Here is a 144,179-nt window from a genome sequence, read left to right on the forward strand (position 1 = left end):
CGCGTTGAGGAAGCTGTCTCAGCCCAGGCTGAAGGCTGATACAGACAGACACACACACAGTGAGATGACAGAGGGGGAGGGAGAGGGTGGGCAGGAGGGAGAGAGAGATGGAGAGGGAGGGCAGGAGGGAGAGCAGGAGGGAGAGAGATGTATGTAAATGCTGGGTCTGGTGGCTCAGTGGATGAAGGCATCTGCTGCAGGGACCTGTGTGCAACCTCATGGTCACAAGTTTTCGTTTTGCTTTAGCCCCGCCCCCTCTGACTCCGCCCCCACCAGTGCGGCCCTCGGCCACAAACTACACTGTAAATTTAGCCCCTGAGAGAAAGTTTGTGAGTACCCATGATCTAGAGAGAGTAGACGGTCAGTGGATGAACTAAGTGTAACTTTGAAGAGCATGTAACACAGCACCCGCACGTCCGTTCCAGTGTAGGAAAGGCAAGGAAAAAAAGTTGTAATTTTGTCCAAATACTACCATCAATAGTAGCAGTAGTTTGTATTGCAAGCACAGCATAGATCCGGTTATTACGGTGGCCACTCCCTACCTCTCTTAATAAGTTTAGTAGTACTCAGTCATTCATGTGTGGATGTATCACTGGTCACTCAATAAAAAGCAAAGCACCTAAAGTCATCCCATATGTAAGCAAAAACATCCCAAATGAAGTGATAGATAATCAGATTATTTATCTTCTTCATTTTTCCATTTCTAGTACTCATTTGCACTGTAGGGTGAAAGTTAAATTAATTAAGCAGTAGCCCTTGTAACAGAGTATTCTCAGTGCCACCCATAATAGAAAAGTAAGAGCTTCACCACCTGCATGTACTGGACCGGTACAGTAACGCAAGTCTAGGTCACTCATCATGGCGTGCGTCTCTTTTTCTCGGGTGCAAGTTCACTGCGCTGGCATTATGCCGGCTTGCAGAAGATAACGTACCAATTTTCCTAAACAAGAGACAAGAATAAGAATAAGACTGGTGTACTTTCATAGTCGACTCCAATGGAAGTCCATAGTGCTCGTAGAATTTGTTCCTTAAACTCCCACTAATGTTAGAGCAAGGATGAAGAAGTGGGAGGTTAGATAGATACTGGCCTCAATAGTTATGTAATGCTCTTGCAAGTTGCTAGTTGTACTGCAACACAAATTTCTGCTGAATGATTGAGTTAATCTTAAAGAGCATTGGTTACAGACTATGTCTTTCTTTCTTCATATAGATGCTCCTTCCAAACAAGCAAGGAGGAAGGAGCTGGCTAGAGCGGCCCGGCAACGGAGGATCGCTGCCACTGTTGCAGAATATCGGCGGCTGGTGGCCCTGGAGGACGACGAAAGTGTGCAGTCGACCACAACAACAACGTCGTCTGCATCGGCCTTCGCGCCCCCACGGGCTGCCACCCAGCAGAGTGCTCCAGCCAGACTGAGCCGGGCTGCCAAAGCCAAACGCCACCGCCGAGCAGCAAGGACAACAGCTCCCTCTCACAGCCATTGTAACTGCAAGGCACGCCTGCGCTGCAGTACCCTGAGGGTGTCCCGCCTTCAGCAGGAGCTCCACCACTTCACAAACATGTTGGAGGGGCTCCGCGTAGAGCATGCCTTGCTCCGCCAGGAGTATGATGCCCTGGCCCAAAAAGTAAACAGCATCCACCCATAGTGTCCCTTGCCCCTTTTTTAGAGACTTTTGGGGGGTGGGAATCGGGAGTTGGGTTTGGGACTTTTAAAGGACAACCGTTGGGGTTAGGGAGGGTCTTGCGGGAAATTATTTTGTTAGGGATATAAATATACTTTTTCAAACTTTATCTGAGCATACCTGTTTTTTACTGCTTGCCTGGTGGGTGGGGGTTTAACAGTAACTTTGTTTTCCTGAAAGTTTAGTTCCATTTTCTTCCTTTAAGTGTAAATGCCCAAATGTTTTCAACACTAAGTGCCTCTCACAGAGTAAGTGAAGTGAATTCAAGAGTCCTAGGATTTTAGTAGTACTACCGTCAATCTCTCGTCTCTCCTAATACTCCATTGTACTCCCTCCCACCAAACGCTTATCTTACCTGTAATTTGTGTTTTAAAGTAGGGCTAGACCCAGGGCTGGCTCCAGGGGAAACAGCGAATAAGGTTGGCGATCCTGGGCGGATAAAATTTCCTCATAGCGGTGGTACTAGTGGTGTGACACAGTGGCAGTTGCATGCCTATGAAAAAAAAGAAAATGAAATATGGTTTGTCCTCCTGAGCAATACAACGGTACAATAGAGAATATAGCAGGTGACAGTACACTAGAACAGTGCCACATTGTAGCCTAACAAATGGTAAAGTATAACTACTAATTCGGTTGAAGTTCTTTGACATTAGCCATGGGTCTTTGTCAAGCAGAGTAAGAATATATCCTCGGATTTCTTCACCAGCCTGTTGCTATCACCTTATCCTCCCCAGCAAGTGTGTGGATTTATTGCTCTAATTTAGTCACACATCAATCAAAACCACACAACCCGGGGGAAGAGGGTTAGGGTTTGAAAAATGGATGGGTACGGGGGTTTTTGTGAAAGGTTTTGGGAGACAAGAAAAAATAGCACAGCATGGACAAACAATTGTGAACATAAACAAATCTTTGGGTACAAACCTATCCATCAATCTTTGAAAGTGCATGCACTACTGCATGCATGTCAGTGAAAAGTAAGTAGTACTTTCGACAACTGTGGAAGAAAGAATGCGACAGTACAGGGCGTGTGAGGAAATATTGATAACTATATTCAACATAAGGTCTCTGTTGCCAGATACCTGAGAGCCTTGCTGGTCACTATAAATCCATTCACAGCACTCAATGGGGTTGGTCTGGAAGGTGTAGTAGATAGAAAAGGAGAAATTGCTCTTTTTCTAGGTGTCCCCTCACTCACCAGGGTTGCCCCTTGGTGACATGCTTCATCATTGGGGCCATCCCAGTCCTCTACGGGCTGGGGCGTGCTGCGACTTGCGAATTACGTAGGAGCACTTACAAATGACTATGTGTGGTGCAGATGTGATAGTGGAGTGGACTAAGTGATGTGTTAAAGGATCAATTTAGAAGCAGAGAGAGATCAAAGAAATGCAGTCACAGTCCTAGAAAAACACAATGGATACTGTATCTGTATGTTGTTGTAGTTGTCCTGTTGAATTTGGTAAGTAAGTTGCATGCAGAAAAAAAATCCTCTTATTAGCGGCACTCCTCCATTGCGGCTGACGCTTCGTCCATCGATGTTGGTCACCACCAGAAGACACCCTGTAAAAAAAGCACAGCATGGACAAACAATTGAACATAAACAAAGCTTTGGGTACAAACCTATCCATCAATCTTTGAAAGTGCATGCACTAGTGCATGCATGTCAGTGAAAAGTAAGTAGTACTTTCGACAACTGTGGGAGAAAGAATGCAACAGTACAGGGCGTGTGTGGAATTATTGATAACTATATTCAACATAAGGTCTCTGTTGCCAGATACCGGAGAGCCTTGCTGGTCACTATAAATCCATTCACAACACTCAATGGGGTTGGTCTGGAAGGTGTAGTAGATAGAAAAGGAGAAATTGCTCTTATTCTAGGTGTCCCCTCACTTACCAGGGTTGCCCCTTGGTGACATGCTTCATCATTGGGGCCATCCCAGTCCTCTACGGGCTGGGGCGTGCTGCGACTTGCGAATTACGTAGGAGCACTTACAAATGACTATGTGTGGTGCAGATGTGATAGTGGAGTGGACTAAGTGATGTGTTAAAGGATCAATTTAAAAGCAGAGAATGATCCAAGAAATGCAGTCACAGTCCTAGAAAAACACAATGGATACTGTATCTGTATGTTGTTGTAGTTGTCCTGTTGAATTTGGTAAGTAAGTTGCATGCAGAAAAAAAATCCTCTTATTAGCGGCACTCCTCCATTCCATCTGACGCTTCGTCCATCAATGTTGGTGACCAGAAGACACCCGGTCCACTCCCTGCCTGGCGGATGCTGAATTGCGGCTCGCTAATGTGAAGCCTGACTCCATCCTTTTTTCCCCATTGCACAGACTGAAACCCGGCCTGTAATTATTCAACGAAAAACAAGAAGTGATATAATATTACAACACCACTGATAAATAAATATAAGGTATGTAGGCTGTGGAGTGCAAAAACTCACACTTTGATTTTCCTAGTAGACAGTACAATATTTTTGACAGTGCGAACTCTGTCTGAATCACCTTTTGAAGGATAAATAAGTATGGGCAAATTAATGTAGCGGATCTTTCCCCTCAAGCTAGGTGTACTGTAAACTGTGTTTTAGAACAAGATTAGATCTTCCCAGCAGTTCTCCCACCCAGACCCTTACTAAAGCCAGTCGCAAAAATGTAGAAGACCCCCAATCAAATCGCAAAAAACGAGGCCTAGCAGAAAACTGGTGACAAAACGTACTTTGAAAGTAAAAGTAGGCCCAAATACCCCCTTACCCACCGTGGATTGCATTCAAACCACTTGCAAGCAGCCAAGCAAAAGTATCCATAGCCAGCATCGCTCCAAGACTCGAAACCCCCCCCACCCAAACACATGCAATCGAAATACTGCTAACCCTAACGAACCCTAAGTTAAGAATAGTGGCAAAGGCTTTCTTTAACTATGTCAAATCCCCCCTTTCCCACCATGGATTTTCTTCAAATGACTTGCAACCAAAATTACACATTCTCACGAGTGCTCTGAAACCCCAGAACTCAGTTGCAAAAATGTAGAACACCCCAAAACACATGCAATCCTGCTGCTAGGGCTAACCAACTCTAAGTTACAAAAAGTGCCAAAAGGCTTTTCGGCGTGGATTTTGTCTGAACCACTTCCACCCGGTATTAGCACTTCCCAGGAATGGCCCAAGACCCGCCAACCCACCCGCCAAAAAGCATAACACCCCCAAACAGGCCAAAAGCAACATCTCCTACTTACAATATTTCTCGGCCTTCGGTCCAAACGCGCTGCATAGCTAGGCCATAAGTCCGGTTTGCCACCACGGATTTCCTGAAAAGCAAATGCAATCAAGATTAAAGTGTCCCAGCAGTGCTCACGGACCCCGAAACTCACCCACAAACAGACGGAACCCCCCCTAAGAGCACCTCAAAGGCAAGCAAGTCATCAAAAACACCAAAAAATTTCCGCCTGGGATTTGGTCCAAACCACTTTTATCCGGTATTAGAGCTTCCCAGCAATGGCCCCAGAGCCGTCAACCCAGGAGAAAACGAGTAGAAGACCCCCAAACAGCCAAAGAGCAAAAGTACAAAAATGGGGTCTTAGTCGTTTTTTTCCAAATTTCCCAAATCACTCCGCGCGCGCTCTGCAGCTAGGCCCTAACTCCCCTCGGCCACCATGGATTTGCTTCAAACCTCTTGCAAAGTAAAGTATCCATAGCCAGCAGTGCTCCCAGACCCCGAAACCCACCCACAAACACCAGAAAGCCCCCCAAACTGGCCCCCGAAAATGCTACATTGAGCAAAATGTCAGAAATAGCAAAAAAAAAATCGGCGTGGGTTTTGTCCCAACCACTTCTACCCGGTGTTAGACCTTCCCAGGAATGGCCCAAGACCCGCCAACCCACCTGCCAAAAAGCATAACACCCCCAAACAGGCCAAAAGCAACATCTCCTACTTACAATATTTCTCGGCCTTCGGTCCAAACGCGCTGCGTAGCTAGGCCATAAGTCCGGTTTGCCACCACGGATTTCCTGAAAAGCAAATGCAATCAAGGTTAGAATGTCCCAGCAGTGCTCACGGACCCCGAAAATCACCCACAAACAGACGGAACCCCCCCTAAGAGCACCTCAAAGGCAAGCAAGTCATCAAAAACACCAAAAAATTTCCGCCTGGGATTTGGTCCAAACCACTTTTATCCGGTATTAGAGCTTCCCAGCAATGGCCCCAGAGCCGTCAACCCAGGAGAAAACGGGTAGAAGACCCCCAAACAGCCAAAGAGCAAAAGTACAAAAATGGGGACGTAGTCATTTTTTTCCAAATTTCCCAAATCACTCCGCGCGCGCTCTGCAGCTAGGCCCTAACTCCCCTCTGCCACCATGGATTTGCTTCAAACCTCTTGCAAAGTAAAGTATCCATAGCCAGCAGTGCTCCCAGACCCCGAAACCCACCCACAAACACCAGGAAGCCCCCCAAACCATCCCCCGAAAACGCTACATTGAGCAAAATGTCAGAAATAGCAACCAAAAAAATCGGCGTGGATTTTGTCCCAACCACTTCTACCCGGTATTAGACCTTCCCAGGAATGGCCCAAGACCCGCCAACCCACCCGCCAAAAAGCATAACACCCCCATACAGGCCAAAAGCAACATCTCCTACTTACAATATTTCTCGGCCTTCGGTCCAAACGCTCTGCGTAGCTAGACCATAAGTCCGGTTTGCCACCACGGATTTCCTGAAAAGCAAATGCAATCAAGATTAGAGTGTCCCAGCAGTGCTCACGGACCCCAAAACTCACCCACAAACAGCGGAACCCCCCCTAAGAGCACCTCAAAGGCAAGCAAGTCATCAAAAACACCAAAAAATTTCCGCCTGGGATTTGGTCCAAACCACTTTTATCCGGTATTAGAGCTTCCCAGCAATGGCCCCAGAGCCGTCAACCCAGGAGAAAACGAGTAGAAGACCCCCAAACAGCCAAAGAGCAAAAGTACAAAAATGGGGACTTAGTCATTTTTTTCCAAATTTCCCAAATCACTCCGCGCGGGCTCTGCAGCTAGGCCCTAACTCCCCTCTGCCACCATGGATTTGCTTCAAACCTCTTGCAAAGTAAAGTATCCATAGCCAGCAGTGCTCCCAGACCCCGAAACCCACCCACAAACACCAGGAAGCCCCCCAAACAGGCCCCTGAAAACGCTACATTGAGCAAAATGTCAGAAATAGCAACAAAAAAAATCGGCGTGCATTTTGTCCCAACCACTTCTACCCGGTATTAGACCTTCCCAGGAATGGCCCAAGACCCGCCAACCCACCCGCCAAAAAGAATAACACCCCCAAACAGGCCAAAAGCAACACCTCCTACTTACAATATTTCTAGGCCTTCGGTCCAAACGCGTTGCGTAGCTAGGCCATAAGTCCGGTTTGCCACCACGGATTTCCTGAAAAGCAAATGCACTCAAGATTAGAGTGTCCCAGCAGTGCTCACGGACCCCGAAACTCACCCACAAACAGACGGAACACCCCCTAAGAGCACCTCAAAGGCAAGCAAGTCATCAAAAACACCAAAAAATTTCCGCCTGGGATTTTGTCCAAACCACTTTTATCCGGTATTAGAGCTTCCCAGCAATGGCCCCAGAGCCGTCAACCCAGGAGAAAACGAGTAGAAGACCCCCAAACAGCCAAAGAGCAAAAGTACAAAAATGGGGACTTAGTCATTTTTTTCCAAATTTCCCAAATCACTCCGCGCGCGCTCTGCAGCTAGGCCCTAACTCCCCTCTGCCACCATGGATTTGCTTCAAACCTCTTGAAAAGTAAAGTGTCCATAGCCAGCAGTGCTCCCAGACCCCGAAACCCACCCACAAACACCAGGAAGCCCCCCACACAGGCCCCCGAAAACACTACATTGAGCAAAATGTCAGAAATAGCAAAAAAAAATCGGCGTGGATTTTGTCCCAACCACTTCTACCCGGTATTAGACCTTCCCAGGAATGGCCCAAGACCCGCCAACCCACCCGCCAAAAAGCATAACACCCCCAAACAGGCCAAAAGCAACATCTCCTACTTACAATATTTCTCGGCCTTCGGTCCAAACGCGCTGCGTAGCTAGGCCATAAGTCCGGTTTGCCACCACGGATTTCCTGAAAAGCAAATGCAATCAAGATTAGAGTGTCCCAGCAGTGCTCACGGACCCCAAAACTTACCCACAAACAGACGGAACCCCCCCTAAGAGCACCTCAAAGGCAAGCAAGTCATCAAAAACAAAAAAAAATTCCGCCTGGGATTTGGTCCAAACCGTTTTTATCCGGTATTAGAGCTTCCCAGCAATGGCCCCAGAGCCGTCAACTCACCTGCAAAGAGGTAGAACAACACCCCCACAAGTGCTGAGTCTTTCTTCATTGGGCATAAACCAGCCCTCTGCTTTGATGGAAATAGGAGTCTGGAGGAGGACAATAGAGGAGCATGTTCTTCTGAACTTGTGACCCTGAGGAATGCAGACTGCGGCACCTTCAAATCAATTAGCAAACAAGTGAAGACAGTTCTGCTGATGGGCTTGTTTTTGTGATTATCTGATTAAAGTTTGAATTATATTAACTGTGCACAACAAAGAAAGACAGACACACAGGAATAAAAGTGAATAAGGACGAAAAAGAAAGTTAGTGATTCGTTGTCTCATTTTCAGGCCTCGGTATCACGGTCCGTGAATAAGAATAAGGCTTCGTCATCATACTCTGCGAATTCAGGCAGGGTGAGGTCAGTGTCACCTGACAGAGTAGAAATTCCCTCATCTATGTTGCTGTCCACCTCGTCTTCATCCGGCGCGCTTTCTCGTACTCTGAAATCTGGTGGTATGAGGTGCTGTTTCATCTTGATCATTGTTAACCTCTCCACATTTTTGGGCGAGAGGCGGCTCCGTTTGGAAGTTACAATGCCACCAGCAGCACTGAAAACACGTTCAGAAGACACGCTTGCGAGTGGACAAGACAAGTAGTTTAAAGCCAGGTTGGTGAGCTGTGGCCACAATTCTTTTTTCCCATGCCAATACGCCAATGGGTCAGCATTAACATAGACCTCTGTTGAGTCATTCAGATAGTCCTTGACCATCGAATCAAGGTTCTCCTCCAAGGTTCCTCCTCTTTGCTTAGCTGTTGCTGTGACCTTTTGAGAACCAAACCCAAGCCGAGTTAGCCAATCCTCTTCAGCCTCCAATGTTACTGTTGTGTCTGGTGGTGCAGAAGATCCGGTTGCCGGTCTCTTTAACGGCTGAGAGGTCACTTGTGCCGCAGCCACAGGTGCAGAAGAGGATTGTTGTGACTGGGGATGGCCTGCTGATGCTGATGTCCTGCCTTCTCCTTTAATTTGCTGCCGTTCTCTTTCAAACCTCTTGGCTGAGGAGGCTATCCACTGTTTGTACTTTGTAACATCTTCATCAGCAAAAGGAAAGAATGCTTGGCCTGCCAGCGCCTTTTTGTAGCGTGGATCCAGAATAGTAGCACAAATGTAATGCTGGTTTGAGTGGATCATTTTAAGACGTTCATCACCTTGTAGGTGCACTAATAATTTCTCAGCCAGAACTAAAGAGTCTTGGTTTTTTTCATCTTTTTCAAACACAGAACACACCTCCTTCAGTTGGTGCTCCAGCATGTACAACAATGGGATAGCTTTTCCCAAATTACAGTCCTCCTTGCTGACTGCACGCGTGAAGAACTCAAAAGGACGAAGCATGCGTGTCAGGCTTTTAACTATGTTCCATTGCACCGCACCCATCCTCAGGTCCTCCTTCTGAGCTGCACCCTGTGTTAAGAATTAGTGATCGAGTACCGTATACTGCTCATACAGACACTCAAGCATGTAGAAGGTTGAGTTCTAACGTGTTACCACCTCCTGGATGAGTGCTTTCACTGGCATTTGACGTTAATATAGCAGGCTCCTCAGCTGCTTCCGGGCCTTAACAGAATGGCTGAAATGGTTGCACATTTTTCGGCAGGTGTCCACTACTCTGTACGCTGCACTGTCTTTATTACCCAAGAATTTTTGGACAACCAGTTTTATACAGTGCGCCAAACACGGCACTCTGAAATAGTCACCCAGCTTCATGGCCTTAACTATATTGGCGCCATTGTCCGTGGAAACATAACCAACCTGACGTTTTTTCTGGGGACAGCCAGTTAAGGACCTTTGTGTTAAAGACATCCAAAATGTTTTCTGCTGTGTGACGTTTCTCCAAACCAAACATGGCTAGTGTTGCATGTTTCCGAGCAGCTTTAAAAACAATGTCCGGGTCATCACCTGTGTTTAGCTTTGCTTTAGCCCCTGAAAAAGAGACCCAGTGGGCGCCACTGGTCCACATGTCTGTTGTCAGATGTATAATGTGAACAGCACTCTTCTGCAAGCTGCCCCAATCACCTTCAGAACATCTTCATGTAGTGCTGGAACCGCAACTCGGGCAAAATAGAACCGGCTAAGAACCTTCCATTTAGGGCAGAGCGCTGCCACTAATTCTAGAAAACCAACCCCTTCTACAAAAGAAAAAGGGAGAAGGTCCAGAGCTAGCATTTTAGCCAGCTTAGTGTTATACAGACGCGTCAGTGGGTGGTTGCGTTCATATTGCGCTTCTGTAAACAACATCTTTTTAATGTTGCCCTGGACCAAGGATTTACGGGATGATGATGATATCTTCGACCCAGTTACGCTCGCTGATGAACTTTTTCGCATTGATGTCTCACTCTCTCCCACACTCTTAGTGTGGCTCACATGGGGTGTGCTGCTGACAGGGGTACTGGGTGTAAGTGAAGTGTTTGAATCGTCTTCTTCCTCCTCGTCATCATCAGATGAAAAATCAACGTTTTCATTACGTGCAATTCGGGCTTCCTTGACCGCATCTAGGTGCGCAAGCCATTGGACAGCGTGCGTTCTCTTAAGATGACCTCTCTGGCCTCTGGTACCATAGTTGGTACCAAACTTACCATGACTAACTCGAAGCTTACAAATGCTACAAATGGCTACGTTTTCCTTTTTTGGGCAAACACTAAAGAAGTCCCAAACTGGAGACTTGAAATGTCTTTGGGGGCCGGAGGAGGCGGCGATACTGGTGGTGGTGGTCCTGCTGCTAATGACAGATGAAGTGGAGGATGTGGATTGCCGAACTTCAGTACGTTTTGCACTTTCACCACCACTAATTGAGGTCGAGGTGGATGGAGGTCCCTTCTTGCGAGGAAGAAATATGGAAGCGGTAGGTGTTGGTGTACTAGTTAACTCCAAATCCAATGATTGTTGTGTTTCCATTGCCTCCTCGTCGACATCATCATCACGCTCAGCAGCTTCTCGGGATAGGGTCAAAATGTCTCTTTGCTGCATGCCCGCTGGGGCTGCAGTGACCTTTATGATGACTGGCTTGTCGTCATCGTGAGAGGCTTCTTCAGCAGCAGTATCCCTCACTTCTTGTTGAGCCTCATCACACTCCATAGCTATGAGTTTTTCGACCACCTTCCTTTTACGCTTAGGTACCTTTGTCAGATCATGGTGTGCCTCACTCTCAGACGGCCGTGGTGGTTCCCAATTTTCATCCAGTTCATCAGAAGGAGGTGGGCTTGAAGAAGATGTAGACACCCCCCTTGATCTTTTCCTTGCTAGGGATGTGGAAGATAATGAATGATCATCAGGAGGAGTGGCTTCCAATGATACCTCGGCTTGATTGTCGATTTCCTGATGTGCCCCTACTTCGGGAGGAACAACTATTGTGGGCACTTGTGACCCTCCATGCACCTCTGCTTGCGCATCTCCTTGCGCTGCCTCTCCTTCCACATGTACTTGGGCTTGTACTTGCACATGGTGTTGTTGTTGCGGCTGTGGTTGTTCAACACTTGTCAGATGAGTTACAACAACCTGTGTTGATTCAGGGACATTGCTGCTACTTTCTTGCGATGAGCCAACATCACTGGTCGATGGTGATTGGAGAAGTACACTGACTGCCTCTGAAGCACTCAAGGGCTTTGACTTAAGTTGGCGTGGTGGTGGAGGCACTGAACCCAATGGAGCGGGGGTGCTGCTCCCAGCTTGGTCCCTAGCAGATCCTGCTGCTGCTGCAGGCGTACTTTTTTTTTGCTCCCAAAAAACGCGGCGGCCGGCACACAGCCTCCTTGGTAACTTGCTTCTTCTGCTCCTTACTAGCAACTTTCTTGCTAGAGGAGCTACGGAGACCTTTTTTTGGGGCCATCTTCTTCAGAGCAGGTCAGACAGCAGGCCGCAGTTGCACGAATTGTAGAGTTGTCTGAGGCCAGACGTGACGTCGCGTGACGTTATGCTGCACACACACACCGCTGCAGGACTTCTTCCTGGCACTGGTGGTTCTCTTGAGTCTTGTGCACCTAAAAACAATGGAAGACAGAGGAACATCAGTTCAGTTATACACCCCAAAAAAATCGAAAAAAAACTGAAAAATCAGCACAATCCCATGCCCTCCATGATGCTTAAATTCAAGACACCCCACAGAAAGACTAGGCACATGCAACACTCACTAGTCACTACCCCTGGTGAAAAGGCCACTACAACAGGCCAAAAAACTAAAATCACAGAAAAATCAGCACAATCCCATGCCATGATGTTTAAATTCAAGACAACCCACAGAAAGACTAGGCACATGCACCACTCACTACCCCTGGGCCCTGGGCATAATGGATGAAAGCTAGGCAAAATGGGTGCAGGCCTGAGAACACTCCCTGCATTCAAAATGGCCCCCTCTATCACAGCGCATGGCCAGGGCCTGTAGCAGCACTCAAAATGGCCCCCAACCACATGGCCTGTCCATCCACAACAGGCCCAAAAAACGAAAATCACAGAAAAATCAGCACAATCCCATGCCATGATGTTTAAATTCAAGGCAACCCACAGAAAGACTAGGCACATGCACCACCCACTACCCCTGGGCCCTGGGCATAATGGATGAAAGCTAGGCAAAATGGGTGCAGGCCTGAGAACACTCCCTGCATTCAAAATGGCCCCCTCCATCACAGCACATGGCCAGGGCCTGTAGCAGCACTCAAAATGGCCCCCAACCACATGGCCTGTCCATCCAAAACAGGCCCAAAAAACGAAAATCGCTGAAAAATCACCAGAATCCCATGCCATGATGTTTATATTCAAGACAACCCACAGAAAGACTAGGCACATGCACCACTCACTACCCCTGGGCCCTGGGCATAATGGATGAAAGCTAGGCAAAATGGGTACAGGCCTGAGAACACTCCCTGCATTCAAAATGGCCCCCTCCATCACAGCACATGGCCAGGGCCTGTAGCAGCACTCAAAATGGCCCCCAAAAACATGGCCTGTCCATCCACAACAGGCCCAAAAAATGAAAATCACAGAAAAATCAGCACAATCCCATGCCATGATGTTTAAATTCAAGACAACCCACAGAAAGACTAGGCACATGAACCACTCACTACCCCTGGGCCCTGGGCATATTGGATGAAAGCTAGGCAAAATGGGTGCAGGCCTGAGAACACTCCCTGCATTTAAAATGGCCCCCTCCATCACAGCACATGGCCAGGGCTTGTAGCACCACTCAAAATGGCCCCCAACCACATGGCCTGTCCATCCACAACAGGCCCAAAAAACGAAAATCACAGAAAAATCAGCACAATCCCATGCCATGATGTTTAAATTCAAGACAACCCACAGAAAGACTAGGCACATGCACCACTCACTACCCCTGGGCCCTGGGCATAATGGATGAAAGCTAGGCAAAATGGGTGCAGGCCTGAGAACACTCCCTGCATTCAAAATGGCCCCCTCTATCACAGCGCATGGCCAGGGCCTGTAGCAGCACTCAAAATGGCCCCCAACCACATGGCCTGTCCATCCACAACAGGCCCAAAAAACGAAAATCACAGAAAAATCAGCACAATCCCATGCCATGATGTTTAAATTCAAGGCAACCCACAGAAAGACTAGGCACATGCACCACTCACTACCCCTGGGCCCTGGGCATAATGGATGAAAGCTAGGCAAAATGGGTGCAGGCCTGAGAACACTCCCTGCATTCAAAATGGCCCCCTCCATCACAGCACATGGCCAGGGCCTGTAGCAGCACTCAAAATGGCCCCCAACCACATGGCCTGTCCATCCACAACAGGCCCAAAAACCGAAAATCACTGAAAAATCACCAGAATCCCATGCCATGATGTTTATATTCAAGACAACCCACAGAAAGACTAGGCACATGCACCACTCACTACCCCTGGGCCCTGGGCATAATGGATGAAAGCTAGGCAAAATGGGTGCAGGCCTGAGAACACTCCCTGCATTCAAAATGGCCCCCTCCATCACAGCACATGGCCAAGGCCTGTAGCAGCACTCAAAATGGCCCCCAACCACATGGCCTGTCCATCCACAACAGGCCCAAAAAATGAAAATCACAGAAAAATCAGCACAATCCCATGCCATGATGTTTAAATTCAAGACAACCCACAGAAAGACTAGGCACATGCACCACTCACTACCCCTGGGCCCTGGGCATATTGGATGAAAGCTAGGCAAAATGGGTGCAGGCCTGAGAACACTCCCTGCATTCAAAATGGCCCCCTCCATCACAGCACATGGCCAGGGCTTGTAGCACCACTCAAAATGGCCCCCAACCACATGGCCTGTCCATCCACAACAGGCCCAAAAAACGAAAATCACAGAAAAATCAGCACAATCCCATGCCATGATGTTTAAATTCAAGACAACCCACAGAAAGACTAGGCACATGCACCGCTCACTACCCCTGGGCCCTGGGCATAATGGATGAAAGCTAGGCAAAATGGCTGCAGGCCTGAGAACACTCCCTGCATTCAAAATGGCCCCCTCCATCCCAGCACATGGCCAGGGCCTGTAGCAGCACTCAAAATGGCCCCCAACCACATGGCCTGTCCATCCACAACAGGCCCAAAAAACGAAAATCACAGAAAAATCAGCACAATCCCATGCCATGATGTTTAAATTCAAGACAACCCACAGAAAGACTAGGCATATGCACCACTCACTACCCCTGGGCCCTGGGCATAATGGATGAAAGCTAGGCAAAATGGGTGCAGGCCTGAGAACACTCCCTGCATTCAAAATGGCCCCCTCCATCACAGCACATGGCCAGGGACTGTAGCAGCACTCAAAATGGCCCCCAACCACATGGCCTGTCCATCCACAACAGGCCCAAAAAACGAAAATCACAGAAAAATCAGCTCAATCCCATGCCATGATGTTTAAATTCAAGACAACCCACAGAAAGACTAGGCACATGCACCACTCACTACCCCTGGGCCCTGGGCATATTGGATGAAAGCTAGGCAAAATGGGTGCAGGCCTGAGAACACTCCCTGCATTCAAAATGGCCCCCTCCATCACAGCACATGGCCAGGGCCTGTAGCAGCACTCAAAATGGCCCCCAACCACATGGCCTGTCCATCCACAACAGGCCCAAAAAACGAAAATCACAGAAAAATCAGCACAATCCCATGCCATGATGTTTAAATTCAAGACAACCCACAGAAAGACTAGGCACATGCACCACTCACTACCCCTGGGCCCTGGGCATAATGGATGAGAGCTAGGCAAAATGGGTGCAGGCCTGAGAACACTCCCTGCATTCAAAATGGCCCCCTCCATCACAGCACATGGCCAGGGACTGTAGCAGCACTCAAAATGGCCCCCAACCACATGGCCTGTCCATCCACAACAGGCCCAAAAAACGAAAATCACAGAAAAATCAGCTCAATCCCATGCCATGATGTTTAAATTCAAGACAACCCACAGAAAGACTAGGCACATGCACCACTCACTACCCCTGGGCCCTGGGCATATTGGATGAAAGCTAGGCAAAATGGGTGCAGGCCTGAGAACACTCCCTGCATTCAAAATGGCCCCCTCCATCACAGCACATGGCCAGGGCCTGTAGCAGCACTCAAAATGGCCCCCAACCACATGGCCTGTCCATCCACAACAGGCCAAAAAAAACGAAAATCACTGAAAAATCACCAGAATCCCATGCCATGATGTTTATATTCAAGACAACCCACAGAAAGACTAGGTACATGCACCACTCACTACCCCTGGGCCCTGGGCATAATGGATGAAAGCTAGGCAAAATGGGTGCAGGCCTGAGAACACTCCCTGCATTTAAAATGGCCCCCTCCATCACAGCACATGGCCAGGGCCTGTAGCAGCACTCAAAATGGCCCCCAACCACATGGCCTCTCCATCCACAACAGGCCCAAAAAAAAGAAAATCACAGAAAAATCACCACAATCCCATGCCATGATGTTTAAATTCAAGAAAACCCACAGAAAGACTAGGCACATGCACCACTCACTACCCCTGGGCCCTGGGCATAATGGATGAAAGCTAGGCAAAATGGATGCAGGCCTCAGAACACTCCCTACATTCAAAATGGCCCCCTCCATCACAGCACATGGCCAGGGCCTGTAGCAGCACTCAAAATGGCCCCCAACCACATAGCCTGTCCATCCACAACAGGCCCAAAAAACGAAAATCACAGAAAAATCAGCACAATCCCATGCCATGATCCAGCCCCTCCATGATGTTTAAATTCAAGACAACCCACAGAAAGACTAGGCACATGCACCACTCACTACCCCGGGTGAAAAGGCCACAACAGGCCAAAAAAACGAAAATCACAGAAAATTCAGCACAATCCCAAACCACCCAGCCCCTCCATAATGTTTAAATTCAAAACACCCCACAGAAAGTCTCAGTGCACCCACCACTGAGTACCCCTGGGCAAAAGGCCCCAAAACAGCCCAAAAATCGAAAATTCCAAAATTGTACTTGCAGCAACTGTAATGCCCCAAACAAACTTACTTGTGAAATTTCTAATCCAAAAGTGATCCAAAGAAAGTCAAAAAGGCCTCAAATCCAAATATCCAGCAGCATCCACAAAAAGTAATCCTTCCAGCTCCAGATCCAAATGAAAAGTGACCAGGAGATGGACAAAGCACTGGGAGGAGCCTGCTGGACAGGAACAGGAAGTTGAAGACTGTGGGGCACTTCCTTCCTCCCACCCCCCCTCCCCAAAATGGACTCCTCGCAATAAAAGTGCAGGCAAATATCAACCTAAGGAGGTATTCAGATAAAAATCAGCATTTCAAGAAGGTTTATGCTGCTTGCTGGTGAATTTCTTGTGCAGAATTGCAAATTTTATATTTTCGCGTGTGCGAGATTGTTGCTGCTTGCCGCATCTCAAAGCTCGCAATTGCGAAGTACCGCGATACGTGATCACGGCGTACTCGCGTTGACAAACGCTCGCTGTAAAAGTTGGCAAGCCGCGATTACGTAATCGCGCTTGCCAAATTCCCGCGGGATCCCGCAGCAAGATCCAAAATGGCGCAGCACTCGCAAAATATCAAGAAAAGTAACTCGGCAAACGATGATAAACGCCGCGCGCCGCAAAATTGTATCACCAAGAAAAAAAAAATCCGCTGCGTGCGAATTTGCGGATTTTGCGGGAAATTCGCAAATCTCGCGGATTGCGAATTTACCGAAAATCCGCAAAATCCGCAAGCGTAACGGATTTTCCACCCATACTTAATCACAAGTATCCATACCCAGCAGTGCTCCCAGACCCCAAACCCCACCCACAAAAACCTGGAAGCCCCCGAAACAGCACCCCAAACACAGGCAAGTGAGCAAAAACGCCAAAAACATTTCACCATGGATTTGGTCCAAAACACTTGATTCCAATATTAGACCTTCCGAGCTATGCCCCCAGACCCCTGCAGCCACCCTCAAAAAAGCAGAACACCCCCAAACAGGCAAAAAGCAAAAATGGGCCTACTACCTTCAATTCAGTCCTAATACGCTGTGCAGCTAGGCCCTAACTTCCGTTTTCCACCATGGATTTCCTGAAAAACAAATGCAATCAACATTAGACTGTGCCAGCAGTGCTCCCAGACCCCAAAACCCACCCCAAACACCCGGAACCCTCACAAACAGCACCTCAAAGACAAGCAAGTCAGCAAAAACGCAAAAAAATGTTCACCTCCGATTTTGTCCAAACCACTTTTATCCGGTTTTAGACATTCCCAGCAATGGCCCCAGACCCGTCAACCCAGGCGGAAAAAAGTAGAAGACCCCCAAACAGCCAAAAAGCAAAACTACAAAAAATGGTGACAGAAATTTTCAGGCAAATTTCCAAAATCAATCCACGCGCGCTCTGCAGCTAGGCCCTAACTCCCCTTTGCCACCATGGATTTGCTTCAAACCTCTTGCAATCAAAAGTATCCATACCCAGCAGTGCTCCCAGACCCCAAAACCCACCCACAAAAACCTGGAAGCCCCCGAAACAGCACCCCAAACACTGGCAAGCGAGCATAAACGCCAAAAACATTTCACCATGGATTTAGTCCAAAACACTTGATTCCGATATTAGACCTTTCAAGCGATGCCCCCAGACCTCTGCAGCCACCCACAAAAAAGCAGAACACCCCCAAACAGGCAAAAAGCAAAAATGGGCCTACTACCTTCAATTCAGTCCAAATACGCTGTGCAGCTAGGCCCCAACTCCCCTTTTTCACCCTGGATTCCCTGAAAAACAAATGCAATCAATATTAGTCTGTGCCAGCAGTGCTCCCAAACCCCCCAACCCAGCACCGCAAATCTAGAACACCCCCAAAGAAACCCCCAAAAACCTGCAATACTGGTATATTCAAAACATGGCAAATTGCGCTGTTCACAAAAAACAAACAGCAATTGGTTTCAACAGAGACAGACAGCCATTGCTGTCCACTGCAACATGCCATCTTCTCATTATTCATTACCTGTTCTACTTTTTGTCCGCATCTTCTTCGGAAAGTGAGGGCCCACAGGACAGCTTCTCCTTTAAATTTCAGAAATAGGTCTGTCAACAATCAGCAAGCATGTAGTCAGTCAGTCATTTCAGTCCCACTTGAGGGGACTCGTCTACGAAGACAAAGTTTGTTTTTCTCCATAATCCATCCATCAGCCTTGAGGGAAATGGATAGGGGGAGTCTGGAGGAGGAGGATAGAGGAGCATGATTGAGTTGTGAACTTGTGAACATCTGAATGCAGACTGCTGCACCTTCAAATCAATAAGGAAAATAAGATGAAGACAGTGCTGATGATGGACTTACTGCGATTAGGTGATTAGAGTTTTGTTGTGGTAAAAGTAGCAAAACAAAGAAAGACACACAGGAATAAAAGTGAATAAGTACGGAAAAAAAGGAAGTAATATTCAGGCCTCGGTGTGAGGGAAGCAGAGCTCGTCCTCCAAGTTTACAAATTGAGACGGGAGTAGGTCTGGTGACCGAGAAGAACTTCCGTCGGCATCACCAAAGTCGGTGTCCTCTTCTTCCTGCGTGCATTCACGTATTTTGTAATCGGGTGGTATGAAGTGCTGATTCATTTTGATTATTGTTAACCTCTCCACATTTTTGGGCAAAAGGCGTGTCCTTTTTGAAGTAACAATGGCACCAGCAGCACTGAAAACACGTTCAGAAGACTCCCTTGCGAGTGGGCACGACAAATAATTTAGAGTCAGGTTGGTGATCAGTCGCCATACAGAGCTTTTCTTTTACCAATATCCCAATGGGTTCTCATTATGACAGACCTCTGTTTGGTCATCCAGATAGGCCTGCACCACAGACTCAAGGTTCTCCAGGGATGATCCACTTTGCGTACCATCTGCGACCTTTTCATCAGTGGATCGAGCTAACCCTAGCTGAGTTAGCCAATCCCCTTCCGACAATATTTGTTTGCGGCCTGGTGCAGGTGAGGATGATGATATGGTTGCTGGTGTCATTAATGGCTATGAGGGAAAGTGACTCCCTTCGGCCACGGATTGAGAAGTGGAACTTGATGCCGGATAGCCTGCTGATTCAGTTGTACTTGTTCTGCCTCCTTGAAGGTTCTGCCACTCTCTTTCGAACCGAGTGGCTGACACAGCTAGCCAATGTTTGTACTTTGAAACATCTGCTTCATCAAAAGGAATGAATGCTTTGCTAGCCACTGCCTTTTTGTGCCATGGATCAAGAATAGTGGCACAAATGTAATGTTGTTCTGTATGTATCTTTTTAAGCCTTTCATTGTCAAGTAGGCGCCTTAATAACTTCTCCGCCAAATCATATGCTTGTCGCTTTTCACCATCATCTCGGAACGTTGAACACACCTCCTTCAGTTGGTGCTCTAGCATGCGCAACAATGGGATAGCTTTGCTCAAAGAACAGTCCTCCCTGCTGACTTCACGCGTGAAGAGCTCAAAAGGACGAAGCATGTCTGTCAGGCTTGCAATTAGCTTCCATTCCTCCAACTCTAGCCTCATGTCTTTATGAGTAGAACCGAGTTTAAAGACAAACTCATGTATTACCTGCCACTGCTCAGACAGAGGCTCAAGCATGTAAAAGGTTGAGTTCCAACGTGTTGCCACCTCCTGGATTAGTCCTTTGACTGGCAGTTTACGTTCATATTGGAGGCTTCTCAGCTGCTTCCGGGCCTTAAAAGAATGGCTGAATTGTGTGCAGATTTTTTGGAAGATGGTAAGTAATTTGACGACTGGCGCTTCTGTTTTCAAGAAGGCTTGCACCACGATGTTAATACTGTGCGCCAAACACGGCACTCTGAAATAGCCGCCGTGCTCCATGGCCTTAACTATATTACTGCCATTATCCGTGGAAACATAACCAACTGTGCGATTCTTGGATGCAGCCATTCATTGACCTTCCTGTTAAACTCCTCCAAAAGGTTAAGTGCAGTGTGAGATTTCTCCATGCCAAACAAGCCTACTGTAGCATGTTTGCGAGTAGCTTGAAAAACTTCCTCCGTGTCAACATCTTTGTGTTTTAACTATTTTTCGACTCCTGCAAAAGAGACCCAATGTGCAGTGATGCACATGTAATCAAGGGCTTTGCAACTGATCCACATGTCTGTTGTCATGTGGATAGTGTGAACAGCACTCTTCAGAATAGCTGTTCCAATCACCTCCAGCACATCTTGATGTAGTGCTGGAACAGCAACCCTTGCAAAATAGGACCTGCTAGGAACCTTCCATTTAGGGCAGACTGTTGCCACCAATTCACGAAAACCCACCCATTCCACGAAAGAGAAAGGGAGAAGGTCCAGCGCTAGCATTTTAGCCAGCGTGGCGTTATACAGATGCACTGTTGGGTGGTTGCATTCAAATGGCGGTTCCGACCAAAACATGCTGGTAATGGTGGGCTGGATCATTTTACATGATGATGATGATGATGATGATGCAGACTTCAAACGAGTTAGGCTCGGGGATTTAGTTTTTTGCATTGGTGTCTGTCCCAGACTCTTAGTGGGCCTCATACATGTTGCAGGGGTAGAGGGTGTGGGCGCTACCACTGCAGTGCTGCTGCCAGGGGTACAGGGTGTACCAGAAAAAATGCCTGTCACTTCTTCACTTCCCCCTGCACGATCAGCCTCTCATCATCATCAGATGCAATATGAAGGGATACATTTGGATTTGTTTTGGCTTCCTCAATGTCACTTAGGTGCTTATACCACTGGATAGGGTGGTGTAGTTTGAGATGACCTCTCTGGCCTCCGGTACCATAGTTGGGACCAAGCTTACCCCGACTAACTAATACTTTACAAATTGAACAAACGACCATGTTTTCCGCCTTTTTGCTAACAGTAAAGAAGTCCCAAACTGGGGACTGGAGATGTCTGCTGGTGGTGAAGGAGCTACTTTGACTTTCAATGCCAGATGAAGTGGAGGATCGGCGTGGCTGAATTTTGTTTCTGTAGTTGACTTACAGCACCACTACTTGAGGTAATGGAGGTCGAGCTGGATGGAGGTCCATGCCGGCCCTTCTGACGAGAAAATATGGAAGCTGTAGGTCGTTTTGGTGTTGTAGTTAACTGCGTTGGTGGTAGTACCAGTGCCACCCCGCCCACATGATCATCCCGCTCAGCAGCCATTCGGAATAGGGTGAAAATGTCTGTCTGCTCCATGCCCGCTGGGGCTTCAGTGGCGTCTGTGATGACTGGGTCGTCATCAGACTGTTCATCAGCAGCACAAGACACCACTTCTTGTTCGTCGTCATCACCCATAAGTCGAAGCCTTGCGGGAACTTTCCTTTTAGGCTTAGCTACCTTTGTCGGCTCATGGCGTGCCTCACTCTCAGACTGCATTTGTGGGTTCCAATCAGGATCAAGGTCATCAGAATGAAGGGGGCTTGAAGAAGAACTTGTATTAGTAGTAGCCCTCCTTGACCTTTTTCTTGCTGGGGACCTGGTAGCCAATGGTGGATCATCATCAGGAGGAGTGCCTTCCTCTGATGATACCACTGAGTCAATATCAATTTCCTGATGTGCCCCTACTTCTGGAGGAATGCCCATGTACTTGCACCTCTCCTTGCTCATGTACTTGCGCCTCTCCTTGCCCATGTACTTGCGCCTCTCCTTGACCATGTACTTGCGCCTCTCCTTGCCCATGCACTTGCGCCTCTCCTTGCCCATGTACTTGCGCCTCTCCTTGCCCATGTACTTGCGCCTCTCCTTGCCCATGTAATTGCGCTTGTACTAGTTGCACTTGTGGTTGCGGCTGTGGTTGTTGAACACTTGCCAGCTGAATTACACCCGGCGTTGATTGGATGGTACTTTCTTGTGATGAGCCAAGATCACTGGTCGATGGTGATTCAACAACCAAAGTGGCTGCCGCAGCAGCACTCATGGTGGTCTTGTATCTAAGTTGGCGTGGTGGCACTGAGCCCAATGAAGTGGAGGTGCTGCTTCCAGCTTGGTCCCCGGCAGGCACCGCTGCTGCTGCAGGCTTAGATTTTTCCCTCAAAAAAGGTGTGGGTGGGCAGATCAGTCTCCTTGGTAGGTGGTGCCACTTACTTCTTCTGCTCCTTCTTACTGGCAGTGGCACTGGCAAGCTTTTTCGCTGAGGCGCTATGGCCAACTTTCTTTGGGGCCATCTTCTTGAGATGTCAGAACAGCAGGCCGCAGTTGCACGAGTTGCAGAGTCTGTGGCCTCACGTGATGTTGTGCTGCACACACCACTGCAGGACTTCTTCCTGGCACTGGTGGTTCTCTTGTGCACCTAAAAGCAATGGAAGCCAGAGGAACATCAGTTATACCCCCCAAAAAGTCAAAAAACACTAAACAATCACCACAATCCCATGCCATCCATGCCCTCAATGATGTTTAAGTTCAAGACACCCCACAGAAAGACTCGGCCCATGCACCACTGAGTACCCCTGGGCATACTGGTTGAAAGCAAGGAAAACTGGGTGCAGGCCTGAGCATACTGCCTGCCTTCAAAATGGCCCCTTGACCCCCAGCACATGGCTAGGCCCTGCCTGTACCAGCCCTCAAAATGGCCCCCACCCACATGGCCAGTCCCCAACAACAACCCAAAAAATAGAAAAACACCTAAAAATCACCACAATCCCATGCCATCCATGCCCTCAATGATGTTTAAATTCAAGACACCCCACAGAAAGACTAGGCCCATGCACCACTGAGTACCCCTGGGCATAATGGATGAAAGCTAGGCAAACTGGGTGCAGGCCTGAGCACACTGCCTGCCTTCAAAATGGCCCCTTGACCCCCAGCACATGGCCAGGCCCTGCCTGTACCAGCCCTCAAAATGGCCCCAACCCACATGGCCAGTCCCCAACAACACCCCAAAAAATCAAAAAACACATAAAAATTACCACAATCCCGTGCCATCCATGCGGTCAATGATGTTTAAATTCAAGACACCCCACAGAAAGACTAGGCCCATGTACCACTGAGTACCCCTGGGCATAATGGTTGAAAGAAAGGCAAACTGGGTGCAGGCCTGAGTATATTGCCTGCCTTCAAAATGGCCCCTTGACCCCCAGCACATGGCCAGGCCCTGCCTGTACCAGTCCTCAAAATGGCCCCCACCCACATGGCCAGTCCCCAACAACACCCCAAAAAATCGAAAAACACATACAAATCACCACAATCCCATGCCATCCATGCCCTCAATGATGTTTAAATTCAAGACACCCCACAGAAAGAGTAGGCCCATGCACCACTGAGTACCCCTGGGCATAATGGATGAAAGCTAGGCAAACTGGGTGCAGGCCTGAGCACACTGCCTGCCTTCAAAATGGGCCCTTGACCCCCAGCACATGGCCAGGCCCTGGCTGTACCAGCCCTCAAAATGGCCCCCACCCACATGGCCAGTCCCCGACAACACCCCAAAAAATCGAAAAACACATAAAAATCACCACAATCCCATGTCATCCATGCCCTCAATGATGTTTAAATTCAAGATACCCCACATAAAGACTAGGCCCATGCACCACTGAGTACCCCTGGGCATAATGGATGAAAGCTAGGCAAACTGGGTGCAGGCCTGAGCACACTGCCTGCCTTCTAAATGGCCCCTTGATCCCCAGCACATGGCCAGGCCCTGCCTATACCAGCCCTCAAAATGGCCCCCACCCACATGGCCAGTCCCAAACAACACCCCAAAAAATCGAAAAACACATAAAAATCACCACAATCCCAGGCCATCCATGCCCTCAATGATGTTTAAATTCAAGACACCCCACAGAAAGACTAGGGCCATGCACCACTGAGTACCCCTGGGCATAATGGTTGAAAGCAAGGCAAACTGGGTACAGGACTGAGCACACTGCCTGCCTTCAAAATGGCCCCTTAACCCCCAGCACATGGCCAGGCCCTGCCTGTACCAGCCCTCAAAATGGCCCCCACCCACATGGCCAGTCCCCAACAACACCCCAAAAAATCGAAAAACACATACAAATCACCACAATCCAATGCCATCCATGCCCTCAATGATGTTTAAATTCAGGACACCCCACAGAAAGACTAGGCCCATGCACCACTGAGTACCCCTGGGCATAATGGATGAAAGCTAGGCAAACTGGGTGCAGGCCTAAGCACACTGCCTGCCTTCAAAATGGCCCCTTGACCCCCAGCACATGGCCAGGCCCTGCCTATACCAGCCCTCAAAATGGCCCCCACCCACATGGCTAGTCCCCAACAACACCCCATACTTGCACCTTTCCATGCACCTCTACTTGCGCCTCTCCTTGCCCATGTACTTGCACCTCTCCTTGCTCATGTACTTGCGCCTCTCCTTGCCCATGTACTTGCGCCTCTCCTTGACCATGTACTTGCGCCTCTCCTTGCCCATGCACTTGCGCCTCTCCTTACCCATGTACTTGCGCCTCTCCTTGCCCATGTACTTGCGCCTCTCCTTTCCCATGTAATTGCGCTTGTACTAGTTGCACTTGTGGTTGTCGTTGCGGCTGTGGTTGTTGAACACTTGCCAGCTGAGTTACACCCGGCGTTGATTGGATGGTACTTTCTTGTGATGAGCCAAGATCACTGGTCGATGGTGATTCAACAACCAAAGTGGCTGCCGCAGCAGCACTCATGGTGGTCTTGTATCTAAGTTGGCGTGGTGGCACTGAGCCCAATGAAGCGGAGGTGCTGCTTCCAGCTTGGTCCCCGGCAGGCACCGCTGCTGCTGCAGGCTTAGATTTTTCCCTCAAAAAAGGTGTGGGTGGGCAGATCAGTCTCCTTGGTAGGTGGTGCCACTTACTTCTTCTGCTCCTTCTTACTGGCAGTGGCACTGGCAAGCTTTTTCGCTGAGGCGCTATGGCCAACTTTCTTTGGGGCCATCTTCTTGAGATGTCAGAACAGCAGGCCGCAGTTGCACGAGTTGCAGAGTCTGTGGCCTCACGTGACGTTGTGCTGCACACACCACTGCAGGACTTCTTCCTGGCACTGGTGGTTCTCTTGTGCACCTAAAAGCAATGGAAGCCAGAGGAACATCAGTTATACCCCCCAAAAAGTCAAAAAACACTAAACAATCACCACAATCCCATGCCATCCATGCCCTCAATGATGTTTAAGTTCAAGACACCCCACAGAAAGACTCGGCCCATGCACCACTGAGTACCCCTGGGCATACTGGTTGAAAGCAAGGAAAACTGGGTGCAGGCCTGAGCATACTGCCTGCCTTCAAAATGGCCCCTTGACCCCCAGCACATGGCTAGGCCCTGCCTGTACCAGCCCTCAAAATGGCCCCCACCCACATGGCCAGTCCCCAACAACAACCCAAAAAATAGAAAAACACCTAAAAATCACCACAATCCCATGCCATCCATGCCCTCAATGATGTTTAAATTCAAGACACCCCACAGAAAGACTAGGCCCATGCACCACTGAGTACCCCTGGGCATAATGGATGAAAGCTAGGCAAACTGGGTGCAGGCCTGAGCACACTGCCTGCCTTCAAAATGGCCCCTTGACCCCCAGCACATGGCCAGGCCCTGCCTGTACCAGCCCTCAAAATGGCCCCAACCCACATGGCCAGTCCCCAACAACACCCCAAAAAATAAAAAAACACATAAAAATTACCACAATCCCGTGCCATCCATGCGGTCAATGATGTTTAAATTCAAGACACCCCACAGAAAGACTAGGCCCATGTACCACTGAGTACCCCTGGGCATAATGGTTGAAAGAAAGGCAAACTGGGTGCAGGCCTGAGTATATTGCCTGCCTTCAAAATGGCCCCTTGACCCCCAGCACATGGCCAGGCCCTGCCTGTACCAGTCCTCAAAATGGCCCCCACCCACATGGCCAGTCCCCAACAACACCCCAAAAAATCGAAAAACACATACAAATCACCACAATCCCATGCCATCCATGCCCTCAATGATGTTTAAATTCAAGACACCCCACAGAAAGAGTAGGCCCATGCACCACTGAGTACCCCTGGGCATAATGGATGAAAGCTAGGCAAACTGGGTGAAGGCCTGAGCACACTGCCTGCCTTCAAAATGGGCCCTTGACCCCCAGCACATGGCCAGGCCCTGGCTGTACCAGCCCTCAAAATGGCCCCCACCCACATGGCCAGTCCCCGACAACACCCCAAAAAATCGAAAAACACATAAAAATCACCACAATCCCATGTCATCCATGCCCTCAATGATGTTTAAATTCAAGATACCCCACATAAAGACTAGGCCCATGCACCACTGAGTACCCCTGGGCATAATGGATGAAAGCTAGGCAAACTGGGTGCAGGCCTGAGCACACTGCCTGCCTTCAAAATGGCCCCTTGATCCCCAGCACATGGCCAGGCCCTGCCTATACCAGCCCTCAAAATGGCCCCCACCCACATGGCCAGTCCCAAACAACACCCCAAAAAATCGAAAAACACATAAAAATCACCACAATCCCAGGCCATCCATGCCCTCAATGATGTTTAAATTCAAGACACCCCACAGAAAGACTAGGGCCATGCACCACTGAGTACCCCTGGGCATAATGGTTGAAAGCAAGGCAAACTGGGTGCAGGACTGAGCACACTGCCTGCCTTCAAAATGGCCCCTTAACCCCCAGCACATGGCCAGGCCCTGCCTGTACCAGCCCTCAAAATGGCCCCCACGCACATGGCCAGTCCCCAACAACACCCCAAAAAATCGAAAAACACATACAAATCACCACAATCCAATGCCATCCATGCCCTCAATGATGTTTAAATTCAGGACACCCCACAGAAAGACTAGGCCCATGCACCACTGAGTACCCCTGGGCATAATGGATGAAAGCTAGGCAAACTGGGTGCAGGCCTAAGCACACTGCCTGCCTTCAAAATGGCCCCTTGACCCCCAGCACATGGCCAGGCCCTGCCTATACCAGCCCTCAAAATGGCCCCCACCCACATGGCTAGTCCCCAACAACACCCCATAAAATCGAAAAACACATAAAAATCACCACAATCCCATGCCATCCCTGCCCTCAATGATGTTTAAATTCAAGACACCCCACAGAAAGACTAGGCCCATGCACCACTCACTACACCTGGGCCTACTGGCTAGTGAGGCTTTACAGGCAACCCAATTAAAAAAAAAATCAACATATAACAGTGAGCTAAAATTCCATGACATAAATGAGAATTAAGTTAATAAAATATCACAGAAACAGTTGTATCATGCACCCATGATTAACCCTGGGCCTACTGGATGCTGTGGATACCCACCACAATATATATTTTGTTAAAGTTGTGAAAAAAGTTTTAGAACTGTAGTTGCCTCAACTGCAATGCTCCAAACAAACAACACCAACTTACTTGTAAAATCTCAAGTCCAAAAGTGATCCAAACTCCAAAGTCCAAAAAGTCCTCAAATACAAATCCAACAGCAGTCACAGAAAGTAATCCTTCCAGCTCACCAGCCAAATGAAAAGTGACCAGTACATGCACAAAGCACTGGGAGGAGCCTGCTGGACAGGAACAGGAAGTTGGAGACTCTGAGGCACTTCCTTCCTCCCACCCCACCCCAAAAAATGGACTCCTGCACCAAAAAGTGCAGTCAAATGTCAATCTGAGTAGTTATTCTGATAAAAATCAACATTTTAACAAGGTTTATGCTTCCTGCGGTGGATTTCTGGTGCAGAATTGCAATTTTTGCAATTTCGGGAACGCGAGCTGTTCGAACCTCCCGCCGGAAATCAGCTGTGCGCTGTCGCGAAAATTTATGACGTACTCGCGTTCGCCGTGCAAGATGGCAAGCCGCGATGACGTAATTGCGTTAGAAAAACTCTCGCGCGATCACGCAGCAAGATCGAAAATGGTGCAGCACACGCGAAACCGGGAGAAAAACAACTCGGCAGGCTCAGAGTCAACGCCGCACGCGCGATATTGTATTTTTCAAGTGCGACCAAGCAAAATAATTAGTAGCTTGCAAATTTGCGGATTATTGGGTAAATTCGCGAGATTCACGGATCGCGAAATCGTCAAAAATCTGCAAATTCGCCCGCGAAACAGATTTTACGCCCACGCTTAATTGAGCTTGGAATCCAATTCTAAAATGTACTGTGTTTCAAATCTCCTTAGGGTCTTTTCTCTATTCCCTCCTCCCTTATTCGGAGGCACGCTATCAATTAAATAAAAAATTCTTTAATTCTTTCGGGTCTGCATTGCGGACCTTATTGAAATGTCATGCCACAGGGTACGTTTGGTCCATGTTTTTGATTGGTTGTATGTGCAGTAGTATACTCTTGTGCCCCTGAAGAATGGTACTGCCTACATACTGTAGGCCACAGGGGCTCTCCAGCACATAAATCACAAATATTCAAAACTGGTGGGGCGCTCCGGTCCGCTCCTATCCTGAAAGTCAAGGCGGTGATTCGTGAAGCAAGGGCAGAGGAAAAAAAGGGGCCCAAAACGTGTTTTCCCCATTCAATTTTCCATAGGAACCGTTCATCGTGGCTACAACCCGAACGGAATTACACCAAATTTGGCAAAGAGTTATGTCCTTGGTTCAGACTCGTGCCTTTTGCTTAAATGGTGTAAATCCATTCAGTAGTTCCTGAGAAAATTACAATTAAAAGTACACATATATCTATGGCCTCAGTGGATCCGCGTATTCTGCGCGGATCCACCGAGGCCATAGAAGCGCACCGTCCTGATCACGCGCTGAATGCTAATTGGTTGTCAAGTGGTTGTCAACATTCGAAATGAGGAAGTGTTGGCAGACATTTTGTGCCTCGATAGAAGCAAGGATCTAGAAATTAGTGGAACAAGTGTTCAAAACATATAAAGGGGGCAGGTAAGAAGTATTTTGACCCGCTAGACCTGCTTATGGGGTCCCAAAAATTGCGCTGGGTGCATGGATCCCCGTAAAAAAAAAAAACGAATCGCGGGCTCCTGTGCTTGTTTATAAATTAGCTACCTGGGAGGGCAAAATTCTGGGGTCTAAAATATTACTTTTGATGGGGGTTCAGTGGGGCCCTGTAGCCCGGGGACTGACATTCCTCGGTGCTATAAAATAGATGGGTGAGGGAGCTCAAAGGTCCGTCTAAGCCCCGGGATTACCACCCTCCGGGTCTTTTTATATTTTGGGAGGGCGGCTGCGTGGTCTCCATTCCGGGGCACTCAAAAGCCTTGGGGAACACCACCCCCAGGAGCGGCTTCTGATGTGTCTTGGGGTGCTTACCCCCGGGACACTGCTGTTTGCTATGGCAGGGCGGAATTAGAGGTTCCCGCTCTGTCATAGCAAACTTGAGTACATATTATCAAGTGTCATTTCGCCATAATTTTTTTTTTAAAAAGCCATAAATGCAGGGAAAATATATTGCCCTATTTACTAGGCGACGCTAAGATGCATTAACAGATGTTAGCAGCCGGTTTGCTGCCCACTCCCCTTGTATCTCCAATGAGTTGCCATGTAGTCGTTCCCAGTGGCAAGGTAGGTGTTCCTATGACAATATAACATGGAAGAGGGAGGTATGACATCAGCGTTGTATTTACCAAGCAGCCCTGGATTGAGGACGCGCCAAAGGCAAGCCTGTCTGCGCTCATCCGCGCCAAGACGCTGCCAGGTGCCAGCCACTCTGTCCAAGTCACAAATGTCAGGTTAGTGTATGCACGTTCGGAGCTCCTTTCGCTTAACACGAATTGTTCCAGTTGTTCAAAGCATATTTGGTCTCCTTTGATCGACTCATTGTCCTGCGAACAATGTTCTTTCAACTATAAAACTGTTGGGAGAGGTATCCCCCTTTGGGCTCAACTATGCCAAGGTTCTTTAGTGTAAATTGACGATCTTTCACAAAACACCACATGAAAATATTTGATCTTCTCACAGACGAATCGCCAACTGGAATTTCTTTGACTGAGACCTGGCTAACACAGGACTCTGGTGCAGAACGCTGGTTGGCCCTTCCCCCAGACTACAGTATGTATCAACCTAATAGATCTATTAAGCATGGTGGAGGTATTGCGCTAATCGTTAAGGAGCCTTTTTCATGTAGTTTTAGGAAGGAGGATATTCCTGAATGTGAAAGTGCTTTTTTCAAAATCACCCTTAATCGTAATTTTATGGTTTTGCGGCTTTTCTATCACCCAGCGGGGCCATCCAATGTATTTAGGGAAGCCTTAGTGAATAAGCTTATCCTATTTGCTAGTAAAGCAGCAAACTTTACCATCCTGGGTGATTTAAATCTTCAACTGGAAGACAGCGGCAAATTGGATATTGCCTGCTTCCTAGCCAATCTAGAGGCTTGTCAACTAATACAACATGTGACTGTTTGTACACATGTGGCCGGCCACCTGCTGGACCCTATGGGGCATATTACCAACAACTAGCGATAATTATCGCTATGTTGGTTTAGCGGGGATATTTTTATCGCCAAGCTGCGGCGATTTTTATCGCTTAGGAATCTTGCTATTATCAAGGTTTATCTCCTAAGCGATAAAAATCGGCTGAAATGCATGAATATCGCTGAAAAGTCCGCGATACTCATGCATTACCAAGCTAATGCTCTTAGCCATGTTATCTACCTACCATTGGATAACATGGCTAAGAACTGCTCAGGGGCAGGTTTTAGCTTTTGGAGATATTCGCGCTTAGCGCAAATATCTCCAAAAGTTGGTAATAGGAGATAGCGATGTTAGCGACTGTTTCCAGTCGCTAACAACTTGGCACGCCCACATTGCATGTCATAAGTGATAAATATCACTGACATGCAAAGCGGGGCCCAAGATGGTCGCTATCTCCTACTAGCTGTCGCTAACTGGTGTTAGCGACAGCTAGGTAATAGGGAGATAATTTTATCTCTGATTTCTTGGCTTTTAAAGCCAAAAAAGCGGGATAAATCCCTTGATAATATGCCCCTATATTCTCTAATCTGGGCTCTATTACGGTGTCTTCTCCAGTTCCCTTCGTCTGGTCTGATCACTTTCTGGTCCCTTTCTCTTTTCAGCTGCCAGGGAAACCTGTTCCACATTGTCCCCGCCCTGTGATGAAACGTCCTTGGTATAAATTGGATGTTAGTCAATTGACGGACTCTCTGGCAAGTTAGAAAACACAGTTCCCTTCTAAAATAGAGTTAGCTGTCACTCTTTTCCAGGATTGGCTGACCCAAGCGTTGGATATCAGCATTCCTGCAAAACTCAGTTCAAAGAAGAAACAAGGGCCATCTAATCCTTGGATCAATGAAACCCTGGTGAAAGCTAAAAAAGTTTGTAAACAACTGGAGCCTTCATGGAGGCGTGCCTATGATCTGGAAGCAAAAAATAAATACTGCGATTCAATTAAGACTTATCATAGGCTGATCCGGAAAAGTAGAGCTGAATACATTGCTGCTCAAATTACAGAAAGTAAGAATCCTCCTAAAATGATCTTCTCCCTTCTCAGAAAAATGCAACATTCTAATGTGAATGTGGAACCCCCAGTCTCCTCCAAATCTCAGTGTTATAAACTTGCAGGCTTCTTTCTGCGTAAGGTGGAGATGATTTATATTAACTTTCCAACTACTTGCTCCCACTCAGCTAGGGTCAGCACTGATCGGATAGTTGGGACCGAGGACAGGTTGGTAACTCTTGAACTAACGCTGTGTTCCTTTCCTTTACTTTAACTTTCTGAGACGGAATCTCTTTGTTTTAAAATTAAATCTGGTTCCCCTGCTGATCCTTTGAGACCTGACCAACTCTGTCTTATTTCCATCTCAATTTTACCAGCGGTTAGGGAATTGATTAATCTGTCACTGACCTCTGCATTGTAGCTGACAACATGGAAACACGCAAAAGTTGTTAATCTGTTAAAAAAAACGTCCTTGCAACCGTCCGAACCGGGCAACTTCCGCCCAATTTCTGAATTGTATGTAAATACAGTTTTGGCTGAATTTGTTAAGCAGAACAACATTCTCGATCCCTCACAAAATGGTTACCGCACCCGCCACAGCACTGAGTCGGCACTGCTGGCCATGACCAAGGATATCGGGGCAACCTAGATGTCGGGGACTCTGCGACCTTGATTCTGTTGGATTTCAGTGCCGCCTTCGACAATGTTTCCCATGACATCCTGTTATGTAGGCTGCAGGATATTGGGGTCAGGGGGCTGGCCCTGGCCTGGTTTCGCTCTTTTTGGAAGGCATAACCTTTCAGGTTGCAGTACGACCGCACCACTCGCAGGTGTACGCCAGTGAGCATGCGGTTCCACAGGGCTCAATATTGAGCCCTGCGCTGTTTAACATCTATGTTTAACCCCTAGCTATGGTAGAAAGAAGTAGAGGGATGTCATTGGTTTCTTATGCCGCTGACACCCAGCTAGTTATTGCCTTTTCAAAAAAGTGCAAAAATAATCTCCTTAAATTTAAGGAGAACCTGTCAGCAATTGCAGACTGGATGACAGCCAACTGATTGCAGCTTAATGCTGCCAAATCTGAAATTCTTGTGTTAGGGAGAGACAGTGCGCTGTGATCGGAACAGTGGTGGCCAGACAAACTTAAACCAGCGCCACTGCCCAAAGAGGCAGTTAAGAATCTTGGTTTTTGGACAGATAGGGATCTTTCTTTCGACACCCAATCTAAAGTTCTCGCTGGGGTCTGTTTTGGTCTCTTGAGGGGGTTAAAACTCCTACTAGGACATTTTGAACCAAAAATCCGCCAAACTATCCTACAGGCTACAATTTTAGCCAGATTGGTTTATGACAACTCCCTTTATTTAGGTGCTATAAAATCTTGTATTTTGCGCCTCCAAAGAATTCAGAATGCCGCGGCCCGTGCTTTGCTAGCACTGCTCAAGTTTTGTATCTGAATCTTTACCTAAAATTCATTGGTTACCAATAGCCAAAAGAATTTAATTCAAGTCCTTGTGTGTAGCGCATACAATTCTGTCACAACAAGGCCTCCAATCTTAGCGGACCTCTTGGTTCAGTACTTTTCAAAGCGCCCCCATCGCTCCGCCAACTTGGGATTGGTGTGCTCCCCCCATTGTCAAAGAGCCAGGGCTGGCGGACAATATTTTAAGGTCCAGGCGGCCCTTCTTTGGAACTCCCTCCCGCTGTCTATCAGAGGACTTCAGAATCATCTGACCTTTCGTAAAGCTTTAAAACCTGGCTCTTCATGGTTTAACTGTTTGGGTTTGTTAGAGTGGCATTTGGCATTTGTCTCTTAGGTAGCGCTGGGACGCCCAGTTGCTGGGGCATCTATGCGCTGTATAAATCTATAAATATTAATAATAATAATAATAATAATAATAATAATAATAATAGCAAAACTCTTGGTAATTGAGGTTTATGTTGGATCCTAACATCTGTTCTGAAGTAGACTTAAGCATGATTAATATGCGAGGTGGATTGATATGTTAAGTCCACAGCCTTATATTAACAAGCTTTTCACTTGTGAACATGAATTCTAAATTCCCAGTCAGTACCTATGCAGTGTAGGAATCCTCCTGTCTGTCCCATGCTTTTCTCCAATCACCCACCCAGCACTATCTACTTATCCTATCACTCCACCAATACCTAAACACATATAAATTCACTATACACTCTGTTTGTTATACTGTAATTATTCCAGTTACTAGTCATGAATTTATGGAATGGCCTACCTACTAACATAAGTACAGCTATAATATTTTGTGCTCTATCCAAGCAGACCTCTAACTACATACATACTGGTGATACACTCTTCTAAATACCCAGTTAGTACTCATGCAGTGTAGGAATCGTCCAGTCTGTCCCATGCACTTTTTTAATTACTTATCTATCGCTATCTACTTATCCTATAACACCACCAATATGTAAGCACTTATAAACTAAGTATTCACTTTGTTTGCAGCACTGTCATCATCATTCCACCTACTAGTGGTATTCTTATAAAATGCCCTAGGCACCAACACAAGTACACATACAATATTCTGTGCATAATCCCTATAAATCTCTAAGCAGATACATACTATTGGTCTACTCCATTAAATATTGAAGTAGTACCCATGCAGCGTAGGATACCCTCTGTCAGTCTCATGCAATTCTTCAATCACCCGTCCAGCACTATGTTCTTATTGTATCAGTCTGCCAATACCTAAGCACTTATGGGGCAGATTTACAAGCACCCTCTGCCACCAGTACGTCACTTTTTGTAACATAGTGATGGCGCCAGTCACTCCTTCATATTTACAAGGAGAGGATAAGCCACCCTGCATGGTTTTTCCTCTCCTTGTAAATACGATCCCTTCATACACAGAACTTTGCGTTGAAGGGGCGTTCCATAGGTGTTGCTGTGGGTGTTCCCATGCAACACCCATAGATCAAGACACATCTCCAGATTCATGGGAAATCGTAAATCTGGAGATGTGTGTGAATGCTGAGCCATCCTAGAGTTGGTGTAGCAAGCCGCAACGAGGAGAATTGTTTTCATTTCTCCTAATTTTTTCCTCTTTCAATGCATGCTGCTTTCCACAGCATACATTACTGCACAAAAATAATCTCCGCACAACACAGACATCCTTGCACCATGGTGCAATGGTGGCTGTGTCACTGCATGGCTGCAGTTTGTGCGGCATTGCAGAGGGAAGCACAGAGTTGCAACATATTCCTGTATATATGAGATATCCCTGTGCTTCGGAAGTGCCACAGTGCAGTGCAGCTAAAGAGCTTGCAGTGTCACGCTGCAGTATGTCCTTATAAATCTTCACCTATAAACTCACCATACACTACTAATGCATTCTTTCAGTCAGTCATGCTGTATAAATATATTTAACCAAACATTTACACAATACCTTGCAATTATAGTTCTTTCTTTAACCAGATAAGGTAGTTCTGAAAGAAACTTTTTGTTTCTTTTTTCTATTGTATTTTTTTTGTATTTTTTTAACAAGTTTGTATTTTTTGGGTGTTTTTTCAAAAAGTGAACAATAAAAATAACGAATAAAACAGGAAACTTTTGGAATCACTTATCATTCAAAAAATAAAAAAATTAAAATTAACAACCATGGTTGCGTTGTGCAGCACAAACTACATCCACCAACTGCTCACCGAAGCATATAAGTTTCTTACACTTCACGCAATGTTGCTTGAGAAAGGCAAATCCTGGCCTCATGTCCATTGCAGGTGTTCCTGAGGATGCTCCAGACATACTTGCCACAGCAGGTGAGGGGTTCAAAGCAGCTTGCCTCATTTCCTCCCGAACAAGATTGAGAGGATGTGTGGTACGGAGATGCTTGTACATAGAAGCAGTGCCACAAGAGCATTTTTTTTCACTGCCTCTTGACAGGACTCGGTTACAGATTTTGCACGTCACCTTTCTCACATTTACTTTCTTCTCTCCTGGTGGAAAAGTGAAAAATTTCCACAGGACAGATTCCGGCCTATGTGGACGTGGTGCCTCCTGCAAGAATTATTCTTCAGAAGATACTTCCTACTGCTGCTGCTGCAGTCCAGATGCCATTTTGTTTGATATTTTTTGAAAACACTAAAAAAAACAAGCAAAAGGGGTTCTTGTAGGAAAAGAGATGTCTCCCTAAAGATACTACAACAAGAATGATTAAAATGGGTGGGATCCTTCGATAGTTTCAGTGGGAAATGTTATGAACCAATGAAATCTTTTTTTTGAGGTCACATGGGATCCGTGCACTATGCGCTCACGAAGCACGCACCCGACGCAACTTCGCAAAAATATATTTAAAAATAATATAAGTTTACTATAAGCACAAATATATTATTTTTAGGAATATCTTAGATAATCTCTTACCCTAATATGTATATTAAAGACACATACATATAATTTTAGAACATACATTTTCTTTGCGGGAGTCGCGCACCCAGCACGCCCCAGCACGTACATGATGTGGTGCCACCGCGCAAGCGTTGCGTACTGTAATGCACATGTGTCGCAAATGCGCGGGGGCAGGAGTCACGGACTGGTCGCATACCAATCGTGCACATCACGTAATATTAAATGTATATGATGTAACTGAAAAACGCTCAGCCGTCGCACACCGTATGCGGATCCTTCATGACTTTTTTAAAATGGCAGCTAGAATCCCCGCACCCACCATTATGTGTACGCTTTGGGTGTGCGACTCCGAAAAAAATTGAAAAATAATATAAATATATAAAAATATAAAATAAAACAAAAAAATTCAGCATTATTTTTGTTCAAATTTTTTTAAAAACATTGTTTTTGCAATTTCCAGAAAAATATATAATGTTATTTAATGAATAATATAGTTAGAAATTAGCATTTAAAAAACCTTAGAAATTCACAGAAGAAAACATAGGGTTCAGGAGTGTTATAGTTAGCTGGAAATTTCACTCGTACAAAACCATAGAAATTCCTCCATTATAGGTAGTTCTGCTAACTATAACTCACGCACCCGCAATGCACTGCTGATGATGTCACATATTCCATCCTTCATGACATGGTCAGTGACATCACTGATGACATCACTGATGACATCTCAAATGACATCACTGATGACACCACTGATGCCATCATCCAGTGAATGTGGTTTAGTTTGATATTTAAATATGTGTTATATATATATATATATATTATATATATATATATATATACCAATCTGTATTGAAGATTCAGTGGATATATAACTGTCTGGATGGAGGAGTTAGTAGCTGTCTGACTGTCTGTTTAAATGAGTAATTAAAGTGTCTCGCTTACTACATAGATTAGTAACTAAACTATGTGAATGTGTGCATCACTGTCTGTGTTGTATAACATGCTGCATCAGTTGGTCACTAACTACATGATTGTGTATATTAGTTATTGATTAGTTGGGTGAGTATTTGTATGGGACACTGAGTTTGTGTGTGGTTCGATGGGGTGTGTGTAACTCTATGCATAGATGTGTGAATGGTTGATTGACTAGGTGGATAGGTTTAAGAATGCATGTGGAAACAGTTGTTTGGGTGACTGAGTATATTTATTTGTGTGTTGGTGAGCGAATATATGTTTTAGTTGTACATCTTCAACAAGGTAAAAAAATAATAGGCATTGTATGTGAGTGTAGGTGTATATAAATAAGTATATGTAAGAGTCAGTGATTGTGAGAGTAACTGTATGAATGCGTATATAATTGTTATGGTGATTTTTTATATTAAATATGAGTTACTATGTGTTTGAATAAATGACGTGTGTGTAAGTGAGTAAATGTAAGTGTGAATATTTTTAAAATGTACTGTTTCCACTCCAGTCAGTGCAACTGTAGTAAAACTGCTACATTACACAGGGGTAACATTTACCATTCCCACTCCATTCAGTGTAACAGTAGGGTAAATCTCAAACTGCGGACGGTTACATTTTGCTTTTTCCACTAGCGTCAGTGGAACAGTAGGGAAAGTGTTAGATTGCGGAGGGGTAAAATGTGCTATTCCCGCTCCAGTCAATGCAACATTAGAAACAAACAAATTGACTTAGATGTACTAAAATATTTTCAAAATCATAATTAGCAATAAAAGAAATATGTTAAAAAAAGAAATATAATTATATATTAATTATCAATAAATATTTATTATTAATTAAAAATGAATTAATAACTATTTATAATTTAATGATTTCCCACCCTGTACCCCATAAACTCACAAACCGCACCTACAGTTAACCTTTACAACATGAATTACACAATTAACATAATTAATTAACAAATAAATAATTCATATTAATTAAGAACTAACTATTAATTACTTATAAATAAATTACTTCCCACCCTGTACCCCTATAAACCCACAACCGGCAACAATATTATAAATATTAAAAATGCATTACATTTAAATTAATAACTACTAAAAATGTAACAACTATAATAAAAATATAAACAATAATTATACAAAATATGTACAACATTTGCATTTAAATTATATACTAAAATGCATAACAATAATTCAAAAAACGATATTATTTACAGCTTTAAATGACATTAATGAGTTAGATATTTTCTAAATTAATATTACTTACCTCAAATCGATATTCTTGACAACGATTTTCTTGCAGGCGGTATTTCCAAATCCCAACATCTTGGACATGATATTTTGCTAACACAACATTTTTGTTTTGATATTTTGTCTGAATACCTAAAGGTCGAACTTTTCCAATACAGCACGCTAAACAGCTTTCTTAGAACTCATGAAAGTTCGACAAAGCCATTGGCCTGTGGGCAGAGAGGTGTGCTCTTCTGATGCTTCACTTTAAGATGACTGAAAAAGTCTCTGAATTCTTCACTTTTGAGAGGTGGCCAGCTGTCAGATTTTCAGATTGCCGGAACACCCCATGTCGCGATGATCCTGTCTAATCTCTCAATGACTTTTACTTGAGTGATAGATGAGAGATTTTCTATCAAAGGAAAATGGGAGTACTTATCAACAAGCACCATCAGGTGATGACAATTGTCAAGAGGACTGACAAATTCAACAGTAATTCTTTCACAAACATGCTATGGCAACTCTGGCCTTTATATGGTGTGCTGAGTAAATTTCTATGACAGGCAGTTGCAAAAATGACAGGCACTCAATTCTGCTTCAACTCTCTCGTCGAGATGTGGAAACCAGACTCAATTTTGGGGAACTTATTTTGTGGCACCAATTCCATGATGTCCTTTATGGACCACTTTCATTTTCTGTTGTTGCAGACTCTCTGAAATGACAATGTTCGAATCTCTTAGAAGAATGCCCTCCTGAGTAATGGGCAGTTCATCTTCGACATTTCAAACTTCTGGTATTCACTGTCACTGATTAGAGGTTGAGGGATACCAAGACTGGCGTGTAATGACTTTCAGTTTCAGTTTCAACATACAACTATCTTGACTCATGGCAATGACAATTTGTTCCAATAAAAGGGCAGCTGGTGTACTAGATTGCACACTGCAATTTATTGATGCTTCTGCCATCTAGGAAGGGGTGCCAGGGAACTGAAGAGGCACTTGTGAGAAGTAGTCTGCATGATTTTGATGTTTCCCTGAACGATCCACAATGGATGATACTGTGGTTGTACTCTTGCAATCACAGACCCAAATGTTCAATGCGAGGAGGCATTGCTGTATTTTGCCTTTATATTGAAAAGACTGTCAACAAATCTTGAAGATCTGTCACAAGCGCGAAAGGCTTCACATATAAGTCAAAATGTTCACAAGTCTATACACTTCTAAGCTTTCTTTCGCATGTTGTGAATAAGTATGTTCAGTTTGGGACAAACGTCTGCTTGCATATGCCAAAACACGTCTTTGAGCATTTGGGTGTCAGCTGTGCTGTGTAAGCATGGCGCCTAACCTAGCAGGGATAGCTTCAACAACTTCAACTTTTAGTAGCATTCTCAATGGCATGTTTGATTTTGTAGAAGATTTGCTCACAATCATGTCACTAATGAAAAGAAATATTATTTTTTGTCAAGTCTCTTAATAGTGCACTGACAGTGGCAAAGTGTTGTATATATCTTGAACAGAAACTGGCGATGCCAAGGAACGGACATAACATGGAAACATATTGTGGGGGACTGGCAGTTAAAAGCACTTGCACCTTTGCTGGATCACGTGTCATCCTCCCATCAGAAAGGATATGGCCAAAGAATTTTATTTTTGTCTTAAAGAATTCCTGTTTATCAGCATTCAAAGTTAAACCTGCATCAGCAAGCAAACAAAACCATTGCGTGAGAGATTTATCATGCTCCTTCTTGTAGCTCCAAAAACCAATATGTCATCACTATAATTGAAAGCATTCATGATATGCTGTATGCTATGTCAAATGACATCTTTAAACAGCTCTGCATCCGATGACACACCAAACCTTATGGGCATATTCACAACAAACTGGCAGAGCACAGTGTTACGCCACAATTGGTAACACCACACTTGAACGCAGACCTGTGCCATATTTACAATAATTCGATGCACCCCTGGTTTCTCCAGCACTGGTGCTAAATTTTTCTGATTACCGCCAAAGCAGGCACATTTGTACTATAATGGAAGTGTGCCTGTGTTGAAGGGAAGAATTGTTCATGTCACTGAAAGCAATGTCTAACTTATGTGTGTCCTGCAGAATGCAGCACATTTAGAAGTTGCAACTTGTCATTATTTAATGATTGTTTATGTGCAGGAAGGGACACTTTCCTGCACATTACCAATCACTAATGGCAATTTGCTCTTTCAATGTGTGCTGCAGAATGAGGCACACATAGAATCAGCAAAAATTAGGAGAAATTAATAATTTCTCCTTGTTGCACCAGTTTAAGACCAGGTTTTCCTGGTCTTATTTTTGGCACTGCCCCATATTTATGCCAGCCTTGTAAATAGGGGTAGCATCAAAAATCAATATCTGTTGTGGCATAACTCCTACTGCAACACACATCACCCGTCCCTTTTTTTTTTTTTTTTTTAATTTGTTTTTATTGCAGAGTTAGAAACCACAGGATACAATTAGTCAACCAGTCCACTCGTGACGTCCCCCCCGATCAACAGTAAAACATATATCATACACAGCCATTCAGCCCGCATCCCGGAGGCCGGGCGGCATAGTACTCTACTTAGTAGGAAAACATCACGGTGAGCGTCCCTTAGGGACCATGGTCGAAAGATCGTTTTACGTATCTGCATTTTACCCCCCACCCTCAACAATGCCTCTGTCAGCCATTCCACTTACGTGAGCAATGCTACCGTCCGCTTCCGGACCCACCCCGAGCGCTGTAGAGCCTATCATGTCTGGCCGCTCCTCCCAGCCATCTCTTACTCTGCGCAATGCCCTACCGGCCCTACTTAACTCAAAGTCGCCATCGCGGACAACCAGCTACTTGGCTTCCGACCCACCCCAAACTCCCACTGAACAACCCCCCGATGTCCCCACCCCAGCAACTGCTAATGGTGTGTGCTTCGTCCTGATGTGTTGGATGAATCCCATTACAGTGTCAATTACAACTGTGTGTTCGTAAGCCCCGCAGTGTCCACTGGCCCCATTCCCTCAGTCCTCATCCTCCACCAAAGAGTCAACCAAAGCCTGTACCACCAACTCCCACGCACGCGCTACATCCAGGGCCTTCTCATTACCAAGCTTGACAGCCTGCTTCATCCGGAGCACACTCTCGCATTCAGACCACCGCAGCAATTCATTCTTCCACCTCCGTATTGACGGCCCGCCCTTGGACTTCCAATGCCATGATATTTCCCTTTGCGCCAATATCAGACCCAGATCAATAAATTTGCTCGTCACCTTGGTGTGTTTGGTGTGCGGGAACCAGAGCAACAAGCACGCCGCCATATCGAAATCCACCTCCCTGTTGGTCACTTCGTTTAGCAGGTCCCCCACCTCCGCCCAGTAGGCCTCCAAATGCGGGCAACCCCAGAACAAATGATCCATGTCCGCTCCTTGAGACGAACACCGCGGGCACCGAGCGTCTTGTACCTGGAAGTACCGCCGTATTTTTTCGGGGGTCAGGTAGGCCCTATGGAGCACATAGAAATGCACTTGCTGGAAGCGCGCATTTCTCGTGCCTTTCCACGTGCGCCGTAAAATGTGACCCCACGCCGTGTCTGGGATGGGCCTGCCTACACTCTCCTCCCATTTAGCCTTGAGCCCCTGGAGCGGTTCCAGTCCCTCATTCAGCATCCTGTCATGGAGGCATGTCACAGCCTTGAATGTGCCCGCCGCCATCACCACATACTGGCACGCCATAGTCGTGGTCGGTTCCATGAGCCCTCCTTTCCAGTGCTTCTGTATAGCCGCCACCACCGCCGCATGCAGGAGGAAGCCCCCGTCAGGCAGCCCGAACTGTTCCCGAAGCACCTCGAAGGGTACCAGAGCCCCATCGATGTACAGGTAGCCTACCACCTGTAGGCCCGCCTCCTCCCACTCCAGCAATGGGGACCAATCACCCCCGTGTGGCAGGGCCATCAGCATGCCGATCGGAATTTCCGGCGCATAAGGCCGCGTCGCCTTCGCTCTCCTAAGGCTCCTCTGCCAGCACAGCCTGAGTGTCCGTTCCTCCATAGTGAGGCCCCGCAACTCAAGTCTCTGCTGCATGACGATGTAGGACAGCACATGGCGTTGTACCCCCAAATCTCGGTCCTCCTCCGGACCCCTAAACACCCTGGCCAGATTTTGCGTGAGGACCTGCAGTTGCGCCGCCAAATAATATAGTTCAAAGTCGGGTACCGCCATACCCCCCTCAATCTTGGGGCGAAGCAGCGTGCTCAGAGCCACCCTACGGCGGCCATGTCCCCATAGGAAACCAGTAATCATCGTCTTCAGGTCTCTAAAGATCCCCTGAGGAATCCAGATAGGCAACGTCCGGAAGTAGTACAGGAAGCGGGGGAGCGCCACCATTTTCAAAAGAGCAATCCTACCCAGAACTGTCAGCGGGAGGGTCGACCAGAAGGAGATACTGCCCCTCAATGCCCGAACGCACCGACCAATGTTGCCCTCCAATAGGTCCGCGGTCGCGTGGTAGATACGGACTCCCAGATAAGTGAAGCAAGATGGCTCCCAGACCACCCCCAGGTCGCGAGCAGGGTTGGGCGACTCCGCTCTCAGCGGAAACACACAGGTCTTCGCCCAGTTGACCTTAAGGCCCGACAACCGGCCAAATTCTGATAACAGGTCCATCGCTCCTTCCAGGGCCCGCGCCGTGTCGTCGAGGTACAGGAGTAGGTCATCCGCATACAGCGATATGTGATGCTGCTGCCCGCCGCTGGCTATCCCCGCGTATTTGTCACCCGACCTCGCATGGACCGCCAAAGGCTCCATCGCCAGAGCAAACAATAGGGGGGAAAGGGAGCACCCCTGTCTCGTGCCCCTACCCACCGGGTATGCCGCAGACACCAGACCACCCATACGCACCCGTGCCGTCGCCGAGGCATATAAGACCCTCGTCCACCGGCGGAACCCCTCGCCCATGCCAAACCTCTCCAGCACACCATCCAGGAAAGCCCATTCCAAACTATCAAAGGCCTTCTCAATGTCCACGGATAGGACCGCTTGGGCCCTGTCCCCATCCAAGATGGCGTCCATTATCCCCACCAGGCGGCGAATATTCAGCGCCGTGCTCCTCGTGGGGATAAACCCAGCCTGATCTCTGTGCACCAGGCCCGTCATGTGTGGGGCCAGTCTGGTGGCTAGAATTCGGCTCAGGATCTTGTAGTCCACCGTCAACATAGATAGCGGGCGATAGGACCTCACATCTGTTGCATCCCTGCCAGGCTTTAGGAGCGGCACAATCAAGGCCTCACGCATGGACCCCGGCAAGCCCCCTGTCTCATAAGCTTCCGTGTACACCACCAGTAACCTGGGGGCCAGGCTGTCGACATACTGCTGATAAAAGTCTATTGGTAACCCGTCCACCCCGGGCGTTTTCTTGCGAGCCATATGTTTAATGGCCGCCCGTATTTCAGTGAGCGTGATCGGGCCGCCCAACTCTTTCGCGTCCTCTACGTCTAGGACCGGAAGCTGCTTCGCCCCCAGGTACTCCGCTATTTCCTGGACCTCCACTCCCAACTGACTCTGATACAATTATTGATAATACACCCGAAAGCACTCCAACACCGCTGCCTGGGAATACACCATCTCCCCCGTGCGTTGCTAATGCTAAGGATCGGGCAGCCCCTAAGTTCCGGGTTAGCAAGTCTGGCCAAGAGCGTGCCCACCTTGTCCCGTTCTGCATGCGCTCTGGTGACGTACTGCCTGTAGTCGTAACACCTCAACCGTTCCGTCTCGGCGGCGACCACTTCCTTCGCTTCCAATAACTGGGTCTGTAAGTCCGGCCTGGTCGGCCTGCGGCGCTCCAAATCTCTCAAAGTCTCTTCCGCTTTCATAAGTGCATTCAACACAGTCGTACGAGCATTCGAAAACCTACCCAGACACACCCCTCTCACCACCACTTTCATTGCATCCCATTCAATGGACCTACTCGCGGCCGTACCCTCGTTCTCGCCAAAGTAGCGGTCGATGCCTTGCTGGACAGCATCATTAAATACTGAGTCCTCCAGCGTATCTGGCTGGAGCCGCCATGTTGGTATCGCTGAGCGCTCCCACTGCCACTGGATGTGTACCAAAAGGGGGTTGTGATCCGAGATGGTTCTAGCCAGGTACTCCGTATGGGAAATCAATGGGGCTAAGGACCCACTACATAACACTGAATCTATCCTCACATGTAGTGCATGGAGAGCAGAGTAAAAGGAATAATCCCTGGTGTCTCTGTGCTGCTCCCGCCAAACATCCAGCAACCCCCATCTGTCCTGCCAGTCCTTCCTGTGCATGGCCAACCTGCGCACCGGGGAGTCCACTAGGGGGGGGTGGGACCTATCCAGAGCCACATCCGTAATCGAGTTGAAGTCCCCCCCTAACACTATCGGGCCCGCCAGGAAAGAGGCCAAGGACCCAGAGAGGCCATCAAAATATCGAGCCTGATCAGTATTTGGCGCATGCACACAACAGAGAACCACATCCCTTCCATACAGCCTCCCCTCCACTGCTACAAACCTACCATCAGGGTCCACTACTTGATTCAACACCTGGAACGGTATCCCCGCCCTCACCCAAATCAGTACCCCCCTGGCATATGCTGAGTAAGTGGTGCCGAACACCTGGCCCCGCCATCTTTTTTGCAACGCAGCGCACTCTTTTTTGGTCAGATGGGTTTCTTGTAGGGGTGGGCGGAAAATCCGTTCCGCTCGCGGATTTTGCGGATTTTCGGGAAATCCGCAATCCGCGAGATTTGCGAATCTCCCGCAAAATCCGCAAATCCGCGAGCAGCGGATTTTGCTCGCACTGCTCGCACTGTTCGCGTGAGTTCGCGTGAGTTCGCGCCCCGCGAATAAGTGCAAAATTGCAGAAATACGATCTTAGCAAAACTGAAAGTAACTACTTACCAGGTTCAAAAGTTCAGGCTCATCATTAGTAGCCATTTCCTGTAGTGCTTCCTGAGGGGCCCCTCCAGAGTTCAGTTGCCAGTTGAAACTGTTATGTGACCCTGCTCTGAACCTCAGAATAGTTACACATATGCCACAAAGGTCCTGAATTACAGCTAAGGGAGACAAGCAGGAGCCAGGCTGGAAGTTAAAATCCATTAATCAGCCCCTAATTCATTATTGTCAGTTGGGGCAGGGCAGGTGTTGTAACTAATTTTGCAACAATGAAAGCACTTAGCAAGTGCAAAAGATCACTAATCAGGGCGCACTAAGGAAGCAGGTGCCAGCTAAAAAAATATTCTGTGACACATTATTCAGCCCCAAATTAATTCAGGTCACTTGAGGCAGGGAAGGTGTGCTTTGCTTTGCCGAAAATAATGTACACTGGACAACCAGAGGGTGTGGTGATGAAACAGAGGGTGGCATGGGTGGGCCAGAGGGTGGCATGAGTAGTCAGAGAGTGGCAGTGGTGACAGAGAGTGGCAGTGATGAAGAAGAGTGTCCGAAACAGGCTGGACACGTAGAAACAACAAGTTCGCGAAACTTGCGACCCGACAGGTAAGTTCGCAATTTGCGAAAGTGTACAAAACCCTCGCGAACTGGCAGAAACACGGGCGAACACAAAAAAAAAAAAATCCGCAAATTCGCGGGAATTCGCGGATTTTGCGGATTGCGAATCCGCAAATCCGCAAAATTCGCGAACGCGAGATCCGCAAAATTCGCTCATGCCTAGTTTCTTGTAGCATAGCAATCTGGACCCCCCTGCGCACCAGGTATGTGTGTACTTTGTGGCGTTTAACCATAGTTCGCAGCCCCCGGACATTCCACGTCAGGCATTTCAAGTTAGGTAATGTCCCCATACCAACATCGATCAGTCCGAGCCAAATAACAAAAGTTCACCTCCCCCCCAAAGCAGTTGCCCCCCCAGAACACACCCTGAACAAAACAACATCTCAAACCCCACTCCCCAGGACAGAGCCTACGAACCAATGTCAGCCCCCATCCAAACCTCGAACCAACAACCCATTCTCCTACCCTGTGGTCTCCACCACAGAAGGCCTTAAGGGCCCAAGGGGGTGAGTTTTCGCCGACCCCAGCCAGCGGAGCCCACAACCCACGCCCTCATCCCATTCTGCGCACTCAGCACCCCTGCCGGCAACCCACTCATCGCCAACAGGATACCGCCCTACCATCAGGTCTCGACCAAGTCCCAACACAGTCTCAACCGCAAAATATCCCATCAGAAGTCTGGGGGGTCACCACCGGCCCCTTCGAGCTTTCCGCTTCCGAGAGGTCCTCTCCTGTCCTGCTGCCTTCCCCGCCCGAGTCCGTTTCCACCAGATCATTGTTCTGTTGCGACCCCGTGATGGCCGCCGTTGCTGCGAGCGCGTCTCTCTTTTCCGCAGCCATTTGAGCCTCCCGTTTCTCCCGCTGGTGCCTGTTGCGGGACCGGATGCGCTGCGATTGTCTAATCCGGGGTTGCTTAGGCTGATATCGCCTACTTTTATGCGACCTGTCCGTCCCCGCTCTATACGATTCCAGCCACTGCCACACTTCGTCCGGAGTCTGGAAGAAGTGCGTAGCCTCATCCAGTATGACCCGCAGCTTGGCCGGGTAGAGCAAGGAATATTGGATGCCCTCCTCCCGTAGCTCCTTCTTCACCGCTAGGAACGATGCCCTGTTCTTCTGGACCGCCTGAGTGTAGTCCGGGAAGATCGTAACCTTGCTGTTTTCCACCTCATACGAGCCCGACATCCTAGCCCTCTTCATGAGGAGATCCCGGTCTTTATAGCGGAGGAGCCGCACCACCATCGGTCGGGGGGGGTGGCCAAGCCCTGGTGGGCGAGTAGGCACCCTGTGGGCTCGCTCCAGAGTAAAGAAAGGAGTAAGCCCCTCCGGTGCCACCACTGTGTGGAACCAGGTCTCCATGTAGGCCACCGCATCCTCCCCTTCAATTCGTTCCGGCAGGCCTACGACCTGCACGTTGTTTCGCCTATTGCGGCCTTCGGCATCTAGTAAGATCCCTACTTCTCCCAGTTCTAGAGAGGGTAAAAAGATTCGGCGACCAACTGAACAACTTAGTGGTAGAAACTACCCTTAATTCAAAAATTCTAAAAGGACTGGTAGCCATAAATGTGAACACAAACACTAGTGAACACCAAACAACAAAAAAGGCTATCACAAAGGATACTCCATCCGGGACCAATACACCAACTGGGAACATAAGACCTCGCAAAGATTTTTTACCTGATCAAAATAAAACCAGTGAGATAACTGAGAAAGTGGCCATACCCTCTACTACTCCATTTAACAGCCACACATCAGGAATTTGTCCATTAAACAACAAGGTCGCCGACATAGCTAAGCCCCAACCCCCAGTCAAATCCACTAGATCTAAAGGTTGCCACATTGATTTACCACCAGAGGCAGTCCCGTACGTAGTAGTCCTAACAGGCATCCCAGAACTCACAGAAGGAACAAAGGAAGGCTATTCTGAGCTAAAAAATAAAGCCATTTATTGGCTCAGACAAAATAGGCCTCTCCCCCCATATAGATGGAGAGATAGTGTTTGTTAGAAGATTAGCGTGGGTAGGATCTAGACCTAAAGACATCCCTGGGGATGTAATTATTATTAATTTTAGAGATCGAAGGGTGGTTCAACACATTGCCGATTGGTATCAGAGTCAGGGGTGTAGTAGCATAGCGTCCCGAATCCTGACCTATTTCTATCCCGAGGCACTGATTGTTCCCCGCGGTCAGTGTGGCGTCCCCAGGTTCCATAGAGATATCTCCGAACCTTTCTACTCATTGAATGGGATTCAACGGCGTCCCACCTACCCGATCTTAGGGAACGCTGAAGGGCCATTAACACGCTTGAGAGAGACAACCCAGTTAGGTCTTAACTTACCATATTGGCGTCCTTTTTCAACAAACCGATACAATGCTCTCTCGAACTTAAATGATCTGGATTGACGCAAGAGACACATCCCGGCATATAATTTGGAAAGATCATGTCCACCAATGTTAATAAATCCCAGTCAGTTCGGGAGGTTTAGATCTTATTCAGCGACAGGGGAGCTTTCGGTCTCATCCTCCCCCACAGGTAAACTGTCATCACACGATGATCAACCAGTTACTCTGGCAGCTAGGGACGACCCATCTTTACGTCTCCAGAACGTGTCTGTACTTTATCCATCACACACATTAAAAGAAAAGCAAGGAAAATCTGTCCATTAATCGATTCCCCTAAACAAAGAGATCTTACCTATAGATTTCTTTCTTGGAACGTGGCTGGCCTAAAGTGATCAACCAACATTGGTTAGATGTTGTTACCGGACACAACATTATTTGCCTGCAGGAAACATGGTCTCTGGAGGCACACCACATTAGCGGCTACCAAACCTTGCATACTCCAGAAGTCCCAAGTCCGCCATGCCGTAATAAGGGCGTTCTGTGCACTTTTGTCTCCGAGTACTATCAGATACTGAGGTTAAGACTGGGCCCTTCTCACAACCCGATAATATTAAATTTTTACAATAATATACCATCAGACATGAGGGAGACTACACTTAATAAACTTTTGTCGACCTTTATCTCCCTATATGATCACTTGGTAGGAGAAAATGTCATGTTCTGGGTGGGAGATTTTAACTGTACGATCTGTCCTCACGATGCGATGGGTTTGTGCGGCCTATAGGACCACGAGGAAGATTCCCCTAACCACTTCAATCACACAAAACTTGGTTCTACCCTTAACAACATACTCTTTTATTTTAATTTAATTTTCATAAACGAGACTTGTAGACCGATAATACCATTTCAACCTACCTTCAATGGGAGGGGGTGCAATACTATAATTGATTTTACATTAATTTCTGCATCACATGCCGGGCTGGTAGTAACCTGGGAATTGGGTCAGGCTCCCCATTCTGATCACTACCCTATAGTTTTTAGCATTAAAATAAAAAAATTGACAGGCAGGGCCGTGGCTAATATGCTATACACCACAGAGTTAAGATTAGCCTCCAAAAATGGCTACACAATTAAATGGGAGAAGGTGGAGCCTCTGGGCTTCTTGAAAAAATTAGTTGCTCTAAACACCGAAGATATAACGATCTGTCTAACACAAGAAGAGGCTCCAGAAAGAGTATTGAACTCTTTTTCCATGATACAAGCCACAGCAAAATCCCTATTGACAAGAAAACATTGGAAGGAGCCTCAAATCCCCATAGGTGGTTTGACAGCAAGTGCACTAAAGCACTAACACATCTTAAAAAGGCGTTGCAGACAACCCCCAAAAACTCTGACTTAATACGTATAGCAAGAAAATCATATAAAAGTACAATAAAAATGAGAAACAACACCCAAAAAATAAGGTATGGGCAGCCTTGATAGACACATCGTCTATAAGAGATAACACGGCCTTCTGGAAGGTGGTAAACGACCCCTTCTTACAAGCTAAAGAGGTCGACCTCATTGATATTGTAATTACAGGTGATCTCTGGGTTGCTCATTTTAAACAGTTGTACGGTAGATCTACTTCCTGTAATAACGGAACTGCTCCCATCGATGGGGTCAATAACCCCCTGGATAGTAACCACCCTAGTCCTTTCCCACTAACTTTAACTTTCAGCTGTCAGGAAGTTATTAAAGGCATAAAGGATAGTTCGTCGGGCAATGCACCGGGCCCGGACGGCGTGCCAATAGATACCTAGAAGGCTGAGATAGATCTATGGGCCCCAATGATCACCAATGTTTTAAACAAAGCAAATCAACATGGCTTCATATCCACCTGGTCTGACGCAATAGTTATACCTATTTACAAAAAGGGCAATAGGAACGACCCTACTTGCTACCGGCCAATCTCATTGTTGGATGCACTGGCAAAGGTGGTAGGCAGAATTATCTTAAATAGGATACAGACCTGGGGGGAGGAAAAACAAATCTTTTCCAACTTGCAATATGGCTTCAGCCCAGGAAAGGGAAGTATGGAACAATGTATAAATCTGGCCCTCCTTATCTCAAAATACACTCAGGCAATGAGCAGGAACCTTTTTATTTCTTTTATAGATTTAAGTTCTGCGTTTCACTGTGTCGATCACGAATTCCTATGGTCAAAATTCAGTGACATGGGGATCGACAGTTAAATTTGAACATATATCAAGGAACTTTACAGAGAAGCAGGCGAAGGGTGAGGTTTGGCCGCAGGGGGGAGTGCTCAGATAAATTTCCCATAGAAAGGGGTGTTAGGCAGGGGTGCATTCTGGCACCCTTGCTATACACCTTATATATCAACTCTATTGGACTATATCTTAGGGACTTCCAGCATGATTACCCCACAATTAAAGGGACCTCCATTCCATTACTATTATACACCGACGATGCAGCATTAATGTCAAGGACCAGACTTGGGCTACAGAGGACCGTAGACAAATTTAACATCTATATGAAGCTCCGAGGCCTAATAATAAACATATCTAAAACCTACACAATGGTTTGCGGGAATGGCAGAAAAAGGGCCCCCTGTCCAATTTTCCTTGAAGATAAGAGAATTGAAATTACAGATAGATTCTCTTACTTAGGGATGAATTTCGACAGGAGAAGCTCTTGGCAATCAGCGGTTAATGCAAGGCAATTAGCTTTTCTACGCTCCATCGACGCTCTGAGAAACTTTGCCAGTAAACTGGGGGGAAGCCAGCTAAAGAGTTAATTTATATCTACAAAGCCAAGTGCGTCTCAACCGCCACTTACGGTGCTGGTTTATGGGGCATTGAAAAAGCACAGGCGATACAAAGCTGTGAAAATCAGTTCATTACCTACCTACTGGGGGTGCCCAAAACCACATCCACGTATATGTTGCACATAGAAGCAAGTCTCTCTTACATAACAGATACCATTAGGATTTCCCCAATGCTCCTCTGGCATAAGGTTTGGGTCACTCCAGAAACTTCTCTTAAAAGAGACCTAATAACTGACTGCCTTTCCCTAGATGAAGATTTTAAAATCAAATAGCTACAATCTGTGAGAAATATGTTCAAGGAGATTGGCCATTTGGAATTTTTCCTAAGACCAAGCACTATGGAGTTGGTTTCAAGAGATCAGCTCAAAAAGATGGCCGTGGAGCACCTTGCCACTTCTAGGTGGAACATCGAAAAAGAAAAACACACTACTCTTAGATACCAGCAAATCACTGTCCATGAAGGGCTACAAAAATATTTAACATTAGTTAGCAGCCCCTACGCCCGCATGTTGCTTACCCACTTTAGGTTAGATACCTTCTTTCGATTGGTTACATTCCCTGATTGTAACAATTGGTCCATGTCAAAGCTTGTATATCCTTGCGATGATATTTCCCATCAATCAAACATACATTGTGTGCTATTTTGTAAATATTATCAGGCACCACGCAGGGCGTACTTACAACCTATTCTTAAGGCATGGGGGATCCAAACCGGCAAGCTAGCCTTCCTTAAATTGCAACGGCTGGAAGAAGATCATGTTATGCTTGCACTGAACTGTTTTTTAAAACTAGTGGTAAAGTTTCGTAACACTATGAGCTGAGTGCATTTTTCTTGATGTGAAATATCGAATTTTCTACTGATAAAATTAATTATCTTGAATTGGACTTGTTTTATCAAAAGATGTATTTTGTAATAAGTGTTTTTAACATGTACGCTTTTATGATTTTGAATCACTGAATCGAATAAAGCAAATTTTTTTTTTGACTTGATTTACAATTTGTATGTATCTTTGAGCAATAGGACTGATGTCCTCATTAATGTGTAATTGAACTTTCTTAGTCTTGAGTTTTCTCAGCACATGAAACAATTAAGGGAATTGAATTACTATTTCATGATGAGCATTAATGCTATACTCCATTGGTCTCAGTTCCTTGTCAGCAGCTGTGCGGAGTAAACAGGCACTTGACATCATACCTTGAATTACATGAATGGGTGCTTGTACTTTTGTTTTCTTGTGTTTTATCCACAATTCCCTGGATGTGGCATGGCTCGCATGAGGCCACAATATGCTTGGTGGGACGGAGGAGGTCCGGCCAAGCATATCACAAGTTTCTTCTCCACCGGCATTGACATGGAGGTGACCCCTCCATGTCAACAGTGTTGGAGAGGAAACATGGGCCAAGTGCCACCTCCTCATTTGGTTGTACACAAGGGGGAATAACATGTGCCCCCCTGTGTGCATGCACACCAATACCTGCATGGCATGGACTTTACAGTCCATGCTGTGCAGGAACCTTGAGTGACGTTTCCTATGAAAAAGGCACCGTCACCTTTGAGAGAGGCACAGGCTTGGGATTTCCCATCACCGGGTGAGTTTTACAGTCGTAATCTGGCAGCTGGTTGTTGTGCATGGGGTTGATGGTGCCGAAGAGGGCCACCAGCATGGCCTTCCTCTCCGGCACCCCCAACCTCATATTCAGGTCCTAAGTGTGATTTTCAGACAATGTTTGAATTAAGCATGGGCGGAAAATCCGTTTCGCTCGCGGATTTTGCGGATTTTCGGTAAATTTGCAATCCGCGAGATCCGCGAATCTCCCGCAAAATCCGCAAATCCGCGAGCAGCGGATTTTATGGCTTGCTCGCACTGTTCGCGTGAGTTCGCGGCTTGCCAGTACAACTTCGCACCCCGCGAGTAAGTGTTAAATTGCAGAAATACGATCTTAGCAAAACTGAAACTACTTACCAGGTTCAAAAGTTCAGGCTCATCATTAGTAGCCATTTCCTGTAGTGCTTCCTGAGGGGCCCCTCCAGAGTTCAGTTGCCAGTTGCAACTATTATGTGGCCCTGCTCTGAACCTCAGAATAGTTACACATATGCCACAAAGGTCCTGAATTACAGCTAAGGGAGACAAGCAGGAGCCAGGCTGGAAGTTAAAATCCATTAATCAGCCCCTAATTCATTATTGTCAGTTGGGGCAGGGCAGGTGTTGTAACTAATTTTGCAACAATGAAAGCACTTAGCAAGTGCAAAAGATCACTAATCAGGAAGCACTAAGGAAGCAGGTGCCAGCTAAAAAAATATTCTGTGACACATTAATCAGCCCCAAATTAATTCAGGTCACTTGAGGCAGGGAAGGTGTGCTTTGCTTTGCCGAAAATAATGTACACTGGACAACCAGAGGGTGTGGTGATGAAACAGAGGGTGGCATGGGTGGGCCAGAGGGTGGCATGAGTAGTCAGAGAATGGCAGTGGTGACAGAGAGTGGCAGTGATGAAGAAGAGTGTCCCAAACAGGCTGGACACGTAGAAACAACAAGTTCGCAAAACTTGCGACCCGACAGGTAAGTTCGCAAATTGCGAAATTGTAAAAACCCTCGCGAACTGGCAGAAACACGGGCGAACACAAAAAAAAAAATCCCCAAATTCGCGGGAATTCGCAGATTTTGCGGATTGCGAGTTCGCAAATCCGCAAAAAATTCGCGAACGCGAGATTCGCAAAATTCGCCCATGCTTAGTTTGAATTACTTTGGTGCTTTGTTGTGTCGAGTTTTGTTGAACCAGCATTTTTCCATACATGCAGACAATCCAACATGCTCTTGTTTCTCTGAGGATAAAACAACAAGAATGCCAATACTGCAAAATAATTAGACTGATATACAAGCAACAATGACCAAAACAAATTGTACTCAAGAAACCACTTGTTCCGTTTCATTCATTGATTGCAACTTTTATTTATCTGTATTCATTTTTTTAAGATTTCAATTATAATTCCTATGCATTACTTAACAAACAAAAACACATATTTGAATTCTTCACTTGGGGAAAAACACAACGGGCCCGATTCACAGAATGAACTTAAGACTCAATCCTAAACTTACTACTGTTTTGGTATTCACAGATTGCACTTACTACTTTTGGTATTCACAGAATGAACTTACTACTTTTGGCATTCACAGAATGCACTTACTACTTTTGGTATTCACAGAATGAACTTACTCATTTCGGTATTCACAGAAGTTAGGACTCCTAACTTTAGGACACCTAAATGCCTTCTGTGAATACCGAAAGTCTTAAAAGTAGGATTTTTCTCAATTTAGTAGTAGTAAAGTTAGGACTCCTAACTTTAGGACTCCTAAATGCCTTCTGTGAATACCGAAAGTCCTAAAATTACGATTTTTCTCAATTTAGTAGTAGTAAAGTTAGGACTACTAACTTTAGGACTCCTAAATGCCTTCTGTGAATACCGAAAGCCTTAAAATTAGGATTTTTCTCGAATTAGTAGTAGTAAAGTTAGAACTCCTAACTTTAGGACTCCTAAATGCCTTCTGTGAATACCGAAAGTCCTAAAATTAGGATTTTTCTCAATTTAGTAGTAGTAAAGTTAGGGCTACTAACTTTAGGACTCCTAAATGCCTTCTGTGAATACCGAAAGTCTTAAAATTAGGATTTTTCTCAATTTAGTAGTAGTAAAGTTAGGACTTCTAACTTTAGGACTCCTAAATGCCTTCTGTGAATACCGAAAGTCTTAAAATTAGAATTTTTCTCAATTTAGTAGTAGTAAAGTTAGGACTTCTAACTTTACTACTACTAAATTGAGAAAAATCCTAATTTTAAGCCTTTCGGTATTCACAGAAGGCATTTAGGAGTCCTAAAGTTAGGAGTCCTAACTTCTGTGAATACCGAAATGAGTAAGTTCATTCTGTGAATACCAAAAGTAGTAAGTGCATTCTGTGAATACCAAAAGTAGTAAGTGCAATCTGTGAATACAAAAACAGTAGTAAGTTTAGGATTGAGTCTTAAGTTCATTCTGTGAATCGGGCCCAACGTTTTTTTTGGGGGGGGGAGCTCTATAACCTCATTCACTCTCTAAAAATCTTCTAGCATAAAAAACCTTCAACCATACTGTGACTGACTCATTCACCTTTTACACATCCAGACAAATCAACTATCATACACCAATCATCCTGTGCCTACCCAGGGGTTACAACCTTGGAGTCCACTGATTATTAGAGGGTAAACAACAAATCGTTTAACACACTAATCACAAAATCCTATATACATATCAAAACAAGTTTATATACATATAAAAAAGCTTATATACATATCAAAATAAAAAGTGGCCATCTAACATTATAACATGTTTCATAATTTTTTTTCAAAAATTCAACTCAACAGATTGGCCTAAACAATAGAAAGGTCGAGCGTTTCAAATCACCTCGAGTGTGGGGATTCTCCTCAGGACCTAGAGTGCCTCTCGTTAGTCAAACGGGTGCACTCTGTCAAACTTATGTGTCCCAATTAGGATCGGACTCGTGGCTGATTTTGAAGAGGGTGCACTGTAATCGTGTTCTGTGGTTTCGCTCTCTTCTCTGTTTTGCCAAAAAATGGTTATGTGCAAATTCTGTTCGTTATCATTCCAACTGGTACATTTCTCGAGAAGCTCCCAGCGGTAGTCCTCACGTCACTCTGCTGTTGGACTGCCGTCTCGCTTGTCGCGTTGTTTCTCTGAGGCAAACAGTGACATGGCACAGCCATCTTCTTCACTTTCACTTGACATGGATACTGATGACGATCAACTTCATTTGGTGCCAATTTTCCTCAGCTGATGTGGTCGCTTGGCCTTGTGGATGTGTGTCAAACATCACTTCTGGAACGATTTGGGTGGCTATATTTTTCCTTTATCTTGTAGACCATTACAAAGTGATTTTCCTTCCCACAGCCTTTGCAGATCTGTCCAGTGGTATGACATTTACCTTTGTGTGGAAACGAAAATCCCCGCCTGAAGCACAACTTCTTTTTCTTTGGAGAAATTGCTCTGTGTCCCTCTGCCTTGTGCTTCAGTTTACTTTTCAGGTTAATTACTGACTCACTCTGAGCATTTCCAATAGGCATGATCTTCAGCTCTGGCAGCATTAAGAACTCAATCTAGGCCAAAAATCTCTCTCAGATTCATCATATGAACGAATCTGACAAGCATCCATCAATCTTTATGAGGCATATAGCCTCAGAAAAATCATTAAATAATAGAGCTTACAGTGTTTGATGATCATATCTAGTCTCTCAACAAATTTGTCAATGGCTTCACCAAAATTCTGTCATACTTGGCTGAAAATGTATCTCTTGAAATCTACAGTTGGCATTGGATTGAACTAGAGATTCAAAGCTGCTTTGATTTGACAGTATTTAATTTTGTCAGCTTGGAGCATTTTCTCAATGACTTCTTTTATACCTTCACCAGCAGGATTCTTGAGTTATTTTATAACCTTCTTGTTATCTGCTTCTGATCTGCTTCATCTATTGTATCAGTGAAAATATCAAATGTCTCTATCTAGGCTGCCCATCTGTCTCAGCTTTTTGGTGGTATCAAATGACAGTGGTGGTTTAAAGAAGGCGGCAGCATTATAACTGTGGGTTTAACTTACTGTTGTGCAAAGTAATGTTATTTCCATGGCTGCTGGGTGATCTTGTTTATGCAAATGAGCTCTGAGTCATTGTGACATGCTGGAATCTGGGTCATCTTTGCTAATCACAGGAAAAGAGACCTCTTTCTTGGCTTTCTTGCAGAAACAAACTTTTATGATTCCGATTGTTGCTCTGGGCCTCTGAATTTCAGAGACCTCTGGAGCTGTTATGAGCCTCACTTGGAAGTTTTGATGGTGTAAGGATTTGGCAATTCCCCAGTTTTACGTGATCTTGTATATCTGGAGCAGCATCAAAACCCATGGGCGTTGCATGAGAAACCCACTGCAATGCCCATGGAATGCTTCTCTAGTGCAGAGTGAGGCATCACATCGCTTGGCTCTGCCTTGCCCTACTCTATATATTTTGTCATCGCATAGTGGCTTTACATGGCCTCATAGATATGATTTAGTAGTTTGCACCGCTGGAGCATCACAAAAGGTGTTGCTCCAGCAGTGCAGGGGGCTTGTAAATAAGCCTCTGAGTGCTGCCTAGCACAAATGCAGGCACCTTTGCAACATGGTGAAAGAGTGCCTGCATTACAGGCAGGATTGTTTTTGTGCATGATGGTATACTTTCCTGCACAAAAACAATCCTCAGAGGCATTTTCCTCTTTCTATGTGTGCTCCAGAATGCACTTAGAGGCTTATTACAAGTCTGGATGTCCATGGACCGCCAGACTCGCAGGGGTGCAGCGGTGGAGGTCTCCTCACTGCCCTAATTCGACCAGGGCGGTCGGACCACCCTGGGACCAGCACAACCACCAGGGATCTTAGATGCCTGACACAGCAGTCTTGAGGTCACAATATGCTTGGGGGAGGCTCTGTGGCCCAACCAGGCATATTAAAAATCTCCTCACTGCCACACTTGCCGGGGGTGCGATTGCCATGAAAAGGGTGGCAGTGAGGAAACATAGGGGGCCCTACAGGACCCTCATGTGCCTCTGCACCATGGAGTTCATGCAGGGGGCACACAATATGCCCCCTGTCTGTTTGTACATCCATGTTCCTGCATGGAATGAAATACACAACAATGTGCATTTCTGTCCATGCAGGGACTTCCTTTTACGTTCCCATTGCAGATACCTATTTTAAAGGCACCCTCATGAAGCACCAGAGAACTTCCCGCCAGTGACCTAAATAGTTGTAATCTGGCTGGTGGTCTGCTTTTATTTTGGTGGTGTGGGAGTGGGGTGACAGACAGCGTGGTGGCCCACTCCTGCACCACCATATTCATATTTAGGTTCTTAGAAAGGAGGAAATAACGAAGATACATGCATACATCTCCCCTCTTTATATTACTGGTGGGATAGCACAGCATTTTGATAGATTCCCAGGTTTACAACTCTTAGTAAATCTGGGAATACGTCAAAAACCATGGGTGGATGCATGGGGACACGAAACACCTCCCACTGAATGCCTTCCCAATGCAAAGTAATGCAAAGCAGCGATTTACGCTTCCTTACATTACTCTGAATTTACTAAGCCACACAGAGCCACACAAGTCTGGGTACCCAGAGGGTTTATAGATGATTCAAGTCCATTTGTCCTAAAACTCTGGAGGATAAATGGTGGTCATGCAAGGTAGTGGAGAAGATTTCTGAGGTTAATTATTTGGTGGACACAAGTGCCACAAAGGAACACAAAAGAAGAGGGTGCTCAATGTCAATTATGCCATACCTCCAGAGAGATTACACAGTTAAAATCATGGCTGCGGCAGAGGACATTGAGGAATACAGTGAACCTCTTCCTGACCAGCTGAACAGTGATTTGACAGATAGTTCTAAAAATAGGGTACCGCTTGCCCTTAGTTAATGCCTGAGTAGCAGAAGGAGAGAGATGTCTTGGAAAGATTTTCCTGTCCCCTCTGTCTGATTTCAGGGTTGACACCTACCTGCGTTCATGACAAAGACAGGAGAGATTATCTCATAGTGAAAAGCATAATTTATCAGATGTCTGATGGAGTACCAGAATACATCATACAGATGTGTCCAAGATGTTGAAGTTGGGAGTGATTAATGATCTGATATTTCTTGAACGAGTCCAGTGTTGTTGGTACCCAAACAAGAATCCTCAGTCTTGTCGTATTTTGTGGACAAGGAAGTCTTTAACAAAGTGTTAAGGCAGATTCACATCCAATCTCAAAAGCTAATAAGCTAGGGGATTTGTTGAATGCCACAGGATATCGAAATGCTTTTGTGTTGAACAGTGGTTACTGTCAAATCGCTGTAGAAGCTAGTGCCAAGCTTAAGACTGCATTCATTATGCCAGATGGATTATACCTATGTAGGGTAAGGCTCTTTAGGGTGAAGAATGCTCCTGTCTCTTTCCAGTGTCTCTGAATTTTGTTCTGTCAGGGCTAGAAGAGTTCTGTGTGGCCTCCCTTGATGCTAATGCAGTATTAACCAATTCATGGGAGGACCACCTGAGTCACCTAGAAAAAGGTACTTGAATACAGTCAGCTTTTAATAGTATAAAAAGATGCCTCAGATAAAGGAGTTGGAGTGCTATTGGTTCAACTTGATAACACAGGAAGAGAGTATCCAGTAGCCTTCATGGCTTCCAGACTATTTGCTCGAGAGAAGAACTGGGCAGTTAGTAAGAAATAATGCTTTGCCATAGTGTGGGGATTGAAGGGTTTCATTCCTTATCTATTTGGTCCCAGGTTTGTGATCCAGACAGATCACAAACCACTAAAGTGGTTGATGGCAATAAAGGCTGAAAATCCTAAGTTGCTGAGATGGTAAATTTCATTACAGGGTCTAGATTTTACAGAGGAACATGTGGTATTGGTTCGTATGTGTCGTGTTGTGCGCGTGGATTGTCTCGTGGTATGATAGTGTATGATAGCGCATGTTTGTGTGTGCACGTGTGGAGTGTGTGGAATGCATGGGATATGAGAAGGTTTATGTCGTAGGGAAGGCAGTTGTTCAGTGCCGCTGTATTTGTACTACATGGAATAAAGAAGTAAGGAACTGGATTTGCCTGCGTCTTCTTGTCAACACATGGCGACGAGGGTGGGATTCAGTGGCACTGAGCATAATTTCCTTGTGGATTTATTTTTTTTTCTCTCCCCCAATTTTTTTTTTACCACATTGGATTTACTAATACTACGAATTGCTTACCGATTCTCAAATCTATAAATTTTCTAAGGCGCTCTTTAAGCTTCATCTCAAGAGAAACTCTAAAGTGGCAACATTTCACTCTGAACCTTTACCTTCAGCAGCGTGTACCTATTGCCGTTACATCTTGCATCTTTCAAATGGCTGAATTGTTTCCATCAATGCGTGAGTAGATTGAGCGTGAGCGTACTATGACGCACGTTCTCATTGCATCCTAGCAACTGGATGATGCGAAGGACACGCTTTTGTTCTCAAGCTTCCGTAGTGTGTCATTAACGTCTGTGCATCACCACGCACTACTACGCAACGTGGCGGCCATTTTACGCAACGTGGCGGCCATTTTTAATTTTGTTTAAAGGTATCCTAGCAACAAGTGCCGAGCGCCAAACATTTTATTTACCTTTACATCGTGTGCATTAACGAGCTTTTATCGTCCAGCGCTTAATACATGGAAGTAAGCGTTTATTTTTTTATTGTCTTTTCCTGGCTATTGAACTTAATGTTTAATTCTACTGGATTATTTGGATCTACAAGCCAATTTTCTTTTGGGAAGATTTGAAATAAAAACTGTGGTGAACTTTTTGCCCAAATTGAAGTACAACAAAAGATATAACTGGAACTTTGGTGAACTTTTTGGGCAAGAATTGAATTTTGGTAAGAATTTTTTTTTATATATTTATTTTGAAGCAATTGCATTGTATTTCCTTTACGTATTTAAGATGTCTTCGATTCATCCACCACCTTTTTTTTACCAGAATCTGGTGAACCCCCTATTGCATGAGACTTATGGGTTGACATGTTTGAAGCTTATGTTGAGGTTTTAGATGAAGAAGAATGTTCACAGGAAAGGAAAGTGTCTTTACTTAAACACAGACTAGGTGCAGTAGGTTTAAGGGAGTTTAAGAATTTACCTAAAATTGAGAATGCTGGCGATATGGGTGTTTATCAATGTGCTGTTAAACAAATTCATTAAAGATTTGGGAGGAAAATTAATGTTGTTATGGAAAGGTTTAAGTTTTATTCGAGGGCTCAAAAAGTGGATGAGTCGATTGATCAGTATGTTTCAGTCTTGAGAGGTTTGGCTGTTACGTGTGAGTTTGAAAGTATGACATATGACCAGGTTTTACGTGACCAAATTCTTATGAAAACTAAATCTAAAAAATATTCTGGAAAAGTTATGGTCATCAGGTAGTACTTCATTAAAAAATGCCATTGAAGTGGCTAGAGGTGTAGAAATCTCGGACCAATGTATTCGTGAAGTTAGAAATGAGAAAAATGACTCTGAATCTAGTTCAGTCAATGTGATAAATAAGGATGACAAATCCAAGGACAAGAATGATAATAAGTCGTTTAGTAATTACCCTAACAAGAAAAGTAATGAGAAAAGTTATGAGAAAAGTAATGAGCAAAAGAAATTTGTATGCTATAGGTGCGGATCTAGCAACCATTTAGCAAATTATAAGTGGTGTCCTGCACTTGACAAAATATGCACCAACTGTAAAAAAAAGGGACATTTTGCTAGAGTATGTCACAACTTTAAAGCTAAGGTTAATTGTGTGCAAGAAGGTGATCAAGATGATATTTTTCACGCTGTAGGTGAAATTTGCAGTGTGCATGATGAGTCAATTAAGGGGACGAGTAAAGTTAAAAAGCTACCATCATGTATAATCAACATTGACGGTCTGGAAGTTAAAGTAATGGTAGACTATTGTGCATGGTATACCATTATGGGCATGGATTTATTTAAAACACTTTGGCCGAACAGATCATTATTGGAATCGGATGTACATCCTGGAAGTTATACTGGACATAAAATAGCTTTAGAAGGCTTTATTTTGGCTAAGATTAGTTTTGGACATAATTCGTGTCAAGGTAAAATATATGTGGCTAACAAAGGTGCAACTATTTTAGGATGGCCACACATAACAGACTTGGGTATGAAAATTGATCCTAGTTTAGATTGTCCTGTTTATTCTATTCAGGATGACTGTCGTGAGATGAACAACTATTCATTTCTTAAGGAAAAATTCCCTGATGTGTTTTCCAATGGCATCGGCAAGATGGTTGGATTTAAACATAGAATTATTCTAAGAGAAGGTGCGTGTCCTGTGAGACAAAACTTAGGAACGTACCTATTAGTTACAGAGAGAAATTGGGTGAAATTCTAAAAAAATTGTGCAAGGATGAAATTATTGAACCAGTTGAGAGTTCAGACTGGGTTTCTCCAGTAGTGATTTTCCTTTATCCAATGGCGATTTGCGCTTATGTGTCGATTTAAGATGCCTAAATGACGCCATTTGGGTCGATACATTTCCTCTTCCGAATTTACAAGAACTTACATCTTCTGTTGGTGGGTCCTCTTGGTTTTCCAAGATAGATTTGACAACTGCGTATCACCAAATTGTTTTAGACGAAGATTCTAAGCATTGTACTGCATTCATTACCACAGAGGGAATGTTTAGATATAAACGTATGCCGTTTGGCCTTGCAAGTGCGTCTGCAGTATTTCAAAGAGAAATGTGTAGAATTTTGCAAGGGATTAAAAATGGAAAGGTATTTCAAGATGACATTTTAATATATGGAAGGAATAAGGAATGTCATGATGAAAGTTTATATGCTGTCTTAGAAGCATTGAGGAGCAGTGGATTAACTATCAAAAATGAAAAGTGTGTCTTTGGAAAACCTAAAGTGGAGTATTTAGGACATGTCATATCCAAGGATGGTGTTCGACCAAAAATTGGTCATGTGGATGCAATTCTAGCTGTTCCTGAGCCAACAAATAAGGAACAATTAATGTCGTTCTTAGGATTAACAGAGTTTTACTCACGTTTTATTGAAAATTATGCATCTAAAGTTGAACCATTAAGGTTATTGTTAAAAAGGGGTGTAGCATTTGCATGGGAAGAGCAACAAAAAATGTGTTTTGAAAGGGTGAAGAAAGAGATTCTCACAACACCGTGTTTGAAACCCTTCTTGTCAACTGCTGAATGTGTATTGTCTGTGGATGCGTCTGGGTATGGCATTGGTGCTGTGTTCTCTCAGCATATCAAATCAGAGAAGTGGGTAGTTGCGTATGCTTCACGCACGTTGACAAAATCAGAACTCAATTATTCTGTAATAGAGAAGGAGTTGTTGGCTGCTTCATGGGCTGCTGAGAGATTTAGGATGTATGTGTGGGGGAGGAAGTTCAAAATTTGTACTGATCATAAACCCTTGGTAAATATTTTGAGACCTGAAGTTGGGAAGAATTTAACTCCTAGGTTAGCTTGCTTAGCTTCAAAGTTGCAAATGTTCAGTTTTGACATAGAATATATTCCTGGTAAGGATAACGTGGTTGCAGATGGTCTTTCAAGATTACCAAATGTAGATTCGACAGGAACTGAAATCAACAGTTATTGCAAAATAGCTTTTACCATCAAGGATGTATTTTTGATTGATGAAAAGGATGTTAATAACATATTATACGAAGCGTCATGGATGTGCGAGATGGACAAGGATATTGTTTTGAAAGAGGTTAAACAATTCATAATAAATGGTTTGCCAAGAGAGTCTAACTTACGGGGTGAATGTGCTGCATTTTGGAAAGTCAAAGAGGAACTGTGTGTTGTTAAAGATATTGTTTTAAGAGGGGACAGAATTGTGCCTCCATTTAGTTTAAGAGAGAATATTGTTGAGAAGAGTCACATGGGGCACGGTGGTATGTCCAGTACACAAAGGAGAATTAAAGAGTGGTTTTGGTGGCCAGGAGTTGATTCTATGGTGGATCGTTTAGTGAGAAATTGTAAAGTTTGTTGTACCAGCGATAAGGTGGCAAAGCTGTTGAGTGTGCCTTTAACTATGGTGGAGTTACCTGAGTATCCATGGCAAAAAGTTGCTATTGATTTTATGGGTCCATTTTCAGCTTTATCAGTAAAGGATTGTTATGCCATTGTATTAGTCGATTATTATTCGAAGTGGCCTGAGGTGAGAATGGTAAATGGGATGACTACTGATGTGGTCATTGAGTTTTTAGAAGATGTGTTTTCAAGGGAAGGAGTTCCGGAAGTTCTTGTTTCGGATAATGGGCCTCAGTTTGTGTCACAAAAAATTGAAGAATTTTTAATGGTGATGGTCATCAAGCACATTAAATCATCACTATATCATCCCGAGGGTAATGGTCAAGTTGAGCGCTTCAATAGGGTGGTCAAGGAAGTGATTGAATTAGCATTGAGTGCAGGTTTACCCTGGAGGAAAGCTCTACAAGAAAGATTGACAGCATACCGTGTCACCCCGCATTCTGCTACAGGAAAAACACCTTTTGAGGTTTTGAGAGGTAGGAAACCATTCACTGGATTAGTTCCATGGTGGTTGAGGAAAAGGAATGGTAAAGTGCAGTGCAATAACAACAATATTGATAAAGAAATTAGGTCTGAGGTCAAAAAGTATCAGGATCGTAGTCAGCAGTATCATGGTGGTAGATGTAGTTGGCCGTTGGTTAAGATAGGTCAAATGGTTCGGGTAAATAATCCTAGAATTGTGTTGAAGGGTGAAAGTGTATGGTCTAAACCCCTGAAAGTAATGAAAGTGTTTGGTAGTGCAGTAGAGTTGGAGGACGGTAAGAGATGGAATTTTCGCCAATTGAGTCTTTGCAATGGGAAGGATGGTGGGGTAGGTACACGGTCTGGTGATGATGAAGGAGTGTGTAGCGGATATATGTTAGGTGATGATTTTGGACTAATGAGGGAAGTGGTGTCAACTGGAGGTACGAGTAGTTGTAATGTCAGATGTGACACATCTGGTCGTGATGAAATCAGGAGTAAGAGTGGTGTTAGTGATGTTATTGAATCTTGTTCCACTCGTACCAATATGGGTGTTGAAGGTGAGGCTTTTCGCTGTGGTAATAGAATGAGGAAGTTGCCTGTCCGGTTTACTGATTTTAAGTTAGGGTAACTTTTAGTCAGTGTCGCGTAAGTTGTTGAGGAGGAGGGTGTATGGTATTGGTTCGTATGTGTCGTGTTTTGCGCATGGATTGTCTCGTGGTATGATAGTGTATGATAGCGCGTGTTTGTGTGTGCACGTGTGGAGTGTGTGGAATGCATGGGATATGAGAAGGTTTATGTCGTAGGGAAGGCAGTTGCCGAAGGAGGAGGGTTGGAGGTTGGAGACGTGTTCGGTGTCGCTGTATTTGTACTACATGGAATAAAGAAGTAAGGAACTGGATTTGCCTGCGTCTTCTTTTCAACAGAACACAAATCCAGAATGAATCCTGACTTTGCAGAGCATTTCTTGCTAGTGTCTCCGTTCCAATTACCTTTTATTTATTTATTATTTATTTAAAGAGTTTTATATAGCGCTGGCTAGACCCGAAGGTATCAGAGCGCTTTACATGACAATCAACAATGTTACAGAAAAAGATCAACAATTACACAATGCATCAACAAATAGTCAATACAATTAGGAGAGGAGAGAAAGAAGAGGGAAAAGTAGTGGAGGGGGAAGGGAAGGTGAGAAAGGGAGGGTAAGGGAAGAGACAACAAGGAGAGACTAAAAGAAAGCCTGTCTAAAGACCAACTGGGTAGGTGACGACCAAGGCGGGAAACCACGGTCCATCTCCCCTATAGCTAAACCAGGTAGCTCCATCGGGAATCAGACAAAATAGTTCCATCTCAATACATTGAGAGATGAGAGAAGGAGAGACATAAATAGAGGTAGGATACAGTAAGAGATGACAGGAGAGATGAAAGGAAGTCTGTCTAAAGATCGACTGGGTAGGTGACGTCCAAGGAGGGAATACCCGGCCTGTCTCCCCTATAGCAAAACCAGGTAGCTCCTTCAGGCATCAGACAAAAGAGCTAGATCTCAATTGACACAGGAAAAATGTACAGATAAACGGGATGGGGACTAAGGGCGAGGAAAGGTGAGGGCAAAGGTCAGTAGCAGGAAAGTGAAGTAGAGTGGAGAGGGGAAGGGGTAAGCGGAGGAGGGAGAAAAGGTCAGGAGAGACGCAGGAGGGTTTGTTGCGGCCATCATTTTAGGCATGTACACGCAGTATTTCAGGAGAACTGTCCTGCGCATGGTAAATGGGTGTTTTCTCCTTCCCTGAGTGCCTGACTTCACAAATCTAGTATCCTGATATTTTAAGTTTGACTCCAACATCACACTAGACTACGCCAGTGTGGAGTGGCCTTGACCTGTACCTGACTATGAGAGGTCTTGGACCTGTCCTGTGACTTGGAAGGCTGCTCCAAACATGCCCTCATTTGTCACAAATGCCTACTTTCCCTATCATGTGCTTAGTACATGTAAAAGTGTTGCTGCCACACTATGTTTTAAGGATCAATAATGTGATCAGACATTTTTATCTGGATCAATGGTGTGGAGGCCTGCAAGACCAGCCAGTGTGAGGTTCTGCTTGTATGAACTTGCCCATTTCTTTACACTAACATCCTTAATGTATTTTAAACATATTGTCTGTGTGCTCAGTGTATTGCGTGTATTGCCTGTGTGGTTGATTCAGAGTCAAGTTGTCTAGTGGGATCCATGTTGGGTGCCACTGTCCTGGCATTGCACAAGGTGAAAGGTGTGGATTGAAGTCCTCGCCTGTAGAAGTGCTTGTTGTTCCGGCCACTGCCATTTGGTGCATGATAGAGATGAGTGTTGAAATGGCAGACTCTGTGGTGCAAGGTGAGGAAACATTTAGGTGAGGGCTTTTATGTCCTATACTGATTACTGTTTCAGGTATGCTGGTGAGATCTAATTACGTAAACCTCACCTCTCATTCAGCCTTTGTGTGGGTGCTCAAGGATGGAGACAAATCTGCTATGAGAAGCATCAATCTACACAAAGGCTGCTTCTTTAGAACAGTCTATGAAGAACAATTGAAAGAAGAATCCCCCCAGAATGGTTCTACAGTTTGAGACAATGAATCCACATCTCCTGTCTGCAATTTGTGTATAGAAGTGGAACCAAAACCATGCAAATTGATTCCAGTTATAAGTCTTCTATGATGAAGGAAGATTGCTCAGTGGGTTGCTCTGCAACCAGGATTGCTATATGCCTGATAGCCAGTCTTCAAGAGGTTAAGGAACATCATCCGATGCTGGATCTCTTGCTGAAGGACCTGTGCATGTGTCCTGAAGCACCTAGAAACCTGCTGTCTGCTGAGAAAGTGAAGGAGTCTGCTTGGCCTTGCTGGAAGATAGACTGTGCAGGAACTTGCACAGTCTAGTGCATGCCTGGTGGCGGTGGAGTGCTCAGAAAAAGCAGACAAAATGAGAGTGAGTTGTGTGAGCCGGGCTGCATCTTCTGATATGCTGAAGGCCTGTGCAGGGCTACATCTGTCAGTATGTTGAAGGCCTGTTCAGGGGTTACACCTGCTGTCCACTAGAACAATAAATGGGCTACAACTGTTGATTGCAGAGGGAGTCCCTGGAACTGTACTGACCTATGGTCTGGTTGGGGGCATACCTTCTTCAGGACAGGCAATTGCCAGGTGAGCACCTGCACTTCTCTTCTTGAAGCTGCTCCATCCATTCTCCTGTTACCACAAAAGAATGGTTGAACGGGCACACAACTTGGAGTCCAACTCTGCCAAGCACTGAGGAACACCACCAAAGATTGCCAGCAAAGTGCAGCTCTCAAAAGATCTTGAGAGGTCTCTTCCACTCCTTGAGGCGGTAAGACGTGAGTCTTAGCACACTTTGAACTGTGGGTGATTGAATAGCACCTGAGTCTAATTCAATCAACTTCTGATAACTATGGATATGGGAAAATTATATAATTTCAATTTGGTAACTATACAACATTCTTTTAAATTATGTGAAATTATATAAAATGTAAATCCGGAATTTAGTTATGTAATTTAATTAAAAAAGCGCCCTTACATCAAACCACATGTGTTCTGTTTGAAGCTATTGTTCCCATGCTACTACAATAAGATATATACCCAAACAGACTTGAATAATGTGAAAGAACAAGTTTAATATGAAATGCTGGAAATTACATGAGAATACACCAGTGTAACTCAAATTTCAATTAAATAAAAAAATTCTTTATTTCGGCCTTAATGGCTATAAAAGCACATTAAAAAATGCACGTGCATTGCAACATTAAGAGACAGAGGAGTTCTAGATATAAAAAGGAGCTAATTCAGAACTAATATTTTTTATACATTTAAAAAGAAAGTTAAAAAGGTATTACTACATTTTATTTTACGTTGAAAGACTAAAATTATCCAATAGACCCAGCTTTTAAAATGGATGACTGTACACACCACGTAGAAAATAAGTAACGAGTAACTGAGTACACTATGGGCAGACTGGTTTAATATTTTAGGATCCTATAGACCTCCGTGCAATACTTTGCCCCATAGTTCCGACACACCTGTTGTAAGCAACGGTGTCTAGCCTTCTTTTATGTCAGGCAGACGAATAAAACATGTTGGTCTGTTTCCGGTTTGTCTGCACTGAATGGACAGTCCTGAGTCAAAGTATTTCCCCATTTACTTGTAAATACGTGCAATGGTAGTACACCGTACCTAAACTGCAGGCACAGTTTTTTTGCAAGGGGAGTTGTATGACATCAAGAACAGATTCCAGCTTGTATTTGTTTTTTACCTCTAAAAAAGATAGGGCCAGTGCTCCTGTGTTGGAATTGGCCTTTATCTGATTAAGCTTAAATTGTCTAAAGATCTTTGACATGGCCTTCTTGGGAGTTGTCATGCTAGTTTCTTTAGCACTAGTCCATAGGTCTCCTATCCTCATAGCAGCCAAGGTGTTTTTGATGTAGGACAGCCACGGGATGTTATAAACTCTCTGTAAATGTACAACTTCTTTCAACTCTTGTCTGAAGAACTCAAGTTCTGGAGTGTTCCAGATTAGTCTCCAGTGCAGGGTCATTACCTGTTTCAATTGAGTGCTGGGAAGGAAAGCAGCTGCTACCAGATTTGCATACCAATGGCCAGATCCAGAATCCACATTGTTATGCGGGCCGCACCACCACAGAGCAGAGTAGGAGAATGCAAGCTGGACGTGAGCTGGAGGACGCCGAAAAACGCCACAACCCGATTCCAGATTCCAGCTCTCCTCTCCCCTGCTGACTCTCCCGCCACTACCAACAAACCGAACCGGGGTCCAGCTACAGAGCTGCTGGTCAAACGGCCTTACCAGAGAGCAGAGAGCAGAGTGTTAATGGCCTTACCATAGAGCACGCAGCAGAGAGCAGAGTGTTAACTGCCAAGGGACCGCTATCGAGTGCTGGTTTTACCGCTGACTACAGGACTGATCGACCTGAGGCACAGAGGAGAGGAGTGGGCGCTGCAGTTCATGGAACCATCTGATCTTGAGTGCCATTGAGCCATTGGACAGCTGTTGAGTCCATTGGACACCGGCTGGATACCGGCTGGGGTCAGTTGCTGCTCGTTGTTGTTTGTTGCTGCTAGCCAGCCAGCCAGCCTGCCAGCCAGCCAGTGAGCCCGCCTGCCTGACTGCCTCCCGCCCCCCTGTTCCCGGGCTGTTGGGTGGGGCGAGGTGAAGGTGAGCCGGCTGTTTGAGGCTGGCTAAGGCTGGTGCAGGGCGGGCGTGAGAGCTGATATAATCCAAGGCCGGGTAGGGCAGTAGGGTGCTGAGTTGAGCCACTCGCAGAAAGGCGCCTTAAGCGGATTGAGCAGTTCTTAGAGTGGATGGTGCCTCCCTGGCTTCTGGTCCTTGGAGTTGGTCTCCTGGACTCTAGTTTTTGGACTAGGCTACGGAGCCTCTTGTAACTGAGCCCCTGTTACTTTCCCCTTGTTACTGTGTGTGCAACTTCCATTCTAGAGGATCCTGAAGGTCTCACTAAAAAATAATTGCACTTAGTAGGAGGGGGGGCTGCGGAATCGGATGAGGATAAGTGGGCAAGCGGAATAAATCTCTGAAAACTAAGGAAAAGTGAGAAAAAAAAGTGGTGAAGAAGGGAGTAAAGTGCTGGTGTAGAAATACGCAAAACAGCATAGCCGGCGTGAATTTCACTGGACCGCATTTAGCCACATACAATAAATTATAAAGTAATGAGATCAGGAAAAGTCAGGCAGATTCTTACTCGGAAGGTTAAGAGTGAAAAACAAAGTAAACAAACAAGACTCGCCCAAAATAAAATACTGACACAGAAGATTTGGATTTAAAGGAAAATAGCCCTCTAATATCCCCTATAATAACAATGTTCAAGAAAAAAGAGGAGTATAATATAAGTAAGTCAGCTTTGAATGCAAGATTCCGCTTCTTAAAGATCCCGGGTCAGTCATATATTCAACATCCGCAGAGGTGAAAGGTCTTACAACATCGTTAGCACCTCAGAAAATTACCATAGTTTTAAAAAAGAAATTCACATGATGATGCCACACAAGACATAATAAAATCAACCCACCCACGGTGTACGCTAAAACAGAACATGGTTATGGATATGCTAAGCGCAAAAACAGCAGACCCAGTAGTGGTGGTCATGGAAGGCAGTACTGACAAGAAAAAAAAGGAGAAAACGTCCTTAAGCAAGGAATTGTTCCCAGGTGAAACTATAAAGATACCCGAAAACATAAAGGAGAACAAGGAAAGGAGTACGGATAATAAAAACACATCACCAGGCATACAACAGCTTTTGCCAAAAAGGTCCTGGATGCAGGGAAAAATTTGACTACCCCTCAGCGAACTTTATACTACATCAAGATAACTTGACGTTCTCCACTGATAAGTCAGAAAATGATAACAAGATGACAACAAGGCAAAACATTTCAGCTCAAATTCATCAGGAGGATTACGAGCAAGAGGACCTCAAAGATTAGATTGACTCAAGTCCGATCTTGCCTAGGTCCGCATCTACCAAAGATTGTTTACAAATGCATGACATGGAATTAAGCGCCCCGATAGGGGAAATGATTAATGATAACATACAAAATTACTCGGACCTACAGGGTCCGAAATTCACTCAGAAAAACAATAATAATAATCCCTTTAGGCCGTCAACCAACACTAGTAACGCACATAATCAAGATCAAGTGCTCAAACAAGAAATAAAATCACAGCCTTTACAAGGAGAAATAATGAGTGATCAAAGCAGCCTGTTAGAGCTTTTCAAAACACTATTGCAAACACTACAGACAACTACAAAGGCATTCAATATGCAAACAGATAAAATGGACATTCAAATAGAGGTAATGACCATCATAGCTCAACAAATTGCAGGAATAAATACAAAACTGGACAGTATGAACAATCTTATTTCAAGAGCTCAAGCCAAATTCTTAGTTCAGTGTGCTTTTAGCCCAATTGTTGACAAACTTAGGGCCAGATGTAGGTAGGCGTTTACCGGGTGGTAACGGCCGAATTCGGCCGTTACCGATCCGGTAAGAGCAATTTGACATGTAGGTCCCTGTATTTTACAGACTCGGTAAATTTACCGATAAGTAAATTTACCGAGTATGTAAAATACCGAGTCGGTATCATTACGGATTCCGGTAAATTGGTATGTAGGTGGGACTCTTCTGAGTCCCACAAGCAGTACAAAATCGGTATTTTACCATCAAATAAAACTTGATGGTAAAATACCGTTTCTGGTGTGCATGCACATGTGTGCATGCACACCTATGCCATATGACAGGCAGACCTGCCCTTAGGGCAGGTATGCCTGCCACATGGCACCCGAGCCTCTTTTGGGGGTGCCAGAGGGTGTCAAAGTGACACCCCCTGCACCCTTGTGACAGTCGGTATTTTCCGATGTGGTAAATACCGACCGGTAAATGCCCAATCAATCCTATGGGCTTCAAAGCCCATAGGAATGAATGGGCATTAACTGGTCGGTATTTCCCGCATCGGAAAATACCGACTGTTTCCGAATCGGTAATTGCACATCTGCATTTACCTACATCTCGGTACTTTTATTTTCCGACCTCTGAAATACCGAGTCGGTATGACTCGGTATTTAAGAGGTCGGAAAATAAAATGTACCTACATCTGGCCCTTAATCTCTTACCAGCACTACTAGAACAGATAATATTATTTAATAAATCACATCTAGAAGTGAGAGATAATAAAGCTGAAATTAAAAAACATATAGTTAATTCTACGCTACAAGTCTCCACTAAAAGAGGAAGTTAAATACATTAAAAGTGACCTTAAGCCAGAAGAAATGCAAGATCAAACAAGACACGTTCAACGAAAAGTAGAAAGTCAAAATGAGATTTTGCAAAGCATCGAACTTATGAACCCGGAGAAAAAAAAAACAGATTGTTAAAGCAATCACGGAAACAAAAAAACAAGATAGAAAAGCTAGGAATAAAATGTCTTTAATAACAAATCAGCATACCTCCAAGGTTTATTCAATTGTCCGCACAACCGGGACGAATAAGGTTGTATCAGACCAGGCTAGTCCAACATCAAGCACAAATGAAGACTCAATTAGCTTTAGGAGAGTCAATAAAGCTGATCAAGAGAAAATCGTAGAGGCTTAACAGTTCCCGGGAAGAGGAATAGAAACAAATCTGGGATTATGTGCCAGCCTTGGAGGATTTCAGGAGACTAAAACCCGAAAAGAAGAAAAAATACAAGGAACCGAGAAAAAACTCATGTCCACGGTGTAAAAAACAGGACATTTAAAACTGACTCAGATAAAAGAAATTAGTAGGACACAGTCACAGAAAAAAAGAAGGCAAGGAATTGCTACCAAAAATGGTGAACAGATGATCGATGATCAGTTAAAAAAACAGAAAGGAATCAACTGGAACATAGCACTCCTGTCCAAAAAAGTGCTGAAAACAAGGCTGTAGATAGCAAAAGAAATCCGGAAAATGTACATGAACTAAAATAAACCCTTGTGGCTGGATGGGGAGAACCGAAAATGGTACATAAAGGGATTTCAAAAGAGGAAGATCTTCGCAACAGAAATAGCATCGTTGAGGAAAATAAAACCAGCAACTCTGTGGTACTTGATCGCAACAATGGAGAAACTAGCCCAAAAGAAAAGGCACAATCAAAACCACAATTGGTTTGCAGATGTGATAACAACTTAGGAAACTCAGGACAGGAACTAGTATCCAATCTTGACAAAGAGACCAATCTGGAGAACACAGCCCGAATGACCAGAATGGGGAATATAACCCCACTTGAAAACCTAAGAGTCAGAATAAAAGATGAAAAGAAACAAATCATAGCCTTTAAAGAAGACCCAATTTTACAAATAGAACATTACCATCAACTCTCGAAACAGCAAATACTCTTCATACTGGAATATGACTCCAAAGGGCCACAAGACACACTGAATAGGGTAACATATTGAAATTAACTGCAAATATCCCAGCCTTAAAATATATAAACTCATCAAACCTACTGGATGTTGAATTTATAAATCAAGGAAATAAAAAAAATGTAGAGAAAACTCTAACTACATGGCAGTCCGAAGAAGACGCTCAGCACATAACGAACTCCAATCTGCAATGTGAAGCCTGGGGAATTAAATTACTAAGGCCAATAGCACCACGTTATCCAGGTCCTTTTAACATGAACTCCAATAACAATAAATGATATGGGCAAAAAGAAAATAATGATAATAAATACACAGTCCTAAAAGGAGCAATAGGTAGCAACCTTTCAACTATGCTGAGGAAAGAACAGCCAACTGACCAGATAACTGAAATAAACCCATACCATGACAAATGGAGTTGGTTGCCAGGAGCGTTAAGCTCCGAAAGACGTTGACCACAGGAAGATACATCAGACAAGCTAGATTTAGGGATTATACAGTTGCTCTCATGGAACAACGCGGGAGCAAAAAAATGGCTAGAAAAGGGCTGTCAGCCTCAAAATTGGGATAAATGTGATATAATCGCTCTGAAAGAGACATGAGAACAAGAAGATTTCCCCCTGCCAAAATACATACACTATACAGTTCCTGCAACAAGAACCAAAAATTATGGATGTCCTAAAGGAGGACTAGCAGTATACGTAGCCCTGGCACTAAAAATTGAATCAGAGCAAATTGACACTTCAGATCCAAACATACAATTGATAAAACTTTCTGCAGGGACCTATGGCACAATAAAAACTGTCCTGCTGATTAATACATATGGACATCCAACGGGACGGAGGACAATAGCTCTTAATGACCAGTTGATTACTACATTAACAGATATAAGGAGTGCATACCCCACATGGGACATGGTATTGACAGGGGATTTTAACTCTAACCTAATATAAACCCCTACCAAAAATGAGAAGTTATCAGCCGACAATATATATTGGAATGTCCCACAGCAATATCAGTTAGGGAGATCAAAATCGGACCATGAAGGTCGGCGGCTAGTCAACGCCCTGGATTTCCTGGGCCTGAGAATGATAAATGGTAGAACAATGGACGATTTCCCACCAAAACACACATTTCATGAAGGAAAGACACAGTCAAGACTGGACTATACAGCTATTTCATTAGCACTGATGCCATATCTCGCTCACTTCTCTATAGAGTATACAACAAGGAGTGATTATTCCTACCAGCATAAACACTTTAGGTTGAAGATTGCCAAAATTCAAGCAAATACAGAAATAGAAGGAAGCATCTATACAATTGACCTAAAAAGCTTAAGATGGTCTAACGAGACAATAGATACACTTCAGACCAAGTTAAAGACATTTATAACAGCTAGTGAACTAGACGCCCTGAATAAAATTCAAGCTTGGGTAAAAGTAACCTCGGAACTTACAATTTCAATGACAATCGGTCAACGACCGAACAAAAATAAAACAATTACAAATTAATCTAATCAAAAACAATCGAAGGCGTTAAGAGACTTGAAAAATGAGCTTAAAAAAGCCATTAGGAGGTTAAAAATAACCAGTCATAATCAAGAAGCCTGGGACAAGGTACATCAATTGAGAAAAACTTACAAAAAACAGCAATGGGAAGAAAAAAGAGCAAGCGACGATACATTCTGGGCTGAACTGCTTTGTAGTGCAAAGAAAACAAACTCGAACTCTTTTTGGAAAATAACAAATAAATTACAACGACTGGTGAATGAGTTATCATCAAATATTCCAGAACATGAGTGGGCTACTTTTATATCCATAAAGTTCACAGAAATAGCAACCCACGACATATTAGCGATAAAATCCAAGGAGCCCACAGAGGGAAAAAGTACAACTGAAACCATCATACAGCATTTTAGCGACATAAATAAACAGGAGCGGATAGAATATGTCGTAGAAGAGAAGAAAAGGCCTCAAGTCCTATCCTAATTGAAGCAAAATACAGAGCAAAGATAAGTGAGTCCTCTATGTCAGCCGACGGAATAAAACATATAATAATGAAAGGCAGAGGAGATGGTGCGACAGTACCTAATGGAATCCCACAAGCCATTTTTAAAAATGATCCGTCTTTTTGGAGCAAGCATCTACTCTTGAACTTTATCCCATCAAATTGGCAAGGCTCTATATTGACACCTATTTATAAAGGTGGAAACAGATTGAATCTATCAAATTATAGGCTAATTGCCCTACTGGACGTCGAAGCTAAATATCACGCCGCACTCATCTTGGAAGACCTAAAGGAATGGACAGGCAATCTTAATCTTATACCAATTAATCAGACAGGTTTTAGGCAAGGATAGGGAAAATATCAAACATTTTAGCCCTATCCTTGATGGCAAATAAAAGTAAACAGGGGAAACAACAACTTTACCTCTGTTTTATTGACTTGAAGGCTGCATTTTATAGTGTAGACTGCCATCTTCTTTGGAAAAAACTTCGTACCTGGAACATTCCCGAAAGGATACTACAGGGAATACTATTATTCAATTTGAACACTTGGATTAGAATTAAGATAGGAGACGTCACCAGATTATCAAGAAAGCTAAATACGACAATAGGCCTCAAACAGGGTTGCGTATTGGCACCGCATCTTTTCAATTTGTTCTTGTCAGACTTGGCTAAGAGGCTAGACAGCATTAGCTCACACCCGCCGAAACTTGGAGGGCTAGCACTCACACACCTCTCGTATGCCGATGATGTTGTGTTAGTGAGTCAAACAAAGATTGGCCTTCAACGAGTCTTAAATGAAATGTCAGATTACATCATAGAGAATAAACTAGAAATCAATACATTAAATACCAAAACTATGGTGATTGGAAGATGACAGAAATGCAAACCGATCATCTGGCTTAAAGGCAGTCAATTAGAGGAAGTAAAGATCTATAAATATCTGGGATTTTACATAGATAATCTTCAAAACCATACAGGGCAAAAAAGTATATATCCCAGAGAACTAGTGCACTTATATTCAGCTTCAGTCATCTGGCAAAAAAGTTGAAAGGCTCAACGCACAAACTCCTGCTAGCGGTGATGATGGCGAAAATACTGTCCACGATAACATACGCGAGTGCCACTTTTTACGGTAAGGATGCAGAGCTTCTAAACCAACTAATAGTTTCCATATACAAAAAGGTTTTTCAGGTAGATCGGTCAGCCACACCGGCGCAGGTTTGCCTTGAACTCTGCCTCATAAATGAAAAAGTAGGGAGAATGTATGCCACGGTAAAGCTTTGGTACCGGCAGAAACAGAAGGCAACCCCATCAGCAATTAATAAAGCCCTCTAGACAGAACTAGAAGATAACAGAAAATCACCTTATAATCAATACTTAAATAAATCCTTGTCGTTAACCTGTACAAAAGATTTATGGAATAAAAACCTGCCATACCAGTCCTTTAAACGTACAATAAATAAAGTAGCAAAAACTCACTTGCTACTAATAGACAAAAATATTTTCAGGACAAGGTCGCATGCCTGGATGGTGATCAACAACTACAAAGCACTTGCACCAGCCCAATATATGAACACAGCATTTTCTATTCACCGGAAAAAACAATTAATGGCTATACGCTTCGGAAAATTGCCAACAATAACGGATCAGCCTATATGGGTACACAAAGGGCCAAAATCATGCTGAGTCTGCGGTTACCATAAAGAAGACTTCATTCAGGTAATTTGTATATGCAACCTACTCCATAATGCTCGAACTACTCTTCTCAGACAATCTTTTAAAGATAGAGGCATCAGGTCCTGTAGAGCTGCAAAAATAGCATGTTTAAATCCATCGGACACACAATTAAACTGTAAATTGATCAAATTTCTCAACGTTTGTGCGCAGGCACATAACAATTTAGTTGTTAGGACTGAACTCAGCTCAGTTAATGATCAATAATGTGGTAAAAATAAATAATTGTTGAATAATGAAATCCTACGATGCTTTTTGTTTTTACTTTTTCTTTTATGTAATGTGACTGTTTTGTTTTTAATATGTTTACTTCTATTTTATATATGTGTCTATATTGTTAAGGTTTTAATTGACTAAACAATAAAAAATAAAAAATAAATCTGTCTCCAGTAGGGAAGAGGCCTTAGGGCAACTTCCTCCGCAATTGGGTTGACCCCAAGGTCCATACAGAGTGGCAATAATGGTGCACTTTTGGGGAGACCTAGAAGCTGCCTAATAAAACAGTTCTCATTTTTAGATAAATGATCACAGGCTCGATAGACCCAAATTTCTGCCCCATATAAGGCCGCTCCCCTACCCTGGGCCTTATAAATTTCCATTGCTGGACCAGCCATTTTATGTATGCCCTTCCCAGACATCTTTGCTATACCCCCAGCTGTCTGTGCCAGCTTTAACCGGGCCTTTTTAATTTGTGCCGTCCACTCCATTTTGCCGGTAAGTGTTAGGCCTAAGTAGTCAAAAACAGACACTTTCTCTAATGGTTTCCCATCTAAGAGAAGGTTTGGTCGCGTGGTGTTACCTCCATTAAAAACCATACATTTTGTATTTAATTAATTAATTTCCAAACCCTACTTTTACAAAATAGATGAAAAATATCCAAGGCCCTCTGTATTCCCACTGGGGACTTGAATAATAAGAGGGTATCAACGGCGAACATCAAGGCCGTGAACCTGTTGTTCGCAAGCCTAGGGGCATATATATCCCTCCCAGCGTTCAGAGCCTTCACCAGACCATTAATAAATAACCAGAAGAGGGTCGGTGCTAGGACACATCCTTGCCTTACCCCTCTGTCTATTGGAATGGTGTTGGTAAGCTCACCATTTTTGCCATACCTAACTTGGGCGTAGTTGTTTTCATGGAGCCATTTTATCTGATAATAGAGGTAAGGAGAAATCCCCAAATCTAACAAAATGGACCACAATTTATCCCTAAGGACCAGGTCAAAGGCCGATTTTAGGTCCACAAAGATCAGATAGAGGCTGCCTCCCTCCATAAGCACTGTCTTCCAGCACAGACGTTGGAGCCTGAGTATCTAATCTATTCAATCAATCTATCAATGAACTTCTAAAGCGTGCTACTTACCCGTGAGGTTCTCAAGGCACTGTGGGGGGAGGTGCTGCTACTGCTTGAAGAGCCAGGTCTTGAGGAGCCTTCTGAAGGTGAGCAGGTCTTGAGTCTGTCGCAGATGGGTGGGGAGGGTGTTCCAGGTCTTGGTGGCAAAGAAGGAGAACAATCTGCTGCAGTAGGTTGTTTGTTAGATGCGCAGGACGGCGGCAAGGGCGAGGCTGGTGGAGCGGAGCTGGCGGGCGGGGGTGTAAAAGCTGAGTCTGTTGTTCAGGTAGGCTGGTCCGGTGTTGTGGAGCGCTTTGTGTGCATGGGTGAGGAGCTTGAAGGTGATCCTCTTGTTGATGGGGAGCCAGTGTAGGTCTCTAAGGTGGGAGGTGAAGTGGCTGCGGCGGGGGACATTGAGGATCAGTCGGGCGGAGGCGTTTTGGATGTGTTGTAGTCATCGTAGGTGTTTGGCCAGGATTCCTGCATAGAGTGCATTGCCATAGTCTAGCCTGCTGCTGATGAGGGCTTGGGTCACAGTTCTTCCTGTTTCAGTCGGGATCCACTTTTAGATCCAGCGAAGCATGCAGAGGGTGTTGTAGTAGGAGGAGGAGATGGCGTTGACCTGCTTTGACATGGAGAGGGAGGAGTCGAGGATAAATCCGAAGTTGCGTGCATGGTCCGTGGGTGTTGGAGCTGTTCCCAGGGTGGTCAGCCACCAGGAGTTGTCCCACGTAGAGGGGGTGGGGCCTAGGATGAGGACCTCCATCTTGTCCGAGTTCAGTTTCAGTCAGCTGCTTCTCATCCACTCGGCGACGGCCTTCATTACCTCGTGGAGGTTCGTTTTGGCGGTGTGCAAGTCCTTGGTGAGGGAGAGGATGAGCTGGGTGTCGTCGGAGTAGGAGATGATGTCCAGATCGTGCTAGCGGGCCACTTGTGCAAGTGGGGCAATGTAGATGTTGAACAGGGTCGGGCTGAGGGATGAGCCTTGGGGTACGCCGCAGATGATGTTGGTTGCTTCGGATCGGAAGGGCGAGAGGCAAACTCTCTGGGTTCTGCCTGAGAGGAAGGACGTGGTCCAGTTCAGGGCCTTCTTCTGGATTCCGTGTTCTTGGAGGCGTATCTTAATGTGCAGTGGCAGACCTTGTCGAAAGTGGCTGATAGGTCCAGGAGGATGAGGGCTGAAGTTTCGCCGTTGTCTAGCTGGTGCCTGATGTCATCGGTGGCAGCAATGAGGGCAGTCTCGGTGCTGTGCTTTCGTCTGAATCAGGACTGGGATGGGTCTAGGATGTTGTTGTCCTCGAGGTGGTGGGTCAGCTGTATGTTGGCGATTTTCTCGATGACCTTCGCCGAGAAGGGGAGCAGGGAGATTGGCCAGAAGTTCTTAAGGTCCTTGGGGTCCGCCTTGGGCTTCTTCAGGAGGGTGTTGATTTCGGCGTGCTTCCAGCTCTCTGGGAATGTCACTGTGTCGAAGGAGATTTTGATGACCTTCTGTAGTTGGGGTACGATGGTTGCGTCAACTTTGTTGAAAACGTGGTGTGGGTAGGGGTCTGACAGAGATCCTGAGTGGATGGAGTTCATGACTTTGTGTGTTTCTTCGTTGTTGACGTGGGACCAGGAGGTCAGCTGGTTGGTGCAGGTGGCGTTCGGGGTGGGGTCTGTTGCGGTCAGAGCGGATGAGGAGTTGAAGCTGTCATGGATGTCGGCGATCTTGTGATAGAAGAAGGTGGCAAGTGAGTCGCACAGATCTTGCAAGGGTGGGATGTCGTTGGTGTTGGTGCTGGGGTTGGAGAGTTTCTTTACTAAGTTGAAAAGTTCTTTGCTGTCGTGTGTGTTGTTGTCCTGTCGGGCTTTGAAGGATGATCTCTTGGCTGTTCTGATGAGATGGTGATGTCTGCAGTTGGCGTGCTTGTGGGCTGAGTGGCTGTCTGGTGTGCGATCGTGGAGCCATTTCTCCAGCTTCTGGCAAGTATGTTTGGAGATCTGGAGTTCTTCGGTGAACCAGGCGGCTTTCTTGCGACGTTCATGCTGGTGGAGAAGACGGGGTTGAGTGTGTGGCCGGCGGCGTGGGTGGGTTCGGTGACGAGTTGTCGGAGGTCGAGGTTGGCGTTGTTGTTGTTCTTGAGGTGGAAGTTTAGGTCCCCGAGGAGGATGTAGTCCGTGGAGGCGAGTGCATGGGTGCTTGCGAGGTCGGCAATGGAGTCGCTGAAGAGGGCCCGGGGTACAGGAGGTCTGTAGATGAGTGTTCATCTGAGGGTGGTGTTGGGGTCGGTGTGGATGCGGAAGTGAAGGTGTTCGGCGGAGTAGAGGGAGTCGTCTGCGAGGTAGTGGACCTGGAGGGTGGACTTGTGGACGATGGCTATTCCTCCTCCCATTCCATTGGTGCGGTCTCTGTGGGAGATTTTGTAGCCGTCCGGGATGGCTATAGCGATGTCAGGTGCCGAGGAGTCATTCCACCAGGTCTCGGTCAGGAAGGCCACGTCTGGGGCGGCTGTGTTGAGCAGGTCCCAGAGCTCGACGGCGTGTTTGCGGTTGGAGCGGGTGTTGAGGAGAATGCAGCGGAGGTGGTTGGGTCCCTTCCGTGGTGGTTTGGTGGTTCTGTCGCATGTGAAGTTGCGGCTGTGGCAGGAGAATGGTCCATGGGTGCCTTTCGGGGAAGCCTGGAAGCAGTGGTGGTCTCGGCCGGTGTTGAGAGCGTGGAGGGTGTTGGTGTCGTAGCGTGTGCGGGGTCCAGGGGGTTCTGGCGCTGTGCGTGGTCCAGGCGCGGATGGGTGCAGATGGGCTTGCCTTTGGCGCAGCCGAGCTGCGCCAACCATTCAAGGCAGGGAGGGAGGGAGGAGCAGCTGGGAGTCTGGAGCGGGGCAGCGAGGGGGGGTGGCTGCAGGGGGCAGTGGCGTGCGAAGGAGGGTTGCAGAAGCAATAAGGGGGGTGGGGGGACGCCCTATGTGGGAGAATCACAAATAAACGGGACACTCTATACAAATAATGCAGAGGATGGAAATCAAGAAACAGCACAATATGTAACAAACCACAAACAGAGGGCGATCAGACGGCGATCACAACTGGCGCGAACTCGCATTCGGCTCCGAGCGGGTAGCAGAGCAGGTGGAGCTGTTAGGCAGCTGGGGGGTGACCTGGACATCTAGGCTCTAAAACCCGCTTGGTAGGGACTAAGTATAGAAGGCTCCTCCATGCAGCTTTCCATTCAACCCAATAGCACTCTTGCGTATAGTTTTTGAATCACATCTATTAAGCTTATTGGACGATAGTTGGTGGGGAGGAGTGGTGAGCCCTTTTCATGAATTGGAATAATCTCCACCCCCAACCAAGAAAGGGGAATCGACATTCCATGTACGATGGCATGTAACAGGGTCCATAGGTAAGGGGCCCAAATGTTAGGTTCACTGCATAGTCGGTCACCCGGGATCTTATCTAGACCTGGTGCCTTTGAAGAGGACACCCTTCTCAGTCCTCCTATTATCTCAAACAGGGAAAATTCAGTCATGGCAAAATGATGGGGCAGGTGGGGAACACACTCATTGATGACTTGGCACTCATCTTCCTCTGCTCTTGTATAGAGTGCTTCAAAGTGGATCTTCCAGATTTCTGTCCCCAAGTTTGGTTCTGATGCCGGCTTACCCTCTATGGAGCCAGTGTTAACTAGATTCCGAATGACCGCATGTCCCAGGTACATAGGGCGAATCTCAAGCTTTCCCATTTGTCTACCTCCCACGTTTTCTGTGCCATATTAATTTTTTTTATGGGCTATCCGTTTGTCTTTTATCGTGGGGCGATATTTGTTTTTAATAGCTGAGATTAGTGCTTTCTTGGCCCTCCGACAGACACCAATATACCAAGATGGCCCACAGGATCTTCTTTCTTAGTTTTTGCTAAGGTGAAAAAAATATTTGCCAAGCCACACACTAAACCTTGATGGTTCTTCCCTATTTCTGTTCGGGCAATATCGCAGGCAGCATTAACGCTGAATTGATCAGCAGCCTCTAAAAAAGGGAAGAAGGTTTTATAAATAGATGAAATCTTTTCCTGCTTATTACAAAAGGACCCCCATTGATTCTCCTCTTACAGTTGGATAAGGATAGCCTTGGTCTAATAGATGTTGATTTGTGACCATAGGACAAAATGATGCTATCTCTAAAATTTGCAAATTCCGCCATAAGTGCGCTGGGGATGCTCAGACGTGGGTCCCAGGCACTCCACACCACTGGAGTCAAGCTAGCCGGGCTGATGAGAGGTGTTACCTCGAAACCGGTCCGGTTCTCGGATGCTTGATTCCGTTCTGGGAAGGACATGGCTTTTGTAGTTCGGACTGGACTGTTCCCATGGGGCACAGGGTCAGAGCTGATTTGCATATCGCCATTGTCTAACCCAGGGTGGTGTGGAGTGCAAAAAAACGATGGATTTGGGCCCAGATCTTTGGACTGGGGTGAATGTGTGACATTGATCCACATTCGGTCCATCACCTGTTTTGTTTGCAATCTCTAAAATTAAGGCATTGTGGTCACTATCATGACGGGAGACAACATTAAAGTCAATCACCCAGTGTCAGGTTTTGGTGTCCAGCAGAATATAATCCAAAATAGAGGAACAACCTGGTCTATTATAGGTATGTTTTGCTGGGGAGTCAGATTTAGTGTGCCCGTTACAAGCCCTGATAGAATAGGTCAATGTGAGGGGTATTCATTTGGAGTACCAATGGGGTCCAAGCCCAAGTGGCTGGAGCATTCAATTCTGGTATAGCCAGTCTTCCTCATTGGGATCTCCTCCAATTAAATCTATCAGGGGTTCATATTGGCAATTAAAATCTCCAGCGAGAACTACCGGGGTATTTTCTGGAATAGTGTGCAAGAAACTGGACAATTGCTCAAGGGTTGGTGACTCCTGGCCATAACTGACTGGGCGGGAATAGACATTAATTATAGCCACTCTTACCTTGGTAGAAAAGGTAAGAATGATACAGAGTATATCCTTTGAAGCTCTCTCAACCTGTTTTGCAGTGCAACCGAGATGCACGCCAATCCATGTACAAAGTCCTCCCGCAGGTCTACCCCTGCCTCCACTAGTAGCTGCTAGGAAAAAGTTTGCATAATTTAGTCTATGGGTGCCCTCACTTGCCCAAGTTTCTTGAAACATACAGTTGTCACTTTCAAGTATGAGGCCTCCCCATTCTGGATTTTCTAGTTTAGAGGCAAGACCCGCAATATTCCACGATAGCACTTTAAATTTGGATAGGTTTCTTTGTGTCTGGTTTAGGCTTTTAATGGCTACTTGTAGTGATGCTTGTATTACTTAGATTTAGTTAGGTAATGTTAGATTGCTTATGTGTCACTTAGGTGATGTTAGAATGATTATATGTCATAATTAGAATGTATGTGTGTCACGATGTCTTGTACTTGGAGTGCTAGCCAGTCCAGAGTTCTTCTTCAAGCTGGCAGCAACTTATTACCTGTACTACTTATCTTGAGGAATAAAAGAAGATTTATACTAAATCCTGTGTACCTGAATCACTACAAATTTGGCGACGAGGGAAACCGCTAACCTTTTGAAGATCCTGCTTAATATTCATTTTTGTGGATTCAACTTTCCTCCACCAGTTCTTAAAGAAACTCCTTCTTTGGAAAAATTCATCTTTCTTCTACTTGAACTGACTTCACAACAATTGCGGTGAGATTTTGTTTATTCTTTTAAAAGGAAAAAAACATCTTTAATACATTTTCCTACCAGCGTTCACACCAGCGTCCTTTAAATTTTTCCGTTTGACAAACCGCTTCGGCGTCCTCGCTTCTCTACCAGCGATTTCAAACGACGCAGCATTTTCTTTGGAACCTTTGTTTGTTGCCGCACGTCACTGCATTCTACGTCATTCCTACCGCGTAGTGCATTGTGGGTACGACCTCACGTAAGGTCACGCCGGCGGCCATTTTGGATTGGTTTCCTTGTCAATTCCTTCGCAATTTCACCGCATTTACATCGTTGATCGAGCTGGATACCTGGAACATTTATTCTTATGGTATTTACTAATACTATTTTTCCTTGTTATTATTTACAGTTTTTAATTCATTAGTGTACACAGAATTTGTTTGATTTAAGGTGCTGCCTGCAATAATTTTGCGTCAAGTACAGAAACTTATATACAGTGTTATACAAGTCTACTTCTTTACATTTCGTGTACATCATTATGCCTGACACTAACAGTGCCACAACATCTGGTGAAAAGCCTGTGCATGGCTTAAACGTAAATGCTCCCAGAGTGTTTTTGGTTGTTCCTGGTGATCCTCCTGTTGCTTGGTTGGACTGGAAGGAATATTTCCTAAATTACGTTGCAAATCTTGAAGATGTGAGTGGGGCTTTCACTCCTGAAAGGAAGAAAATAATTTTATTGTTAGGTCTTGGTCCAGAAGGATTAAGAATTTACAACCAATTGGATAAAACTGATAGATCTGCTGGTGATGTTGATGTTTTCAATTCAGCACTTTTGGATATGGATGATTATTTTTCTCCTTGTGTCTGCATTGCTGTCACCAGACATTCCTTCTTTCAACGCAAGCAAGAGAAATCTGAATCAGTAGAGGATTACGTTTCAGCACTAAGAAAATTAGCTGTTAAATGCAAGTTTGCTCAACTTCATGATGATCTTATTCGTGATCAAATTGTCATGTACACTAAAACTAAAACCATTCAAAACAAGTAATGGGTTGAAGGTGATGGAACTTTGAAGGAAATTATCGCCATGGTCAAAAAAGCGGAACTCTCGGAACGTTGTGCTACAGCTTCTCTTTCTAGCGAGAAAAAAGAAACTGAGATCGTTAACAAAATTTCTGAAGGGAAATCTTTTGTTAAAAGTAACAAAGATTTCAGGTCTGGTAATTCTAGAAAGGAAACTTTTGATTATAAGAAAAGTTCTGATCCAGTGTGTTATAGGTGTGGTAGTCACTCTCACCTTGCTCATTATCCTAAATGTCCAGCTAAGAACACTAAATGCTTACATTGTGGGATCATGGGACATTTTGCTAAGGTTTGCAAAAAGAAAATGTTTAAGAATTCCAAAGGCAAAATTGCTTGTATTCAAGAGACTGGACAGGAGTTTACCTCATCCTCAGATGAGGAAGTGTTACTGGTACAAAACGTAGTTAAAAAAAAAGTAGTGTTGAATATTTCTGATATTGATTCTAGTAAACCCTTCTGCCAAGTTTCATTGGGTGGAATCCTGACACAACTTGCTGCGGATTCAGGATCACCCTATAATATTGTGAATAAGCATGTTTGGGATCAGAAATTTGTGAACCAAATTGGAAATTGGTTGGAACCTTCTGATATCTCACCTGTTAGTTACACTGACAATACTATTGAGATTTTAGGGTTCAGAATTTTGATTTTTAAGTTTAAAGGGATGCATGCTACTTGTAAACTGTATGTTTCTAAGGATGGCCCTTCTGTTTTAGGTTGGAGGGATCAAAAAAGTTTACACATAATTTTAGATCCTAACAGTAAGGAACAGGTTTTGGTTTCTTGCATAAGTGAAGACACTAAAAAATGGGTTATTGATGAATATCCTTCTGTATTTACTGGCACCATTGGCAAACTGAAAGTTTTCACACATCAAATCAGATTAAAAGACAATGCAGTCCCAAAAATCCACAAAGCTAGGAACATTCCTATCATCATTAAAGATGAGGTTAAATCTGAGTTAGATAAATTGTTAAATTCTAACATTATTGAGACAGTTGAGGCGGCTGAATGGATTTCTCCATTGGTCATCGCACGCAAGGCCAATGGCAAGGTCCGTTTGTGTGTGGATTTAAGATATTTGAACAGTCAAATCTTGGTTGATCAATATCCACTCCCACGCATTGATGAAATGTTGTCTCTAACCAAAGATGCTATGGTATTTTCCACCCTAGACCTATCAGCAGCCTATCATCAGGTAGTCCTTGATCCTGATAGTAGACATCTAACATCGTTTGCCTCTCCATTTGGGTGTTTTAGATTTAAAAGAATGCCATTTGGTTTAGCTTCTGCTGCGGCAGAATTTCAGAGGTTAATGGCCAATCTTTTTGGACACATCAAGGGTGTAATCTTTTTCCAAGATGATATTTTAATCATGGGGAAGGATAAAGCTCACCATGACAACCTCCTGAGAAAGGTTCTAAAAATTTTAGCTGATAATGGTTTAGTTGGGGAACTCAGCAAGTGTAAATTTTCAGAAAGCTCTGTTACGTACCTCTGTCATGAAATCTGTGATGGAGGTATAAAACCAAAAACAAAGTTAGTTGAAGCCATTGTAAACTCACCTGAACCTAAGTCTAAGGATGAACTTAGATCATTTCTTGGGTTAGCTGAGTTTTACTCAAAGTTTGTTAATCAGTTTTCACAGAAAACTTTTCACATGTGTGTTCTTATGAAGAACAAATCACCTTTTGTATGGGATGAAAAATGTAGAACTGCATTTAAGGAAATTAAATATGCAATAGTTAATGCACCTATGCTACAAGGTTTTGATCCTTCTGCCAAAACATATTTGACCACTGACGCCAGTGGAGTTGGGTTAGGCAGTGTCCTGTCACAGGTTTCTGAACAAGGTGATGAAGTCGTCATAGCTTTCGCTTCACGTTCCTTATCGCCTTGTGAGGAAAAATACTCTGTGATTGAGCGCAAAACTCTTGCTGTTGTATGGTCAATGGAACACTTTCGCAAATTTATTTGGGGTAAACAATTCATCTTACGTTCAGACCACAAACCTTTGACTAAACTTCTCACTACGGAGGGTTTGTGCAGGGGCATCAGCCAGGATTGCTAGATTGTCCATGAGACTTCAGGATTTTTTGTATACCATACAATATGTACCTGGGGCAAAGAATGTGGTGGCTGATCTCCTAATTAGGTTACTCTTACCCATGAAGGAAATTGATTTGAACTCATGGAATGATTGTTGTGTTGCTGGAATTTTTTCTGATCCTCATGGTCTGTCAAAGGAAGAATGGGACTCAGAATCTGTCAAAGATATAGTACTTGAAACAATCAAGACAAAAATTAACCAAGGTTGGTTTGTTCAAGCTAAATCTGATATCCAGTTTAAGCCATTCTGGGAGGTCAAGGATGAACTCAGTGTTGACGGTGATTTCTTGTGTCGTGGTGACAAACTTGTGCCACCGTTAGGTGTACGCCAGAAGATCATTTCCATAGGGCATGAGGGACATCCTGGTATATCCAGAACTAAGAGGATTATAAAGGCTTTGTACTGGTGGCCTGGTGTTGATATGGAGATTGAAAGGTCTGTTCGAGATTGTGTGCAATGTGAATGTTCAGATAAGAGTCAGAAGACGCTTAATCCTCCAATGTCGTCTCTTAACTGTCCCAAATTGCCATGGGAGGAATTAGCATTAGATATTATGGGACCAATTGTGTGGCAAGATGACTCTATCAAATTTGTCTTAGTCTTGGTAGACTTATTTTCTAGATGGATCGAATTGAGAGTTGTTGATAAAGTAAACACTGACACTGTCATAGCATTTTTGGATGAGTGTTTTATCAGAGAAGGTTTACCTGCTTCTATTCTAACTGACAACGGTGTTCAGTTCAAATCTAATACCATGAAGGTCTTTATGGAATCGGCTGGCATTAAGCAAAGATTTTCTGCTGTTTATCATCCTCAAGGTAATTCTGTTGTAGAGAGGGTTAATAGAGTCATTAAAGGAACTTTACAACTTGCCAACAAGAACAGAAAGAATTGGTATGTTGAACTTGATAAAATGTTATGGTCATACAGAATCACAGTTCATGAAACTTGTGGTGAAAGTCCTTATTCCAAGTTGAATCCTGTGTGGATGGGCAGGAGTAAAGAATACATTTGGAGTGCTGACAGTGTCAGTGATAACATTTGCAAATCCCAGGACAAATGCAAACTGTATTATGATAGAAAACATGGCACCAGGGATACTCATGTTGGTGTTGGTCAAATAGTTAGAGTTAAGTTTTCCAAGAAAACGGGTAAGTTGCAAACTCGTTTTTTCAGATCCCATAACCATTACTAAAGTAATGCGTAACACTGTTATGTTAGATGATGGTTCCATTCATCATATGAGTAAGATTGCTTTTGCCAGAGGATCTGATTCTTTTAAAAATAAGAAGCGGGATGTGGGCGATGTTGGTGAGTTTTGGTGGTTGACTCCAGTTGGAGTCTCAGACTCTAGTATAGATTCTTTTGACAAGGACAGTGCAGTTATTCAACCTTTGACTCCTATGGTTGATTCTGAGACTTTGGTTGAAGAGTCTGATACTTTGCCTTCATCATCTCTTTCTTCCATTCCCCAAAATATTAATTCTGATTCTTCTCAGATTTCTTGTGATGCTAATCCTTCTGCTGATAAGGGGTTGCAATCTCAAGTTTCCACTAGGAGTGGGAGAAATGTTGTGACTCCTAAATTTTTGAATGATTATGTTTGTAAGTAAATATTTCCTTTAATTGTTTTTTTTTAATTGTTTTAAGGAGGGGGTGTGTAGTGATGCTTGTATTACTTAGATTTAGTTAGGTAATGTTAGATTGCTTATGTGTCACTTAGGTAATGTTAGAATGATTATATGTCATAATTAGAATGTATGTGTGTCACGATCTGTTGTACTTGGAGTGCTAGCCAGTCCAGAGTTCTTCTTCAAGCTGGCAGCACCTTATTACCTGTACTACTTATCTTGAGGAATAAAAGAAGATTTATACTAAATCCTGTGTACCTGAATCACTACACTACTACAGCTTGCTTAGGGCCGTTCCAGTTCCCATCAGGCTTAGTGGTTATGATGTCTGTAGTTGGCTGGCACTGGGGTATGGGTGATAGCACAGAGTTTGATAATACATCTGGAGTAGTATGGTTGTTAGTATAAGAGTGCCCCGTCACCCCCTCATTTTGGGCACCTTTCTCCCCATCATCCTTCCTTAGTCGCTGGGTCAGTTTCAGTCTAGGGCTAGCAGAAATCTTATGCAGTATCCTCCCATTCGGGTGGTTTCCCCAATGATCCCTCTGCAGACTTGATTCTAGTTTAGGTGGCTGGAGCGATTTTAGTTATTCAACTTGCTCTAGGGGTACAAATCTATTTACAAGTGGAAGGTTAAAAAACAACGAGTTCCATTGCTCCTGTCCCACCCTAGAGTTTTGCTTGGGCCAGTGCCTTTGACCTGCACCGCAGACTATCCCTGGGGTGCTTTCTGGGGTGGGTCTCGGTGGATAGAAATACCCCAATGGAAGGGGTCTGATGTCCCCTTCATTTCTTTGACTATTTTGCATTAAGGGAGACCTTACAACCTGGGGGATTCTAAAATTGATTACAATAATGTCACCAGGCATGTCTGTTGATTTTTGGCCCACTCATCCCACCCTATGCGTAAATAGCATCTCATTTGCATCTCTATAAGAGAATTGGAGTTCATTTGACAACCAAGAGATGCATTTATTTTTTAAGTCATAGTGTGTTTCCCTTTGTCCTAAAATTTCACCCAAGCCTACTGGTCAGCTTTAGAGAGCGGTTGAACTTAGAAACAGGGTGAGAGTTTGAAAGCATTACAGAGAGGGAGAGGGGTAGGTTCAGTGGCTACAAGAGTAGTGCCCAGAGACACAAGCTGATACATGAGTTTTAAAGTGGGTAGTAGTTACTGCAACTGTGTGATAAAAACTGGGCTGGACTTACATTTTGTTGAGTGAGTTGGTTGAATGCTGGGCTCTGAGCTCGAGCATCCTCTCATTACCTACAGCTAATACTTGCTACCCTGGGAGTCAAGAACACAAAGGGTTGTATTTGGTTCAGATTGCAGAGCCATTGAAGGACAAGACCGAGCACATCATTGGCAAACTGCTTCAGACCCTAAAGTTGATGTCCAGTTGGCCCTTTCAGCCCAGTAGACCCCCGAATAGGTTCTGACATGGCGTGTCTTCTGGGTCCCAGTAGAAGATTTTATTCCAACAACAGGAAGAAGGAAACCTTGCAACTATTAAAAGAACACAAAATGGATAAAATATTTTTGTGAACTAAAAACTTTGAAGTAAAACTTCTGAAGCAACACGTGTAGAAATAACCTAGAAACCCTGGTGGACTAAAAACACATATTTATGAATTTCTTCATACGCACAAAAAACAAACTGAACAAATAAGTAACAAACTGACATACATATTTTTCTTTCACAGTTGTTACTCTTTCTTGATTTCGAACTGTCCCTTTCTTGTTCCATACCCCTATTCACTTAATTGAAATGCGTGCAACACTGAAACATTGCGGCTGCTGGTGAGTACTGGATTATAAAGATTTTGAAAGATTTGATGCTCCGAGACCTATAAATAGATTTGATGGTTGAAGGATGGCTTGTCCAAGATGTGAGGTACTTGACAATGAAAATTCTGAACAGGATATAGGAAAATTACCTAGGGAAGCATTGAGTATCAAAAGGCAAAAGATGTGACTTGATGCTTTGAAGAAAGCGCAATCGATCATTTACTTTTTCTTTCTTTACTTGATATAATGGTGCTGTAAAAATTCGAAGAGAACTGAATTAACCAATAACCATTGCATATATTCAAAACCAAGAAAGAGTAATAGTTAGTTGTGAATGTCTGAAAATATGCCACAAGACTCTTTCTTGCTATGGTGACTTAATATATTCAAATAATGGGCCTTTTTAAAAACTCTTTTGACTTTTCCAGAAAGAAGATGGCTCTTTTCTTTTCCACTCTCAGGCAATGAAATTCCTAGCTATCAATCAATCAGGATGTGTAGAGTGTGGCTAATCACATATGAGGGTATGCTGTGATCAGTCAAAGCGCGAGGTTTGGGTCCCTTTCTGAATTCCATGAAAGAGAATGCTGTTCAGTGGTGGTGGAGCAGGTAGGTCCAGGATTTAGGAGCGAGGTAGGAAAAGGAGCGTATTCTGCTGTGCCTTTGACGTATGTGGGGTGTGTGAGCATGGGAGGCAAAGTGCAAGTGTCTGGATGGTTGGTGGTAGTTCAGGCAGTGATTGATGCATGTCGGTCCCTGGTAATGGAGGGCTCAGTAGGCATCTATCAGCATCTTGAATTGGCATTGAATTGGATTTTGTCAATTGGACAGGGAGCCAATGGAGCTTCCTGTGATAGGGGGTGATGTGGGTCCATTTGGGGAGGTTGAGGCTGAGTCTGGCTGTGGCTTTCTGTATTGTATGGAGTCTTTTCAGTAGTTGGGTGGTGATTCCTGCAAAGGGGGCATTGCCATAGTTGAGTTGGCTGGTGACTAGGATTTGTGTAACGGATTTCCTGGTGTCATCGGGGAGCCCTTTCAGAGCATGTACAGTATGTGGAAGCAAGCAGAGGTGTAGGAAGGTACCTCCTGACTATGGTTGCCCCCAACTTTTTGCCCTGTGTTTTAGCTGGTTTTGGACATAGTCGACCTGGGACCCTGCCAATCAGGACCCCAGGCCTACTGCTCTCTCTTTAAAATTACGATATGTACCCTAGGTGCATTTACCAATTGGTACTGGGCCACCTTATCAGACCCCGTAACGCAGGGCATAGGTGTACCCAGGGCCGCCAGGGGCTGCAGCATGTATTATGCCACCCCTGGCTGGCCTCCGAAATTTGACACAACTGGCTGCATGACAGCTGGGGCAAAGTCGTGTAATCACCCTTTGCTTTAGGTATAGTAGCTCTATATCTAACCATACAATGGACACCCGAGTTCCTATCAGTCACTCCTATGGCAGGCCTTAACAATCCTGAAGGCAGAGTGCGTGGGCTCGTGTGAACTAGGTTCTGGCCCGAGCCGAGCCCGGTTGCAGCTTGCGGAATCAAGACCCAATGGCTGTTCCATGATAACGCGTACCACATCGGTAACTTCGGTGTCGCGTTATCAAGGCATGTCGAGTAAGGTGTCATACGAATCGGGATGCTGCCCTCTCACCAATTCTGGCGATGAGGTTGGCATTCCGCCCTTCTAGAGGGACACGACATGTATGTAACTGTGAACCCCGGTTAAAGTTAACTAAAGCCTCAGCTCCACAAAATGGATGCTGCCACCACAGACACGAGTCTGACCTCCTGCTGCTGGGAGTCCTTCCAGCGAGGAGAGCTTGGACAAAGGGTTTCCTGTCGAGGGCGGTGTTCGCACCGTCCCAGACAGGGTTTGTGTATTCTGGGTAGGTAGGGCTTTTGCGAGAAGGTGACTGCGGAGTGGCACCCCGGTGCTCACTACGCATCTGCCGGTTAGAACCAGTTCCAGGGGCACCAGCCCTGGCCTGGGGAAAGTCCGGCAGGGGAGAGGGGTGTAACTACCCCCCTTCCTGGTCCCACCCTTAGGGCAGGACCTAGTCATGTACCCACCCCTTTCTTTAGAATAAAGGCCGGAGCGGGGACCCTTCCAAATTAGATCATCTTTGAATCAAGAACTACTTTCTACGAAAGGACATTCGAGACTCTTCTCAAGATTTCTCCCTTGTGACTAAGGAGTAGTCACCCTGCATCAGCGGGCACCATCTAAGAACTCTGCGGTTTGCTGTAAGTCCTCCCTCAAGGAATCCGACGGCCCAGCTCGACGAGAACCGGCTTCCCTGGCACCTCTGACCTCTACCCACGTCATCAGCCCAGCTGTGATCTGTGGGTGCGACGAGACCTCGAGGGACCGGCCATCATCAGAACCTGCACGCTCTTAACCAGCACGACCATCGAAGCAATTCTCTAGTGAGTGCTCTGGGGTCCGAGAAGCCCCGACCCTGAGCGGCTCCAGCACCGAAGTGCAGTCTCCCAGCATCTCCACGATCTGCGTGGGGCCCTTCTGCTCGCTGCTCAGCACGTTGTCCGGTCACTAGCCGCTGGCTTGTGCCCTTCCTTGACGACGACCGACAAACAACTCTGCTGGTCTGGTTGCTCCAGATCGGCCCTTGCTCCCTTTTCCGAGAGGAGCACCCCGGACCCTCCTGGTCCACTCAAGATGCCATCTTAGGCCTACCACGTGGCCCTGAGATCTGCCAAGGCTTGTTGCCCCAATCCTGGGCCCAGCGACGCCGACAGCACCATCCTTCGTGGGACAGCTCGCACCTCCATCCTGGTCGCCGACAATGCCTCCTGGTCCGTGAGACTGCAGAGCCTAGCGTCGCCCACTCACCTGGTCAAGGTGACGGCCAACCGGTACCCTCCTGGTACCCTCTGACTACTGGCTAGTAGTACGAACTTGGTCCCCTCTGCTTTCAGGTATCAACGATCTCTGATCCAGGCTTGGATCTCTACGAACTATTCATCACTGGTCGCCGGCCAGCAACTCCTTTTCTTCCGGCTCCTGGCTCGTCAGCGAAGACCCCCGACGCCTGTAAGACTTGTGCAGCCGCAGCCCTCGTGGCTAGGTAACTTCGGCATTTCGGTGCCTGCATAGCCTCCTTACTCTAGGGTCCTGAGTCCCTCGCTTCCGACTTGCCTTATCGGGTCCGCCCGAGACCTCTAAACTTCCCGTGTCTTCGGACACTTGTTTTAATTGTGCACTTGAAGTATTTTCCTAAGAGATTTGGTTTGTGCTTAGTACCCTGTCCTCATAAAGAGTACAGGGCTGTTGTGAATCTTAATAAATATCCTGTTTATTTTCATAACACTTGTGTGGTGTCCTTTCACTTGGTGTTCAAGGGGTACATGTGTGGTAAACAGCTGGCTTAACACGCCCTCTCGAGTCTTTAGCCTTAGACTGCTCGTATCCACGCTACTAGGATAGCTGGTCTATAGGTTGACTTACAACCAATCATCATAAGGGTCGTTTGGAACGATACATAGCGGTCGCTAGAATAGCGAACGCTGCATATCGGGCCAACTTCTCACAAGAGGTATCTGTGATGATTTGGCTTTTCATGGTGAGCGTGGTGTCCAGGATGATGCCAAGGCTGGGGGCATGGTCTGTCAGTGTGGGTGTTGGTCCAAGTTCAGAAGGCCGCCTGGGGCCATATTACAAAGAGTGCCCTGGGTGTGCAACGTGTGTTTGCGCCCGCTTAGCGTGCCCTCAGGGCACTTTGGTATTACAGAAGGTGTTGCACATACTTGTGTAATACCCATAGTGCTGGCACTTCCCCAAAGGGATTCTTCTTGGGTTCTCGGACCAAATTATCCAGTCGCCAGACCTCACCCTGCCAGATCTATGGTGAGGCCTTTATTAAGCACCCTGCACCTTCTTGACTCTATTTTTCTATTTCACCTTGGAAGCGCTCACTCTGAGCTGCTATAGATCCTTGCAACTACTTCTATTTGAGTCACTATTGTAGCGAGCCTACTAGGTATCAATTTCATCCTGGTGGTAAAAGATTACAGGTTGCCACAAGAAGACTAACCCTTCTCGGTCACCTACCCTAATATTAATCGATTTACAGGTTCTTTCCTTGCCATTAGCAAGATGTTAATTATTGATCCTATGCTGGAAACTTTAAATGATTGTCTTGAGTTCCTAGGAATCCCTTGTCCTAGAGAGACCCTAATATCCTCAACTGGATCGGAACTTCGTCAACATTAAATAAGGTTAGTCTTTAAGCACTAGAAAATGAATCAGGCCCTTGATCTGGAATCCGAATCATAATCTAAAGACATCCGTTCTTTGCAATAACCCTTTGTATATAAAGTCACCTTGTTTGAGTATCAATTTGGTTATGGTCACCTCACTGGAGTCACTTGTGTCACAAATACATGAAAAATTTACGTACTGTATAAACTCTTCGTGTGGGCACTTGCTTTTTAAAAAAATAACTATTTTTTGTAAAAAAATTGTTTATGTAAATGAATAAATATTTAACTCATTTTCAGCTGGATTGAGAGAAACCAGTTAAACCACACCGGCTAACAATTGTTCAGATTTTGTGAATATTGAATGAAACTACATGTTCGAATTGATTTTGTTACCCTATGCTTATTTCTTCAGTTTAGGATTGAATCCTTGCAAGGTCAAACACTTCCTGAAGTTTAATTTTCTTAAGAATAAGTTCCTTGTGAACAATTGTTGAAATCTATATGGCACACATAAAACTCCTGTGCTATCTGCAGGGGGCAATCACCCATTTGCATGGGGGTGCGCCCCATGCAAATGAGGGAACCTGTTGCATCTCCGCTTAGTGAGGTTCAGTGGATAGCGTCAACATTGGGTTTTGTCACTCAAATGTCCCGTTATAGTAGTGACAGCAATACCTCCACCAGGAGGGAGACTGTCTGGATGTTGACAGTGGTGAGTGAACTAAATTAATCTCCTATCCGCTAGTGAATCTTTATTCATAGAAAAGAATAGTCTAGAGATAGGTGTAAAAACAAAAGTGGTGTTTAGTGGATGAGTCACTGACCCACAACACCTGGTGGTCGGGTCTATTGCTTTGTCAGAACCAAAAATATATATGTAGAGGCCTTATACTTCAGAGCTTCCCAGATAGTGGGTTATTGCTGAGTGAAAACACTCACTCGTCATCATCAGTGAGCACACTTTACTTCAGATGGAACAAAGGTACAGTCTTTAGGCCTATAACTGTGAGGAAAACAAAGGAAATTTAAATGCATGATGACACTAACATTGCCAATTTCCCAATTCACCCAGTGTGACACTGAAAATCCATGGGCAGTGAAGTCCCTGGTGACAGCATGGTTATCTTCATCTAGATATGCATTAATGAAAGAAAGATACAGCCAGGGGGAACAGTGACACTGCCTTGCTCTTATTCTTGGCAAATATGTATAGAGAACTGTGAGGTTAAAGCATAGTGAAATTTCTGTTAAATAATAATGATAGTGCATTGATATATCATCCCTGCATTCAATATTGGCAAACATGCTGGCAGAACTAGGGGGCATATTATCAAGGGGGTTTATCCCTGCTTTTTTGGCTTTAAAAGCTAAGAAAGTGGAGATAAAATTATCTCCCCATTACCAAGCTGTCGCTAACACCAGTTAGCGACAGCTAGTAGGAGATAGCGAGCATCTTGGGCCCCACTTTGCATGTCAGTGATATTTATCACTAATGACATGAAAAGTGGGCGTGCCAAGATGTTAGCGACTGGAAACAGTCGCTAACATCGCTATCTCCTATTACCAACTTTTGGAGATATTTGCGCTAAGCGCGAATATCTCCAAAAGCTAACACCTGCCCTGAGCAGTTCTTAGCCATGTTATCCAATGGGAAGTGGATAACATGGCTAAGAGATTTAGCTCGGTAAGGCATGAATATTGCTGACTTTTCAGCGATATTCATGCATTGCGGCCCATTTTTATGGCATTTGCGATAAACCTTGGTAATACCAAGGTTTATCTGCGATAAAAATCGCTGCAGCTCAGCGGTAAAGTTTTGTCTCTAACAAAGCAATAGCGATAATTATCGCTATTGCTTGATAATATGCCCCTTGGGGACAAAAATATCTCTATTTGAACAAGTGAAACGATAATTGGCTATTTGAAGAACACAGAAGGTGGTGCATCATGCATCATGGTGTGGAGAATTGTACAATATGGGTTTCAGCCTGAAGGGAATATGAAATAAGTAAGGCAACAAATCCATCTGTACCTTTAAAATGAAAACGAAACCATAAAGGGGTGAACTCTGTGATCTCTTTCAATTGCACTTACTTGGCTTTAAACCTTCCTGCATGAGGGGCCTGCATACATCTCTCTCCAACCAAATGCTGAAGGTGGTCTGGAGAGACACAGTTTTAATAGCTTGCTCTGTGTCCTTAATTGAATAATTGAGAACAGGTGGTTGAGATTAGGTTGCTGAGGATGGAAAAAAGCAATGTTTTGTGAACAGCTACTTAAAAGGAACATTAATCATTGTCTGAAGGGAAAGTTACAAGTGGGGAAGATGTTTATAAAAATGAACTCTCAGATATGTTTTTGTTAAGAAGAAACTGTTGCTGGAGTTGCCCTAATGTGATTAATTAATTTCTGGGAGTTTCAAAAATAGGAAGTTTGATAAAAGAGTGAGCTGTGTCAAATGCACAAATACATTCTCAGAGATGTTTTTTGTTAAGAAGAAATTAATCACTGGTGGGGGGACTGGGGCATGACAGGTCCAGCATACGGGCCCCATGTAGCAGTAGCAGAAACAAGATTATGCAGTTCCTAAAGGGAAAGGGGGGCAGGGTACCAGGTGTACACAAGGGGAAAAGTGTGGAAGTGGAGTAGCTCAAATTAGGAGCAGGGGCCCTCACACACCCCTGGGGGTATCATGCTTCATCAGATGTTAAGAAGAAACAATTGCTGATGCTTTTCATAATGTGCTTAATCAATTTCCGGGAGTTAAAAAAAAATTAACTTTTTAAAAAAGGTAATGAAGAAAAACTCCTGCTTAGAGCACGCTGTGTCAAATGCGCACATGCTGGTAAAGTCCTTGCATGTCTTTGCTGCCCTTATGGTGTAGACATAATAAGGAGATAAATGCAGAATATTTGCTTGCAAGTTATAAATAAAAGAGTGCGACATGCACATGTGGACTTTCAAAACCATATCACACGCCCTATGTCTAAAATCTCATGGTGCAAATCTGTTCAAATATAGGGGTTTTTTTGTACATGAAAAAAGAGATTCATGAGCACTTTTAAAAAAGTGCTATAGTGTTAATTTGTGTTTCTTATATTTAGGCATGTAATGTACGTGTATGTTAGTTTGTAGAGTCAAGAGCAAACATGATATTGAACTAATGTGGTCGGTAGCAACATAGTTGATGGTGGTGAACTGTAGGAATCTTGTTTCATGGTGATGAAAATCATATATGTACTTTAAAGCTTATCTTCAAAAGTAGAGTTTTGTGAACATGCTCTGACGAATATTATAGGGTTAACTTATGTCTCTCAGGTTTATGCACAACGTTATGAGTGTGGGTATTAGTGTGTGGACCCAAGAGCGAAAATTGTGTTGTCAGCAAATGGTCATCCTTTACTAGTAGTATAAGCTGTAGGGATGATGTCTTCAAAATCACAGGTCAGTAGTCTTGATGGTTCATACATTTATAAATATCATAATAATACATATTAATATTATTACTGACCAAACGCTAACCAGGGGACATTTAGTCCAGTGTCAAAGGTTCTCAGACTGTGAACCTATCTTCCTTCTTTTTGAAAGAGAATATATACATCATTTCCACTTGTCTCATCCACCTAGTTTTTCCAAAATCGCCCATTCAAGTTTGTTGGCTGTATGCTGAGAATTAAGAAAGTGGTTAGTCATCCTTGTGGTGGCTTTCTTACATCTAATATTGCAATGGTATTCTCTAATCTGTGTTTTGACTTTGCGGCAAGTCATGCCTATATATCTTAGTCTGCATGGAGATGTGAGTATGTAAAAGGCATGTGTGGTGTTGTAATTTGTATGTCATTTTAGAGTCCACTCTAAGTCCTCACTTAATATGAGAGTTTTTGATACTTTTGTCAAATGGCACACTGCCCATGACCCGCAGGAGTAATGTCATAATACAGTTGGTCGGCTCCAAGTTGTGAGCATGTTATTTCTTTTCTCTTTCTTTTTAGGGGGTCGTGTGTGTACCAAGAGTTCTTTGATGTTTTTACTCTTTTTGTGGGCAAATCTAGGCTGTGGTCATTTTACAGATCCAGACATTATAATGTGCCAACATGTGTTGATGGCTTTTCTAATGCTGTTGGACACTTTTCAGTAGGTGGTCACACATGTCAGTACTTCATTAGCCTTTGTGTTCTCTGTTTGCTCCAGGAGGTTATCCATATTCTGATTCCTACCTCTCTTTTGGCATTTCTTGATAATCTGGTTGGGGTAATACCTCACCCTCAGTTTTCTGTAGCGCTGAGGGTTGCTTTTTATAATCCTCTATATTGCTGCAGTTGTGTTGTATTCGTAAGAACTGGTTGTAGGGTGGATTCTCCCTTAGTTGGTGTGGGTGAAAGCTTTTGAAGGAGAGAAGGCTATTCTTGGCAGTTATTTTATAAAATGTCTTAGTTTCAAGCTCAGTTCCATCAGTAAAGATGGTAACATTTAGAAAATCAAGCCTGTCTTTGTGCAATGTGCATGTGGATTTGAGAAATTCATCACTGATGTTGAGTCAATCTAAAAAGTCTGTAATGGTGTCAGATGAGGCCTTGCAGACTATAAAAATGTGTCAATGCATTTCTTCAAAAAATGGATACTGTTTTTGTGGGGTTTAAAATTATTGAAGATGTGCTTGTCTTCAAAGGCACTTACATAGAAATAGTCGACCAGGGTGTTGCAGAGTACCTGTGCAGGTGGGCTTGTGTTCTTGCTGGCTGACTGGCAGGAGAACTCTCTGACAATGTTGAAGAGTTCCTTTCTATGGTTGGAGCTGTTTCCGATGTGGCCTGCCAGGATGTGTCTTTTTGTGTCTTTCAGGTGTTGATTGCATTAGTTGAGGGTTGATTTGAAGGTGCCTCGGTCTGTCAAATCTTCGCTGGTGAACCATTGTCTGTCTAGATGTTGGCAGTTACGTTTTGAGGCCCTGATTTCTGGTGTGTACCAGGTGGCTTTTCTGTTGGATCTACTGGTTGTGGATGGCTTGAGGGGGCAACTCTTGCATTTTTGAGAGGTTCTCAATGGCCTGATTGAGGTTGGTTGCGTGGTAGGGGTGGGTGGTGTTGAGGGATTCTGTCCATTGAGTCTCGGACACTTGGGGACATATTTACAAGCCCCTATTGCCACCGCAGCATCACTTTTTGAGATGTTCTGGTTGCATGGCAGCATTCCCCATAGTTACAAGGTGGTTCTAAGCAACATAATGTGGCTTAACTCCACCATGTAGATGTGCCTTTTTCTGCCAAAGTCCCCTGCGGCAAAGAGACGTACAATGGTTGTTGCTGTGGGCGTTCACCTCAACATCCATTGCTTTTTGATGCTGCCATAGATTTACAATATTTACAACAAGGGGTGGTGAGGGACAGAGTCTCTGAATTAAGCAGAAAGCTCTCACCCAGTCAAGAGATCAGGGCTAGATCCAGCACAGTTTTTTAGCTCACTGCACCATCCCAGTTTCAGAACCTGGCTGTATGCAAATGTCTGTTCCTGTCCCAGTGCATGATGGGAACAGGGCAAACCAAACTACAAAAGCCAATTCTTACACTGGGAAGGAAACAAGCTCCCGGGGACCGGTTTCTGGCATTACAGCCGTCTTCGGCCCGGTTTGCTTGAATCCTGATGGTGCAATGAGCAAGGGTCTCACATCTGAGAATACCCTTCCACGCTTAGGGTGGACAAAAATATTTACAACAAGGGGTGGTGAGGGACAGAGTCTCTGAATTAAGCAGAAAGCTCTCACCCAGTCAAGAGATCAGGGCTAGATCCAACACCGTTTTTTAGCTCACTGCACCATCCCAGTTTCAGAACCTGGCTGTATGCAAATTAGTCTGTTCCTGTCCCAGTGCATGATGGGAACAGGGCAAACCAAACTACAAAAGCCAATTCTTACACTGGGAAGGAAACAAGCTCCCGGGGACCGGTTTCTGGCATTACAGCCGTCTTCGGCCCGGTTTGCTTGAATCCTGATGGTGCAATGAGCAAGGGTCTCACATCTGAGAATACCCTTCCACGCTTAGGGTGGACAAAAATATTTACAACAAGGGGTGGTGAGGGACAGAGTCTCTGAATTAAGCAGAAAGCTCTCACCCAGTCAAGAGATCAGGGCTAGATCCAACACCGTTTTTTAGCTCACTGCACCATCCCAGTTTCAGAACCTGGCTGTATGCAAATTAGTCTGTTCCTGTCCCAGTGCATGATGGGAACAGGGCAAACCAAATTACAAAAGCCAATTCTTACACTGGGAAGGAAACAAGCTCCCGGGGACCGGTTTCTGACATTACAGCCGTCTTCGGCCAGGTTTGCTTGAATCCTGATGGTGCAATGAGCAAGGGTCTCACATCTGAGAATACCCTTCCACGCTTAGGGTGGACAAAAATATTTACAACAAGGGGTGGTGAGGGACAGAGTCTCTGAATTAAGCAGAAAGCTCTCACCCAGTCAAGAGATCAGGGCTAGATCCAACACCGTTTTTTAGCTCACTGCACCATCCCAGTTTCAGAACATGGCTGTATGCAAATTAGTCTGTTCCTGTCCCAGTGCATGATGGGAACAGGGCAAACCAAACTACAAAAGCCAATTCTTACACTGGGAAGGAAACAAGCTCCCGGGGACCGGTTTCTGGCATTACAGCCGTCTTCGGCCCGGTTTCTATTGAATCCTGATGGTGCAATGAGCAAGGGTCTCACATCTGAGAATACCCTTCCACGCTTAGGGTGGACAAAAATATTTACAACAATGGGTGGTGAGGGACAGAGTCTCTGAATTAAGCAGAAAGCTCTCACCCAGTCAAGAAATCAGGGCTAGATCCAACACCGTTTTTTAGCTCACTGCACCATCCCAGTTTCAGAACCTGGCTGTATGCAAATTAGTCTGTTCCTGTCCCAGTGCATGATGGGAACAGGGCAAACCAAACTACAAAAGCCAATTCTTACACTGGGAAGGAAACAAGCTCCCGGGGACCGTTTTCTGGCATTACAGCCGTCTTCGGCCCGGTTTGCTTGAATCCTGATGGTGCAATGAGCAAGGGTCTCACATCTGAGAATACCCTTCCACGCTTAGGGTGGACAAAAATATTTACAACAAGGGGTGGTGAGGGACAGAGTCTCTGAATTAAGCAGAAAGCTCTCACCCAGTCAAGAGATCAGGGCTAGATCCAACACCGTTTTTTAGCTCACTGCACCATCCCAGTTTCAGAACCTGGCTGTATGCAAATTAGTCTGTTCCTGTCCCAGTGCATGATGGGAACAGGGCAAACCAAACTACAAAAGCCAATTCTTACACTGGGAAGGAAACAAGCTCCCGGGGACCGGTTTCTGGCATTACAGCCGTCTTCGGCCCGGTTTGCTTGAATCCTGATGGTGCAATGAGCAAGGGTCTCACATCTGAGAATACCCTTCCACGCTTAGGGTGGACAAAAATATTTACAACAAGGGGTGGTGAGGGACAGAGTCTCTGAATTAAGCAGAAAGCTCTCACCCAGTCAAGAGATCAGGGCTAGATCCAACACTGTTTTTTAGCTCACTGCACCATCCCAGTTTCAGAACCTGGCTGTATGCAAATTAGTCTGTTCCTGTCCCAGTGCATGATGGGAACAGGGCAAACCAAACTACAAAAGCCAATTCTTACACTGGGAAGGAAACAAGCTCCCGGGGACCGGTTTCTGGCATTACAGCCGTCTTCGGCCCGGTTTGCTTGAATCCTGATGGTATGAGTCCCTTTCTCACTGCTCCATCAGGATTCAAGCAAGCCGGGCCGAAGAAGGCTGAAATGCCAGAAACCGGTCCCCGGTAGCCTGTCTCCTTTCTGGTGAAGAATTGGCTTGGTAGTTTAGTCTGCCCTATTCCCATGATGCACTGGGCCAGGGACAGACTGATTTGCATATAGCCAGGTTCTGAGCTGGGATGGGGCAGTGAGATAAATAACGGTGATGGATCAAGCCCTGATCTTTGGACTGGGTAAGAGTGGTCTGTTTAACTCAGACACTCTGTTCATCACCACCCCCTTTTCTAAACCGTTTTTGGCCACTATAGGTGTGGCAGGGTATACTCAGACATGAGTCCCTTTCTCACTGCTCCATCAGGATTCAAGCAAGCCGGGACGAAGAAGGCTGAAATGCCAGAAACCGGTCCCCGGTAGCTTGTCTCCTTTCTGGTGAAGAATTGGCTTGGTAGTTTAGTCTGCCCTATTCCCATGATGCACTGGGCCAGGGACAGACTGATTTGCATATAGCCAGGTTCTGAGCTGGGATGGGGCAGTGAGATAAATAACGGTGATGGATCAAGCCCTGATCTTTGGACTGGGTAAGAGTGGTCTGTTTAACTCAGACACTCTGTTCATCACCACCCCCTTTTCTAAACCGTTTTTGGCCACTATAGGTGTGGCAGGGTATACTCAGACATGAGTCCCTTTCTCACTGCTCCATCAGGATTCAAGCAAGCCGGGCCGAAGAAGGCTGAAATGCCAGAAACCGGTCCCCGGTAGCTTGTCTCCTTTCTGGTGAAGAATTGGCTTGGTAGTTTAGTCTGCCCTATTCCCATGATGCACTGGGCCAGGGACAGACTGATTTGCATATAGCCAGGTTCTGAGCTGGGATGGGGCAGTGAGATAAATAACGGTGATGGATCAAGCCCTGATCTTTGGACTGGGTAAGAGTGGTCTGTTTAACTCAGACACTCTGTTCATCACCACCCCCTTTTCTAAACCGTTTTTGGCCACTATAGGTGTGGCAGGGTATACTCAGACATGAGTCCCTTTCTCACTGCTCCATCAGGATTCAAGCAAGCTGGGCCGAAGAAGGCTGAAATGCCAGAAACCGGTCCCCGGTAGCTTGTCTCCTTTCTGGTGAAGAATTGGCTTGGTAGTTTAGTCTGCCCTATTCCCATGATGCACTGGGCCAGGGACAGACTGATTTGCATATAGCCAGGTTCTGAGCTGGGATGGGGCAGTGAGATAAATAACGGTGATGGATCAAGCCCTGATCTTTGGACTGGGTAAGAGTGGTCTGTTTAACTCAGACACTCTGTTCATCACCACCCCCTTTTCTAAACCGTTTTTGGCCACTATAGGTGTGGCAGGGTATACTCAGACATGAGTCCCTTTCTCACTGCTCCATCAGGATTCAAGCAAGCCGGGCCGAAGAAGGCTGAAATACCAGAAACCGGTCCCCGGTAGCTTGTCTCCTTTCTGGTGAAGAATTGGCTTGGTAGTTTAGTCTGCCCTATTCTCATGATGCACTGGGCCAGGGACAGACTGATTTGCATATAGCCAGGTTCTGAGCTGGGATGGGGCAGTGAGATAAATAACGGTGATGGATCAAGCCCTGATCTTTGGACTGGGTAAGAGTGGTCTGTTTAACTCAGACACTCTGTTCATCACCACCCCCTTTTCTAAACCGTTTTTGGCCACTATAGGTGTGGCAGGGTATACTCAGACATGAGTCCCTTTCTCACTGCTCCATCAGGATTCAAGCAAGCCGGGCCGAAGAAGGCTGAAATGCCAGAAACCGGTCCCCGGTAGCTTGTCTCCTTTCTGGTGAAGAATTGGCTTGGTAGTTTAGTCTGCCCTATTCCCATGATGCACTGGGCCAGGGACAGACTGATTTGCATATAGCCAGGTTCTGAGCTGGGATGGGGCAGTGAGATAAATAACGGTGATGGATCAAGCCCTGATCTTTGGACTGGGTAAGAGTGGTCTGTTTAACTCAGACACTCTGTTCATCACCACCCCCTTTTCTAAACCGTTTTTGGCCACTATAGGTGTGGCAGGGTATACTCAGACATGAGTCCCTTTCTCACTGCTCCATCAGGATTCAAGCAAGCCGGGCCGAAGAAGGCTGAAATGCCAGAAACCGGTCCCCGGTAGCTTGTCTCCTTTCTGGTGAAGAATTGGCTTGGTAGTTTAGTCTGCCCTTATCCCATGATGCACTGGGCCAGGGACAGACTGATTTGCATATAGCCAGGTTCTGAGCTGGGATGGGGCAGTGAGATAAATAACGGTGATGGATCAAGCCCTGATCTTTGGACTGGGTAAGAGTGGTCTGTTTAACTCAGACACTCTGTTCATCACCACCCCCTTTTCTAAACCGCCATAGATTTACAAGGCTGAGGCATCGTCAAAAACTAATGACAGGGAAAACTTAGTCTTAGCATAGCGATGCAAGGTGAAATTAATTTCTCCTCATATTGTGCTCTTTGACAACATAGGGAGAGCAATTCAACATGAATGATTCTCTATGTGCAGGAAGGTGTTCCTTCCTGCACATAAACAATCGGTTCTGCAGTGCAGGCACCCTTGCAACATGGCGATAGGGTGCCTGCACTGGCACTAGGCAGCTTTTTGTGCACCAGTGCTGGGGGAAACTAAGGCATGTGCCATATGCTTGTAATACCCTATGTTTTAAAAATGTGCAGCATTGCCAAATGCAGCGTAGCACCGTCCTTTGACATTATGTTGTAAATATGCCTCTTTGTTTCAGTTGCGGTGGGTGAGGTTGGGGTCTTAACACAACATTATTGTGAAACAATTTAATCAATCAGGCTGATAAGAAAGACTGTTGCACCAGTTGTATTATGTTGCGTAACAATGTCTTTCAATATTGAGAAAAATCCCTTCTCATTATGGACGCAGATCAGGGCAAATTTATGCAATGTATTGACTGGCAGACCTGAACATGTACGGTACTCTCATATCTCTTCCACACTTCATTCTAATACTGATTTGCTATCTGAGTTGTTGTAATATACAATTGAGTAATATGCTCTATTGCCATGCTTTGAGACTTGTTGGTGTCATGCCGTGGAGGTCTTTCATAACGTTTATCTAGTTGTGTACAGTACTCAACCGTTGTGCCCGTTTCTGTTTCCATTTAAAAGGATAGAACACTTTAGCCAAAAAGAACCAGTTATAACAGTCTGAAATAGTTGAAAAATCAATTTTTTACCATTAGATTCATACAAGGAGATTCCTGGAGCATAAGCTGAAGTTTGGTGTGACTGGCAAGAACAATCAGATACCCAGAAATATTTAAAAAACATAAGTTTGGTATTGCTAAATCAATTGTTTTAATTGTTCCTAAATTAGTTCTCGCAACAAATTTGTGCACTAAGGATATAACTAAAAGGGATCAATATGTTATTGTATGTTATGCCGATTTGTAAAGCGTACTATCACCAAGGAGGGTATCCTCGAGTTGAGTATATGTGAGTCTAGACAAACCTGGGCCCTAATGGAAGCACCGGAAAAAAACAGAACATCAGCTTGTTGTGGGATTGAAGAAGTGAGGAGGAGGTTCTAATATGTAGTGCCAGGACATTCAACGCTATTAGGAGTGATGTAGGAAAAGACGACCACCAGATATTGTTTATTATTTTGCATGGAATGTGCGTAAGTAGTAATCCAGATGAGCGAAGGCTTCAAGAAGGTTTGTGAAAGCAGATGCAATTTTTGAGGTATGCTCGGACTGTTTACATAGTGTAGTGTCACCACTTCACCACTCTGTATACTACAGAGAACAATGACAATAGTTTCCCTGATACAGGAATACAAAAGGTACAGTCAAATGTGTTAACATTTTCACTCCAATACTAAGATGAGTTTTCTCAGAAGAAATTGTTCTGGATGCATCTACTCTCAATTTATAGGAATGACTTAGAGAGGCATTTTTTAACAGCCCTCGCTCAGCACTCTTGGGTTCTGGAAGGCCCGTTTAAGTCCCATGAAAGACCTTTTTTCCCAGTTACCTCCATATGTGATGGAATGAAATCTATCTTTTTTCCATATCCTCATATTTGTTTTCAATTTGTAAAGCGGATTTTGACATCTATTTATTAGGCCCTTCCATATGCCCTCTGTTGAAAATGAGCGGAGTACCCAATTTGAGAAGTAGGGCTGAAGGATACACGTGTCTCACTTGCTTCTATCACATTACTTTTAAACAGTGGGAATCAAATCTAGGTTTCAAATTCAACCATAAAAATAGGATCCCTTTTGCTCCCGCGCTCTCAGCGACAGGCAGAAAGCTGCTTCTGTGCGGTAACGTGTTGGCTGCTGTGCTCTCCAAGAACCTCCCACTGCCAATTCCACCCTCCTCCCGCGGTGAACGGACTTCCGGTTTTCGTAATGCTGCGACGCTGCAGCGCTGAATCGGCACAGAGAGTTGCAGTATCCAGAAGAACGTGCGGGACCGAGGGGGCTGCAAGGTATTGGACCAGTAAACCGGACAGTGAGCAGCCCGGCACGGGCGGCGGGAGCCGCGAGCCGCACCTAATGAATTCGAATCTGGTGGTAGGAGCGATTTTAAACCATCGCGAGCGGTCACCACAAGGTCGGGTTTTAGGAGCTGCCCGTCTACCTGAAGTGACGAGGTAGAGGGAAGGAGCTCCCATGAGCCCAAAACTATAGAAAAAGGGCCACAGGAGCATATGAGGAAGTGTAATAAGGTAGGATTTCCACAGGATGTGTTCATCAAGTAACATTTATTCAGCCCCAACCAACAGTCAGCTGGCAACTGACACATATGGAATTTACAAGACTAGGAACATTGGTGTGACATGGTTCCAAGCTCTAGGTTCCAACATGGAACCAGCAGGAAGACAGGTCATTACACTTCTCCCTCTTAACCACCAAACAGGTTTACATGTCCAGCAACGCAATAGGCAACAAAAAGGAAAGGAAAAACAATGAAGAAATTACCTAGACATAATCACGCAAGTGAACAGGAGGCCTGCGTACTCTCACACTCTTATGAGAATATTTTGAGCTCAGGTCAGGAGCAATAACAAAGTCATCACATTTCTCTTTTCCCCCAAAGTGAGAAACACGACTATTGTTCCAGATACGACCATCCTCCGTCTTTACAGCGTTTTTGAAAATTTTCACAATGGTTCTGGGAACAGAGAACTTCGACCAGTTTTGACAGCCCACAGGAGCCCTAATCTTTACTACCTCCCCCACCATGAATTTGGAATCTTTTGCAGAATTTCTCCTGTCTACATATATTTTTCTTTTCCTTTGTAGACTCAATTCCCTTTCTCTCCAAGCACCCAGATCATTATTTTTTACCCCCTTGTCTGCAACCATCCAAGCAGGGCATAAATAAGTGTTAGGAGCTCTACCCTTGAAAAGCTCAAACGGAGTTTTTCCTGTGGTAGAGTGGGGAGAGAAACGATAAGCAGAAATTCTGTTCTGTAACTCCTTTCTCCAGTCCAAATTGTTAACCCTTGCCAACTGAATGCTCTCCTTCAAAGTTTTGTTGAGTCTTTCCAAAGCACCATTTGCCTCAGGATGATACAAAGAAATCTTCTTGTGAATTATGCCACACCTACTGAAATACTCCTCAACTTTCCCTGAACAAAATTGAGGCCCGTTGTCAGAAAGAATGGAGTTCGGGAAACTCTCCCGTTTAAACACAGACTCTAAAAAAGAAATAACAGACTCACTTGTAATCTCCCTTACCAAGCTAACCTCAACCCACCTAGAATACAAATCCAATAAAACCAACATAAATGGAGTTTGATGCTCACCATGTAAAGGTCCCACAATATCAACCGCAATTTCATCCCATGGGGACCTAGGCAACCTCCTGCAAACCATTGGAGAAAATCTTGTCCTCAAAACTTTATCACTGGCCTGACAAGAAGAGCAATCCCTAACGGTACGTTCCACCAACAAATCAATACCAGGCCACCAGAAGTCCATTCGTATACGTTCTTTCGTTTTTGAGATACCCAAGTGCCCCTCATAAGACATGTCCACCAAAACACTCCTAAGATTAGCAGGCGGAACTAGCCTAGTACCTCTCATGAGTAAACCATCCACCACTGCCAACTCATCAGCAATCAAAGACCAAGGTTTCTTTAATCTTCGAGACTCTCCACCTTCCAACAACTTAATGACTTCCTTTAAATCTTCATCCTTACTCAGTTCTTCTCTCCACGTATCCTCCTTCACCGCTCCCAAGGTAACTTCACACACCTTTAACTGAGCCTCCAAATCATCATCCAAAGTTTCCTCACCACTCTCTACAACATCCACCAGCCTAGACAAACAATCAGCCGAGACATTAGTTTTTCCTGGTATATACTCAAACTTGAACACAAACTCCTGCAAAGAAATTACCCATCTTCTAATTCTCGCTGAGATTGAGTCTAGCCCCTTCTTTTCAAAGACCTCTTTTAGCGGCTTGTGATCAGATCTTACGGTAAAGAAGGAACCCCAAACAAACTTCCTGAATTTATTCACAGCCCAATATATACCCAGCGCCTCTTTCTCTATGACAGAGTAATTCAACTCCGCCCCCTTCAAGCACCTCGAAGCACAAGCTATAAGGACCTCTTTGTCTCTTCTCACCTGTAACAACAAAGCACCCAGACCCTTACAGCTAGCATCAGTTACAATAAACGTCGGATCCCCTGGAACAAACGCCTGCAAATTTGGTGCATTCCTCAGGTCCATCTTCACCTGATCAAACTCTCTGCTACACTCCTCAGACCAATTGAATACAGAACCTTTAGCCATGATTTTCCTAAGATTAACAGTCTTATCAGCGAAATTTCTGACAAACTTATTATAGAATTCTGCCATCCCCAAAAATGATGACACCTCTTCTTTTGAACATGGCTCCTTCAACTTTTCAATTGTTTCAACAAGATCCTTCTTTGGACAAATGCCCTTCCTTGAAATGTGGTGGCCCAAATAATCCAGCTCATTTACTCCAAACTTGCACTTGCTCTGACGCAGAGTTAATCCAACATCCATCATCTTCTTCAACACCAGACAAACTCTCTCATCATGTTCTTGTTCGTCCTTACCAGAGATAAGAACATCGTCCTGATAACATCTTACTCCCGGTATTCCTTTGAACAGATCTTCCATGATTCTCTGGAATACCGAGGCTGCCGAGACCAGACCAAAGGGCATTCTTAAAAACTTGAATGCACCCATTGGTGTGATAAAACTAGTAAGCTCTTGACACTCTTCTTTCAGCCGAACCTGGTGATAGGCCGAAGCCATATCCAAGGTGGTAAAATAGCATGCCCCATCTAGTGAAGAAACCAACTCCTCTATGTTTGGCAAAGGGTACTTGTCAACTATGACCTCTTTATTTAAGGCACGGAGGTCAACACACAGCCGAATCTCATTATTGGGCTTCCTCGCGACCACAATTGGTGCGAGCCATTCAGTAGCTTCCACTGGTTGTATGACCCCAGCCGACAACAACCTTTCAATCTCTTTACCTACAGCATCCTTCACACATATTGGAATACGCCTTACTTTAGCAACAATAGGCACAGCACCCACCTTCAGTTTGATGTTGTGATTGTAGCCCTTTATACATCCTAGTTTTTCACTGAACAACTCTTTAAAATTCTTTACGAACTTGTTCTCACCATTGTCTACAGCCTGCACTTGAATAACTGGATGTGCATTAGGATTGAGACTCACACCCAATCTTGCCTGATGAGTCCAATTCAACAAGTTGTCACCTCTGTTTACCACATAAATTTTTGCTTCAGCATACCTCCCCTTATATTCAATGCAGTCAAAAAAATAACCCATTATTTTTATGGGATGTTCCTGGTAACCTGTTGGTCTAATATCAGGTTTACACAAAGATTTTCTTTTACCAAACACATTTTCAAATACATCGTTTGAAATGAAAGTAACATGTGAGCAAGAATCAAATTTCATCAACACCCTTTCTTCCCCAATTAACACAAAATCAGAAGGATGTTCTATCACACCATCATTAATCTGAAAACTAACCAACCTAGTCTCAGTCCTCGTATCTCTCCCAACTCTTGTTCTGCAATTTCTTCCAATGTGTCCTTTTCTACCACACACATTACAATTGAACTTGAGGGCAGGACACTCTCTCGCATTTGCCATATGCCCATATTTCCCACATCTATAACACGTTCCTTAAAAAGGTGTAGTGAATTTTTTACTTGACTGTGTTTTAGAAATACTACCTTCAACCTCCCCTTTCAACTTTTCACCCTCGCTCACTTCTTTTTTCTTTTTCTCTTCATCCCTCTTTACAGCCTGACACACCACCTCTTGTGTTGAGGAACTACCTGGCTTTTCTTCCTTTTTCTCCTTGCTCAGTTCTCCAACGCATTTTAACATGTGTTCAACTCTTTTTGCAATACCTACTACCTCTTCTAGAGCAGGTTCATCCTTTAGCCACAACTCTTCCCTTATTTTATCACTCACACATCTCAAAACAAACTGATCCCTAATTCGTTCTTCCACCAAACCCCCAAACTTGCAACTAGATGCCAACTTTCTTAGTGCAGTAATGTACTCTTCAACACTCTCTTCCTTGCCTTGCTCTCGTAACCCAAAATAATACCTTTCCATGATGGTACTCACTTTAGGAAGATAATGTAAATCCAACTGCCTAGCACATACCTCATACTCATTCAACCCTCTTTGTTCTGCTTGTGGAATAACTGGAAGAGTCTCTAAAATCTCTTGGCCTTCTCCGCCCAAACAATGCATCAATAAGGCATGTTTCCTCTCACCACTCAAATTCGCACCACACACCCTAGCATAATTTTCGAAAATTTTCTTCCATTTTTTCCACCTAATAAGGGGTTCACCAGGTTCCATTAGAAAGAAAGGGGGTGCAGTTACATTTTGCATCTTGCTGCCCCTATACCACTTAACACACTCTAATTTTATTCACTTATGTTCCTTTAAAAAGAATGTTCCACCTCCCTTCCCTCTTTAAGGTGTGCCCATCACCGTTGACAGGCTTCAAGATGTCAATGTAGGACTAAAAGAATCGAGTCCGATCCTCTTTTCCAGTCACTGCTTCAAGTGTGTGACACTTACTCTTCTCCATCAAGCTCCACCGACATTGCTCTTCCTCCCATGTTCACTCGTTTTTGTTTTTTTTGTAGAGCAGATCACACAGTACTCTTTTACCAGAAGAATAGGAGTTCCTTCAATGTCAATGCCAAACCGCCGCTCCACACGTTGTAGTCTTCTCGAAATCCCAAAAAACGAAATTCGAAAAAAAAAAACAATCCAAGATGGCCGCCACTAATCCTTCATTAACATTCAGTCTTTTTTTCAAAGAAAATTGGGCTTCTTTTTTTTTGACCAAGCCAAAATGGCCGCCCCAAAACTGAAGCACTTGTTTCTTTGGCAGGTTGAGCTTGTTTCCTTTTTCCCAACTCAAAATGGCCGCCAACAAACAATCGAGTCACTTTCTGTTGTCAATCTCGCTTGTTTTTTCCTTTTTCGAAACGCTCCCATACAAAGATGTCAGCCAAGTTTTCTCCAAACAAAAGGTCTATTTTCTTAGGGAGATTGCCCTCGAAAATCGACGTCACTTTCACACTCCGTTTTTTTCAATTTGCTTTCCAAAAAAACACTGAAAATGACTACCTTTGCCGATTTTCTTCGCGTTTTCGACTTTCCTGGGTCCCTTCACCGCGTTTCCTTCGCTGATCCAACGGTTGACCCTTGAGGATGAGGATAAATCTCCCTACATCGAAACAGCAGTCATGTGAGTTCTTTTCTTTTCATTCAGCTATTCTCCTGTTGTTGAGGCTAGTCTGCACAAGTGGATCCCATCCTCCAACGTCGCCAGTGTAATAAGGTAGGATTTCCACAGGATGTGTTCATCAAGTAACATTTATTCAGCCCCAACCAACAGTCAGCTGGCAACTGACACATATGGAATTTACAAGACTAGGAACATTGGTGTGACATGGTTCCAAGCTCTAGGTTCCAACATGGAACCAGCAGGAAGACAGGTCATTACAGGAAGCATATGCGGCATAACAAAAAATAATAAGAGGCTGAGTAAAGACTTAACGTGAGCTCCAGCGGGAGTCTGGAAACCAAAGAGGATACCCAATCCCGAGACATAATTAAAGTATGACTAAAGGTGTGAAGCTCTGTTTGGCCGTGTACCCAGGTCAGAGGCTAGTTCAGAGGTAGGTAATACCTTGAGAAAATCATCAAGCAGTGGTGGAGGCGAGAGCACGGGCCCACAGAACAGAGGTAAGTGAAATTTCCCCCTACTTGAGTATCATTAAGGGGAGCTATTTGAAGGTACTAAGAAGAAGGGGCGGCTGTGCACTGGAAGAACTGGGAAAGCCAAAAGAAAGCCAAGGAGGAAGAACCCCCCAAAACAGCAACACCTTGTAAGGAAGGGGATTAAAAGAGATGGCCTTAGGAAAAAATAAGCCCCGTCAGGTCCCCAAAAACCCCAAGAAAACGGGGAATGAAAGTTTGGGGGGGAGGACTTGGCGGAAATATCGAGAGATGTTGAAAATTCAATCGGGGATGTGACAACACCCCCAGTGAGAGCATCTACCCTGTCTTTAGGCTTAACCCCGAAGAAGGTGTTGGAGTCTGCAAAGAAAGTAGGCACAAAAGGCGGTTCGGCAGTCTCAAAATCCATCAAGGACTTCATAGGCAAACACTTTAAAGGGAAAGAGCCACCAGAAAAGTAGTCAAATGTGGTAGAGTCGCTGTTAATCATTGAAGACAAGGTAGCTTTAAGTGTGGAACCAGACTGATTTTGATATTGCTGGAATGACGTTGGAACCCCGCCTGTCATCTTCTCCACGGTTATTCCAGTCATTAATTATTCAGGAAACGGAAGTAGAAGTGGAGGAAGAAGGAAGAAAAAGACAGAGTAATATTTCGGGTGGGGGTGAATCAGCCCAGAAGGACCCCAGTCTATATGTGAACCCAAGAGTGGAAAACCCTATGTCGCTCGTACTGAGCTATCAGGCATTGCTGCGCATAGTTTTGAAGTGTCAGGGTCATCTAGTTCATCCATGCTTGAGGTTATGCTAATGTTACAGAAAACATTACAGGGCATTTTAGAGGTTTCAGTGTTAAACAACGAAATCCTAAAAACACAAAGTAACCAATTTAAGAACATAGTAGGGGAGCTGATTCAGATTAAAGGCCTAATGCCTACTCTAGTAAGAGCAGTGGAAATTCAGGAGGATATCAAAGAGGATGGGGAGGATGATGTGGTAGGGGAGGATGAAGGGACAGAGGAGGATGGAGTGGTAAGGGAAGATGAAGCAGTGAGTAGAAAACAAAGAAAAGGAACCAACAGTGTATATCTCCCGATGTCCTATGATTATAAAGAGATATGGGGTTAGGAGGAGGTTAAAACAAAATATCCCGAGGCGACGAGTGGGAAAAAAAGCCCCATATAAACCGCACTTGGCAAAGCAACAGGAGGATGGGAAGGGGGCACCCCAAGTTATAAGGGCACGAGACAAGGCGGTGTGGCAAGAAACAAAAAAATAACTTTTGTAGATAATCAATCAATCAATCACGAAATTTATAGAGCACACTACTCACCTGGGAGGGTCTCAAGGCGCTGGGAGGAGGGGGGGGCGCTACTTCTCGAAGAGCCAGGTCTTGAGGTGCCTCCTGAAGGCGAGGTGGTCCTGGGTCAGTCGTAGGTGGGTGGGCAGGGTTTTCCACATCTTGGCAGCTAGGTAGGTGAAGGATATTCCTCCGGTGGTGGTTCTGTGGATACGTGGAATGGTGGCGAGGGCGAGGCTGGCGGAGCGGAGCTGGCGGGTCGGTGTGTATAACATGAGGCGGTTGTTGAGGTATTCGGGACCCAGGTTGTGGAGAGCTTTCTGTGCGTGGGTGAGGAGTCTGAATGTGATCCTCTCGTTGATGGGGAGCCAGTGCAGGTCTCTCAAGTGGGCGGAGATGTGGCTGTGTCGGGGGATGTCCAGGACGAGTCGTGCGGATGCGTTCTGTATGCGCTGGAGTCTTTGCTGAATTTTGTCAGTGGCCCCTGCGTAGAGAACGTTCCAGTAGTCCAGCCGGCTGGTGACAAGGGCCTGGGTGGCAGTCTTCCTGGTTCCGGTGGGGATCCAACGGAAGATCATTCGGAGCATGCGGAGGGTGTTGAAGTATGAGGAGGTGACGTCGTTGACTTGCCTAGTCATCGTGAGGGAGGAGTCGAGGATGAAGCCCAGGTTGCGTGTGTGGTCTCTGGGCTTGAGTGGGGTGCCCAGAGCCGGGGGCCAGCAGGGGTCGTCCCAGGCAGAGATGGAAGGGCCGAGGATGAGGACTTCCGTCTTATCTGAGTTTAGCTTCAGCCGGCTGAGCTTCATCCATTCTGCGACGTCTTTCATTCCTTCCTGGAAGCTGGCCTTGGCGGTGGCGGTGGCGGTGGCAGTGGCGAGGTCGTTGGTGAGGGAGAGGATCAGTTGTGTATCATCGGCGTAGGAGATGATGTTGAGGTTGTGCTTGCATTTGATGGCTGCGAGGGGGCTCATGAAGACATTGAAGAGGGTGGGGCTGAGCGAGGCGCCTTGGGGTATGCCGCAGATGATCTCGGTGGCTGCTGCGGGGAAGGGCACGAGACAGACTCTTTGGGTTCTGCCGGAGAGGAAGGAGGTGATCCATTCCAGGACCTTTCCTTGAATTCCGACGTGGTGGAGGCGGGTTGTCAGGGTGCGGTGGCAGACCGTGTCGAAAGCAGCCAATAGGTCGAGGAGGATGAGGGCGGCGGTTTCCCCGTTGTCCAGCAGGGTCCTGATGTCATAGGTGGCTGCGATGAGGGTGGTCTTGGTGCTGTGGTTCGCTCAGAATCCGAACTGTGATGGGCCAAGGGAGCCATTTGTCTCGAGGAAGGCGGTCAGCTGCTTGTTGACGGTTTTCTCAATGACTTTTGCGGGGAAGGGGAGGAGCAAGATGGGTCGGAAGTTCTTGAGGTTGGTGGGGTCTGCGGTGGGTTTCTTCAGGAGGGCGTTGATCTCCGTGTGCTTCCAGCTCTCCGGGAAGGTGGCGAATGCGAAGGAGTTGTTGATGCTGCATTAATCGACTTTTCCACTGCATTCGTGCCAAATCTCAGGTTGTATATGCTGCATTTATCGACTTTTCCACTGCATTCGACAGAGTAGATAGAGGAACCCTCTGGAGAAAACTTGGCAAAATGGGCATCCCAGACAAATTACTACAAATACTAATATCTTTATACACAAAAACTTGGTGCCAGGTTCAAATGGGAAGGGAAAGGGGTCTCACTACTTCTATCTCGACTCCAAATGGTTTAAGGCAAGGATGTCTCCTTGCTCCCCTACTGTTTTCCCTGTACCTTAGCGATCTGCCACATCGTTTCCAGGAGATAAGTAATTTTCCACCAAAAATTGCCTTTCACAAAATACACACAATGTTATATGCAGACAATGTAATTATACTAGACCTAACCCCATTTGGCCTGCAAAGGAGCCTTCAGGCACTCCACAAATACTCGGAGGAAAACTTTCTAATTCCAAACATTGCGAAAACAAAAATAGTCCCGTTCTCAGGAGGAAAAGGAGTATCAAATATCACTGGTCCCTAGGAGAAAAAAGGGTTGAAGTCGTCAACGAATATACCTATCTAGGTCAAATTTTTACTAAGTCTTTACAGAATAGGCCTCATACCTTGAATTTGATCCGGAAGTCGGATATGCACGTTGGAGCACTCTCTAGGCTGTACGCCGTTTTTGGACAAAGACACTTCTTCTCCATGCTTAAAGTATACAGCGTTAAAATTCCACCAGTTCTGTCATACGCTTTGGAATACATACCAATAAGTCAATGGACCTATTTAGATCTAAGAGAAGGAAAGATTCTACGGAAACTAACAAGGTTGTCCCAGGCAGTACCAGTACAAGCTTTCCGCCTGGAGTATTCACTAACTAGTGCCTATGCCAGAGGAATCACCAATGTAATCAGATGGGCATACAATCTCCTACATGCAGAGGAAGGAACGCTCCGAGCCTTGCTTAAAATAGAAACATTCGACCACAGATTATCGAAGCACGTATTCTCAAGAAACATTTTAACGGCTTACAAACTCTCAGAGACCAACACTAACTTTTTATTATCCTGGACACCTGCCCACCTGAAACTCTTTTTGAAGCAATTTACGCCAAGACTTAGTTTTGACCTTGACTCTCAGCATTGCCTTATATTGCCCCTTTACCAAAATGTTGCAGAATCTTTCAAATTCAAGAAATCTCAACAGTATATTAAATATAATCTTAACCACGGGGCTAGGAGATCGATTGTCCTGCTTAGATTAGGAATACTCCCTGTAAATACCGTAACTTCTAGGTGGCACCCAAAAGAAAGCACTATCTGTAATCTGTGTAATGGTAGAGAGCGGACTTAGAGCATCTCTTATTTACCTGCCCAAACGTAACAGTTGTTAAGGCGCAGAAAAGGTTTCTACACCCAGGCTATGTTAAATGTAAAATCAACTCTGTACATGAAATGATTAACTTATGCAAAGCTCCGCCAAATGAATTTGTATGTTATAATCTTTTTAAATTTTTAAAACCACTTTTATATTTGTATTAGAACTAAAGCTTTTAACAAACGGTTCAAAATTGATTATATTGTACTAAATATTTGTGGTCCTCAGTGGAGAACCAAATCAAAATAAATAAACTTGAAACTTGAAACTTGAGTTGTTGATGATGTCCCGGAGTTGGGGTGCGATGATGGAGTCCGCTTTGTTGAAGATGTGGTGCTGGCAGGGGTCGGTAGGGGAGCCGGAGTGGATGGTGTTCATCGTGTGGGTGGTGTCTTCTGTGCTGACGGGGGTCCAGGTGTGGAGGGTGGTGGTGGGGGTGCTGGTTCGGTGGTAGGGTCTGTGGTCTGAGGGCCTAAGCTGTCGTGTATATCGGTGATCTTGAGGTGGAAGAACGTGGCGAGGGAGTTGCAGAGGTCTTGTGATGGCGTGATGTCGTTGTTGCTGGCGTTGGGGTTGGAGAGCTCTTTCACGATGTTGAAGAGTTCCTTGCTGTTGTGGGCGTTGTTTTCCAGCCGTTCTTTAAAGGATGACCTTTAGGTGGAGTGGATCAGCTGGTGGTGTTAGCGGATGGCGTTCTTGAGGGATGTCATGTTTTCCGCGGATTGGTCAGGATGCCAGGCTTTCTCGAGGGCACGGCAGGATTTCTTGGAGTCTTTGAGGTCCTTGGTGAACCAGGAGGCTTTTTTGCTGTCGGGGTTGCTTGGGGGGGTTCTTCAGTGGTGCGAGGGCATCGGCACAGTCAGTGATCCACTGTGTGAGGTAGTGGGCGGCTTCGTTGGGGTCCGTGGTGTTGGTGGGAGGGTTTTGGCTCAGGGAGGTGGTGAGCTGGTCGGTGGTGATCTTGCTCCAGCATCTTCAGGGGGCTTGTAGCGGTTGGTGGTGGGTGGTTGTTTTCCTGAAGGTGAAATGGACGCAGCTGTGATCGGTCCAGTGGAGTTCGTTTGCATGGTTGAAGGAGATATAGTTGCTAGAGGAGGAGACGGGGTTGAGCATGTGGCCGGCTCGGTGGGTGGGGGTGTTGACCAGTTGCTTGAGTCTGAGGTTGGCGAGGTTGTCTAGTAGAGAGGTGGTGTTGTTGTCCTTGTTGTTCTCCAGGTGGAAGTTAAGGTCCCCTAGGAGGATGTAGTCGGTGGAGGCGAGAGCGAGCGGGCAGATGAAGTCTGCGATGGCTTCGCTGAAGTGGGTGCGTGGTCCCGGGGGTCTGTAGATGAGGGTACCTCTGAGGGTGGTCTTGGGGTCGGTGTGTAACTTGAAATGGAGGTGCTCGACGGTGGTGATGGTGTCGTTGTTGTTGGTCATGATGCGGATGGTGCTCCTGTGGACAATGGGGATGCACCCTCCGGTTTGGTTGACGCGGTCCTTCCGGATGATCTTGTAGCCGTCCGGGATGGCTATGGTGATGTCGGGGGCTGAGGAGGCGTTTATTCAGGTTTCCGTGAGGAAGGCGACGTCCGGCGCTGTGGAGTCAAGGAGGTCCCAGAGTTCGGCGGCGTGTTTGTGGACGGAGCGGGTGTTGAGCAGGATGCACTTGAGGTGGTTGTTGCTGGTGCCTGACCTGGTGGGTGCGGTGCTGTTCCGGAGGCAGGTGAACTTGCAGGTGCGGCAGGTGAATGCTCCATGGATGTGTTTCGGGGTGGCTCGGTAGCAGGCTGCCTGTCGGCCAGTGTTGAGTTTCGAGGAGGGTGGTGGCGTCGTAGCTCCATCGGGTGGGCTGGCTCTGGCGGGGTCCAGGGGTCCTGGCGCTGGGCGCGGTCCAGGTGTGGACGGGCGTAGATGGGCTTGCCTTCGGAGCGCAATCGGCGTGCCCGCTGCACACGTCTGCTGCGCTTCCGTGCGGCGACCTCCATAAATAGGGAAGTGGTAGGGAGGAGCAGCTGGGAGGCGGGAGCGGGGTGGCCAATGGGCGGACGAGGGAGGGGTACAGAAGAAAGAAGGGGGTGGGGCCGCAGGGGAGCAGCGGCGGGGAGCGGGGAGGGAGAGATGCGGCGGGAAACAGTCACGGGCAACACGGAATGGCAAAAATTACAGGAGCCAAACAAAAAACAAAGGTACTGGCACTAAATTACGGGTCACAAGCAAACAACAGTAGATACTGGCAGACAGGCACTCAGCTGGCGAGAGTGCGGGAGACAGGAGTACAGGGGCGATCAGCGCCGCTCTGAAGCGAGACGGCAGCTGAGGGCTCGCGGCAGCAGCAGAGGGGTCAGGGGTCCTGGGCACTCACGGGGGGGAGCCGCGTGGTGTGTGGAGCGATCAGCCCTGCAAGCAAGGTCAAGGGTCACAGCTCACCACCGTACAGCAACCTCCATAAATGGCCAAGTGGGAGGGAGGAGCAGCTGGGAGGCGGGAGTGGGGTGGCCAATGGTCGGACGAGGGAGGGGTACAGAATAAAGAAGGGGGCAGGGCCGCAGGGGAGCAGCGGCGGGGAGCGGGGAGGGGGAGATGCGGTGGGAAACAGTCACGGGCAACACAGAACGGCAAAAATTACAGGGGCCAAACAAAAAACAGAGGTACTGGCAGTAAATTACTAGATACAAGTGAAAGAGCCCATAGCGCCGAGGGCCAACTCAAGAGGGTAGCAGGGAATAGTACAGTAAAAAATACCAAGGTCGCCATGAGGAACTATCCAGGATGGAAGGAGGATGTAGAACTAAAAGTCGGGATGGAGACGCCAAGATGGGTGGTTGGAAGATCCCAAACCCCTCAGATGGTGGACACCTGGTTATTTCTAGAACCCTTGGGTCAGGAAAAGGGGGGAAAAGGGCAAAGAAACTAAAATCCCTAAATTGGTCCCAGCTCCTTGCTTCATTTGCAAAATGCCCTAGTTTAAAATATGTCAGCACAGATGATCTTAAAGAAGTAGGGTTCCTAAATAATACCAGCCTGAATGAAGTAACAAAAGTCCTCCTTCACTCAGCATTAATAAAAGTTGCTATGGAAAATGCAGAGGCTGAGATGTTAAGGGAAGGGATTAGAATATTGAAGAGAGAGGAGGTGATGAGGGTGAATCAAGGGAAATCTTTCCTCAGGAACCATGCGGGTTGGGTGACCGGCAAATAAAAATGATTACAGCAGGTCAGGGCATAATGGAAGCTCTTGAAGTTACAATAATCCCCAAAAACACAGAGTGGGAGGATGGTGATGCTTTGGTGGGAAATAGATACAGAGCATTGGCAAACATGGGATACGAGGAAGAGGGGTACCTGAGCAATAATGATTAGGAATCTGGGTCGCCGCACAGCCTATCCATCTTGTCCTGGAATGTAAATGGATATAAAAGAATAGCGATAGAGGAAGGGATTAAAAATATTCTTGGGAAGTCCGACATTGTATGTCTACAGGAGACGTGGCTGTGGGACGATACCCTAGATACCGAAGGTTTTGCTCACCATGTAAGGCCGGCAAAAAAGAATCAAATAGGTAGACCATCATGTGGCCAGATGACTCTAGTATGAACAAGAAGAGTGAAAGATCTACAATCCCTTCAACTCAGATGCAGCTGGGAATTAGGCAGTAGAGTACTGTTAACAACTAATAACGCGGGTGGTGGAGGTATCTGCATTATAAATGTGTACATTCAGAAAGGGAAAATGAAGGAGTACAAAGTGGAGTTGGATTGTCTAAAGAAGGATCTGGAGGGATTATATGAGTTATACCCTAAATATGTGTTCTTAATATTGGGAGATTTTAACCATAGATAAAATCCCATAAAAACAGATGCATGGCAGAGTGACGTGCTAAAAGCTCATAGTATAGAATTTGCGAAATTTCCCCATTGTGTTATCTCCACCCAAGACGTAAAGCTTGGGCAGTTGCTGGGAGCCATGGGCCTGATTTGTATTAACGGAAGGAAAGAACCAGATCGGCCCGCTAAACGTAACTTTAAACCAGGGCAGCAACTGTGCCCCATAGATTATGCATTTGTTCATGTATGGTGCTTCCATCTAATAAAACATTTTGAAGTACTTGAGCTACAGTGTTGCGACCATTCTCCATTGTTGATAGAATTAGAGGCAAACAGGGTCCCCCCAAGACAGAGAGTGTTATAAATGTATGTTGAATACCCAAAGCGGCTTATAACCCAGAACAGTGAAGAACATTTAGAGAAACTGAGGGCTCTCCAATTAGTAGTTGGGCTAGAAATCCATCTGCCAGGGGAGGCCCTACCCTGGTATGAGGATATAATTAAACGACTGGTGGAGTGTCTTAGGATAAAAATCAAATGGGGAAACCATGGGCGAAAAAGTAAAGCCAGCGCACCTCCAGCCAATAAACCCTGGTTTGATGAATAATGTTGGAATGCTAAGGCCGCTATTAAGAAGCATGAAAGAGTTCTTAGGTGTAGCTATAATGATCTATCATCACTAGAATTAAAGAAAGCAAGGTTAAAATACAAGTCAATAATTAGAGAAAAAAAAGGTCCTTAAAGGAAAGATGTTGGGTTAACTTACTCAAGGCCATTGAAGAAAAAAATGTCAAAGGATTCTGGAAATTGATTAAAGAATGCACGGGGGAAGTTGTGGAATCCCTGCAGTGCTCTGTTCCAGAGAATAAGTGGGCAGCCTATCTGGAGGTACTATATGCCAAATGGCCTAGTAAAGGGGAATCAATACCGAAATGCTGGCCAGAAGTTAGGGAGGATATACTAGTACATTTCACCCCAGGTCATATTAGGAGAGTAATATCTGGTCTAAACTTAACTCGAGCTGCCGGCCCAGACAACCTACCAGCAATTATTATAAAAACTAATCCCGACTGGTGGGCTGAGTTCTTTTCAAATATGTTTCATGGAATACTAAAGACAGGATTAATACCAGAAAGTTGGAAAGGGGCTAATGCTAGACCTATACACAAAAAAGGTGATGTAAATTCCCCCAAAAATTACCACCTAATAAATCTCCCCGAAATTGGGGAAAAGGTATTCATAGGCCTGGTAAAGGACTGGGCAGAGGATAACCAGATAGTACCCCCAGAACAGGGGGGGTTCAAAGAAGGGCACTCGACGGTGGACCACTGTTTTTCTCTTTGGGCCATCCCGCAGAAGTCGATAGAACAGAGGGGCAATTTATTCTGCTGTTTTGTGGACTTCCACGCGGCATTCGATCTTGTGAGCAGGGAACAGCTATGGTCAACTCTGGAAGGTTACAATCTAAATGGAGACCTACTGGCGATTATAAAAGCCTTACACATGGAAATCTGGGCCCAGTTAATTCTGGACAAGAAGGGTGGACTATCTGGGAGGATCTAGATCGGAAATGGCTTGAGGCAGGGGTGCGTACTTGCCCCTCTGCTTTTTTCCCAGTGTTTGGCCGACTTACCAGAAAAATTAAGAGAAGTATACAGGGCTAGCCCAAAAGTGGGTGGTAATCATGTCTCGTGTCTACTATATGCAGATGATTTAGTGATTATGGACCTGACGCAGATAGGTCTCCAGAGAAAACTAAACATGTTCAATGAATACTGCTTTAATAAAAAGTTAATAGTGAACATGGAGAAGAGCAAAATGTTATGCTTCGGTAAGAATAAACCTCGGTTCTCTTGGCGTCTAGGCACAAATTTGCTTCAGAGGGTGAATGAATATAGATACCTAGTAATCTGGTTTATGAGTAACCTTAAATGGTATACCCATCTGGAGGCACTTAAAAAGAGGGCATCTGCCTCGGTGAAGGGACTAAAGAGATTTAACAGTGTTTATGGAGAAAACTCAGATAGGCCAGTCATAAAAGCCTATTTAGCAATGCCCCCCCCCCCCAATTTGTGTACGGGGCAGAAGTGCTTTACTTAAGTGAGAAACAAGGCTGGGATAAAAAAGAAGGAAATACTCTAAAGAACTTACTCTCATTGCCAAAATCCTCTATGTTACAAGCTGCAAGACTTGAGTTGGGAATTAACTCTTGGGCGGTAACTGCCTGTATGGCATTAATCCACTTTTGGCAGAGCCTAGGGTCTGAAGAGCACCAAAAAATTTCCCAGTGGTGTAAAAGTGAAATTGTCACTAGTGAACTGTCCTGGGCGAAACAGACAAGAGCCGCACTAAGGGAAGCAAATGGAGAATTGTGTTTAAAATTATATACAGCAACTAAGTTACCCAAGCATAGCTAAGAAAGATTTAAGAACACTGGGAGCTGAGACTTCCAGCACAAATGATAGAGAGTACCTCTTGCGGAACGTTTCGGTGTCACATATGACTCTGGCTTGGGAATCTAACAATCAGTATTCCTTTTTTTGTTTAAGAAATTTTTATTAAGCATTAAAACAATAATACACGAAACATGTCATGAAAAATTAGGAAAAAGTACAAATGAGTATAATAATAATTGAAAGACATCAATCTACAGAAATTTATATAGAGAAAAGAAAGGTATGAAAAGATAGAAAGGAGAAAGAAGAAAGGAAAGGAGTGAAAAGGAGAAAAGAAAAGGAGGAAAGCAGAAGAAAAGGAAAGAGAGGAGGAGAGAAAGAGGAAGATAAGGAAGTAAAACTAAGGGATCATAAGGGACAAGAAGCACGCGGTAAGGGAGAAGGATTAGAAGAGAGATAGGAAGTAAAGGGAAGCCATAATAAATCAGATTTAATTTTCAAAGGGATAGAGGTAGAAGAGGCAATAGAAATTCTATGTTCATCACATATATAATTCCACCATGTGTGGACCGAGAGTTTAGAATTGTCTTTCCAGCACGATAAAATAACTTTAAATGCAAGTGCAATAAAAAGGTCTAACAACTTAGCAGAAGAGGGTGTACTAATATCAATATCATCAGCTAAAGAACCTAAAAATATGTGTATAAAAGACAATTGTGAAGAAAGAGATAACATTTTCATACATATATTCCAAACTTCAGTCCAAAAAGATAAAACTGGGGAACAATAATAAAGTTGGTGTTGTAGAGTACCAGGGTCTTTAGAACAGGACCAACATAAAGGAGAGGAGGTTGGAGAAAATTTATGGATAGTAACCGGTGTAATAACAACTCTGTGATAAATAAAAAGTAGGGATTGGGTAATGCGTGCAGCAACAGAAACTTTAAAGAGTCGAGACCATAAACGATCCCACAATGCAGTGTCAAAGGAGACATCCAGATCAGTTTCCCAAGCAGTCTCTACTATAGACTTAAAACGGACAGAACAATCAGATAATAAAAGTGAATATACAAGGGCGGCTTTAGGTTGTTGGGTGGAAAAAAGAGGGTAAAGTGGGGTGACAGGAGTAAAAGAAGAAAAAGAATCAGAGGAAGAGGATAATGAGGATAAATGAGATTGAATAGCAGAGATTATAATAGAATATTCAGCAAGAAAAGAGGCGGGTAAGTTAAACTTATTTTGCAGATCCACAAAAGAAAGGAGATTAGAATCAAGAAAAAATTGATGTACAAACATTATATTCTTTTCTTTCCAGTGTTTAAAGTAAAATGATTTACCTTTATATCGAAGAAATTTGTTGTACCAAACTACAGATGATAAAAAACATTGTAGAGGGGAAAGGGAAGAGGAAAAAACATTTTGCAAGGTAGATTGGCAATATTTCAAAATAGGATACTTGGATATAAAGGTACAGTTTGACATGAAAGGAACATGTTGAAATGAGAAATCTTTCAAAAAAGAGCGTTCCAGGAGTACCCATTTAGGAACAGGAGTATCAAGGAAATCATATGCCAAGGAGAAGGATTGTTTGATAAGAAAGGCAGAATGATAAGAGCCAAAATCAGGGAAACGAACACCACCTTCATTTTTAGGGCGAACCAACTTATGTAATCCAATGCGGGGATGTTTATTGTTCCACAAAAATTTTGTGCATATGGAATTGATACGGGAAAAATAGGATTTAGGGATTTTGAAGGGGAGCATAGAGACTGTATATAAAACATGAGGGGTAATCATCATTTTGATAGTATCTAATCTACCCCACCAAGAAAGAAATAGGGGAGACCAAATCTGCAGGAGGGATTGAATTTTCTTAAATAACGAATCAAATGTTATTTTAAGGGTATCTTTTAGAGAGGAAGAAAACCATATGCCGAGGTATTTAATTTTAGAAGGACACCATGCAAAATCAGTATTATTAAACATATATTGAAAACACAAAGAATTAAGGGGAAGCACTTCAGTTTTGGATAAATTGAGCTTATATCCTGATATTGAGGAATATAACTGAACTTCATCTAAAAAGGGAGGGAGGGAAGATTCAGGATTGGACATGTAAATGAGGACATCATCAGCGTATGCTGAAAGTTTGGTTTCGACAGAGGGGAAGTTTAAACCTGTGATGTGAGGATTAGAACGAATACGTTGCAAAAAGGGTTCAAGGCATAGGATAAATAATAACGGGGAAAGGGGACAGCCTTGTCTTGTACCTCTTGTTAAAGAAAAAAATCTGGAAAATTGGTTGTTAACAAAAATACTGGCACGGGGAGAGGAATAAAGGAGTTTGATTAACTCTATAAACTTTGGTCCAAAGCCAAACCAAGTGAGGGTTCGAAACATGTATTGCCAATTAATACGATCAAAAGCTTTTTCAGCGTCTAGGGAAAGGGCTGCTAACGGGGTTTTGACATTTTTGCTGTGAGAAAGGACATTGGAAAAAAGACGGGCATTATCCGCAGCAAGTCTACCCTTAACAAACCCCACTTGGTCTGTGTTGATTAGGCGAGGGATAATGGAATCAAGGCGAGAGGCAAGGATTTTAGCGAAAATTTTACAATCATAATTTATTAAGGAAATGGGGCGGAAATTCTTACATTGGGAATGGTCCTTATCAGGTTTCGGGATGATGACAATGAGGGCGTCCAAAAATGACCCAGAGGCCTTAGCTTCAAAAATAAAAGAATTAAATAAATGAAGGAGTTTGGGAGCAAAAAACGAATGAAAGGAGGAGTAAAATTCAATCGGCAGGCCATCAGGACCAGGGGCTTTTGATTTCTTAAGGGATTGAATAGCTGAGGTAATCTCTTGGAGGGTAATTTCACGTTCTAGGTGTGAAAATTCAACAGGGAGGGCTGGGGGGGGTGGGAGGCCGTCAAAAAAAGTCGTTAAGTTAGCATCAGAAGGGTGAGTATCATCGGTATATAAGGCTTGATAATAGTTGTGAAAAACTTCAGCAATGTCTTCATCGGAAGTAACTAACTTGTTGAGTGAATCATTAAAAATTGGACCGATAGCTTTGCGTTCAGATTTGATTTTCAAGTAGTTGGCCAACATTTTACCTGCTTTGTTCTGACCCCCATGATATTTAGATTTTATTTTAAGGAGAGTATGACAAGCTTCATTAGTTATAATTTTATTAAGGTCTGATTTGGCATGGATCAAGTCATTAAGGGCAGATGGGGATTTGGAGGAAAAGTAAGTGTGTTCAAGTGATTTAATGTGTTTAAGTTGATCTTCATATTTTTGCTTATTAAGCTTCTTTTTGGCAGAAACATAGGAAATCGTAAAAGCACGAAAAGAAGCTTTAAAAGCATCCCAAGTGTTAGGAATGGAAGTGTCCACAGGATCATTTAAGGAAAAATATTCATGAAAAAACTCAGTACATTTTTTCACAAAGGTGGCATCAGATAAAAGAAAAGAGTTAAATTTCCAACGACTAAAAGTGGAGGGACTAATGGATAGATCCAAGGTAGTGTAAACCGGTGCATGGTCAGAAATAAAAATAGAGCCAATAACAGATTTTTGAAGGGAGGGAAGGAGAGACTTACTGATCATAATGTAATCAATCCTTGAGCGTGTATGATGGACATTAGAGAAAAAAGTATATTCTAGTAAATCAGTATTACACACTTTCCACGAGTCATAAAGAGGACGAGAGGCAATGGCAGATTGGAAGGCCTTATGGGTTTTATCAGGTTGGAATTTACTTGAAGACAAACGGTCTGAAAAAGGGTCTAACCACTGGTTAAAATCACCAGCAACGATGAAATTAGGACAGTCAATGGATGCAATAAGCATTTTAATGTCTTTCCAAAATTTGGGATCTGGACGAACAGGGCCATAAATATTCAGTAAGACCATCGTTTTGTTATGAATAACCACCTTTGCCATTGCCCAACGACCTTCATCATCATTTTGGGAGGAAATAATTTGTGCATTTAAAGACTTGTGAAATAATATAGCAACCCCTCCTTTTTTGTTGACCGCAGGGGAAAATACAACCTGACCCACCCATTGTCTTTTCAATTTAAGAGAATCAATGTCCGAGCAATGAGTTTCTTGAAGAAAGACAACCTGTGAATGAAATTTGGTTAAGTGAGACAATACCTTCTGACGCTTGACAGGATGACCAAGACCACGAACATTCCAAGAGACAAAATTACACATGTCGGAAGGAGGAAGGAATGGACGAAGGGTGGAGGCAACACACAGCAGGGAGATCACTATATAAGGGGAGACAAAAAATAACGGTTAAACATTGGAGTGGGAGAACGCTCATGTCAAGAAAAGAAAGAGAGATGAAATAGCATGGAAGAAAGAGACGGAAAAGTAAATAAAACAGCAGAGTTAGCCTGAGAAGAAGGAAGAAAGGAAAGAAAGAGAAGAGAAAGAGAGAGGAAAGATACATAAAAGAAGGAGATAGGACTAGAAAACAGGTCAAGGCACAAAGGCTTGATCTGAAAGGAGAACAGTAACCAAAATTTATGAGACGCGGGTACACCAGAGAGAGGACAGGACCCACGAGCAAACCATAAACGGACAAATTAGAAAGGATAAACACAAGGATGTGAGAAGAAAGTCTAGAACAAAATAGAAGGGAGAGATATGATAAGTGAATATATAGAAATTAAAGCAGTAACGTTGGAAGAGGAAAAACATTGATAGAAGAAAAAGCATTAGCTGGCAGTTTCCATGTTGGACGGTGTGATGCTCATCAGGTAGTCTCGAAGTTCCTGTGGATCATCATACGACTTGGTACGACCATTGTGTGTGATCTTACAGAAACAGGGATGAAGAATTCCATATTGAATGTTGAGTTGTCTCATCGTGGGGCGAAGGTTCAGGAATTCCTTACGTCGAGCATTGGTAGCAGAAGAGAGATCTTGGGAAATAAAGATGTTGTGGCCAGACCACTGGAGACGACGTTTGGCCCTGGCAGCTTTTAGAACAGCCATGAGTTCTGTGAACTCCAAGAATAGCATGATGATTCCACGTGGTTTGGATGCGTTGGAATTGATACGACCAAGGCGATGCGCTCTCTGGATGTTGAGAGGATGAGTCGATGGGGAGAGTTCCAAAAGTTCTTGAAGAAGTTTCCGAATAAAAGAGACCATGTCTGACCCCTCCAAATTTTCCGGAACACCATAAACGCGTAGGTTGTTGCGTCTATTTCTATTTTCCAAATCCTTGGTGTCCAATTTGAGTTTGTGGATTTCTTGTTCCAAAAGTGGAATCTTGGTTGAGAGGTCTTGGACATCGCTGACACGTTGCTCTAAGTTCAAAACCTTATTTTCCATGACCACCCAGCGCTCCTCGATCTGCTGAAGTTTAGCGTTGGTAGCAGTCATAAACGGTTGAAGACCACGCACCTCCTCAAGGATTGAATCCAAAACAGGATTAGTCGAAGAGTTTATGGGGGAGGGTGGGTCATTCTTTTGTCTTTTGGGTTTCGTTCCTGTTTGCGATAACTTCGGCGAAGTTGAGATATTTGCCATGATGCTGGTTGAAGAAAGGAAGCTTTGTCCAGTAACGCAGTTGAATATGGAATAGAGCGTGGATACCCAAACGTGAAAGGGGCACACCTTGTGGCAAAAAAGAAGGCACTGAGACACACTATTTATCAGTGTGCGAGTGAGGAAGCAGCCACACGAGGACAAACAGGAAGCATCCACTAACTCAGAGGCTTGATATTGCGGCAAAACAACATGGCATTATGGAGTATCAGATTAAATGAAGTACAACACCAAGACATTCACATGGAGGCATAGATAGTGCAATAAGGTATTGGAGGAGACTGATGGTCATTAGGGGTGAGAAGAGCAAGAAACCTGTAGGGGCGCTGAGGCATTCATTACATTCCTTGAGCATGAGTAGGAGGTCAGGCATCCAGAGGCACAAAATGGCGGTCGTTCCACCTCAGAGAAAAAATTGCGCTTTTAAAATGGAAAGCGGTAGTGGCATCAACAGTGAAAAGTAAACCACAGCAACTCATGAGTGAAGTAGGGTGATATGTAGTAATAGTGCCACATTAGCGCCAGAGCGCAGGGGGAAAGAGCAGGAATATTGCAGAGAGAAAAGCCAGATCGGCAGCATACAAAATGGCGGCCGTTCGCGTTGCGCAGCGAAGGAATATTTACCAAAGCAAATTGTCACTGAAAATGAGCTCTCTCCGGCCGGTAAAATGCTTCATTGCGGAGTCCCCACCTTCCGATATTAATAGCTGTGAAGAAAACCGCTCGACAAGCGGTTTCGACGGTGTCTCACGGCATCCGCGGAATGTCCGAAGCGGAGCTCACGGAGAACACGTCCTCGATCGCCGGCGCGCAAGCCACGCCCCCAACAATCAGTATTCCTATCTAGATAGATTGCCAAGCTTTCACTTAAGACGGGAGGTACTAAAAGTGCGAATGGGGATAAACTCCTGCTATGGGAATACTGAGATTAAAATTTTTATGTTGTATAGCAATGGTACCTGTACTTGTGCGTTAGGTAATCATTGCGATATTGTGCATATTTTAGTCGATTGTACGAAGTTTTTAGACTTACGGAAAGAGATTTTGTGTCCGATATTTAAAAAATATTTGATCAGAAATAGGATACAAGCTGTTAGCCTTCTTGTTGAAATGACGAATCTAGACAATGCTTGTGCTATTGGGAAATTTATAAATAAGGTCAGGGTGTTCCTTAGGTGTACAGAATAAAAATACTTGGAAGGATCGGGATGGAGATGAAAGAACTGCCCGACCGAATTATTCGTAGGTGGACATTTGTATCTTGTATGAAGGAAATGTGTATTTTATGATATGTATTATACCATGGTTTTAATATGACCCAGGCTATATTTTAATAGTAATTTTATGTATAGGGTACACTTTTATGGTTGTAACTAACCAAATAAAGTTTTCTTACTGACATAAAAATAGGATGAACATTTCTAAGGAGTTTTTAACTTTAAGAAACACTCCAAGGGAAGGGCAGTGATTCATAAAAGATACTCCATCACTGGCACCATTCACCTCCGAAACTGCACAAACTAAATCCATTGTGTAGTAGGCTGTGTTGGCAAAAGTGTAGCTAGTCAGGTAGTCCCGTACCCATCTCGATTAGCCCAAAGGTAACACAATATTGGTCCAGCATTTTTAATGGGATCTACTAAGCCACTGGGTCAGTAATTGACAAATATCCAGAAATCACCCTCTGGTGATAATCATTTTAGAGATATTATCCGCTGTATTCCACTATGGGCAAAACCATTTCTCATTTGCAGGCACACAAGTAATCCTACCATTTTGGGGAAAACCACATCTAACAACTCTTGAACTTTTAATTGAAAGACTCTGGATATTGATCACGCTTGCCTATTGTACCTTAGTCCAATGGAGAACTTTCCAAAAACTGTGGGACTCCACTCTGGATTATCTGACTCGGGGTTTGTGGGGTTTCATTTGTCCACTAAGGGCCTTATTATAAGTTTGGTAGTCTGTGAACCTCCACACCTGCAGTCTGACCACCGTGAGCTCTGCAGTCCGACTGCCATATTATGAGTTGTTCGGATTGCTATTGCAAAGACCATAGCTGAACCGCTGACACCGCTAGCATGCCAGGGTCACGGTAGGGGGAAAAGAAGGTGCCATAGGGGGGTACAGTGGAGGTTAACCACCATCCTTATTAAGAGTTGCTTTTCAAAGAGCTGACTGTGGTGGTGGGACCGGCAGCTTCAAGTCGGCAGAAACAAAGGATTTGGCATGTATGCTCACCCCTTTCCTGGTCTTCCAGGCCGAGTTCGACGTGGATCCCTTCTCCAGGTCCCTCCTTCACAGCAGCATCTTCACAGCGAGGAATACAACCCTATTTGTGGCAATTTACTGGTAAGTCCTTTTTGTACCACATACCTATTGCCTGGACTGCCCACATACAGGCCGGACTCTGGTAATGGGTAGGCGGTATTTTTCCACACGTATCATGAATATGTGTGCATTTGGCACACATGCAGTCAAAATGTTCACACAGGCATCGATATGTATGGAAAAGTAATCACCACCACCACAATGTCACCGCAGCCACACCGAGGAAAACTCGTAATATGGAGGTCGGAAGAGCACTGACACTACTGTGTTCTAGAGACCGCAGCCGCAGTGTTCAGGCGGTTGGTCCTCCAAACTCACAATAATACCCTAAGTCTGAGAGTGCTGGGTCCGCGGAGTATGGAAAAATATTTGTCTGGTTCAACAGCACTGGCTAACCCTGTTATGAAGGATAAAGAGACTTCTACTAATATTACAGGCTTTTTGTGGAAATGGGGGAACTTATCATGTGAGAAGGTGAAGGGAAGCATATGTGGGTGGCATGTTATTTATTTTTCTTTTTGTCCAAGTCCCAATGCTTAGTTGACAGCTTATTAACATCAACTGGAAAAAGACTTGATAGAAAATATTAAAACCTAAAACATGGTTATTTTAGATTACATGCTTCTGTTGCAAAACATATCATCTTCTAGACAAAATATAATGTAACATTGCATACAGTATTCTCAACATCAAAATGTTTCGAACATACACTGTTACATTACATCATAGGAAAATACTGTGAATTACATTGAGAAAGAAAAGACACTCATCCAATTGCTTATTCAGTCTCCCAATGAAAACTTATTTACATTTTCCACTTGTGGTGGAATTTAAAGTTCATTGAGGACGCTGGGGTGGAATTTCATTTAAAGTCTTACCTTGGCTCTCAACCACCCTCCATCACTTCATGTAATGTGGTATTGCATGTGTGAATCAAGCTTGATTTAGAATGCACTGTACTATGGGGATGAAAGTTAATTTTATTTATTTATTTGCAGGTTTATATCGCGCTAGAATTGACTCCAACTGGAGTATCTCCGTGCCCAAAAACACCAGAAACACACTCCAAAAAGCAGTCAAATGAAAAAAGAGTTAATTCTGAAACAAAAAAGTCTTCAGCTTTTTCCTGAAGCTGAGATGCTTTGGACATTGCCTGAGCATCAAAGGGAGCTTGTTCCATAATGTGGGGCCAACTACGGACAGAGCTTTACCCCCCTGTCTGGCCTTCTTTACAAATGGGACTCTAAGGAAAAGCTGGTTGCTAGACCTAAGAGAGCGAACAGGATTGTATGGTATACATTTGTCTGTCCAGTATGAAGGTCCTAATCCGTTTAAGCTTTTATGAATTAGGCAACAGGTCTTGAATTTTACCCTTTGGCGGACTGAAAGCCAGTGTAATTTATCCGAAAGGGGTTTGGATGGAGATCTAGGGGGGTCGTTTAAGACCAGCCTGGCTGCAGTATTTTGGACAACTTGGAGTTTGGCAAATACTCCATCATTCGCCGACAGCAGATATCGAGTTTAGTGCTAAGGTTAAGGCATTTTCATAACTTGTGACTTTCACAACATTTTAACTTTTGTGCATGCCCCTGTCAAAACTAACTCCCCTTTCACAGCAAATATATTGGATTGAAATTCCTCTATTGAAATAAATGACGTTAATCTTATTATCGAAAACCTGAATGCTTTCACTCTTTCCATTTATAATGGATTGCACAGCTCTAACTTACGTTCCAGTGCATTTCTTATTGCTTCAAACCTATCTTACGCTTCCAATCACAAATGATATATTCAATGATATCGCTGTTGGTATCATATATGATGAAATTGACAAGAAAACCTCAATTCTTGTAGCTCAAAATATATGTTTTAGAAAGACAATATTGATGAAAAAGCAACAGTAACCCAGACCATTATTAGGTGTACCTGCAAGGTTAAACTGATCATCAAGTGACAATGAACAAATGACTACAGAGATTGTCTCCCCTCACTCATCTATCTACATGTATACAGTCCAGCTGGAGGCCTGCCTGGTCCTTTAACAATCGCTCAGGTCAGTCAGTGCCTGGTCCTCTGACAAGATACCACCGAGCGCAAAACTGAGAAATATTTTGACTGCTAGATTGATCCACGCTTTTTATTTCACCATCTGTTGTTTGAACTGACAGCAAACTCTGCTTATTGTTATTATGTAATTAAGGGATATTTGGAATTGATACTGTTGGAATTTGATAGCTGTGCAGAGGGCGCAGATTAAAAATAATTATCCAAATCTAAATTGTAGCTCTTGTTTTGAAGGTACGAATTACATACATTTTAGCACAGTCTTGACAGTATGGTGTTAGAATGTTGTTGCTTAAAGGTATTGTGTCATAAATATTATTTATAAAATAAAATAAATACCCAATGGGGTGATATATTTTTTTAATCAACGTTTAAGCCACGATATGTATGTCAGACAACAGCTAACGATATGACTTACACCACCCCGATATATTTTCCACTCCGGTGGTTTTTTCAAGTAAATGTTATGGTGTCCAGCATCATAGACTATCAATGGTAACTGGACATAATATCGACTACATAATATCGAATGGACAAAATATCGACGGAAAAATATCGACATTAACAAAATATCGACTATAGGAATATCGTTGAAAAAAATATCGACTGCAAAAATGACCCAAAAATATCGAATACAAAAATATCGACTCAAAAATATCGACTAGACAAAATATCGAAATATAGTGAAAGTAAAAAATATCGAGAAAATGTTAGAAAATATTGATTTTATAAAATAATATATATATATTATATAAATAAATAGTACCTAATGTTTAGGAGCGGGTTGTGGGTTTATAGGGGAATAGGGTGGGAAGTAATTTAATAATAATTAATTAGTTAATATATGTTTGGTAATTGTTTTAATTAGATTTTAATTGGTAATTAATTAATATTAATTAGTTAATTGTTTAATTGATTAATTAGCATATAATTTAATTGATTAATTGATTAATTGATTATTAATAATTAATATTTTTTTAAATTAATTTGTATATGATTTTAATTGATATATTGGTTATTAATTAATAATAATTAGTGATTTATTGTATTAAGAATTAGTATATTATTTACATTTATTAATTGCTAACACATAAATTATAATTAGTTAATGATGTAAATAATATATTGCATATCATTTAAATAAATTAATTGGTAATTAATTTATAATAATGACTTAATTAAATTAATTGTATACATTTAAATGTAATGTGTTAATTAATGTTGATGTTAATTAATTAATTGGAATTAAACAATATTAATTTATCAAAATTATTATTATAGCTAATGTGATAATATATTTTATAATAGTTTTTAAAAAAATATTTGTTTTTTTTATATATTTATGTTTAATGTTGTGTTCATTATTATTTATAGTGTTCTGGCTTTGTTTCATAGTTTTTGTTATAGGTTAATTTTTTAGGGTTCTGGGTCATTTTTCTAGTCGTGAGTAAAGGTGTATTTAGTGGGATTTGGAAAATTTTTACGTTTGTGGGTAAATGGGTATTTTTGAGGTTGAGGGTCAGTTTTCAGTTCTTGTGTAAAGGGCTATTTGTAGAGTTCAGGGTCAGTTTTCAGTTTGTGGGTAAAGGGGTATTTGTAGGGGTCAGGGTCAGTTTTCAGTTTGTGGGTAAAGTAGTTTCTTGGAGGTTCAGGGTTAGTTTTCAGGTTGTGGGTGTAGGGGTATTTGTAGGGTTCAGGGTCAGTTTTCAGTTTGTGGGTAAAGGGGTATTTGTAGGGTTCAGGGTCAGTTTTCAGTTTGTGGGAAAAGGAGTATTTGTAGGGTTCAGGGTCAGTTTTCAGTTTGTGGGTGAAGGGCTATTTGTAGGGTTCAGGGTCAGTATTCAGTTTGTGGGTAAAGGGGTATTTGTAGGGTTCAGGGTCAGTTTTCAGTTTGTGGGTAAAGGGGTATTTGTAGAGTTCTGGGTCAGTTTTCAGTTTGTGGGAAAAGGAGTATTTGTAGGGTTCAGGGTCAGTTTTCAGTTTGTTGGGAAAGGAGTATTTGTAGGGTTCAGGGTCAGTTTTCAGTTTGTTGGGAAAGGAGTATTTGTAGGGTTCAGGGTCAGTTTTCAGTTTGTGGGTAAAGGGGTATTTGTAGGGTTCAGGGTCAGTTTTCAGTTTGTGGGTAAAGGGGTATTTGTAGGGTTCAGGGTCAGTTTTCAGTTTGTGGGAAAAGGAGTATTTGTAGGGTTCAGGGTCAGTTTTCAGTTTGTTGGGAAAGGAGTATTTGTAGGGTTCAGGGTCAGTTTTCAGTTTGTTGGGAAAGGAGTATTTGTAGGGTTCAGGGTCAGTTTTCAGTTTGTGGGTAAAGGGGTATTTGTAGGGTTCAGGGTCAGTTTTCAGTTTGTGGGTAAAGGAGTATTTGTAGGGTTCTGGGTCAGTTTTTAGTTTGTGGGTAAAGGGGTATTTGTAGGGTTCAGGGTCAGTTTTCAGTTTGTGGGTAAAGGCGTATTTGTAGGGTTCAGGGTCAGTTTTCAGTTTGTGGGTAAAGGGGTATTTGTAGGGTTCAGGGTCAGTTTTCAGTTTGTGGGTAAGGGGTATTTGTAGGATTCAGGGTCAGTTTTCAGTTTGTTGATAAAGGGGTATTTGTAGGGTTCTGGGTCAGTTTTGGCCTTTAGGGTGAAGGGGTCTTTTTAGTGTTTTGGGACAGTTTTGGGTATTTTAGAGTGCTGATGTATAGTTTAACTTAACAGTGATACATTAAATTTATTACACGAAAATAGCTATTATTATAACTTTACATTAGTACCCTTTATTTAGATAAAAACAATTTATGTATTAGCATGTTTCCAGACAGTAGCTAGAGTGGAGTTGGAATTCTAATTATTAATTGGTTGGTGTCCAGCACCATCAGTAATATTACCAACACTGGAGTTGGATTAATAAAAATACATTGGTTAGTCTCCACCACATTTTATGGTATTACCTTGAGTGTAGTAGGAATAGTAAAATAATTTTTGCTACTGTCCTGCAGCTTCTATGATTTTAGATTGACTGGAGTAGTAACAATACATATAAAATTGGTCAGTGTGCAGCACAATTGTATACATTTGTTCATTACTGTATTTTAATAATAAAAATGAATGCAACATAGATGTTTTCAAATTAGTTTATTAAACATTTTTTTATTTTTTTATTGTGTACTACAATAAAATCAAAAACAAATATAACATCACATTTTTTTTTACTTTTATTATTCACACAATAACATCTTTACATTTATATACATGTGGTCAATGTAAAAAATAATTTGGATTACTAGATTCTTTCAGTAAATTTTACATATTCCCATCAGTCATTTACAATTTAAAGTATTTATATAGAAATACATTAAACAATGATTTGTTATATATTTCTTACATTAATATTCAATAATGTTAATATTAAATATTAATATAATAAAATATATAATACATATTTCTTTTTAACAAGTAACATGACTATTATTACATTTGTTAGGATAAATTGAAATACAAAAATAAATTTTCTTGGTGTATAATTCACACAATGTTGTTTTTACATAAAACATATAAATCGCTTTGGTTGTAAAGTTTATAATTGTATAGGGAAACAATATGTTTAATTATAATATCTGGTATTTATCAAATATTAGTAAAGCAATTATATAATTTTGTTCTAATTAGAAATAATTATAAAATCTTTTTTTACTAATTAATAAAAATAATAATTATTTTATTAATTATTATTATTATTAATTAATAAACATAAACATTCATTTATTATTAACAAAAATATATACATTCACAGATAAAATAGAGACTTTTTTCAGGCCATTCTTTATATACTAAATGGTTCTACTTGTTATATTAATAACAATAAATAAGTTATAATATTTATCATTATTAATTATTCCCATAAACATTTATAATGTTTTATTAAAATTATACACAAAATTATTCATATAAATATACAGAATAACTAAATATTTACATCTTTTAATCAAAGTTTTACATAATTATTTAATATTATTAATATATAATACATATTATATATTAATTTATATTAAATATATTATTTTTTGTTAATAAAGGAAAATTGTCATGAGTATAGTGTATTAATTTGTTACATTATACATGTGTATGTATTATATATTTTATATTTCACATTGTTTATTCTATTATCCTTTTACACAAATGGGTTAAGGGGACTACTTTTTTACCGCGTAAGGTTATTGCGCTCCATTCAGGACTGGAGAAGCTCGCGGTTGGGAGTTGCTTCGCGTGGAGAGAGGTAAGGTTATTTTTAACTACAAATTATAAGTAAGTGGTCATGTTTGAGGGTGTAATCAAACTCTGTAGTGTTTTTTGGTGTATGTATTATTAGTTTAAGTAGCGTTTGGGTGAAAAGTCTCCGTTATAGATGTGTCGTGCTTTTTTTCCTTCAAGTCTAATTTTAAGTGTTCGGAAATGTCTTCTTACATGGTTAATGTTAATTGTTAGTATATTTACAAATGTGAAGGGGGTATTTGTGGGTGGCTTTCGTTATGTATGTTATTTTACAGGTTTCGGTTCCTCGCATGAAAACTACATGGAAGGAAGCGTGTTTTTTAACGGAAAAACAAATGTTTAAGTTATTATGCTTATATTTTGACTTTTATCTCCTATTTTTCGGGTTTGCCAGGAGCGGTTTTTTCCCTTTTTAAACCTTTTTCGGGTTTTTTGGAGGGTTTCCAATCGGATTGATACATTGATATGCGTGACCGTTTTTTTTAAATAGTGTGTATATAACTTTAAATCCTAACGTGTACACACTACTGTTTTCGGGATTTCCTGGAGCGTTTTTTTACCTTTTACAATTTATTTTCGGGTTTTTGAGGGTTATCCCATATTGGAATAGTAAGATATTGGATTGGATTGATTTTTCCTTGATTGCGTCTCTCAAGACCAAAAATTGTAAGTATTTATTTTACAATTTTGATTGGGTGGGAAATGTCGATTTCTAATGTTATGTGTATGTTATAAAAAATTATAAACATTGCATATTTGTTACGAATTTTTTTACATAACTTTTAAAAGTTTGTCAAACAAATATGTTTTATTTATAATTCATTATATATGTTTATGACATGTGAATTTTATTAGTATTGTAAGAAGACATTCGTATATTTACTTGACATTTTTATAGAAGACTTTTTGCTATTATTGCCAGGTATTCTAAACCTCTAGTTGTAGGGTATAATGTGACTTGACTTTGAAGTAGTCGGAACATTTGTTGGGTTTGTTTAGTGAGTTTGGGCCCTATTTGTGACACTGATTGTTCCATTCTTAGTTCCTGATAGCTTTGTTCTTTTTTCAAAGCTTCAAGAAGGTTGTGGAATGTGGGTTTGCCTCTGTTTGTAGTTGCTTGGAAAGCATTATGCCACCCTTCAACACTGTTGTTGGTTTTCGCCTCTTGGTTTAAAGTACTGAGATAGACATTCCACCAAGGGATTTGGAATTTGGGCTGGCGTCGATGTCCTGATCTGTGCAACCTTCCCACCCAAGTGTCTTCAAAATAGTCTAGCAATGGTGTTAGCTTATCCTCATTTCTCTTATAATATGCGCTGTCAATTAATAAATTGTAATGTTCAGCAACATCTGTAACAGGGACGTAGGCCAGGGCTATTAACTTTTTAACTTGATAGGCAAAGGTGCTATCTGTAGAGTATAGTACACTTAAAGTAGATTTTTGGAGATGCCTCCATATACTCTGATTAAAATGATAATAGCAACCCTGGATTGCTGTGTGGGGAAATGTTCTCAAAATGCTATTTATCATAGCTAATTCGAAATCAATAATTATTTTTTCCGGAAAATAATTATTGATTTCCATTTTGAGAACATTTAAAATTTTGGTGTAGGTTGTTTGCTGTTTGTTGGGTAGCAAACAGTAAATGAAAGGTATGTTAGAATGATGGTATAAACCGTGGATGGAATACAGTTGGTAAAAAGGTTTTGGGCAGGGTTTAAATGTTCCATCCATCATCCATTGGGGACACTGTTGGATTTTTCGTAAATTACTTGCAGTTGCAAACATAATTATTCTGTTTGTACTGCTTTCATTATCAAAAAGAATAAATTTATCTTTATTGTGTGTGATGGCCATTTCGGGTGAAATAATAATTTCTTCAAAACAAGTTGGGTTGGGTTGGGTTGTGCTAGTGAGTCGTTTGGTGCGTGCAATAGTGCGTTTCAGGGAGTCAATAGAGGGTAGTTGCCCTGAAGCATGGGCAGGGATTTTTACCAGTTCTTCTTTAAGTATTTGGGTGGTGGGTTTGTCACTTTGTGTGCTAGCACTTTTAATACTTTCTAAGGCATCTCTAATTTCAATTTCGGTGACATTTGGGGGATGATTATGTTCTCTAGTAAATAGCACATTAGTTTCCTCGGTAGTGGCCCTCCCATAACATTTGTTGGAGTAATATTTTGTACACTTCCAAAAAACCTTTCGACCACTTTGTCTCTCCTGATTATACACATAACCCATGTAGCATAATAGCAATTTATTTTTCTGAGACATGACAAATTCTGCACCTTCAGTCATTTTGATTTACTTGTTCTAGGAAAGAGTAGAAAGAAATAAAATCAGTACACATTTTTTTACTTATGTGGTGCTAACATCTTTAGTGATGCATTTATACTTACAGTTAATCAAAGTAGTAGTCACAGAAGCAGAAATGTCTTTTGAATGATGTTCTTGTATGTATGTCTTTATTTGCTGTTGGTATGAAAATATAGAAAAACAACGTTAATGTTTATATATAACAAACGTATTTCCTACTCAAAAGCAGTTGTCATTTTTGTCTACTAGTGCATTTGATGTAAGCATTACATATACTTACTTGTTTAAATAGTAGAATAGTAGTAATTGCTGGAGTTCATCAATTTAGTACAGGTATGATCTGTAGAGTAGATAGAAGAAATAAAAGCAAAATATTATAATTTTAATACTGAACCGTTTGGAAATGTAACAGATTTAAACGTATACTAACTTCTAAATATGTCGTTTTCTTTGTTGTAGGTAGAATAGCTGTATGATGTATTCAGAATATCTGTAGAGGAAATATAAAATAGATAAGATGTTGTTAAGAACATAGACTGTGTTATTTTCGGCAGTTTTAGAGAAATGATAAATATACTTACATTTTTTACAAGGCTATTCTTCTATATTGGTATATTTTGTGTAGGATGTTTTCATATGATATGTAGAATAGATGTATGATGTTTTCTGAATTTCTGTAGAGGCAATTCAAAATAAATAACATGGTGTTAAGAATATAGTTAGCGTTTTTTGTGCCCACATTTTAGCAAATAACAATTATACTTACATTTTTCTGAAGGGTATTCTTGTGTTTTGCTATAGTTGATCTTGGATCTTTCAAATGATCTATAGGGAAGATGTAAAAAGCAAGATATGTTGTTTAAAAATGTGCATTAATGAAATTTGCCGTTTTATAACAAACACATCTATACTTACATGTGTAATTAGGGTAGTTTTATCGTTTTTGCTGTAGAAATAGCACAATTTCTGTATATCTGTAAATATAATGTTAATGAAAAATAAATACTTTTGTAAATTAGTGTTTAAAAAAAGCAGTTGGTGTGTAACAGAGAATTATTATATACTTACTATCTGATTTTGCACATGAAGAAATATGACCATGTAATAGGAATTGTGTTGGAGTAGTTTCTATCAGAAAAGTAGGAAGACATGAAAATAAAATAAGTGTAAGACTTAAGAGATGTAAGGAAAATAGTTCACTTCTAATTTAGTTTTCTACAAAAATGCTGTGTTACTTACTTGATTAATTAGCTAGTAAGCTGGATCTTTAAAGATGTTTATTCTGCAACAAAATCTTCAAAGTGTTGGCATCTACTTTCCAGAGAGGTAGCAGCAACAAATGGTAGAATGCATGTAGCCCTTTTATAGTATATGTGTTATGTGTGCTTTGATTTGATTGGTTGTAGGATGTAAGGAAGCATAGTATAGGCTAGTTTGAATTTTTTTAAGTTAATTGGAGTGTTTGTTGATGTGAGAATGGTGGTATGGGGTTGTTCCCGCATTAAAGCAGGTTCGTGTTTAAATGAAATATATTTATATGTGAAAATAAGTAATGAAAATGTTAGTTAAATGCAAAGAATAATAGAAAATGATAAAATGCATGTAATAGAATGTATAGTAAATGTGGATTAATAGTAATTTTATGTAAGAAACAGGTATTATATGTGAAACGTTTTTTTTAGTGAGAAATGACTTTTATTGATGATAAAGATGGTATTTTAGAAAGAAAAGTGTGCAAACATGAACTCGATATTTGTTTTTTAACGATATTGTGGTAGTCTATATTTTTGTAGTCGATATTTTTGTAGTGTTAGGGCTAATTTCATGTCCAACGATATAATTGTAGTCGATATTTTTTTAAGCGATATTTATGTATTCGATATAGTTTGTATTCGATATTTTTTACTCGATATTTTTGTAGTTTGTGTAATAAGTATAGTAAGTCGATATTTTTGTCGTCGATAATTTGTCGACGATATTTTGGTAAGTCGATAATGTGTCCGTCGATAATATTTCAGTGATCCACTATCAATCTGTCAAGGTGTATTCGACTAATATAATCATGATCATGCAGCGTGATCTGAGGATATTTTGGGTGAGTGCAGTCTTATTTCTACTGTCTGATCTCACTGGTGTTAGTAAAGTAAATTGAGATAATCCAGGGAAATGCTGAAGTTGTTAAGTTAATTGTGTTTTTTTAGATTTTTGCAGTGTTACAAAAAGGATAAAGTGTTAATCAGATGACACAAAGCAGACATGAGTTTCTTGGAGAAAAGAGGTAAAATTTCCATTTTTCATTGGCTAGGTAAAACATTTCCTCTGTAAGCTGCAAGCTATGCCTCTGCTAGCTAACAGTTTAAGTATTTGGGTCCTTTGCCCGCCAAATTTATAATTGTCCACCAGCCCTGTGGCCAAATCTAAACATTGGCAGAAACCAATGTAATTGAGCTTCCTCTCACTGTTCTAAAAGTTTGATGGACAACTCCATCAAACATGAGTTTTTTTATTTAAGTAAAAGTAATGCCCCCACACCATGGGAATTACCACTAGGGTGTGGGGGGGGGAGGGGGGTCAGTATTTATTTGTTACTGTCCCTCACTGCTTGGTATAGCTAAAACACAAAAACAACAGTTGATGGACAGGTTGCAGAACAATGTCCTACATTCCCCCCAGTACAGAGATCTGGGCCTAAATCCATTGTTTATTTGCTCACCACACCACCCCAGTTCAGACATGGCCATATGCAAATCAGCCTTGACCCTGTGCCTCATGGGAACAGTCCAGCCATGTTTTCCCTTGACCGGAATCAAGCATCCTAGGACCGGTTTCTGGATAGCTTGACTCCAGTGGCGTGGAGAGCACGGGACTCACTTCTGAGCACACCCATCCCACTCGGGGTGACTGTTAGGATTGGGGGTCTCTGGTTGGCACAGGTAGCTTCTTGTGCCAATCAGGGACCCTCTACTCTAGTCAGGGCAAGGGAATTACTCTCTCAAATAACCCCTGCTCAACCTCGAGGTGGCGTGGCGCGAGCAGTCAAGGCTTATTTCAGAGGCGATGTCAGTTAAGCAGTTGTGACCACATACAGTAACACAGTGACAACACCACAAATGGACTCCACACAGGTTTTATATAAAAAATAAGTTATACTTTATATAGAGTTACCACTTGACCAATAAACGACAAAAAGAATCCACAGTACTATCAAATTTCAAGAGCTTAGTTCAAGGTTATGTGCGAGTCGGTAGCCTTGTCCGGCTACAACATTGCTGAAAGGAACACAGAGTCTAACAAATCCAGCAGACCGCGGCGGTCCGGGCCCACTCAAATGTCGACAGACTCAGTCACAGTACCTTTTCCTTGGGGCGGCTGGCACGGATGTGCGAGCCGGTTCCGTGGTTCGTCGCTGTGTAGAAAAAGAAAGTGTTGCAGGTCACGGTGTCCTTCCAGTCGCGGTGCAGGCTACGGCTCGTTGACGGAGTCGGTGAGCTCAGAGCTTGCGTTGTTCGAGGCGGACATTGCTCGTTCCGGTGCTTCCAGCTTTACGGTGCGGTGAACAAGCCAGAGTTCGGGAGCTGGCGTCGATCAGTCCGGATAGTGGTGTGAGTCGGGCGGTGGGTCGCAAAGCATGTGAGGCGGTGCCCAACTCCGGTGCGGTCACAGGAGTCGAAGTCAGCAGCAGTGACCACGTCGGTCAGACCAGTTCAATTCGGTGTAGCGAGGCGTTGCACGTCACGGTATTCTTCCAGTCGTGGTGCAGGCTATGGCTCGTTGACGGCGTTGAGACGGAGTCGGTGAGAGCAGATCTTGCGTTGTTCGAGGCAGACGTTGCTCAATGCAATGCCTACATGACACCAGGCCGGTCGTGAGAGTCGGTCACAGCTCCCTGCCTCTGTAGCCACTGGAAGAGAAACAATTGACAAAGTCTGGTGAAGTCTACTAATCCTGGGACTTCGGTCAGGGGGCAAGCTCTCTTCCAAGCCCCTGGAGATTTTTGCACAAGTTGAAAATTAAAGGTAAAGTCCACAAAGTCCTTTCTCCTCTGTTTGGCAGTCAGGCAACCTCTGCAGGCAAATCCCCCAAGCAGCACTTTAGCTTGGGAATAGTCTCTCCTCAGTTTATTCAGGTACCTTCTCCTCAGCAGAGGTTTTATCTTGTCAGTTCCAGGAGGGATATAATTTCATGGGCTCAGGGTCCCAATACTTATACCCCTAAATCTTTTGTTCTCTGAGGGGAGAGGGGCCTGTGCCCAGTTCAAGCCAGTTCCGAGCACTCTGTTTACCAGACTTTTCCTTCCCTTTCACAGCACGGGGCAGGCTTATCAGACGCCCCACAGGAGGTGGAGCTAGCATTGTGGAAGCCAAGTAGTTCAAGTTCAAGTTCGAGCATTTATATAGCGCACTACTCACCCAGAGGGTCTCAAGGCGCTTGGGGAAGGGGTTCATTATTTGTCGAATAGCCAGGTTTTAAGTTCTTTTCTGAAGGAGATGTGGTTTTGAGTAAGGCGGAGGTGAGTGGGCAGTGAGTTCCAGGTCTTGGCAGCAAGGAAGGAGAAGGATCTG

This window comes from Lissotriton vulgaris, chromosome 3_1, assembly GCF_964263255.1.
Source record: "Lissotriton vulgaris chromosome 3_1, aLisVul1.2, whole genome shotgun sequence".
Lineage (NCBI taxonomy): Eukaryota > Metazoa > Chordata > Amphibia > Caudata > Salamandridae > Lissotriton > Lissotriton vulgaris.